This window comes from Coturnix japonica, chromosome 2, assembly GCF_054131305.1.
Source record: "Coturnix japonica strain WE chromosome 2, WE-NBRP24, whole genome shotgun sequence".
Taxonomy (NCBI): Eukaryota; Metazoa; Chordata; class Aves; order Galliformes; family Phasianidae; genus Coturnix; species Coturnix japonica.
The window spans coordinates 118,498,962-118,643,140 of record NC_140664.1 but is presented as its reverse complement, the minus strand read 5'-3'; the positions used below and the strand labels follow the sequence as shown (position 1 = coordinate 118,643,140).

Sequence of the window (144,179 nt, the reverse complement as noted above, 5' to 3'; positions counted from 1 at the left end):
GCTGTGACATCTTGAAAAAATAAGGTTGCAATAGCCAAGATCAGATTGGGACCAACTGTCGTATATTCTGACTGTTGTCTTGTTTCTTTTAGAACAAAGCTGAACTTTAACACATTTTAATTACAGATTACAAGGACTGAACGAGGCACTGCAATTTAGTTTGATCTCTGACAGCACAAGCCACATCTTTTTATTCTCACTACATGGCAGCCCATCAAGTGCTGTTCGACTTGTGCTGAATGTTATACCTTGTGTTTGATTACAGTAATTTTCACCAAAACATTTATTCTTTATTTAGATACACCAAGAGATTGACAATCAACTATTTTGTTTGCACTTGTGTTCCAGTAGTTAACAATTTCAATGTGAAAACAGATATGCCTTCTTTTAAATACATGTTATGTCATGGGTAGAGCCTATTTTTTCCTTTTAAAGCATCAGAAAGCCACTAAATGACTGAATATATATATATATATATATACTGAATATATATATATATAAATATATATATATATATATATACTGAATATATATATATATATACTGAAGTCCACTGTTAGGTATTTCATTTGGCATGAATGTAGTGTTGCACTCCTCAGGACTCTTGAATGCTTTCCAAACTTGCTGCAGACAGGTATTGCTACACACACCAGGCAAAGCAAGCCACCTGTAATTAATGATTACCTTGATACTAGCAACAGTACATAAAAGCTTCAGCATGGAACTAGAAAAGAGCAGCCTATTTAATTGATGTGACATGGAAATTTCAGTAAAATGCAATTATGTGAGTTTACAAGATTAATCCATGCTCTTATGAGCAATGTCTTGGAATCCTTAAACCAACAGGCTTTCCTAAAGATTTCTGTTTGCATTTTGTTCGTTTACACTACTTGTGAATTTGTAGGGGTTTTTTTTCCCATTTCATCTCAAGAATGCCTGACCGAGGTTTACCAGCTAAGTAGACCTTAATGCTGCTGGTGATGATCAATCTTCAAAAATTCAGAAGACTGAAAATTACAAGAAAGAATAAAAGCATATGACAATCCTGAAATTATCTCTGGTGAGTCGGACTATTGAGTGCATTGTACAAGTCTGGAATACATCATGGCAAGAAAAACTATGAAGACCCTGAGTTAATTAAAACAACACATTCATTAAAAAAAATTGAAAGATTTCTAAATGGTTTCTGATCCTTGCCAAAAGAAAGAAAGAAAAAAGTAATCACCTGATTTCCACATTCAGGCACCTACTATTGGCTTTAGCAAAGTCATTTTCTGGCATCCAGCAGTAATTGAGTTCTTTTGAATTTCCTTGCTAATGCCAACTGAACTAGATAAAGTATGAATTGAACCCATTAAAAGAAATTGTTGAAACAGTGGGTCTAGTATCAGCTACCTTACCAGCTTCATTCCTCAGCACCTTTCTTTCTTTCTTTTCTTCTTTCATTTTCTTTACCTTTTCTCTTACTTCTTTCTTTCATTCCCTCTTCTCTTCTTTCCCCCTGCCTTTCTTTCTCAGTTATCAGTTATTTACTAAACAAGAAGCCTGACAATGGTAAAAAACAAACAAAACCTAATAATAAACACAACTTCTCTGTAAAAACACCTAGAAAAAAACTAAAACAAAAAGAAGAAAAAAAACAATAAAAAATAGAACAGCATCTACAAAAAAAGGCAGGATCTAAAGAAGATTTTGCGTAGACTCTGAGGAAATTTCTTGTTATTCTTTTTTTTTTTTTTTCCCTAGATTAAAATTTTCTTCTTACTCGGAAATTATTAACTGAATAAATCAGCTAATGGCACGAGTCTGCCTTCTATATTTTGTCTGGAAAAGTTGATCCAACACATGGTGCAGCTGCAGTGAAGCAGACCTCATATCTGAACTCATATCTGAACTCAACAGTTATTCTTTCAGCTTTCTGGTGGGGAAGTCAGCTAACAAGTACGCCAGATATTTAATTTATTTTGAAGCATTCAAAGCATTTGAGAAACTTCCCTCTATTCACCCCAAACTCCTTCTTCTAGGATACTCATTTTCAAAGTTTCCCATTATATACACAGAAAAGCAACACATGTTTCTAAGAGCAACCTTATTCACGTGTTTTATAGATTCCTATGAAAGCTTGCATTGCGACCTGGAGCATGAGAAATGTCAAGCTTTATACCCTTTAAACAAACGTAATGGAAAACCGCCTGCAGAGGCATCTATATTCCAAAAATATGTATTTAAACATGAATATGATTATTTGTGACCCATTACAGAGGCTTTGTGAGAGTGAATGAAATTGTTAAAACATTTTTTTTTAAGGTTATTCAACATGTACATGAGTAGAGATTTCAAACATGGTGTATGATACTTCATTTTACCTTAGAGAGGGATGCCACACACTAATTTGAAATAATACGTGGACTTGGTAAAGATGTGACTTTCTGCTTTAACAACTGAAGCCCAGATGTCCACAAAGCATTGCTCTGACCAAACTATCAGAAGAAAGAGAACCGTCATTGAATTTCTCAGTTGAAAATTTTGGCTGAAGCAAAAAAAAACCTCTCTATTGTGCCAACAGCTTGGGAGATTAGCTCAGTTATTAGCAATCAACAATCCCATCTTTTGGCTTTCTTCAAATGAATGACTAAACTATAAAGATACTCATCACTTGCATTATAATCGTGATGTTCTTGTAAGAAATAAATAACAATAAATGACCTAACTGGGGATTAAACCGAGGTCTTTTGGCTACTATTCTTCTGCTGTTTTGTCGACTAAACCACTAAAGCATCTGTCTGACCTAATGTTTGTTTTGTTGATATAATCCACTAAGCCTAGAATTTCAGATGAAGTCTACAAAGACAGTTGGATAATTCAGATTAGCCTGCCTGTGTAAATGAAAAAAAACAACAACAAAAACCATAAGCCATTTTTAAGGAGTTTAGACCTCTCCTCCTACTGCAGTTAAGAGTAAATATACAGTAATATATCTTGATATAAACAAAGATTTTCAAAGGTGTCAACACTTAAACAAAAATTTTGATGAGTAGGATGTGCATTAAGGGCAACATTATTTTTTCTCACACTCTTACTATTTCAATGGGAATAATTTTGGCTAGAACACCTCTTAGCATGCTTAGAATTGAATACATGACTGAACATGATAAAATTAAGGAAATATAATAAATAATACTTAACTTCATATGATAGATAAGGACTATTAATGTTGGATGTGTAAGCTTTGCTAATCAGCAATGTCCTGCTAAACCATGGCATCTTAGTCACATAAATGCTTATAGCCTGCAAGAATCAGCAGAAAGAGACATTCAGGCACAGCAAGAACTCTGTGTAGGCAAATCCTGAGCAAATCAGAGGATCTTCCTTCAGCAACCACTTTTGAATGGGCCCCGTCTGAAGAACTGGGCTAGAAGAAAGGAGGAACCAAAACTGCCAGTCAGCTGTTGGCTTCCATCTCTCTGAACAATGGCCACCATGCCATGTGCAGTTCATGATGCCTGTAAAAACGGGACTTCCCTGGCACGCTGTAAAACCAGTGGGGTTTCTCAAATGTGACTTGTTCTGAGCAGTCTTGATGAGGGCTATTTCATGAGACACTAGAGGTGTTATTACCTGCTGATCAGTCAAAGGTAATGGAAGAGAAAGCTCAGACTTACTTGTGCTCTCTGGGAAAGCTGTGCTTGGTACAACCAATCACAACCCAAGCAATGTGAAAGGCAAACATAATCGCCTCATTTGCTCTGAACTCAGTTATAACCTCATCTACTAGTGTCAGGATTTCAAATACTAATAAGAATCAGTCTTCCTTTTTTTCATGCATCCTGCATCACAATTTCCTCCAGTCTCCATCTAAATCTTATTTACCCTGCTCTTTTTCTACTACTTTTTGCTTTCTGTCTTGTAGGAGCTTGGACTAGCCAGCCAGGACAAATCTAATCTTTCAACAGTTTGCTATGATTAGTTTAGCAAACTATGAGCCATTCCCAAGCAGCACAATCTTGGTTAATAAAACTCTCTCTGTTTTCCACAGACTAGCCAAAGGAAAGCAGGAGCCAACCACTCTGTAGAGCCAGCAGAGGAATTCCAGCATCCAAGAATGGATGAAGGCTTTCTGTGCCATGTGTTGTACCTTCCAGCAACAGAAGCAATTGTGACACTTCCAAAATGAATTTTCTTCATCTATTACTTGATTGGCACACACACCTCCACCTCAAGAAGAGAGATTTCCTGCTTCTCATCCATGGTTTCTGACAGCATTTTAATACTTCTTATTTGTTTTACCCCAAGAAGTATATTTGCACTAGCAGGACATGCTCATCCATCATCAGATAATTTATATAAAAGCTGTGAGGAGGAGGACGATAACATGTGGAATAAATCACTGTCAAGTAGAAAACCTTTTTTTTTAAACATATCTCTATGTGTAAGAATATTTATAGGGCTATATAAAGCAGACCTTTCCCTCTGCTTTCCCCTTCAGAGAAAAGCCATTTCCTCAAGAATCATCAGGAAGATGCTTCCTTCCCTTTACAGCTGAACACTTCTATGAGGGGAGCCTCGTTCTGGGAGAGTCATCTCTATGCAGACACACCAGGCCAGCATCTTGCATCCCTCCTGACCTACCTGCACTGACCTCATAAAAGCAGTCCTTTAAGAAAATAACATCCCACTGCAGCAGGGCCAGGCTTCTGTATAGCAGCTGACAAAAGAAACAGTTGTGAGATACATCATCTTTTATTGCATTCAACAATTTCCTGCTAAATGTGAACATGCAGCTTTACAGAAACAGCTATCTGAAGAAAGCTTAACACACACAGTGCTGGACAACTGCAGCAACAAGAGCCATCGGCCACAGACACACTTTTCTTCCCAGTCAGAAATCCACACAATCCTCTGAATTTCAGAGACCCCAACCATCAGGAACGACTTCCTCCCCTTCAAAACTGAACTAAGTTCACGAGAAGAATTTCCTTCCCTTTCAGTGTGACTCCCTATCCTCTAAGGCAAAGCCTTTTTATAGCAGCAGCTGCAATTGCATACAGCTGGTCGGCTTCCTGCCCCTCTTGGGCTGTGTTAACTCCTTCCCTGCCTTTCAGGCTGGACCTGCTGAGGAGGGGGGGCTATGTTCAGTCTTAAGATACCTCTGAGCCTTCACAGAGTCTCCCTGGTCCACTGCTTGGAGGTCTCTTAGCGAAAAGACCACGTGCATATCCCCTTGTAATTTAACTTGATTAAATGAGTGTTTTTCCGCACTGAATTTACTCATATTTTAAAGGGTGAACTGAGGAAAAAAAGGCATCACTGAGGCACTCTCAGGCCATGTAATGATGCTTTCCAGAAAGGCGCTGGCACCTGGCTGCAATGTGCTGATACCTCCCAGGGCGTTGCTGTGAGGCCGGGTCAGCTCGGTTCAGTCAGATCCCTGACATGTGCATGCACGCTCATGTATACATCTGGAACATTATTCTGCAATGCATCATTCAAGGAACAGAGTATCTTCAACTGTGTTCTTAAGGGTCATTAAAAACAAGCTGCAGAAAGACCGACATCTTCTAGGGAAACTTTATAAATTGTCTAGGTTATATATCTGAAAAATGCCTTCTTTTGTTAAAAATGCATCCCCCATTTTTTCCTAGCTCTGATTCTGCTTACATTTCCCAAACCACCAGTTTGCTTTTGGGCATTTTGACCTGGTGATCAATTTATTTTTGAAAGCACAACTAACCAGAACAAGAGGGGGAGATGGGGAAGGCTTTTTTAACCCAAAGCTATCAGTCAGAGCAGCAGGCACTGCCACAGCCTGCATGTGATGCAGTGATGGCAGCACTGCTCTGCATGCACAGCTGACACCTGTGGAAGTGACAGGAGCTCACAGCTCACTGTGCCCTGATTGCATGTGCAATTCTTAGAAGCCTGAGCTCATTTGTCTGCCCAGCATCTCCAGAAATCCAGCCCTGAGTGTCTGCAAAATTGGAAACTGCATTGTATCTATGCAAAGTTATTGTCTGAAGGCAACATCCTTTAGATAGACCTTTCGTATTTTTAGAGTAACAATAGTAAGCCAAATTTGAATTAGATATTGGACATTGTAATCTATACTTTATTGAACCTAAGAGGAAAAAGGAGACTAAAAATGACACTTAATTATCTGTTGGTTATTTCCAGACACAAAACTGCTGAGGTTTTGTCCTTGTTAAGAAGATTATCTTCGCTTTTTCCTCTGGAATGCATGTAAAACAGCTCTTGCCTTGCTGCAATCTTTAGGAAAGACATTCACTGCTAAATTACCTGTTGTCTGGGGACTCCCATTTTGTAATAAGCTGCTGAAATTGCATTTTAACATGGAGCCTTGACCTGTGCTGTGCATTTCTCTTCAAGGCTCTACAGGCCATTTTTCTTATGGAGGTCCTGACCTGAGGAGCTCAACCTGGATAACCACAGCCAGAGGGGGATAAAATGCAACACCTAGGAGATTTCGGTAAACAGTAAAACCATTCCAACCTAATCTGTGCTAAAATGCTTGGAATGTGAGAGCCACCGATGATGCCCCTTGTCTGTGTGTCTGACTGAATCCTTTCTTTTCTGGGAGGAAAGCGGAGCCTGGGAACTAGGCCAAATGCCTGCCACTTACCTTAAATTGATCAGCCGCTTTGAAATTAAAAACACTGAAAACTGCAACGCCATGAAAACAAGGCTTCCTTCACACTGCATGCAAAACGCAACATTGGGTTTGTTGTGATTTTTTTTTTTTTTTCTTTCCATTTTAGTCAGTTATGCTTTTTTTCCATTTCTGCTCAAAGGTAGAAGCCAATAGTTACAGAATCTTGGCCAAGAATTCATTAAGGTTTATAAAAAATAGATTTATGGTTATTTAGGAGTTGGCACAACAACATGTTGCTGCTGGAGAAGAAATATAGTTTTGAAATAGTCTGAAACAATGGATGTGCTATTTCAAGTAAATGCTATACTGCGTCTTCGCCTGTTGTATTTAAAGAAATATTGTCCTATGTATGTGGGATCATCAGCAGGCAAACTTCTCAATGGTTTTATATTCTTAAATACACAGTCAGTTCCAGAATTTACTTTGCTCCATTAGAATTATTTCATTGTTGCAATGAGGTTGTGCGCAATCAAAATGATGGAACAAATTCATCATTCACTGAAGCAGATGCACCTATATGGAATGTGCTTCAGTGCTTTTTCTTTCTTTTCCCTTTTTTCTTTTTCCTCTATGTTCTCTGGAATAAGTGATTAAACGTACCATATCAAAGGCTTATTTGAAAGTTCAGAAAAAAATCAGGCTGGATCCACATTCCAATAAGGCTATATACACACCATAGTGCTGGCAAAGTCTTCCAGTAAATGTGGTACTTTGGCTTACAGATTTAATACTACTTCCTCAGCTTGAGTAAGCCAGTCAAAGATGATACATGCAAGGCAACATGACTGTGTCTATATTTGGATTTTCTTTGGTATGGAGGTAGCTAGAAATACTCTCTCTCTAAAACATGTTGGCAGAAGCGCCAGTATGAGAACTGGTGTCGTGCACAGCTGCTCTCAGTGCTGCACGATTTCAGTTATTTGAAACATTTATCTCCAGATCTTTTTGATATAAATGGTCATAAAATGACTGTTTCATCACATGACACCCCAAATCACCATGACGTTGCCGTGTACCTACAGCAGGTTCTTTGGAAATGGCAACAATCTCATTTTGGCGAGACCGTGGTTTCCCTCAGAGTTCCCAGGGCCTCCATGAGCTTGCATGTGGGTGGAATGAAGACAAGAGAGAGTGTGCTCCTACTCAGCTGTCTGCCTGCCAGCAGCTGAATTTTCTCCCTTCTCTCTTAGGAGAGTTATTTGCTTGTTTTTAATCCTTTTTTTCTCCCTCATTTTGAGGTCAGATCAAGCAGAAAAGACACATGATTTCCTGGCTGTGTTGTCTTAGGAGGCCGTGAGATGCTGGCCTTCCAATAGGTTGGCTTAATTAGAGGAGGTCAGCCAGCTAAAGAAGGCCAAAAGTAAAACAGAATAATGTACTCCCTCAGGGGGAGACTAGATTTGTTAAAAGAAGAAAAACCTATGTTAGATTTATGAAAGATAATGCTCAATGGTGTCCTATTTTAGCTTCTTCTCTACAAATTCCCATGTCAGTGGCAACATCTGGAGTCACTGTGCTGTATGGCCATGGCACAGGAAGACAGACAGCTTCAGTCCAGCATCTGAGCACATAACCACACAGTTTCCTGGGAGGAGGACCAGAGACACATCTCCTCTGAGCCTTGAAAATTTTTGTGGTGCTTTCTAGTTTTCCATGATTAGATCCCCTACCAGAAAGAATCATACAGTAACAGAAAGAGTTTACTGCTCCAAAGGAAATATAAGCAAGATTATAACGAAAGAATCAATAGCCTTTTGAAAACATAACCATTAACTCTGGAGATATTTGTTTTACCTTCCACTCAAGATAATATATTGCCTATTTATAGTTTGTGTAGAATGAGACAAGTGAGAACTCAAAAGATAGAAAACAATAAAGAATACACACCTCAGCTCTTGCCTGTGGAGAACCCTAAGAAAACAGGAAAGACTTTGGGTCTCTCTAATCTTATAGCACAAGGTAAACGACTCTGGGAAATGTTAGAAAGTGCCTGTGTGTGGGAAGATAGCCATGGGAGTACTGATTTTGGACACACGTGTTTAGAAGAATTGCTGAACCACACAAAGTCTTTCTGTACCTCTGATCATTGCTAATGTATCTCTGTGCCTCTTCTGGCTCTGACATACACTTTCAGGAAAGGCTTCTCAACACTGTAAACGATACTCAATTTTGGCACAAAATAATAATGTAGTAGCATAATATTGTTTTCCAATCTATTTTTTCTGTTAGGCATAGAACCACTACCTCCAGGGAACTATCCAAAATGAGCCTAAGATTTTTCTTTTAAATAGCACTTTGTGCATAGCCACTTTGTTAACAGATATCACGAAAATTGTCTTTTTTCCTCTTTGTAGCACAGCCTTTCTACAGACTCCACAAGTAGTGAAGACCAGCTACTTACCCACACCTTTGTCTCCTGGTTGTTAACTGCTTGTCATGATTCTTTTTTAATCCACAGAATGACCTCCTCCCAGTGTCATTTGTAGTAATTTCTGTTGAGGAACAGTGCCAAAGACTTCTTGGAAATGAGCTGAATCTGTACAAACCATCAGTACTTTCCTAAAACGGAGTCCTGCAATAATCTTCAGCCTAGACAGGCATGATTTTTCCTGTAAAATATATGTCAACCTCTTCTAATCTTTTCTAATATATTTTAATTCAGTGTTTTCAGACAATCATAGATTGGAAAAGACCTCTAAGATCACCCAGTCCAACCGTACACCTACCACCAATATTTCCCCACTAAACTACATCCCTCAGTACAACATCTAAACTTTCCTTGAACACCTCAGGTGATGGTGACTCAAACACATTCCCAGACAGCCCATTCCATTGCTTGACCATTCTTTCAGAGAAGAAATTTTTCTTAATATCCAACCTGAACCTCCCCTGTTGCAACTTGAGCTAATTTCCTCTAGTCCTATTTCTAATTACTTGGGATAAGAGGCTGATCCCCACCTTGGGGTCTTTGCTGAAGCATATGTAGATTATGTCAACAGCCTTTCCTTCATCTATCAGGCAGGTCACTCAATCAGAGAAGGAGATCATGTTAATCAAACAGGACCTGCCTTTTGTGAACCCATGCTATCTGGGCCTGATCCCTTGGTTGTCCTGAGCATGCTGTGTGATTTCACTCAAGATGATGTGATGATTTTATAGCTTTGTCCCATTTTGCTGTAGTAGAAGTAACAGTTCAATAGTAGTAAAGTAGTTTATATTTACTAAAATCCCTTAAGAAATTTAAGTTTTGGTCAACTTTAGTTCCTTTGTTATGTGTTGACTCTCAGTGGCACAACTTAATGCCATAGCTCATAGCTCAGCAGCTTCAAAACTGCGTTGCTTTGGAACATATGGTTCTGCTCATTTATTCTTGTTTATTGGTCAGGCTTTGTTTGAAACCTCTTCTGCTGACACGTCATCTTGATACGGTGCCTCAAATGCTTTACTTCTAATAAAAGGCTGTGTGGACTCTCCCTGCAGCTCTTTGTGATGAATATCAATAAAATAAGCAACATTTCTATGACTTTCTCAAGTGCTTCTTTCAAACTGTGATAGACTGTTTGACAAAATCTGTCAGGCTTTCTGCTGCTAATACGTTTGAGAAAAGTTTGATTTAGCAGTTTTTATATGCTTAGCTATTCAAAGTATTATCTGTCCTGCCTTATTCCGAATTTTCAGTTAACTAGTTGGAGGTTACATACCTGAAGATTTTCCTTTCCAGAGCACAACCTCTAGTTTTCGAAGGACAAACTGCTCTACTTAAATTCCTAATGTTCTGTTTAAATAATATCATTTTGGGGACTGAGGAGCTGGGTTAATTTTGCATAACTGTTTAAAAGTCTTTTGAGATTGATATCACTCACTTAAATTAAGCTCAAAACGTAATGCCGGTAAAAAATCCCTATGACTATGCAAACACATTGCCCTTTTACATTACATTTTTAATTTCATTTCAACAAGTGCTCTCAATTTATTTCAAACACTGCTGAAGAGAGCTGAATACTTTAACTCTTGCTGTAACAAGAATCCTGAATTAGAAAATCCTGTTATCCCTCCTATTCCATGGGCCCTTCACACTGCTGAGGACTACATCCAGAGTTGCCTTTTCTGTTATGAATTGCTAACTACTTGGATGAAGAGGGCAACAAAAAAATTAATGATGGCTGCACTGTAGCTTTTCAAGCTATTCACTCAGTCTACATGGACGGAGTTGTATTCTCCAGTTACTGCTGTGCTTTTGCTCAGTAGGCTCCGTGGTCTCCCTTGGTGTGTCACAGACATTGTTATCTCCAGGACTCATTGACTTGTAGGGTAGCCCTTATGCTACATCCTCAATATTTTGCTGTCATTTTCACCTGCTATTTCAATATCCTCATTTACTGCTTAGCATTCCAGTTCATTTGGTTATTTTTAGCCTTCTGTTGATTATACACTTCTTGTTGTCCCAGTTGTCTATTTTTACATCCACTACTTACACAAGACTTTACTTGTTGAACCTGTTCTTCACTGTTTCCTTCTTCAGCAGTGTTAACTTGTGTTCTACATTTTATTCAAGGACATAAAGTTTTATTACTTTAAATACAGAGGATGCAGCATCCCAAAATCTTCCTCACCTGCCAACTTTCCTTCAATCTTAACTTAAAACGTATTCGGTTTATCTTATTTTTTTCTTTTCAGGCTCAGCAGCCTGATTCCATCTTGGTTTACATGAAGACCATCCTTCCTGCTCCATTTTTTCAAGAATATTCCCTCATAAATCAGCCTCTTCTTTCCTTTATCCACTGCCTTATAGTGAAACTTAGCTTCCTGCTTTTCCTGGTTGTGTTGCTGGTGAGATTAACTGACTGCCACCAAGCCTTACACAAATCTAAGCCATACAGTCCTATATACATGAAAATCTGACCAAACATGGAATCTACAAGTTCTCCCTAAAAAAATAGGTTAAAACACAAATGCTGAAAACCAAATGAGATGCATAATTCAAATTTACTTTTGTTGGTTTTAAAGACTATTAAACTCCAAAACAAAGTTCAGTCTTAATAAGTTTCTTAATTAGGGTTTAGTGTTTTGAAAGCATAATCACTGATTCTGAGTAGATAAACTACATCACAGAGAGTGCCTTAAGAAGTTTAAACTTATAATACTTGTATCCATGTACAGGGAGCACTGTGTAGGTGAATGTGCAAACACAATATCCCAGTAGACTTTCGTGTTTTCCTTTTGCGCTATTAAAATGGGATTGATTGAATATTTCCGAAGACACAATATATTAGTTAGGTACCAGTCAACCACTGAAAGGTAATGATAGTTAGATTCCATATGTGTCTTGAGCTTTGTCTTGACATTTTAAATAGCCACTTTTGATCATAAAATATTTTCAGATCATTCTTCTCGCATTCAAATTAGATGTTTGTATGTTTCATAACATACTTTTTCCATATCCAAGACTGTTCTGTTTTGAGTGTGATTCAGTCAGTGAAGATATGCAACAAAAGATCTACACAGTTTCCCCTTTTTTTCTTTTGAAGAGAAGAAATGCATGGTATTATAATACCACAGATTCATGCTGTTATTTGACTAAGACCAACTTTGCTATTGTGCCTTTTATATCACTTCAAATAACCTTGCCCCATGTATACATCTTTTAATGTAGTCACAAAGTTCTCCCTCGTAGTCTCTGTTTTCCTAAGCGCTTCCTGTTAGTGCTAACTTACCAACATTTTTCTTTTTTCATTAAAAAGTCAAAAATACAGATGGGGTGGAGGACAGAATAAAGATTCTTCTTTAGATGACTCAATATTTTTCTTATCAGTAACGCCTGCACTTTAGTCATAATTTCTCTCAGGAAGCTAATACTCAGCCCTTGTGTTTGACTGTGATAGATATCTACCATAGACAGAGGTCATGAGACAGCTCATGATAAAACAAAAGTTTTAAAATAGAAATGTGTTTCCTTGCAGTGTAAAAAATAATCAGGCAAAAGTATTCTTCTCCCACATCACTACCTTTTGAATCCTGAAACATGGTAGAAAATTCTTGTTTTCTACTTTGGAAGTGAAAGAAATGCTCACCAATATTATGAATATCTCATTGCAAATTTCCAATACAAAGGGATATAAGCTGTCACCTTTGACACCTTCCCTGTGTATCCTGTGAGCAGGAAGGAAAGACAAATGTGGAAGCAGTCAATCAGGTTGCTGAGACTTCTTTGGTGTTATTGCTGTTCAGTTAGCCATAAGAAAAGGTGTGCCCTGTGCCTGTCTCAAGCAAAAGGCAAGAACAGCTAAAAGAAAATATTCTGTATGGAGGCAACTTACTTCTCATTAAACTCATTACTCTGGTGAGAGCAATGAATCTAATTTTCTTGCTACACTGGAGAAAGTGGACTGGGAAACTAATGAGGGTAGGAAAGCTTCCCTAGCTCCCTGCCCCAAAAATTTAATCCCAAAATATGGCAAAGCTTGGTGTTTCATAAATGTCATTATGCTAACATATGTCTAGCCTCATGTGATTATGCTATGTTTCACTGAATTAATCAGAAAGAATGACATGAATCATAACAAGAATTGACAAGAATTGTTGTCTTTGTATAGGCTTCAAAATTCAGCTGTGAGCATCACTTGGAAGCAGTGGCTTGAAATCACAGGCAGACTTTGGACTGTCTTATGACTTATGCCCAATTGAGCACACAGAATGAACTTTCAGAACGAATCTAAGGAGTGAACAAGTTCTTGCCATTGTTTCAATGCTGAACAGAATTCTAGGTACTCATAATGTGTATGTCCTTCTCAAGACAGGCCAAAATCAAAGCAATACCACAGAAAATTCAGAAAAATATACTGCCGACTTTCTAGCAGATGCCTCTTCTAAAGCCTTATGAAGGCAGATCAAAGCAGACTCAAAAGTAGCTATAAGCAAACATTTGGGCACAGTAGAAATTTGTGCTTGAGAGCGGGCAGTCTCTGAGATGCATTTGGAAAGCTCAAAAATTATTTCTTTATACTTGTTCTTAACTGTTTCAGAATATTACAGACTTTTTTCATTAAATACAAAATCCCCTTGCAAAAGCCCACGAGGACCTACCTGCATCCTAATACAGTTGACCTTGAGAGGCCACACTGAAAATGGCTGCGAACAAGAAATACATAAAAACAAGGAAGATGCCTCTTTCTTGCATATTAACTATATTTAACATAGAAGCTGAGCTATGATTTAAAATTTGTTGTTCTTTGCATGTAAGATTTGCTTGTGTGGCTTATTGCTAATTTGAGATAGAAAAGAACCATCAGTAAGGCAGGAAGAACTGCATAGCAACAAAATATTTTGTTAATAATATATCACTGGCAATACAATTACATGCATTGTTTTAGTACCTGATGAAATAAGTGAACAGTTATAACCATTCTGATCTGGCAAATTTTCTTGGTAACCAGAATCCCTTCAAAGGAACTCTGGCTGATAAAGCGACAATAAAGTGCTGCTGTTCAGGCATATCAGATTGCACTGGCTTTTTTTTTTTTTTTTTAAACAATATTTGCAGTTGAGGTTTAACATGCTGTAAAATGAAGTTACAAAGGAGACCGGTTTTCTGTTTGCTTGCAGCAGCTGCAGATGTTAAATCAGCTGCTCATAGAGGAGCACAGCTCACGGAGCACTTCAGAGGGGCTCTTTTTTCTGATCCAGTTGTTCCAGTATGGAGTACTTGAAGCAGATCGCTTAAAAGCTTTGAGGTTTTTCCATGGATAGAGAGAACAAGGAATAAGGTGACATGGAAAGCTGCTCCAAGGACCACCAAGGTTCAGAAAAATGAACTGTTTGAAGTAAGGGCTCAATTAATAAAAATATCATGGGTTTTTGGGCCTCAGTCATCATCCTTCACTCTTTTGGCAAACAATAGTTTTTCCACTAATCTAAACTAAACTGCAGTGTAATTTGTAAGTGACAAAACACATCTATTCTGGTTAATCTGAAAATACAGATAAAAGTTGTCAGAGCTTCATTTCATGTGGTTTTCATTTTCCATCCATTTGTAACAAAAATACAATGGCTGGATTCAGTTTAATGTCAAAGCGATAGCAATACAATTAAGTTAAAATGCACACTTTTGCAAATAAGCACATGCAGATTTTCAGTTTCTTAAAATCCACTTGGTGCCCAGAACAACATTTCTCTATCATAAGTTACCATCGATGGGAAGAAGTTATCACTCTGGGGATCAGCACAGTAAAGGCCTCCTGGTCCAGCTCACAGACTGCTATGTAGAACAGTGCAACACTCACTGAAAGTTATTGCTGTCTAAGGAACATGCAACAGCCAAATGAAAGATGGGTGTCAGTTCAAGGTCTACTGGGCAGTTGTCCACATCAAAAAAACCACAGCTACCACACATTCACTGGCCATCTTGTCTGTGTTATAACCTGAAAAACAGGCATGGAAATTTAGCTACCTTTTTACTTCCCAAAGATAGCCCAACTTTTCAGGCTTGAGGGACATTAACAACATAATATGGAAAAGTCTACTGACTGGTGTAGTCAGTTTATGTACACACAGACTTTAGCAGAGCCTAGTGAATACTGCAAGGAGTATTTGTGCACAGCCCTTTACGTTCTGAATACCTCTTTATTCATACTGCTACTCAGGCACTTTTGAGGGTTTTATCTATTTGTTTTTCTTCTGGATAGGAGGAATGATGTCAACATGGCTAATCTTCACAAGATAAAACTGCAAAACATGATGTGAACCTCCTCTCACCAAGCAGCAGTAATGAAATTGAACTTTCATACATAGGCTGATTAAACCTAATTTAACTTCACCTATTTCAGAGCAATGTCCAGTCTCAGCCAGGTATCTACACTCAGCACAAGAACATGGCTAACTCCAGAAGGCAGCTCATCGAACCTACCTTGCATCTGTCCTAGAGAGCTTTTTTTGTTTCCCTCTACTCACTGTATCAAAAATGTTCAGGGTGAACTTAGACAAGATACTTAGCTCTGAGGCCGAAATGAAGATGTAGCGAATCCTATCAACCCAGACATACATCCCAAAAAACCTTCCACTTACTAACCCTCTGATTAAAAAAATTGATGCAACCCAAAACTAAACCAGTACACTGTGGTCAAGATGACCATTATTGCACTGAGACATGAATTTTCATAGAGTTAACATGGAAAATTCAGAAACAGCTTTATTAATATCCCTTGTTCTCCCAGGAGTGACAGCAAGTGTGCCTTTTGGCAATTCATGACTACATGTACACACAATGAAGGAGGAATCCAAGCTGAAAGCATTACTTGAAGAATGCAGAAATATACTTATAACCATTTCATTCATGGCCCTGTGGGGGTCATTAAAAAAGAGGCCTGCACATTGTGAAGGGTGTGGGTCTAGATCAGTGGAAAGAAGGGTGGTTTTTGTATTTCTTAGGAGGTACAACCAATCCAAGAGGCAGGTACAGAACTGGGATTCTTCAGCACAAATTCAATATAAATAAGTACGACACAGAGTTTAATCCAGTTTCTTTTACAGAGCCGGGAGATGTTGGTCAAGCCAGCAACAGTCTCATGGGAAATGAGAAACTGAAAATTGAACTCACTTCCTTACTACCAGGCAAGGAAATGAGAAAACATGCTAGATAAAGTAAGCTTGGCTCTTTCTGTGGCCCTGGCAGATGTATTAATGATGCACTGGACAAGCATGAAGTGTGCTCTCACTGAGCAAGACAGAGATTACCCTGTGAAAGACTGTCTCCAAACTGCATAATTTAAGTAACAATAAATCAGCATATGTTGGATTTTACTTGATTACATTTCATACTTGCCTCTAATACTAATCATATAAGGCATAACCCTCTTGTCAGTACTGGAATGGTACACATTATGTGAATTACTACCAACTGTAGACATCCTAGATCACCTTTATGTTGCACTAGTTTAGTACCTTCCCGGTTCCACTTCAGTAAATCTGAGAGCCCATAAAGCATGAATAAAATGTAACAGAATACTAGAGAATCACTTAGAGTTCGACATTCAGAAGTTTCCTTGTAAGCAGAAGGCAAGTACAATTTGGATCATAAAAATGTCACACTACCAATAAATGTTGTCTTTCTATCTTCAAAACTCTTTCCTTAGAATAAATGCAGATTCTCCATTTATGTGATAGCAGCGTAATCATCGTAAACAAGAAAAAAGCAGAGATAATTAAGTTATGTGGGCAGTTACATGTGGGTCGAAAAAGAGGAGAGAGAGAAAGGATTGGAAATATTAGGATTTTGGGAAGAAAATCTGAATGCTTTGAAGTCTGCATTCAGGATGAGGACAGACACGTGTAATTACAGACAGAAAACTGATAGACGTGTGATTATAGACAGATGGTTTGCTCGGCAGGAGTTTCTGACAGCTGGGCTCCAGCACTTCTTCTTATAAGTCTTTATGACCTGATCTTTCTTCAGCACATAAATATTCATGTACTTACATTTTTATGTATGATTTAGGTGTAAAACAAGAAATGGTTCTGCAAGGTGCTGAACAGACTTGCTTTTAAAATTAACCATGAAAATTTATGCCAGATGCTAAAATTTAATCAGTCCTGCTGGCTTTATTGAGTTTCCTGAATCTTTCCAAGGGATTCCTTAGTCTGTGTCTTGAGCATCCTGGGTAGTTTAATTCAACCTGATTTTGGCTATCTGAAGTGATGTTCCTGTACAGAGAGAGCCATCCAAGCACCCTTTCACTTCCTGAATCAATAGCAACAGCAACCACCTCTGGGAAGAAATTTCTTCTATCTCAGTAAGATGTCTCAAGCACGTGGGAACAGTCAAGCCTGATAACTAGTTTGGATGTATTATTCGTTGGGTTAATATAAAATAAAAATGAACAGTTGACTAAACTGTATGTCCTAGGACATTCAGGAAAAATGTCTTGCTACAAACTTCTCCAAATCAAAAATAGCACTATGGCTAAGTTCAGCAAAAGATCTTAAAGTCCTTCTGCATTCTTTGAGTTGGGTGTGTGATGTAATTGTGCACAAAATCTGCAATAGGACAAGGCACAGTGAGGCACCAGCCCTTCCTTTCTAGGCAAGGGACACCAACAGGAGGGTAGGAGGGAAGTGACAGTTTGCTCTGCTCAGGTTCCTAAACCACAAAATCTGTGGTGACAGATTCAGGGGTGAGCTAAAAAAAATAATAATCCTGTGCAATTGAAATCTTTACCTCAGGCCTTGTTTCTTTTACGCTCCCTTTTCACTTTTTCAGTCTTCATAACAATTTCCTCAGTGCAGGCAGGGATATAAAATTCTTTGTTTCATTCTGTAAGATCTGCAAGAGCTGAGCTAGACAGAGATACCCTAGACTGATCAGAAATAACTCATTGTCATTTCAGCCTATTGCAAGGAGAGCACTGTCACATTTGTCATCTCATTAGCCTGAGTGCCTCCATGGCTGTGAATGAGTCAGTTTGTAGACGGGGATATGGTGGCTTTGGGTCCTTTTACTAGATCAATTATGTCTGATTTTGACCATAAAAAATCTGCTTTTGAACTTCTCTTCTGCCTTACTAGATCTAGATTACTGCTCCTGAAAATGCTTGTTCTAAGGTCATTTTGTATTTATTTAAGAAACAAAGAAAAGCCATCAAATATTTCAAGTCAAATGCCCGCATCTGGCTTTGTAGTTTTGCATCCTTTATGTGTTTAGCAATTAACCCAATGTACTCAGCTCCCAGTCAAGTATGGTGGTGTTGCATCATGCTCTGGCTTCTATATGGAGCTCAATCACAAATGTACTAGAAGTGTAAGTTTTGAAGCATTAGCCATTTTTGCAGAATTGTGAAAACCTCATGCAGCCAACAAATATTTCCATACCTTCATTTAAAATGCATCTCAGACTTCTCTGCACACATTACATGCTCAATGCCTTTTTTAGCACTTGTCTTGCAAGCCCTGCTGAATGCAGTTATTATGCTTTTAGGATGAGACACATTTTCCACACACAACTAAGCCAGGGATGTTTCATACCACTAGATCTCTGCAGTCTGTGCATGGCCTTTCTTTTGAAACGAAGAGACACCCAGCCAGACACAACAGCCATTACTTGCTCTCATGTAGTTATGAAAAGATATTTTTGTTGCCATGGCTTTCGACAATTTGACATTAAAAGGAATTAATCTTAATGATGAGGCTCAGAAAGATTAGTGTGACTACAATCTTCCTAACTACTAGTGGTATACAAATTTCTCTATTCTAGGGTATAGAATGAAAACAGTGTAATAAAACAAAAGCATTGGTGTAACTTAGATATTCCAGCCATCAGAGCCATATTCTGACTGGTGAGATAGAAACCACACACACACTCACTCACATTCCAGGCCTGGAAGGAAACAGTGTGCAAATGAACTGTGGTATCTCAAACTACCGAAGACTGCAGTTTAAAAAATATCCATAGTAATATGCAGAGGGCTTAGGTGGGCAGGCGGGTTGGATTAAAAGTTCCCCGGGGAACAGTTCTTGTCTTTACACACAGGTCATTTTTGGGATGGGAAACGGTAGCGCAGGGGTACAACTGACATCTGGCTCATTTATGAAAAGCAAAAAAAACCCAATCCAAAACAACAACAACAACAAAAGAATAATGCAATTTTAGGAGGAAAAAAACATATAAGTAGGAAAAAAAAAGCATTAATCCAAAGATAACTTGGCATTGTTTCTAGGTTGCAGGAAGTCTTATGGAAGATAATACTACTTTCCATGAAATCAGTTCCTACTAACCTTCATGTGAATGTGAAGTAGCACATACAGCAGGCACTGATTGTACAGAATCATTTCCTAACCATTAATGAGCACAAAATGACTGCGAAATTAGTATATGATCATTTTATAGTTACTCTGCATTATTCAATGCCTCTATTAATTTTTATTCCATGTAACTCACCTCAGGTAACCACACAGAGATTGCAAAGACATCTGAAAGGAGATTTGGTTTTCAGCTTGGAATAATGTAAATCAGCCTAACAGAGCTAGTGCAAAATGGAACCCATCCCATAAAGTGTTCACTCCTCTAAGAAGCAGCTGATACTTCTTGATACCTATTAATTCATCACTTCCTGTTATTTTTACTGTATTACCATAAAGATCATTTAGTTCAGTAAATGCTAATAACTTTTGATCAAATAATTTATTATCCAGGGCCTCCAAGAAAATACTTGAAATGCAGCTGAAGTCTGTATCTTTAAGTTCTGGAGACTGCTAAAATACCCAATACAGACCAACTGATTTGTGGCCAGACAGTGAAGCAGGAAACATTTGTTCTGCTTTGTTAAACATTGTTAGCCAGTGCTCATCCTTTATATTATTATTTGATTTATCTATCTATCTATCTATCTATCTATCTATCTATCTATCCATCCATCCATCCATTTATATGTAAGTGTACTGATTCTTGCAGTCAGTATTTACTCATGTACAAAACATGGCTGTATAAAATGAGATAATGAGGAAGTGATATTCTTGGCATGTTCCTCCATATGAAGTAAAGAATTCAATATTACCCCCTGTGAAGATACACAAAATATGCTTGTCATATAGAAGTCCAATCCTATGAAAGAAACTCTTGTAAGGAAGTAGTTACCACAAGATGCTGTGTCCACTGTAAAATGCAGAAGGCAAACTTCGGGCTGACTCATTCAGATGCCCCTTCAGAATCTAAAGAGACATCAGTTAGAGGTTATGCCTCATTTTTGCCTTGAACAATTATACTTATGTCTGTTTTAAGGTGTTACAGAGCAGCCTACTAATTTTCAGCTCTTCTTAGTTGAGGTGAATAAAACTAGAGAGGATCATTTCAAAACTGTCAGACTGTTTGCCACTGGGTTGAATTCTGTATTTATTAATGGCACTGGGTATTTTCTTAGGTAAATATCTAATTTATCTCTCCAGTATTTGGAATTACTTTAAGAAGAGCTCTTCCTATTTTAACATGTAATGAGGCATCAGACTTCAGGTTGTTTGTTTGTCTAAGAACAGCCATTACACCAGTTTGTACAGCTAGTCGTTCTCAGGAATCCCATGTAATCTCAAGATTTCCTGATTTTCTTGGATTTAATTTCATGCCTCATTATTTATTTATTGTTGCTCTCATTCAGGATCTTTATTTATTTATTTTATTTTAGGCATGGAAATTCTATGAAATTAGAAAATGCAATAAAAAACATGAAAATAAACGCACTGTAATCTTCTGTACCATAGCAATATCCTTCTGTATATCTTCACATATAAGTATTTATTTGTTTTCTTATCTATATCCAACTCAGTTCTGTTAGGTGTACACCTCAATTCCAGCAAGTCACACAGTTTTTCTTTTTGACAAAATCTGAAAAGAATACACGCCTGCAAATATAATTCCTGTATTTGGTCTTTAGTTTTAAGAGTTATGCAGATTTATTTAAAAGCATTTTTATTTAAGATTTATATTTTTCAGTTTAGTGCTTTGTTTTTTTTTCCCTACTAATTGACTTCACTGGCAGAAAAAATATTTAAACAAGACTTTTGAGTATTTGAATCAATACAACAATGGCTTTACCTTGAATAAGTTAAATAATGTATTAGAATGCCCCCTTGAGGAATATTGCCAATGACCGTCATATTTTCAATATGATCTGACTACTCTCCAATTTTAGTTAATTCCAGAGCTGCCTGCATTATTAGTCAGTTAGAAAAGGATGCAGTATGTTCAGAACAGGGAAAACAAAGGAGGTAGGATTCAGATGCTCAAGTCCTTATTTTACAAAGAAAAAATGCTTTGTATTTTACATGTTTTATGTGTTTGGAGCAAATATTAAAAATATCCTGTATTTATCTACAAGATGAGATCAAATACATTCATTGGTTGATCAAATTCACAGCTTTACATCTCAAACTTCAAGTATTTTAATAGCTTCCCCTCTCACAGATGTTGCTAAGATCAGGATTTCACTGTTAGTACACAGTTCAGATCAGAAATTCCTCTGAAGCATATTTTTGGTTGGCTACATGGCTGATGCTGGGCATATGTCACTGTAACAAGAGTTGAGGCAAGAACAGAGTGGTGTTGCAGCTGGGCATTGGGGTGGTTTGGGCAGATGGAGAGGTGTTGACCTGAGGTTTTCCTGTTATTTTTATTAATGGTATAGTTCTTGAAAAACATACAGGCAACTTGGGGTTAATGGAAAATAAAATAAAATAAAATAAAATAAAATAAAATAAAATAAAATAAAATAAAATAAAATAAAATAAAATAAAATAAAATAAAATAAAATAAAATAAAATGAAAACAAACCAGACAATTTATTATTATTATCATTTTTTAAATATATGTTTTAAAAAAATAAACACGACTGCAGAAGACAACAATACAAAAACAGACTCATCTCAGCTCAGTATCTCTTGGCTGATGAGAGCGGTTTTTTCCTTGGATGCAAAAGAATTTAATCCCATGCATTATGCATCAGCTAGGACATCATTTTCTTTGGAGGAGCATTTATGGGTCATAGAACACTAAACCTGGAAGTTATTTGTCCTTTACCATACCTGCAGGTATTACAATCTCTTGTTCCCTGTGAAACAGGAGTATAGCAACTCAAACTGCAGCCTACATCCACAGCAGTCACCATCTGCTGGCAAAGATAACAGAATCCCTGACTGCATTCTTCTCCTGGTAGCTGGCATAACTGATAATGATAAGCAGGGTGACTGTACTACAGATGAGAGACACTGAATAGATTCTGATCCTCGCTGATTTATACCAGTAGAGGACTTGTACCAGTGCTCCTTACCTAGGAGATACCAGGAGATACTTATCTCCCTGCTAAAAACAAAGTATTTCAGTTCCTTGAATATTCTGCTAAGATATGATTCAGGATGAAGTAGGTGGATGAGATAACCACATTCCTAAAACGGATCCACCTTGATTAGCTGTCTTGTTTAAGGATGATTTAAAGCTAACAGAAAGTGAGTATGGTTGGGTTTTTTGTTTCTTTTAAATGTAAAACTAAAATAACAGTAACTTCTGGAGACTTGAATTGGCTTTATGAGGCCACATAGCATTATTCAGGCACCCGGTTGCATTTGCAGACCTGAAACCATCCAGCAAGTATTGAGCTCATCTCTGCAGTAACTTCTGCTCTCATTCTCTGGCATTACAGCAGCCTGACAACAGCTGAGGGGGCTGAGACAAACTAGTGTCACCCATTTAAAGAGCTTGTGAGTAAAACTGGATGAGATAGACCTCCATTTCTATCTTAAAAGATTTGACTAATTAAAAATGCTTAAATAATACTACAGCTAAACACATGAAATACTACCCATGCTCTCATGGATGTTATCAGTTGTGTGAGCACTGTAGCATTTCCTTTAATCTGTTTTTAGAAGAGAAATAGTGGAAGATTGAATTCTTACAAGAATTCTCAACATGTGCTACATTTACTATTTAAATTCTGAAGAAAGTGAGAAAGAGATGGTCAGTATAACCTCAAAACATTTGGGGAAAAAAAAAGCACTTAAAAACAAAGCACCTGTGTTTTCTGGCTGGACAACAGTCTATCAGCCAAAGTAGCTCTTTTAACAATACAGGCTGTAGTGAGCTAGCTCCCCATAATTCATTTCATAATTGGGAAAAAATGTAGCATTTTCTGACATCATCTCAGTGCAGTTTTGGACACACTGTACTACAAAGAATCCAACAACAACCATTTAATTTTCTGCTTCGCAGTTAAAGAAGAATCCAGCGACCAAGACTGTGTACAGTGGCAAAACATTCTCATTTGGGCTTTCTGGTTCAAAAGCCACACACAAATAATTGATAAATTTTGGAATAGAAATTACATTTTAACTATGCCTGTATAAGCTTTCTTCTTCCCTGCTAATAAAAACAAATCAAGGGATGACATCCAGCAGTTTCAGAGGCCACAGTCTGAAAACTAGGTGTCAGACTCTGTGGGAGGGTAGAAAGGTGCCGTCTACCCACTTTGTGGTTGGATATTATTTTTACATGTTATTACAATGTGTTTTTTCCCTCTCTCGAGTCCCTCCCTTAATAGTAATTAACTCACATCCAACTACTTGTTTAATAATAATAATAAGCACTTACAGGGCTCAGAGTTACTTGGTGTCATGTATGAGTAAGATCTATGAACTTCAGCTGGCAGATCTTCCTCTGCAGCTGAGCTCATTGCAGAAGGAACTGTTTTTGAGAAGAAAATAATCCTCCCAGCAGAAGGTGGTTAAGATTCTACATCAGTAATTTCTACAAAGATGGCAGCAAAATCCTGCTTTGATTTTCTATCAGGCCAACCTGATAGAAATCCTAAGGACCTTAAGGAAAAATCCTGCATTACACCAAATGCATAGATGTAAGAATGAAATTTGTTTCTTTTTTCTTTTTCTTATTTTATTTTATTTTATTTTATTTTATTTTATTTTATTTTATTTTATTTTATTTTATTTTATTTTTCCCTACAGAAGCAAAGAACATTCTGAGAATGTTCTGGTGTTTTTCATCATGTGAAAGCTTCCTGATGACAGTCTAGTGGTGGCAGTCAGGCTACAGTTCCTGACCTGCTTTTTTTTACCTGATCTGACTGAAGAAAGATTAGTGAAAGTGATGTGGGCAGAAACAGACCGAGGAGAGGAACAGCAGAGAGGGCAGGGATGGTGTTGGTTCAGTTCCATTCATCTGCCTGTCGCCAGGGTGAATGTCACTGACAGGGAACACAGCCAAATCCCCTTTTTAATTTAAGTAAAACAAAGCAGCTGCCCTATAGTTTATTTAGGAAAAAACCACAATTAAATAACAACCTCTATCTGTGATAGGAACACTAAGAGTCTGCAAGATCATTTATAGAGAACAGCCCAAGAATTATAAATCTAAACAAAAACTCAGCTGCCTATTGACAAAAGTCTTTCTTCACTTTTTACGGTCCCTCCATCTAGCATCATTTAGAATTGGGTGGGATGGAAATATGGGAATGGGAATGAAAAGGATGGGAAGTGAAATGAATAAAGAAAAGGAGAAAATAAAAGTAGTGGGCAGCAGAAAGAGGTGGAGAAAATAACCGCAAAATTCTGCTAAAAAGATCTTAAAAATTGCATGTCACATCCAATTCTTCAAACATAACCCATGACAGAGCAGCAGTGTAAACTTTCTCATGATCCAGTCTTCAGTTTGTTCACATATTGCATAAAAGAGAACATTCATAAAGGGATTATAAAGACTAACAAATGATTAATGACTATTATAAATATGCTACAGAACCAAGTGGTATGTGCTACACCTGGCTTTAGGTATAGAAGTATTACATCTAGTTAGAAGCCATACCACAAACCTAAAATCCTTTAGTAGGAGTTTACTTGATTTTGTAATTCAGCTTTAATATAGTGAAGGTGAGATAAAAGTTGTCAAATACGAAAAGTAATCATCTCTATAGACAACAAATTGCAGTTGAAAAGTCACATTTCTGGGAAAGTATTTTAATTTTTACTGACACTACATGAGGAACGTGATCTAGTTGGTACTGAATACAAAGAGTACTATAGTGAGATCTCTCTGTCCTTTGTTTAAATCTTGAAATTATCTTTCTGATTTAATCATGCTTACAGCTATGCCTATGATAATGGTCATAAGAATCTTCTGCCTTGGTGCTGATTAGACTTCAGTTGAAGATATTCCCTCAAGCCAAGTTTTTGCTGCTAGCAAGCAGCCTCCTAATGTGCTGCCCACACAGTAGAAGTAAAATGAGCATGGAGAAGAAACGAGGCACGTGGGCTGTGGGAGCAGCCTCTGAAGGAAATGATAAGACTGAGACTGTGAGACAGGAATGGTGGTAGCATGAGTCAAAACTAGGACAAACTAAGTAAATACAGGGCTGACAGTTGGGCCTTGTATCAGAAATAAAGGGGAAAGAAGGGATGGCTACCCGGATGAGGAGAGAGAGGCTTGTTAATGAAATAAGCAACCAGGCTTGTTTGGCAGGAGAGTTTGGGTTAACTGGGTTGCTGGTACGTGTCTATTCTTAACTCTAGCAAAGGGAGCTGAGCTCAGTATCTTTCTCCCACCTATGAATATCAGTAGATTTCAGTAGATAAAGGTATGTAACATCCCATCTTGTGTCTGCTTCACACTGTGGTGGCAACTCACTACCTTTAACAATCATTCCGCTACTTTCAGGTCACTTTTATCTAAGGTGGTGACTTACAGAGGATGTTTTCTGTGACGTAATTGTACAAGAGAAGGGGCACAAAGCTACGCAAAGTTGAGCAATGTTTGTTTCTCAGACAGTTTGGGTTTACACTCAACTGCATGGCACCAATAAGCCAATGCCACAAAGTACTTCTTCAAGAGCATGACTTAGTGACTACTGCCAGTGGTGACTGTGAGTACACATGATCCCAAAGACAGCCCAAAGAAGTAGAACAGACATCTCAGAATTAGATCTGTAAATAGCGGTAGTTGGACTTGGATCACACACTTCTTTATTCTCTGTAATTGTGCTGACATGGGAAGTCAAAAACACAGCAACAGGTTACATAATATAGCATGGCTTCTATGGTCCAGTTCTCACTTTGACTATGTGTATCAAGTTTAAATTAATATTTAAACAAGCAAACAAACAAGCAGAAAACACAAACACACACACACAACAAAACTCCATCAAGACCCCAAGCCAAACCTGCCTCAAAATGGTTCAGAGGAGATGCACTGTCACAGAAAGTAAATGTAGTCTGAGAAAACTGTCAGAAATAAAATTCCAAGTGTTGATAAACTGAATAATCTAAAAGCACACTGTATGCATGTCATATTTCTGCTATTAAATGCCACTCTTGTGTTAATCAAAGTTGGCTGAATACTTGTACAAGAACAAGTGTAAATGCTCTACTTTTAGGAAGCTTAAATTCCACTGCTAAGTCTTATGTTGTAGGATTTTAGGGACAGTTTTCTCTGTTACTGTGTGCTGTTAAATCAAGCAACAATTCACACTATAGGAGAGGGCTGGCTACCATTGTATTTCTTAACTTTGGATATGGACTTTTTTTTTTCCTCCCCCAGAAGTACAATTAATTGGTATTTTAAAAATCAGGCATGAAAAACTAACATTATTTCCTGTGATCAAAATATTGATTCTATGGCAGGGGTTACAAAGACAGAGAATCTACACATTTTCAAATACCATCATGTGAAAAATAATCCAATTCACTGCTGCAAATTTCAGCAATTGGCAACAAATAGCATAGGAAGCAAGTAAGCTGGCCATAGATATGTCTCAAAAAGTCTTAATGTCATCTTAATCTAATCGAGTGATTAGTATAGCCTTACGGTAATAGCCAGGGTAATGATTTTTAAAGGCATCGTTTATAGAAGTCAAGAGAATTATCCAGCATAAAATCCACAAAATCCTTATGCTGCACACTATATTTGGAAAGAAGACATGCTAATGGTTATTGCAATTATCTGTTATTTCAGAGGAATAGCTGCCTTTCGATGTTTCTGAACGTCTAAGACAAATCCAAGAGTGTTAACAACACAAATTGTTATGGTTTCTAACTTTGGTTCCCAGCAGGCTAACACTGCAGATACAGAGCCAAAATCTCTCCTGGCCGAACTACAGTCACAAAATTTGGCCAAAGACAAATTTGACACATTGATTTCAAGAAAAGTTCAGTTCCTGTGTGGTGCTCAGGGCTCTTCCAGAACAAATTGTAATAGAGGATGTCTGTAAAACCACATTTGGTACTGAAAGCTTTGAATTACTATTCTTTCTATGACTTCCATGTAAATGACTGATACTGCATTTTCCTAGGGTTATTACAGTTGAGTATTTATTTATTAGAGCTATTTATTAAGACAAATAATTGTTTGTTTTCCTAGATACTATAGAAGCAGCAAAGTGCCCTGTTTTAAAGACTGCCTCTGTAGATTAAAGGAGAGAATACAGAAACTGTGTGCATCCTGATGATGTCTGTTCTGAGAATGCTAGTCTAAAACTGAGAGCAGAGAGATTTCTGAACTGTTTCCCATGCTTGCTATGTTCAGTCAGTTAGCTTACTGCATATATTATGTTTTTCTAGAGTCCTTACAGAATCAAAGTTCAGAAAGACCCATCTGAGGAACAAAGATTATGATTGCGCTTTGGAAACACTGGAGAAGAAAGCATGGAAAACAGATTCGAGAGAAGCAAATAAATGGAAAACAAAGGCTGGCAACTTTGATATGCCATATGGAGTGATGGGGTGACAGAAGAAGAAGTAAAATAGTCCAAACACTGAAGACTTGGTAGGCACGGCCAACAAATTTGTTTGCAGCGGTTATTTCAGGGTCTCAGATTGGAAGGATGATAAATATTTATGAAGAAGTTTTTAAATTGCCATGGTGAAAGAACATGGTCAGTCTATTAAAGGAATCGCTGTTTGGTGTCAGCACTGAACATAAGATACTCTGATCAGTGGATATTCCACACCAGATGGCATAAATTTTTCTTTGATTGGAGAGGGAAACAGTGATCTCTATACAATCGTGAGTGCTCTGTTCCTTTCCACATGTTCTGAGTATCTGGTATTTCCCATACATAACTGAGATCTCAGCAACATTCCAATGTTTGCAAAAGCCCTTTATTTCTTGTTTCTTAAATTCTTGTGCAATACCTCAATCAAAATCTCTCAACCCCAGCCCATGGAAACTACAAGCTGTGGTGACCCATCTCTGCAGTATATGCTGTTGCATTTTATGTTTACTGCTCTGACAATGTCTCATGTGATGATCTGGATGCTTACTTGATTTCTGTGAGAATAAACTGGAAGTCACAGCTGAGTTGGAGGGGTTTTTTTGCTTGGTGCTGACCGCAAGGAATGCAAGCATAGCTCTGGGCAAATTCCCTGTCTCTGAGTGATTTCTGAACCATCTGAGATACTTGTGTGTGAATTAGCCAAGTTGCATGAGAACAACAAAAGTATTCATTTCTCTTTATAGGTACAGTAAGACAAAAAAGTGTGAGAAGCCAAGCAGGATGCTTAAGGATGCAGAATAGGGAAGGTAAGGGAAATGCAAGCTTGTGCAAGGGTACAGCTGCAGCTGGGATATGTACTTTATGATTAAGCACTTCTCACAGATGTGTGGAAGTTCCACAAACCAATACAGAGACATCTAGCTGAAAAAAGTCAGAAGGACAAGAAAACAGTAAAGAATAAATGTCTTATGAGGCCAGCAGAGTAGAAATATTTTCTTAAGTTGGGGGTAATGTCTGAGTGAAGTTTGTGTTGCCTTTCCTGGCTGACCATTCAGAGCAGACGTGACAAAAATGCATGTGAAAATATCAATTTCTCACATCCAAGAAAGACCAGAAAATATTTCTTTTCATCAGCAAATAAATACTAGATATTCTTTTACTGTATGCTAGTTATTCAAGTCCTGTCAGACTGAGAACACATTTTAATTTATCAGCTGGATTGCAGAACTACAGCCATTGATATGAGCACATGGATACACATATGTTTAGTTATTTTACTTTGCAAGGAACTCAGCCAACCTGATCTTTGGATCTGGTGAAAATGTGAGCTATTAGTTTATCCTGAAGCTTTATCTTATGCTTTGAAACCAAAGTTTTGTCCCTGAAATAACCTAAATAAATTTTACCAGAAGGTATTTTCAACCAGTGTTTTTCCTCCTCTTCATAATCTTCTTAGCCCGACTACTGATTAAAAAGTTATGTGGACTGATTTCCAGAGCAATCCATTTATATCTCAGCTATATGGCTTTGTGTCCCTGCCATTGTGTAAGACTAAAATCCTACTTCTAATTGCTTTGGGTATCATTTCTTTAGGCCTGTTTCTTATTTCTCTCCTGTCTGTTTGGTTCTTATTTTAGCATGTAGTTTACCTTAGCTTTGTATCAGTATTGGTTTGGGCTCTGTTAAATTCTTTCTCACCCATGTGTTCCTGTGTACCCACTCAGTGCATGAAGATGTATCTTCAGAGTCCAGTTAAGTTCATTGTTAAGCTTCCGCCTAACACAATAAGATATAATTTCCATCTGCTGTAATACCATACATTTCAAGATTGTTTCTGATGTTTTCTCATATGCTTGTTGTTAAGTTTATTGATCTATAGCTGCCAGTTTATCATTTCAAGTTTTGGAAATATGAATAGTGATAAAAAATACTTCAGTTGTGAGGATTTTTTTTCCTTATTCCAGCAAATTTGTATACATTTCATTTCATGATTTCACTTATTTCCATGCCAGTGAGCTTTCAGTAATTTTCCTGCCATAGTCAAAAGTTAATTTCTTCCTTAATCAATTTAAAATATTAAGATATACATTATTTGCCTTAATTCTTTTTTTATCTTTAGTGCTATGATCTTCTGTTTTGCACATTTTCTCCCCTAGTATCCGTAAAAGTGCCTCAGCAGGTATTGACCAACTTCCAAAAACTGTTTAATTGAGACATCATATTTATACCATTATGCTTTATTCCCATTTATCTGGTATTATTTTTCTACAGACTTTATATAACATATTTTTGATCTGCCATTTCTCATCTCATCAGGTGAAATATGTTCTGTTTCATCTCCTGAGTGCATTCTTCTTTTCCCTTTTTACCTTGTCCTTACATCTTTTTCTGCAACAAAGTAATTACTTTTAAATACCTTTTCTTCCCACTTCTCCTTCTTTGCTGTGATGTGACATGGTGGTTCCTATTGTGTGTCAATGAACTAAAAGTTTGTGTAATCCCCAGCTGTGCTGCATCAATCCCCAGATTTGGATTTTCAACAATTTCTTTTACCTTCTCATACTATGCCTTAATCTGTGTAAAAGGGTCATTATTTTGTACTAAATACATATATTACACTATAGAATTCCAAACAAGTTTTTCAAGCCTAAGAGCTTTTCTCTTAGGCGTGATTCTTCTTTACATTTATAGGCTTTGCATTTGTCAGTTCACTGATGTGAGTGGATTTACTTGCGACTCCTGTAGTGTAAAGCAACATTTTCCTCTGTTCCACAGAATATTACAAATAATGCAACAAACTACTCACAGTTTGCTATGTTTGTCTCATTTCCAGCTATTAGATATAATTTTTTTTCAGCCCCAGTTGGCTCTTGCACAGCACTTTTATACTTGTCTTCAGTTTTCTGGACTTCCCTCAAATAACAAACACACTGTATTGAAAACAAAACAAAACAAAACAAACAAACAAAAAAACCCAACGCCCCTAATATCACAGGTGAAAAGAACAGTTACAGACATTTATTTGGCCCAACTCAGATAAGTAACAAGGATACAGACTTCCTCTAGACAGATCTGTTAGCTTAATTTAAGCCTTGCAAATTGTACTTCAGAAATAAGCGCATAATCTACATATGCTGAACATATCAGAGAGGCTATTTGAACAAAAAAAGGAGCACGTTTGTTTAAGCCACACATACCTGAATCAGAATCACTAATTAAATTTGTCCTCAACAAGCTTCTCAGTTTGCAACTATTTTTCTTTGTCTTCAGAACTTTGCAAGCCTTTCCCCTACTCAAGGTGTTCTTAAGTGTCCATATTTAGAAATGAAATATATGAGAATCATTGAGCACAGGTGTTCATGCTTCATTGGTTTACTTTCATTGGCAGCTGAGGTTCTAATCTTGCTTTTACACAAAAGCCTACTTAATAACAAACAACAACAGCAACAACAATAAGAGAGTTCATTCTGCTGGGACTGGTGCTCATACAAAGAATGACAGATAACAGAAAAGACAGACTTATTCATACTTTAAACGAGAAGCAAAAATACTGGAGGTCACCAGCAGTCAGCATATTTTGCACTTTTGCTGGTTTTCTACTGAGGATCTTGAGACTGTTCAACAAGAGAAGCTGAAGTACGCCACCAGAATACAGCTTGGTATATGGATTTACTGCTGTGCTTCAAATGTGGTGGAAACAAGTAATGATGGCTCTGATAGCCTACCTTTTCTATATCAGGACTAGTCTTCAACAACTTTATACTAGAGAAAATGTCACTTCTGCTGATAGAAGCATAATAGCAAATCCTTTCTACAAAAGTGCAGTATTTTGAGTGACCTGGTTACAGCACTTTCCCAGGTGAAATCAGTAACACTGCTGAATGCAATTTTGCTTGTATTTATATTAAAGATAAAAATGTTATATCATCCTTCCCAAACATCTTTTTTATAGATAGAAGGGCCTAACATAGGCAAAGCCAAGGTGAACTGTGAGCTCAGATCCACTGTTGAGTTCACTGTGAGGCCAAAGTCTCAGTGCACTTTTTGCTCTTCCTTTTTCTCTTTGAAGACAGGCAAAGCAGTAAAGGCAGTCACTCAAGCACTCGTTCACACACCCTCTTGTACAATAAACCAGAGAAAAAAGAGTTGTGAATAGATCACACGCAGTCTTAATGGTCATTGAGGATTTCCACAAACTCAAACAATTTTTTGGACTGAGACTGGGATCTCTCAGCATCTTGAAAACATATTTATCCATCATCACAGTATTGGCTCAGGTAGGACTCCTCTGTCTTCTGCATCCAGGCCTGGGGCTCCCAGCACAAGAAATAAGTGGACCTATTGGGAACAGGTCCTGAGGAGCCTATGAGGATGTTCAGAGGGCTGGAACATCTTTCCTAGGAAGAAAGGCTGAGGGAGATGGGTTTGTTCAGCTTGGGAAAAAGAAGGCAAGGAGATCTCCTTTTAGCCTTCCAAAGGGAGCTTATGAGCAGGAGACATACTGACTTTTTACATGATGAAGATTTTAAAGCGGCAGAGATGTGGAAGTGCGCAATATTTATGACAAATCTCAAACCTTAGGAGAAGTGCTGTGTGCTGCGCTCTTCCCAGAATTTTATAAGAGAGAAATGTTCCTAGGAACTGTTAGAGTTCCAGTAAGAAATGGGCTGAAAATAGAAATAAACTGCAGCTCAAATGGCCACATCTTAGGGGAACAGAAAGAGAGCTAACTATTTCATTGCCCACATAAACAATATCTCCCAGACTTTGAAATGGCAGATGAGATATGCACAGAAGAATGTATTTTTCCCTGGTAATCTCACTTCAGTGCAGCATTAACTTGCTCAGTGCTGTTTCAAGATGCCCACTCATCCTAAGTAATAATGCAGCAAGTGAAAATTTATACAACTGAACAGAATGAAAGTCATCATTTTACATACAGTTTAAAAATCTGAGAACTTTGTGTTACGTGTCCATGCACATGCCATGCAACACATGGCTCAAGAACTGCCACAATGAGAGCAGTAATGCGATTCATGAAGAAGTCTTCAGGCAGAGACATGAGCAAAAAAGGAAATGCGTTGCTAGAGTCATATGCGTGCAGAAAATAAGTATATGGTTTTCACTTCACTTTGAGCAAGCCTTACTCTGAACTGCTGCAGAGAAGAGATTCCAAGAACTCAAGCATCTACAAACAGAAGTATGGGAAGCTGGATCTGGCTTGATACTTTGCCTGTCTAGCATGCACTAGTGGAAGTAACTCTGACAGCAGTGTGTCAGTGTAGAGCAGTACCACAAACAGTGCCATGCATTTACACCAATCTTTTCCAGATGTTTTTTACTTACAAATCCCAGTTATACTCCTTTAAAACTCTTACCATAGAAGTTGGAAGGAACCTTAAAGCCCACTCAGTTCTATTCCCTTCCTGTATGCAGGCCTGCAACTCACTAGGTCAAACTGTTCAGGGCCCCATCCAACCCACCACTGAACACCATTTGGGATGGGGTGGATGCCTCCAGCAATGAGGATACATATCTAGAGATAAACACCCTAACTTTGCCTCTGTATAACCTCTGAAAAAGGAAGAAAATTGTGCCAGAAATATGGAGTGAGTGCAAACTAGAGATGGTAAGGTGGCTACATAACCTATAACTGCTGAAAATCAGGGCTACTTATGGCAGTGTTGCTGCTCTGACCTGGGCAAAGGTAAAGAAAAGGAGTAATGAAAGAAAACAAGGAAAGAATAAAAGGCAATGAAAACAAAACAATGAAAGGAGAAACAGAAAATATTGCTTCACAATAACTGAGTCTGAAAGTAGAGGGGGAATACTGAGAAGGGGAAATAAAGGAGGAAAGAACCAAACCAAATGTAGTATAGTATTTAATTTAAACTTACATTTATTTTTATCTCTGAAAATCTATTTAAATTTTATCTGTGCTGTGACTGTGTATATGCAAGCCCACAACCTTTGGATCCCAAATGTAAATCTGACAACAGAAACTTATGTTAACCCATTCCACACTTACTGGAGCAAAAAGGGTTTAATGAAAGCAGTTTGACTAAAGAGAGAAGAGTTGAACATAGGTTTCAATTTCACTGAAAATACTCTCTTCACTAGAAGCAAAAATGCAGCATCTGTAATATGAGCAAAGCATGTGTCACTTTAAAAGCGTGTCTAAAAGTCAATGGACACTACAAATAAGTTAGCTGCTCATCACTATTCCTTGAGCATAAATCCACTGTACCATAAATTCTTTTGTAAAATTAACACACATGCAAAAATCATAAAGAAAACTTACCAATTAAAAGTCAGTTTGAGAAGTACAATGGAGAAAAATGTATTTTAAAAAAAATATCTGAATGGTGAATTTTTTTCTGAACAACCAGAAAAAGAATTTGTGAACTGAAAGAAGAAAGCAGAGGTAAGTAATATGCACTGCAAAGACCCTTTTCTTCCCCATATTAGAACTGTCAAAGAAGTGTCTAAGACTTCATAAGATCTAGCTTTATATTATTTATTTACTTATTAAATGATAACTGGGGAAATAAAGATGTTTGATGCAAACAATCCAGAAGTTAGTCATACTGGGAAAATGATGCTTTCAATTAAACTAAAACCAAAGTACTAGAATGACTGGAGAGTTCCGAGTGCTTTAAATATCAATATTTAGTCTTGGTATTATCTCAGATATTTCTCATCTGGTTTTGACCTTCACTTGTTCACACACAACAAAAACTAGCTGCAGTGTTTCTTGTACATCTGAAAGGCACCAGGAAATGTAGCTGCGGTGGGGACATTTTACAGAGGGCACAAAGAATGCCAGACTCAGCTGGAGAAATTCCTATGCATCACACTGATTACAGCTGTGGTCAGGCTGCCTCCTGGAGTTTCCTGTGCCCAAGGTCAGGTATTGCAAGGTGCTTAAGTCAGCTTTTCCTGAAGTCAGCACCCATCACAGATGCACATCTGAGAAAGTTGCATCTTGTCTGGTCATACTGTTAATATAAGCAGATATTACTGAACATATCTGCAGTGTTCTTAGAAAAGTGGATGGTGATGGTACTTTGGAAATATGACTGATGTGGATTTACTTACATACATCAAGCAATATCTAGGAGTGTGAGGGTAGAAAAGGAATCCCTATGCTGTTTTGCCATTACAGGGCAAAATGATGGATATTGGTTGAGGAAGCTTAAAATTTGGATGACATGTTTGCAAGATGTGTGTAAACTTAATTTTTAACTGGTAGTTTCATGGTGCAGTGAATTCATTAGCTATTCAGGTAAGCGCAGATAACCAGGCAGTTGTTCTAGGTCAACCAGACATGAAGCAGCTCTGATCCTGAAACAATTACTACGGTGCTGAGATCCCATTAAATGAGTTCCAATTCATAGCTAGAGAAAAGTGATTAAAAGGCTTCTTGATCACAGCTGGCTTGCCCTTGGGCACAGGGGAAGTGGCCGTGCAGTTATCTATATTTGTCTGCACAGACGTCGTGCAGACATTTCTTTCAAGTCACAGAAGTTCTTTATTTTCTTTGGAAAGAAGGTTAGGGGAACATTAAAATCCCCAGCGCCAGGAAAAATACTGGATGTGTAGGCATGAAAAAAATTTAAGTAACTTCATGTTGATTAAAAATTGATTAAATCAAAGTAAAAAATCTGAAAGGAAAACAAAAACTTGAGTATGATTTCATGCTGTCCAGAACCTGCTATTTGAAAATGGGTGCGAGGTGGTGTGTAACTGGCACTGGTCTGTACAGGCGTAGCTAACTTCATACATTGTGGGGCAGTATCCTTACTGTGATTGTGCACTGTAACGGCTTGATCCTTTTCCTTGCATGACTGCGGGTAAGATTTCCAATAACTTTTGTAGTTTAGGATCCTGTTGCTGGAATCACATGTGGATAAAAACATACTAGCTAGATGAACCTAGGTTCCCAAAGTGATTCTTCACCACTTCCTGAGGTATCTCATTCCCTTAACACTATGCTATAGAACACATTATCCCCAAACAGCTTGGATATATGCTTCACGTCATCCAAAAAACATTAGTTAAAAACCTTTCTGCAAAAACATACGTTCCTTCCATGTATATTATTTTCTGTGCAAACTGCTACATAAAGAAAAGGAACCACTCAAAACATGGTTTTGACACGGAGTTGATCAGCACTCCAGGATTTATTATTCTTCACCTAAAAATGAACTTAAAGGCAAACATCTTGAGAACTCTGCATGTAGAATTCTCTTTGACAAACAGCTCATTCTGTATGTGGAAAAATGTCTAAGAAATCAGAACACTAAAGCTACTGGATAAAATATGCATATGACTGATAATGAATGTCTGTGTAATTGGTGGTGTGGGGTACGTGGTGAATGTTACACAGCAACATAAAAAAAGCACAGATAAAACACTTCCTGTCTGGTTTCAGTCTGTCACCTCACGTACCACCTGTGGTATGCAGGACTTCCATCCATCTCCTTTGCACATTAATTGATGAAACATGCCAAAGGGTGTGATGTTCAACTAGAAATGAGTTACAAGAATACCTAAAATTTAAATTTATTTGCAATTTGTCTCCATGTGAAAAGAATGGCCTTCATTTCTACACATACCTATTGTAAAACTGTATCAAATGATCCATAGAATCATAGAATTCTTAGAGTTGGAAGGGACATTCACTTACATCCATTGCTTGGTCTCCACAAACATTCAACAAACATCCATGAACATCAACAGGTGCCATTTTGTTTTTTCACAGAGAGGAACTCAATTCCACATCTTTGCCTCATCTACACCTCCACATTAGATGCCATTCTGTCAGACTGTCCCTCTGCTGCCATCTGTCACACGGCAACGAGATGTAATGGAATGTTGGTGGGAAGGTTTAACCGCTACTGCCATCACACCAACATCTGCCTCTGACGTCATGGGCCAACATAATAAAACAGAAGGCATTACCTTGGGAAAAGCCTTCATATAAAAGAGATTCTAAAATAGCTCGGAGATGGCTGTACCACACCTAATTGTGCTTCATCTTAAGTGAAATTAATCCTGTCTGTGGCATGAGATACTTCAAAAAAAGTTGAGCAATAGGAGAGCATGGAAACAACGTTATTCCAGGCTGTCTGAGATACACAAAGAAGAATCCACATTTGTTTATGTTACCAGAAGATTGAAAAACAACTTGCTTAGAACAATGAAGAAAGAAAACAACAAAGGAAAATTTGGTGGTAGATAAATAGGGATCAAACTACCATGGGAAAATGGAGAAATCTCTCATCTGAAGAACAACAGGATACCTCCTTAGCTGAATAGAAGACAGAGGACAGCAGTGAATGAGAGAAAAGTGATGGTCTGCAATGTACTGTTTAAACTGGATGACCCAATGATCCCTTGTGATCTTATCCTTGATGAGATAATGAGATGATCAGTTTAACTACGGGGGAGATAACATCTCTAGGTAGAAATGCTCCCAGAGCTAGAATGGAGGCATGCTTACTGGCAAATAAAGTTAGTTAAAACAAGTTGCAAAAAGGTGACTTTTAACATGTAGTTTAGTGTTCATAACACCTTATTTAATATCAGCTGTAGGGTTTGGTTTTGTTTTTGTTTTCTATAAATCTAATAGTTTTTTGCATGTCTGCTTTCTGGCACAAAGTGGGCTTTAGTGCAAACCTTATAAAAGAAAAAAAAAATAAAAAAAATTGTGAGCATTTTGTAGTATGCCGGTGTAAGACAAGTAACTATAAAAGGCAGATAATTCCAGCATTGGTTGTCTTGACAAAGAAGTGATGACTAGTAACACCTTGATTACATTCAGGAAATGTTCAGTTAAAAAGAAACAGTTTTGCGTGTTTTTAATGCATGCAGTAATGTAGCAGCAAGGCACAGCTTGGCCAAATGTGCCTAGAGAGCTGAGCTGATCCTGCACCTCCCAGGATTGTTTTGTTATAGAGGAGGTTATGTGTTATGCCCACACAGGCTTCCACACTAGGTTGAATCCTACTACTGCTTGTTTTCTACCCTTGAAATAGGGCAGTTCAATTGAATTGGTTGCTTTACTGTTAGATGGATCTGCAAAAATCAGCTCTCATTAAGAAAGTGCAGGAAGCCATAGTAACAACCACTCTTCTCAACAGAACAGTAAGAACACGTAGGTAGGGAAAAAAAAGACACAAAGCCACCACCAAAAAAAACAAAAACAGAAAAGATTTGCAGAAGTATGTTTGTTTGTATGTATGCAGGGTCTTGTGAAATATGAAATAGATCAGGAACTGCATGCCTAAAATATCATCAGCACAGAGTGAGCCACTTACCGTCATCACTGCCTCGAAACTTGAGATAAGTTCTGTTAACAGGGAACTAACATTTCATCAGTGAGAACAACAACTAGAAGAAAATACACCTGAATGTGACATTCATATCAATTTACTCTTAATGGATTGCAGCTCCTAACACATATCTATTTTAGAACTCACAGACCAGTTTAGGAAATTTTAAAAACACTGATGAGGTGGAATCACAATGGTAACAGTAACCATTTCACATCCTATTTAGAACAGCAAAGTGTACTACAAGGACTGGCACACTGGCTTTTTAAATGGGTTTGCAAATGGTGGAAAATAAATAATACTGAAAAACACTTCAGGGTCTCAAGTGTATTTGTTGTAACTGTTTCCAATGCTGAAGCTGATTAGGCACATCTATCCTGTTGAGTACTGTAGAAGCTGGGTTTCTTTTCTGCCAATTGCAAATCCACAGATTTTGGTTAAGAGCAACCCAGGCAGTCTCTGGGGTGGCAGATGAGGAAGTGAGCTCCTCAGCATTCCTACCACTTCTACTGGCTTCCTTGTCGCTCTGCTCTGGGGATAACAGAGCACAACAGACACATATTATCAGTACTACAGAGAGGAGTGTAATGCCAACTGATTTTACTTCTTAAAACATGAGTTCTTCTGTCAGGGAAAGCCTCTCCTGAAAGTTATCATGACCTGTTGTGATGCTGTAAATAGATGGCAAAAAGCTAGGTTCCAGGCTGGTTGGTTAATCTCCTAGGCACAAATACACCCCATTTCTCTAGAGAGATATATCGAGACTCCCTGTTATGACAGAGCCAGCATCTGTTAGCTCTAGCAATGGGAGTTTTAAAAAACCTGTGCAAACCATCACTAACTTTCCAGAGTTTCCTGAATTTTCAGGATTTTTTTCTGCGATGTCTATTTTTTCCAGCCTTGCATTCATTTGGATACATCTCAGGAGTAGCTAAAGTGGCTTGAAATTCATGGGGGATGGAAACTGCATCTTAACAATACGGTGCTAACAGTATTAAAATGAGTAAGCTGCCAATTGTTAATGCAACATTTACAAAAGTCTTTGCTGGTTTTATCCAAGTTGTACCCTCATCCAGCTAGTGAAAATGCTGTAACCTCATATTCAAACCTTCCCCTCTAACCCTTACTAATTCGTACATTTTTCTCATTCCTCTGCTGCAATGTTAGTGTGCTTGCTAACGTGTGGGTACCTAACTTGAGGTCCAGCTGCTACTGTTTGTGAGCCAATCCATAGGACTGTGCATATTTTTGAAACACTGAGGCTGCTGTTATTGCAGAAAGTAAATGTGTTACCCCGATAATGAACGGCCAGCTGGCTGACCGGCTTTTGCATATGTACAGTCAACATCTATTGTTCTTCCTTTTGCACTGTCCTGAGAGGTTCATCACAGATTAGTGTCCCAACAGAAGACTTACCATATCTCAGTGCAGAACTCACAGGAAGCCTTAGATTCTTCTTTCTCATTGGATCTGAAAAGAAAACAATAGTAAACGAAAGGATGCATTACTATCTGACCTAAAGGAATTTATTAAAGATACTCTGTATAGGATTTAAATAGATAGTTATAAAGCAAGATGAATTTTAAAAACAGTAGCATTTTATGTTAATATATATAACTACAAATAAGCACATAAGTGAAAACAAATGTGGTGAGCTATAGATGAAATACTTTAGCTTTTGTTTAAGCTGTGTTTTAATGACTTAAAAAGACATTTATATTGTGGTATGTTTCCTGGACTGAACATCTATGTTATATAAAGGCCGCTGAAGTGCTCCCTTCCCCCTTCTGCTTACAGAGTCTTTAAGTTTACATTAGTCATCATCCACCTAAACACAAAAAGCCACTTCTTATGTTTCTCACTCAGTGTTTTCTCCATCTGTAGAAGTCAACATAAGAAATAAAAAAGTATAAAAGAAGTTAATGAAATTTTATCAAGCATGAAATGGTTTCTTAACAAAACAGGGGGATTTGCTGAAGTAATGTTTCAGTAAGGAAGGAAATACCATTGACTTTATTACAGCTGCCTAATGTTTTCCACGAACTGCAGAAAATAATTCATTGTATCTTAGTGACCTACAATAACAGCTGACTGCTTGCACTTGATGGAAATGTGATTTGTGTCTACTAAAACTTAACTATTTAACTTCTCCGTGCTGTTCTCTTTGGAGACACATCGATTTCCGTTGCATTCTGTTTTGAACTATTTCCTGAGATGCAAACTCCAGTAAACACAAATGTCAATGGCTGTGCAGTGTTCTATCATGAAGGAAGAAAAACATGGGTAAACAGTATGTCGGCTCAAGTGACTGCACTTAGATGAGGCCCCTTCTTTCTAAGTCATTTTACCTTGAAGTTTCAGTAACATGATAAAGGAACACTTCAGACTGCTGTACGTGGGCACACACACACATGTTCAGCAAAAAGTTCCATGGTGAGAGATAGAGGAGATGCTGAACCAGTGAAGATTTGGGGCCAGATGGTTGGATAACATGACATTGTCAAGGGAAATGTAATAACCTGCCTATGTAGTCTGGAGAAAAATGAGGGAAAAATGGGAACAAAATTTTGTCTTTTAAGACTTGTCAGAAGATTTACTCCAACTGTAGTCACTGCCTCTGAGATACAGAAGATGGATGCAAGCTGTTCTGCTGCAAGTCTGACATATCTCACATTCTCTATGCAATACCATCCCTTCATTACACATTTTATAGAATATGTTTTGTTCTTGCTTACTAAGAGCACCTAGATTTTGTACACACATCTGGGAAGGTACGTGTGTATATATTGTATTAACCCCCATCTTGAAAAGCTATGTATGTAGGTACATCATATATTCAATATCTGTGAACATACACATCTACATTGCACATATATATAACCAATAACAGATAGCAATTCTGTTTAGTAGGGAAGAAGAATCTGACCAGGGATCTCATACAAATTTTACTTCAATTCAAAGACCTGGGATTCTTCATTGTTCATTCAGAGTAAAAAATAATGAATATTTCACCTTCAAATTTGACTGGCAGTGAACGCCAGTATGGAAAATAGGTATGCATCTACTCGGAGCTTAGCTGCATTCAGAACATGAAGAGGACTCTTTTCTCACACTTGAAAAACAGCTGTACACACTTGAAGCACTCTGTCTGGTTTCTTTTCTAGTCTTACCTATTCAAATTAACATAACTCATGAATTCACAATCACTTCCACTGAAGTAATGAAACCACACAGAGATAAAACCAGTGCAAGAAGACTCTGGAGTCTCAATTCTGCAATTACATTTGCCATATTGTTTTTGTCCTCATGTGACTCTAACAGCGAGATTAAGGAGATATAATCGGTCCTATGGGGCATCACTGCTCTTTTTCTTCTTTCTTTTCTTTTCTTTTCTTTTCTTTTCTTTTCTTTTCTTTTCTTTTCTTTTCTTTTCTTTTCTTTTCTTTTCTTTTCTCTTTTCTTTTCTTTTCTTTTCTTTTCTTTTCTTTTCTTTTCTTTTCTTTTCTTTTCTTTTCTTTTCTTTTCTTTTCTTTTCTTTTCTTTTCTTTTCTTTTTTTTCTTTTTTCCCCCTCCCTTCCCTTCCCTTCCCTTCCCTTCCCTTCCCTTCCCTTCCCTTCCCTTCCCTTCCCTTCCCTTCCCTTCCCTTCCCTTCCCTTCCCTTCCCTTCCCTTCCCTTCCCTTCCCTTCCCTTCCCTTCCCTTCCCTTCCCTTCCCTTCCATGATGGCATGGATGCCTAGATACTACTTGTTCAAACATGAAAATTGGTTGCACATCAAGATGAAATTAGACTCAACAAATGGTTGAACTATCAAATCAAAAAGGAACCTGGAGCTGACAAACAACCACGAGTTGATACAACAAAATGTTTGACTCTTGTGATGCTGGGAGAGCATTCAACAAAGTTCCTTGAGACTGTAATGTGCTTTGTTAGGCTGTTTGTTCATGTAATCCTTGCTTTCTGTCAGAATAGAATGATTGGCATGGGCTGGAAGCGGACTTAATACCGTCAAGGGTCAATTAAACTGAATTCACTTCTACTCTATGAAAATAAGCTTATATTTATCTAGACCTTCATTTTACCTTTCCAGGCATTTAAAATAATGAGAAGAAAATAAGTAAATATTGATAAACGTGTGGAGAACAATGGTGGTATGTTTATAGTGAAAATCAAATTCTATATAAGGAGAAGACTCATCGTTGGGATATGTGACACAACTGGCCATTCAGATGAATGCATCCCATGGCCAGCTTATGTGGTTCTTAAAAAGCAAGGATGGGAATCTCTGACTGATAGTCTCTTGCTCAAGTTCATTGAAAGCTTTTATATGATGCAAACAAACATCTAAATCGGTTCATAAAAAGCACTCCAAAGATTTGTGTCTCAGAGGGCATTCCAATAGCATGCTTCAGACATTCACTGCACAGCTGACATCACTCTCACCGACAATCATTCCCTACTATTAATTTCACTGGATATACTCTATGGGATATAAGAAGTAAAATATAACTGCTTTTCCTACACCATCATCTTCTCTATGTCACCTTTGTTTCCCCTTCTCACTAACTAAACCACCACACCGGGAAATTTTTAGTCCCCCTTTGCATTGAATTTTTTCTCTGCCCTCGTAAGGATGAGTCAGGAAGCAATAGTAAAATTACATTTGCCATATTGTTTTTGTCCTCATGTGACTCTAACAGTGAGATTAAGAAGATATAATCAGTCCTATGGGGCATCAAAATGTTTACAGTATTGTTCTTAACGCTTTTCTTAGACTGACTTAATGTACTGTAGAGTTTTGTATTTTAATATGATTCAAAAAACAACTTGCTGAAAAAGTGTACTGAAAAACCTGCACAAAGATTAGGAAAGGCCAAACATTACAACATCAGGAGATAATTAATTCAAATTTCAGTACACTGGAACACATGGACAGAGAAAATGAATTTTATTTCTGTCTCTTTTTGTGTGTGTGTGTATATGTGTGTGTGCGTGCATTTCTTATTTTGAGCCTGCCCTGATTCAGAATGAGAGCCAACAATGCCAAATGAAAGTGAATGAAGCTATGAACCAAACAAGCCTCTCAATGGGCAACCTCACATCCATTTACATCTCAGGACATATAAGGGCCCAGCTACACATTGGAGAGGTAAGGATCCACAGATCTACACAGTGCTTCAGCTAAACCTTTGAGCCTCCATGTGTAGTTGAAGTTGGAAGAATGAGTCTAACAAGTGACATTTCTTCAACACATAGAGAAATTGATACACCCTGCCCACTCATACAAAGATACAGAGGTGCTACTGGAGGAGTTTAGAGGCAGGGAGGCACTACGGTTCTCACTCTTTTATATAGTGTTTGCATCCAATTGTGATCATAACATGACATAATTCTGTTCCCAAGGGCATCAATACAGAACTGAAGTAAATAGTGTCACGGGACACAGCCTTATCAGTGCTAAGGACCAAAGAAATAAGGAATCCCTTCCACAATCTTTTGTTGTTGTATGTTTGCAAAGAATTATTTAATTTATATAACATAATTTTCTTTTTCTTTCTTCTTTCTTTCTTCCTTTTCTTTTCACCAAAAGGAAACAAGAGCACCTTCCAATCATGCAAGAAGGAATACCTTGGATATTTTTTCACTTGATTGTGTATGCACTGTCCATAAATGTATGTAATAGATGCATTCTCTTTTACTTATCAACCTAATAGTTCCTAAATATGATTCAGAAAATGAGATGGTTAACTTAGTGTGTATTTTTTCAGATTACAGCCATTCTTGAATACAACCTTGTAAACTGAGAGATTACCCTTTAATTAATTTACCTCTGGGTGCACCAAAGTAAGAGCAAGCAAGGAATGTAAAATCAGTCCCTGTAGCGTTCTGGACACTTAAAAGGAATTTAATCTATTGTTACAATACAATCTCATTTTACTGTGCTTTTCAATATCTGATGCATCAATATTTTCTTATTATGGCTTCCTAAAAGTTTCTAGATATGCTTCTCCAGCAGAGTCAGATGCACGTAATTCAGCTATTACTGTATTGCGGGTGTGTAGCAAAATGCATCTCTAGCATTTTGTGTGGTCTGTCTTTAGTGAGGTGCCAGCTTTCCTGTCAAATGCAGAAATCTAGAGGGAACTGGTGAAGAGAAACCACATGGAACACTCTAATGAAAGAGTTAAGATTGAAAGCCCTCCAATATATAAAAGCATTAGTAATTATATTACAAAAAGCAACTCAGTAAATAGCATATGGTAATACGCTGAACTAACTGATCATCAATTAAAATGTGCACTTGTACTTGTTAAACATACCCTTACAATAAGACAGCTTGCTTGCCAGGTGCTTTTTTTTTCTTCTTTTCAAAAAATCCTTGTGGAACAGCAGAGAGAAATCCAAGCCTTGATCACACAAGCCATCGCAGCTGCAATATCTGATGCTGAGTTCGGATTGTATTCTTCAAGCCTTAGCTAAGATGAATTTGCAATAGACAACTGGTAGAGAAGCTGGAGTCTCTCACAGGTTTACCTCTCTCAGGGGTCCAGTGGACTGCAGCATCCATGTCTGACCTCAAGAAATACCTTTCTGTGGTGTCTGTCAGGTTACCAAGGATGTTCTGCCATTTCAACCCCTGTCAACCCACAGAATGGATACAAGCAAGAAGGACATCTCTTTCACAGGCTAAAAGGGCTTAGTGCATAGATCTTGCTAGGAGCTGATGCAAGCAGTTCCTGGAATGGTGAGACAGCTCATCTGTAATTTGCTTTTTCTTTAGTCCCACAGCTGCAACAGCAGTAAGCACTGGAGCCAGATGAGTCTAAAGAGACTTTGCTAAAGGCTGGCCAGGAAGCTAAGCCACAGGCAGAGACACTGGTACATAAAATACATTCCAGTGGTTGGCATCTGGGCCCCGCAGCTGCCAAGCACACCCAGTGTGTGGCCATGGGTGTTGGCTTCAATACTAGAACATTTTGAGGAGGAGGCCAACAACCAGTAACCAGAGAAGGCAGCGCCAAGTTACCACAGAAATTACATTCAAGTGCCAATTTGCTTGCTATTTCAAAAGACAAAATTTTATCTCCTTAGTATTGTTTTAAACATCCCCCTGTGACAGTTAACAGAAATATGCTGATATTTGCTAGAGAGAGGAGGGTAAAAGACTTATATAAGTGAAATTATGTTCCTTAGGGCACTGGTTAACAAAACAAAACCATACCCATTATACTTCTCCTTAATTAATGCACGTGTTTCCTTAGAGACCACAGCTCTGTTGGGGGACACAAGTCTGATGTATTTCTTTCCAAGAGACAGCATAGGGAGAGTTTTGTAAAACAAAGATAGAGGTAAAATGAAAGATATGCAACAAGGCCGAGTAAATTTCAGCTCCAAAGGCAGGCTATATATGCTATTAATACATGATCAGGTCAGAGCATCATGTAAAAAGAGAAAGGTTATACTAAACTTTCAGAACAGAATAGGGATCATGTGGCTTAAAGTATGTTATATCTAAAGAAATGCATGCTACAGCGTCACAAACTGTCTCCAACTGTGTATCCATCTGTCTTTGCTGGAGATCATGGCACAAGGGGTGACTGCACTTCTGTTAGGAGTAGGTAGGGTCAATGTATATGCAGAATCTCTGCCTTCTTTCTGGGATAGTTACCTTTGAAAAACAAAAGGCCTGAGGTAGGGAAAACACTTGAGTCATAGTATGAGAAAAACACTGGCTAATTTACCCATTTGAACACATGTAAATCAGCCAAAGGGATTATTGTTTTAAATACCGCATTCATTTCCTTTGAACAGTTCTTGAGTGCACTGCTCCTGTACAGTTCTGCAGTCCCTGTTTCCCCAAGCCCCAAAGCAGAACTAGAGTGCAGTGCTTCTCTGAAGCAGAGCTCCCTAAAAATTTTATAGCAAGATCTTATCTCAGTGTCTCTCACAGACCTCCCATCAAATCTTCTCACTTCCTACCATCTGCAAATTCAGTCAAGAATCTGAACATCAATCAATGGTTTTCTCTGGCTCAGTAATCATTCACAATAATGATATTGTTATTGAAACTTCAGCACCAGCTCTGCTTAAGATTTACAGGCCAGAATGGAATCCAACATTCTTACCATTAATTATCTTAGCTTTAGTGCTAAAAAAAAAAACAACAGGGAAACTAGCAAAGCCACTGAATTAAGCAGATATATCTTTACAATGTCTTGGATCTTAAAAACTGAGAAAAACAACATAGACATAGCCATTTGAAGTACATATATATGTATGTATATATATATATTACATCCTGCTTACATCACACATGAACTTGACTAAACAAAAACAAAAAAAGAGACCTCATATTGGACCAGAAATTTGCCAACACCTGTCAGCAATCTACTCATAATTTTCTTCTGAGATCTTGATTTTTTAATGCCAGTCTCATTCAAGACTATAAAAGTGGTGAACTCCTCAGCAGTTGAAATTGTGAGATTAAATAGTCATCTTAGATAACAGGAATGTTTTCTTAACCCAGTAGCAAAGTGAAAAGCAACTACATTAAATCTTAGCTTAACTCAGTACATATTTTTGGGTCTGAACACAATCATTGCATACTAAGTGTTTCATTTTGTTTGATATAAACAAGAATTTACTCACCAAACTGCCATGTTCTCGACAATATTAAAAAAAACCAACACTGTTTATCACAGGAAAGCCTGTGAAGTACAATGGTAATGAGATGTTTTTCCTTTCCCTTCCCCAGTCTCTTCCCTCAACTTGTCTTATTAGCTCACCATAGATCCTAAGTTCTTGACATTTCATCTCACTCTCAAGAAGGGTGATTTCTCTTTGCTATTGTGCTCATTTTGGTTCTCATGATACTTGCCTTATTATGAATGCAGGCTGAAGAAATTTAACCATAACACCAGCTGTATTTTCTTGTTCTGACGTAGCAACCATACTTGCAAGGCTTGTTACAAATAGCTTACATAGGCTTGACTTTAAAATTTAATTTTGTTTCTTCTTTTAACAACATTCTCATTCCTGCCCTTTCTTTGTCTCTATTGGCCTTTTGGGAGAGCAGATCCATGTATCAACAGGTAGCTCCTGAATGATCCCTGTGGCCACTCTGATCATCATCATCCTAAAGATTCCTACAGGCTGATCCCTATGGAAGTTTTACCAAGGTTCTCAGCTGTAGAGGTCTCACATTCCACTGATCAGTCTCTCAGGAGGTGGTAACTCATTCAACATTTCTTTCACAGTACTATGTCCAAGGTATTCTTCGTAACTGTATGTTTTGTCTCCTTGCAGCACACACTTCCCATCACACACAAAGTGAATCTATCTTGACTGAATTTATAAGTCAGCATGTGCTCTTTCCCTGAGTTAAAAAACTTAAGACACAGGAGTTACCACCAGAGAGGGCTGGAAATTAGCAAGAGGATCAATCTTCTCTTTCTGCTTCTTTCACACTTTCTCACTCCTCCTCATTATTACCATTATTAATTCATAACTCCTACTGCATTTCTTGCTGCTGTAGCTTGCCAGTCTTCTCTTCCACCCCTGCTGCAAAGCCAAGCCTCTCCTGAGGCAGCCATAGCTGCATGAAAGATAGTGCTACAGCCTGGCTCAGTTCAGACACAGTATCCAAAGTGCAGGCTCTGCAAGAACTGGTAGAGCCCGATGTGAAAGAGCAAGTTTTTAATCTGCTGCTTCTAAGCAAAAGCAAAGAACATGCAAATGCGTATGAAGAGGAAGTCAGAAATTGTCTTGTGACATGTTACACAAACTGAAGGCTTGTGGCTCCAGTAAGCAAAAGGAAACTAAAAAAGCTTTCTGCAGCACGGAGCCCACAAATTCAAGCAGTAAGGCCTTGTCGTGGCCAACACTCCCCTCACTGTACGACGGCTGTGCTTGCAGATCAACCCGAAGTGACAAACTCCCGTTGCTGCAGGCACCCCCTCAGCAGGGGCAAGGTCTCTAGCTGTGCCCAGCCCTGCTCCTGCCATGACTGGCACCCAAGGAGAGGAAGCACAACTTTTTTCACTCTGGATGCATCAACTCTTCCCTCGTTGCCTTCTGGACCAGACTCTACAGAAAGCACCCCGGCGTGGCTCTGTGCTGGATACAGCGGTGTTTGCACCTGAAGGGTGTGTGCTCTCCAGTCCCGGCTGGTCTCTGTGGAGGAGAAATCCCTGTGGAACCAGCAGCAGCAACAGCCCCCCTGCCCTCGCCCTGCAGGCTCAGCCTCGCTTCCCGTTGCTCTCAGGCTGTCCTACGGGCTACGCAGAGCCACAGCACCGCCTGCTGCCCGCCAGCAGCCCTGAGCCTGACATTTCGTGGCCTGTTTCTTTTAATATTCTGTGGCGGATAGGCTGTAAGAACTACGGTTTTTTTTGTTTTGTTTTGTTTTGTTTTTGCAAACGAGTCATCACACACGCCCACAGCCCCCAGGCCCTTCTCTCCTCAAGCACCTGCTCGGGTGTCTAACTCAGGCCTTCCTGCCCAACCATGCTGTAGCTAAGTTCAGTTTTCATTGTTTAGGGATGGGACTAGGGCATCAGCAGGAGTTGGCTGAACTGAGAGGACAGAATCATCTGTGCTTCCTCTGCTGCGGTCCCAACCAAGGCAGGAATGAGACTAGGCTCCTCCAGAAATAGCCTACCAAGGCAGCTTGGGTGCACTGGGGCCTTGGATCTTCCAACAGCTGGACCACACAACGGAGGCAGCTGCTGAGGTATCATTGCCATGGCTTGTGAAAGTCAAACAGCAACTTGGGTCTCCCTCCCTCTCCTTACACACGTGGCCTTGGCTTCTGTACAACCACACAGCATTGGGCTCTTCTCTCTAGGTCTCAGCACTGTTAGCTTAGATTTGGCCTGTGATAGTCTGGACCTGCAGCTTCTGGGACTGCTATCTGCATAGTCATACATACAAACATCCAAGTTTGCATAAGCCCATATATAAATGACAGTCTTTTCAAGCTTTGCAACCATATTCATGTAGTTGCACTTCCCTTCACCTCCACCTTTTCTCTCCTTCCGGAATAAAAAATGTCGTAAACTCCTCTAAAGAATTCCTGAGCATGCTGAAAAAAGCTGGAAGAGTTATTCAGCATGGGCACTACAGCATCTTTTTTTTATTGACCTCACTCTTGGAAGCTATTGTGCTCTTAGATTTTAATTAATAAAAAATAAATCTGAGGCAGATATTTGGCATGGGAGAGTTTAGTTTTCAAACGCATTGATTAACAAAGTTACAAGCCATTGTACAAAGTAATGGAAAATAGGAAATACTTGTAAAGAGCAATTCTGTTGACCTTTGCATATGATATGTATCATCAAGTACAGTTCCACACTGCACAGTTAAGGATGTTATCAAATTCCTGTATTTATTAATAAGCTACTACTGATAAAATTACAATTCTATAACAAACAGACTGTTATATAAAAATAATTAAATCTACTTCCATACACTCACATAGGCATGTAGTGTGCCTAGCATGTAATCCACTATGCCAGAACACAAGGGTTATTAGTAAATGGGCACATTACAGGCAGAACAGTCTCAAACTGGGCAATTTAACTTAATTTATTGCCAAATTAAATATAACTTTTAATTTCAGATTGGAATGTTGACAAGCCAAAAGACAGCTAAGCAAACACTTAGAATCTTAGAACTGCTTGTGTTGGAAGGGACCTTAAAGATCATCATTGGGAAATGCATTTTTTCCTCCTTCTTCAGGCTGAACTTCAGTCCAGCACCTCTTTATGCATCCAACTTTGTCTTCACAAGGTGTTCTACTCAGTCCTTCCTAGTGCTTCTGGTAGTGTGAATGGCAGCAAAGGAAGTTGGTATATGTGCGTAGTGTTTTCTTTTTGCTACTTGTCCTTCTTATTATTTTCATCATCTTTTCCATTGCCCCTTCTTCCTGATTTGTTTCCTATATGTCAATCAGAGTTATGATTCAGTCCCTCAGAGGTGTCCCAGCCTCAGCCTGCATTGCTCCTTTACATCAGTGCATCTCCAGCCATGTCCCCAATGATTTTCCCTTTCAAGTGCCACCTCTTCTATATCTCCTCCTTTTAACCTGCCCCACAGCTAAGGCTCTTTTCAAACATTACTTAAACTTGCAGTTCTTATGAAACATGACTGAGATGCAGACTGAAGTCTCCAGTTGCTCTGAAGAAGACAAGGCAAATTCTTTGCTGTAAATCTTTATTTGGAAGGGTAAATAGACGATGTTAAATTGTACAGTGACCTCCTAAGAACTAATTGGAACAAATTATGAATTACTTTTCAACTTGGTCCTAGAGCATCCTACCCGAAATAAAAGTATACCATTAGAAACAAAGTGCATACATGAGAAAACAGTGTGCAGTCAGTGGGAAATGGTTACTGCAATAGGGAGCTGCCAAAAGAAATATATTTTGACTAAGGAGCAGTCTGCATTATATAGTAAAGCTACCTTTCCACATTTGCAACTGAAAGAGTTGCACTACAGTGGAATGGCATGCTGCTTTACTCTTTTTCTTTTTGTCAGTGATTTTTATTTGCCTTCTTCTGAGAAGTCATTTATTTTTGCTTGCCTTCTTGCCTGACACAAGGAGAAAAGAGGACTTGCGGGCTGATAAAAGATCTACCCTGAAGACCTTTCTCAGGAAGTTAATTGTGCCAAACTCCTCCAGTTTTCATGAACTGCATATAGTGAAAAATGCCACATTTTGCACAGTGCCTCATCTCTGCTGGGTGGCAGTAACTTCATGTTTCTGGTGTTTCACATCAGTATATTTTACTGGTTTTGGAACATTGATTGTGTCCAAACAAAGAAGGCAGGTTTATACACATGAGGAAGCCAATGCAGTCACTGATAATTTAAAGTCTTTAAATTGCTTTTTTTTTTTTTTTTTTTTTTTTTTTTCTTTTTTTTTTCAGTAAGTGAACTCGAAAGAACCCATGAGTTTTATAATGAAAAGAAAGGCCAAAATGTATCTTTTCAATTTTTAAAAAGCAGTTGCATGCAGACTGCAAAAGAAAAAATATATTTAAATTGGCTTCAATCAGGTTTGTTTTTACTATGAAGCAGGAATTAGCTGCATCTTTAACAATCATTTCATAATGCCCTGAGGAAGTTAAAGTGCTTCTGTTGTCTCACAAGATGCATATCTTGGTTATTAGTAAAGGTCTGTAAGCAAATTCAAACATATACAATGAGAAAAGCAATACAAAAACAAAAGCAAACAAACAAAACACCCCACAGTGCTTTGAAACTAAAATAGCTATTTATATATATATATCTTGTGCTGAAATTTCACCAGGTACAAAGGAGCGTCAGGGAATGTTGCTTGATGTGTGTTTTATAATATATAATCCTTCTTACAATAAGCAAAAGACTGAGGATAGTGTTGAAGCATCTTTCCCTGGCAGTAATGCCAAAAAAGCTAACAAAGCAGGGTTGTTAAGAATCATAGCATTTAATTCCATCACATTTTCTAAATATTATGTTTTTGTTTTCTAAATATTATGTTTTATAATTTGTTTGTTCATATATATAATTTATACTAAAATGCAGCTCTTATTGTTTTAATTATAAACTTTGTATGTTGTATGCCAGGAGACCAGCAATAGAAAAACCAAGGTAAAAAGACACTCTTTGTATATTTGGGCCATTTTTCGATAGGCATGAAAGAGCAGGCTGCACTGGTATCCTTAAGTGTTCATTGCTGCCATAGTTTACATAGATAACTGTACCCTCAGCTCTCCCATCTAAAGGAAGCAAAAGATCACGAACAGCCTTTTCCTCCCAGATATTTCCTTTCTGCCAGAGGGAATTCAGTTTTTGTTCTGGAAGCGAGCTACAAAGCTGGTCTATCTTTCTTTTGTGAACAAATTTGTTCAGACCACTGCCTTTTGCAAGATAGAAATGAGCCAGAGGTTGCTTGGAATGATGCACAGCTCCATAGAGCTTTCTGAATGACTCACTTAGGCGCATAAGATAGTAGTCCATCTTCCTGGAATCTTCATTTAGTTGTTTTCTATTTTCAGGCCAGAACAACAAGGAGGCAAGAAAGAAAGGCTCTACACAGTATGAATTTGGTTCCACTCTGTCCAGAATACTTCGAAGTTGAATTCTCAGCCTTTCAAAATGATGTAACTCAGTGGATTTAGGATTAATGCAATTCAGAACAACATTTGCCAAAATAAAATTCTGTTTTTCTTCTAGTGTTGCTTGTGGATTCTCATCACACAAAAGTGCATATGCATATACTATGCTTTCTATTTCACTATCATCTTTTCTGTGATTTTTGTGAAGGTATGCCAAAAGTCCAGAAAACGAGTCTGCTTTGGAGGCCTCCATTATCTTTCTTAATGCTTCTATTTTCTGAGTCAAGGGACACCTTAAGAGCTGTTGGCTTCTCAGCTGATCAATATTCCAATCACAAAATATTTTTGTGAATTTAGTAAAGCATTCTTGAACCTTTCTGTATATATTTGCTTCTGCAATTTCTTTTTCATTCATCCGTGTTTTGAAAAACACAAAGTAGTCTTCAAAAAAATCAAACGCCCTTTTCAAATTTGATTGCAAATTATCTATAAAGCTGGAATAACGTTTAAGTGCTGCAAACATTTCACTCTCTGTAATGAAACCACTAATTTCTGATAGATGATTTATCATGTTTTCTCTACACTGCAAGACTTCTTTGCTGATGAAAGGAACAAGTGTAAGGACATCAATAACATAAAGACCAGTTTCTATTTCTCCCAGATAACCAGAAGTATTGTAACTTTGAAACTTATTTTTAAGCTTTTGACGCTGCAGATGTTCATTGCCTTCATTTTCAGCTTGATGCTGAGATATTCTGAAAGCTTGTGAAGCATTGTAAGCAAGATCTAGCAAATGTTCCAGTTTCTCAGCTGTTAAATTTGCACTCTTTGCTTTGTGGTCTACCCAGTATCTTAGCTGACTTTTAAAGACTCGACCTAGTGTATCTGATATGTATGAACTGTGTGGTGCTCGCTGTTTGGCTTCTTTGGCCCAGAGTAATGCTAAGTCAAATTTTTTCTCTTTGATGTAAAAGTATCTTGCTAAGACTTGGCAAATGAGAGCATTTTTCTTAAACCTAATGGAAGCTTGTCTTAATACACATTCCACAATAGCAGACTCCTCTTCTCTTTGAATAGCTTCAATTAAAGGGGAAAACAACGTGTCTAAATCATCACCATGTTCTTTACGCTGTCTAGTAATCAGCAAGGTTTGTATGTCACGAATAAGTTTCTTTAACGGAGTTTCATAAAATAAATCCTCTTTCAATAACTGCAATATTATTTCACTTTTGGACAAGCCATATGTTTGCTTAAATTCTGTTAGGCAGGTCCATGCTATCAATGGGTGAACAATACGTAGACCTCGGTATCTTGTGTATTCCTGTCTCCGAACATACATTAGAATATTGGAACAGATTCCCATTTTTTCTATCAGTCTGTCTTTGTTGCCAGAATCTCGAGAATTAATTCCCAAGAATTCTTCACATAGTGATATTGAAAGTGTAGATGTTCCTACATAAGAGTTTAACAGTGTTAGATAGCAAACAAGTTGTGCTTGTTTAGAGGTCATATTCAAGTTATGCAAGGTTTTTTTAACCACTTTTTCTATGTACTTTGGATCAAAGTTTTTCTTCATAATCATAAATGAATAGAAATTGTCAGGATTTTGATGCATCTGTTCAATATCTTTTAGTTTCTGATCAAAGGCTCTCTGCTCTTTTTCAGAAAGAATCTGTTTCAAAGAAACGCTATTCAAGGAATTGATTGTGGAACTTTCATCAGGATTCTGAGATCTCATACAATTCAGAATTATCACCAAAGGATTTACATACCGAATGCATTTTTCTGTTATAGCTTCCTCAATTTCTTTCTGCAAAAGATAGACGATTTCTTGATCTTCAAAATCATCCACAAGAAGTAACACTGGTAAATAGCCACTGTTATTGTTTGCTCCATAGGTGACTAAAGTTGTCAGCTGCGTTCCAAAGTCACCTGTTTTGTTTTTCAGAACGGCACATCTGAAATGCTTTCGGAGGTTCCAGAGGATATGCATAGCTAATGTTGTCCCACCACAGCCAGGATGGTGGTAAAGGTTGACAATTTCTACAGGTGACTGATTAGCACTGTTTGACAAAGACACAATTAGATTTTCAAGGTTTTCATAACGATCCCTTTTGATAAAATCTGATGTATAATTTTCAGAAGAAAAATAAAAATTCCACCATGACACTTTACCACCTCGATAAAAATCTTTTTCCCTCTCTTCCATGAATTTTTTAAATTGTTCTTTATTCTTCTCTATCTCTGTGTCCTTGCATTCATTTTCACACAGTATTTCCAGTGCTTCTGTGAAATCATCTTCCTTCTTTAGGAGAGTGGTAGAACCACCAACAGAAGGCAGAAGTCTTCTGGAAGACTTTGTCATTGATTTTGCTCTTGTGATGGTACCATTTACCATCTCCAGGGTTAAATTAGAAACACATTTGTTTGAAAGTTCTTCCTCTTTAATACCTCTAGCACAAAGAAGATCTTTCCATCGCTGATACGTACCTGTACCAATGCAAATGCAGACCATGTCTTCTAGTCCCTTTAATTCTTGGTAGAATGTAACAAACGTCTCAGTAAAGGGATCCAATGGATCTTCCACTCGGGAAAGCAAAAGAAACACTATTAAAAACTTTCCACTCTGCTTTACATCCTTGTGTGAAAGAAATGAAATCAATTTTCGGACTTCAGCAGCCCTCTCTCGTTGCCATGAAGTGGGATCTAATGGTGGTTCTTTATTTCCTTTTAAGTCTGATCCACCATTGCAGAAAATCCAGTTGGTCTCCTGATGCAGATTCAGCTTTTCAGCTTGTTCAGCAACTGAACCCATCTTGTTCTCATAATGAGATGGGAAGTGAATTTTGGCACTTAGATTTTTTCGGTAAGTCTTAAGTACACCATTCATTTCTGATTCAAAATCAAAGTCAAGGACAGCAAACCATTTTATTTCCTGTATAAAGTCTAAGTGTGATGTTTGACTCGAAAGGCTTTTGTTTGCTACCAAAATGTAGTAGTCATAATAAGAGTCATCTAGCACATCTCTGTTGCCAGTGAGCAGACTAACTAGCTTTCGTCCTTCAAGTGTTGTCTTCTTTTGCTTTAAATTATATTCTTCTTCTGCTCTTTTACGGGAGTCTGCTAATAATGGCAAATTACATGTAAATGTTTTAAATTCTTTTGTACCTTGAATATTTTTAGAACTAGCTCCATCCCGGATGAAGACAGCTTTTTTCCAACCCTTGCTCTTGAAATCATATATGTTAGTAGAGAAGTATTTTGTATGACATATGGAGTATTGGGGAACCACATCTACTTCAATGACAAACATATCTGATGGAGTTCCGTTTGGTAATAATACTTCCACAAATCTAGGATCTCTAATGCAAGCTTTTGCAGTTCCAATGTATTCCCCAACAAAGTACTTTTGAATATATTTATTAAAATGCTCAATGTAAGCTTCTTTCTTGGTAACTTTTATTCCTTCAATTTCCCCATGTGGATTGTCATGTACTCCAAAATGAATAGTGCCATTTGTGCGAGAGTTCATGCAGGCTGAAGCAAACCTAAAGACTTCATTGCTGAATTTCATCTTAATATCCTCTTCTAGTGCATTCTCTGTGTTGGTAAGTAATTTGAATTCATGTGCTGGATCAATGAGATTGAGTGGCCCCGTTTCAGGAACGTTAAGAATATTATGCTGTATATATCGAGTACCATCACTGAAATTATTAAAAGGATGTGGCATACACATGTTTCTGGTTGGGTGCTGGCTGCTTGACAGTGACTGGTCTGGTACACTCTCATCAGCTGTCTTTACCTCTCTTTTATTCTCTATAGGCTCCCTTTCAGAGTCCTGCAATATACTGGAGTTCGATGACCTGTATTCCTTGCACTCCTTCTTTGCAATTTCTCCATCCACTTTTCCATCAAGACACTGTTCACTGCCTTCTTGTCCCATAGCCGGGTCTGAACTTTCAGCGACAATGCCATGCTTTTTCAGGAAATGAATGATTTGAACAGCAGGCCCATGAGGTATGCTCATATCCACAAGATCTGCTTTAGTCAATAGTTTCAAACTAGAACCAGTTACATCTTGGCTATACAGGATTTCTGCATATTTCTGGTCAATATTAACATCTTCAATTAAGAATTGTTTGACTTCTTCTTTTGTCCACTTTTCAGTATGTTGATATAAATGTAACTTCTCTTTTTTCTCAGTGTTTGCTTCCTCCATTCTTTAAGGAAAAAAAGCACAGTGTTACTAATACTGATTTATAATAGCCTATTTACTGAACAACTCACATTTCCTTGCATCTGTACGCCATTAATTTCTTCATTTGTGTAATATGCCACATGGAATATAACGATTCAATCAGAGGACATCAGGGGAATGTGAAGTCAGATCACATACAAGGCATTAACTGATTCTAAGAGACATACTACTTTTTCTTATGGAACAATTTTATTTGAATCCTCTTTTCAAACTATTCCATAGTGGACACTACAAAAAAATTTTGACTGGTGTCTATTTGTCATCACTGGACACCAATTTGCAATCATTTAGTCCATCTCATATGAAACACACTCACAACTGGCTGTCATTAAGCTTGCAATTTGTTAGAGAAGCACACAGAAACTCAACTGTTTTCAATCCTTAGATGTGCTTAGGTACTTGATTTGTCTGAATAACACTGCAAAGAATAATGTAGAAATAAACTGCTGTGATTACTCAACTCTTGCTATTGCAAATGCAAGGAAGGTCTCCATATTACCTTTTCAGTATGTTTTGCATTCAATAAGTATTCTCAAACAAAATCAAGCTGGTCAGCAGCATCTGAAGAGATAAATGAGAAGCAAAAATGCATCTTACAGTTCTCTTGGTCTTGGTAAAAGTGGTCTTTCTGCATAAACCTTGAGGAAAGAAGGGAAGGGAAGGGAAGGGAAGGGAAGGGAAGGGAAGGGAAGGGAAGGGAAGGGAAGGGAAGGGAAGGGAAGGGAAGGGAAGGGAAGGGAAGGGAAGGGAAGGGAAGGGAAGGGAAGGGAAGGGAAGGGAAGGGAAGGGAAGGGAAGGGAAGGGAAGGGAAGGGAAAGGAAGGGAAGGGAAGGGAAGAGAAGGGAAGGTTTTTCCTGAAAAGTGTCCTATTTTACTTTATACTTTCAAATGTAGAATTACATCAGGGTTAGGGAAAGAGTTAGTATTTACTTTTTTATGGAATTACACTCAGTTACAGTCATTGCACAGGTGGTAATATTCCACTTTCTGTACTTTCCTTGTTGGTAGTGGATTGTTCTTGAGACAAAGTAACTTCTTAGATATTTTTTTACTGAAGAAATTACATTTTCTACTATCATAGCATGTGTTCTTCAATCTATTACATGATTTCCTAAATAGTTTTCCTTAATAGGAAGCAATAGTAAGGGTTTATTATAGCTTGTGCTGGAATATTGTTGTTTTCATAGTCTCTGGATTTAACTAATGAACTGTCATGGCAGAAGGAAAAGTGGGGCACAGGCTGGGGAAAGCTGCAGTTGTCTTTGCTCCTAAGGGACTCTCCCCTTTGCTCTCAGGAAAAGAAGGAAAGCTAGTTTCGAGTTGTTCAAAACTCCACCCAGAGTAGTAACTCCACCCAGAGTGTCTGAAAGCTGAGAAAGGAAACTGAAACCAAAGTATTTCTCCAACTCAAGTGACTGTATTCAGCCCAGCAGTGTTGTATTGGTCCTTTACAATTGTAAAAGTACAATTCTGAATTCCACCACTTAAATTTAGTAATGGAAGCACAGTGTACTCCTAACACAGAAGCAAATAGGTTTATGTCCTTTGAAACAGTTACTCTATGTTTTAGAGTTTGGAATAACTCCTAATGAAAGAAAGCTCTAGAATGAGATACCTTCATTTCCCAGTTTTGATGCAGTGTTTCTAGATTTCATGTTACTGGCTAGTAATGTGACTCACCCTTTTCCAACGCAGTGTCACTGTACCATATTATTGCTGCAGAATACTTTCTTTGAGGACATTTTCTCTGGGCTTAATTCAGCATAATCTCCTAACAGCTAGTTTTCACATGCAAAAATTTAACAGAAGATCTGGAAGAGTTTATTTTAGTAGATTATACATCATTTAATGTATAAAACAAATGCCCCAGAAACACGAAATGACATCAGACTAAGCCACCATTTCTACATAAGATATTCCAGTATGTGTGTACTTACTGTAACTGTTCTCTTCTGCAGTTTTCTTTCTACAGTTGTCCAGTAAGCATATTTTGCTCAAGCAGCAAACCACAGCATCCAAGATTTGTCTGAACTACTCTTCTCAACTAAAGAACAAAAATAAAACAAAACAAAAACATTAAAATCAATTTTTAAACTTCTAACAGAAGTCTGAGGTTACAAATAGTAGGAAGGAAAGAAAGAGCATAGATCAGTTGTTTCAGTAACAAAAACACATCTCTGGAGAAGAGACAAAAGTGCTTCCTTCAGAATATTTATTATTCCTTACCTTTCCTTACACACTTCTAGTTTAACCTTCCATAGCCATGTCTAAGATGCTGCAGACTAAACAAGTTAGAGGCTGGGTGTTGCAGAGAAGAAGGAAATAGTTGCAGGGTGTCTGGGAGGTACCGCTTATCTCCTCCCCTTTTGCTTTCCCTTTTACAAAGCAGGATTGCTTCTCTGTTTCTTCTGTTTTGGGAAATGACTGTGGTTCCCTTTGGAAATAAAGAATTCTGATCTAGGATGCCTTTATTAAAGCAATTATACAGTACTATCTTGAGCTATTTTGCCTGCCCAGGGAGGTGATGGAGTTGCCATCCCTGGAAGTGTTCAAGAGGTGTCTGGATGAGGAGCTACGAGATATGGTTTAGTAGCTTGTGATAGCAATGGTAACTAGATGAGATGATCTTGTAAGTCCTTTCCAACCTTGTGATTCTACGATTCTATGAGTCTATTTTCCAGAAACATGTGAAATAGCAAAACACAGAAGAATTTATTGATAATAAAAAGCTAATGAATACATTGACATTCTTAAACAAGTAGAAAACTGGGGTGAGGAGAAAAGAAGGGAAATAATATACAAAGTGATTTTCTACATCATTATAGGCACTTCTGAAGAATCAGTCTTACTGAATTGTTCCTTATCTTGGTTCCTTGATTTCCTACAATGAAATATGCATGTTTATTCCTGGTCTCCTTCTTTGGATCAAGAGTCCAGTTCAATATGGAACTATATAGTGGAACTATATAGAAGAACTATTGAGTCTGGGTATAGTTTTGTGGATACTTGACTCTTAGGTAGTGTGCTCACATTGCACTGTGCTGTTCCCCAACACTCACTGAACTTCTTGGTGCAGTAACACCCAATGTCTGGGTGCTGCTCCTATTGCACAGCTCTGACGCCAGCCTTGTAGTACCATACTGCTCTGACCATTGCCACATCCCTGATTTTTCATCCTTTGCCTTAACATGCAACTGAGAAAGCCAACAACAAGAATTTAAAGAATACAGTTAGAAATGCAGGAGCAAGAGTGCTCTCACTAGCAGAGTTATGTTTTGTGTTCAAGCTTACGGACAAAGAAGCTAAATGTCCTTGTAGCAGGTGTAGGTGGCAAGATGTTGATAGCAGGAGGGCAGCCCTGTGAGGATTGACCAAGGGCTACCTAGTGCTGGATACAGCTGGTTCCAGGCAGCTCCAACAACCCCACTGCAGGGACCCTTACCCATGCTGGTGGTCTGTCCGGGAAAATGTACTTAAGAAAGAGAAAAGCACTGCATGATGGTGTGGGGAGTGAGGACAGATGAAGGGCAAAGATTAAGGTCACTGGAAGAGAAGGAGGAAGGGCTACTATGGATTGACCACAGCCCAACTTCTCCCTGTGCTATTTTGGGCTGTATTTATGTATTTATTTATATTTTAATGTATTTATGTCAATTGAAAATGGAGATGCAAATATAACAACAACAACAACAACAACAACAAAAATGATTGTTTTTTGTGATCTTGGAACTTATTCTCAAATCCCTTTTTCAAGACAAAAGGCCAAGCTGCATATTTTTTGCTTTCATGGGATGGTGTTCAGCCAATAATCAAAATGCATGAGATTGTTTGCCAAAACTTGAGCTTGCCATAATTTGTTTCATTTTGAGTGCTGATGTGGTTTGAAAGATAATACAGATAAGTTGATTTTCACCTTGCAGACACATGTTTTTGGTCTTCCCTACTGATCAAATTTTCTAAACCAAATGATTTAGAATTCTCATTTATATTATTTCTCAAAGGTTTACCTCATTTGGCTGTATATTTCAGGCATAACTGAAAAGAATGTCAAATGGAATCTAGTTTTCTAATTGTCTTGGCTTGATGTTTAGATTAGTGACCTACAGTAAGTGAATATACTTATTGGATACATAAGTGAATATACATATTGGATATTTCTTTATAAAACATGGATGGGACCAAGAATAACAAGCTTAAGGGGCTTGGAAAGTGCTTCAAAGACAGATTTAGAATTGAAGATGGCCTGAAAAATATCAAGTTGGCGAGGTGAAGTTGGAGGGGAAAGTGGAGTTTTAAGGAAAATACACAAATGACTCCCAACACAGTTCAGTTGTTTTCTCAGGTGAGCGTTTGTGCTGCCTTAGCAAAGCAACCTCACTCATTTCTTATGAAGAAGTAAAAAACAATAGAGAAGATCATTTTTAGAACCGCAGGAAATATAACAAGTATATCATGATGAAAATCTGTGTTGACGTTACGAAATACATTTCTAAACATGCTTTAATTGTTAGTCAGGATGTGCTGTTGCATAAGGTGTGCTAGTTTATCTGGTATCTCTGCATTAAGGTCCATCTGAGTTTTCAGACCCGCTGGGACCAACAGATTTGTCCTTTGCCCTGGAACACAGAGCATGGCCTGGAGAGATGTATGTGTGTTATCTTTTTAGGTGGAGCAGGATTTCCATCAACACGCTGGTGTTTGCATTGCATGTGTAACTGAACCCTGATGTAAACTCTGTCTTGAACGGAATCCTTAGATGTTTAATCTTTTATTTGTCTTCTAGGCTCCTTCTCTATTGTTTAGATACCACAGATTCAAATGAAAGAATGATTTTTTAAAAATTTTTTTTATTTTTTATTTTAATTATTATTATTGTTTTGGTTTTCTTTTTAATTCTTTTACAACAAGCACAGGAAAAATTCCCCTTTCCATCCCAGGGGTGCATCAGTTGTGTTCCTTATGATGTGATCCTCTTGTGGCAGCCAGCAAAGTGTTCAGAAACGTTTGCTGCAGTTCCTTTATCTCTGGAAAAGCTTTGCAGCCCCACAGAAAGGAAGTGAGGGAGGGAGGAGGGCTTCTACTCTGTAGGAACAAAACCCATCTGGACACTTATTGAGAACAAGTTGTTGAAGAAACATCTCTGCATTGCCTGTCATGGTCTGAATTTTTTTAGCCTACAGTAAGAGTTGTAAACCTGCACTTTGATGTTTTTAGTGGCTGTGTATGAACAGCATTCTGCCTTTTAAAATATGTATATATATATATATATATTTCCATTTTTAAATAGAGGCTTCAAGGACATTTTAATACAGTGGCATTATAAAAAAAAAATCTTGGTTTGCTGCAAGAATATTCTCATCACAGTCATGTTGTTGCATTGTAAGCAGCTGATATAAGTTAGGAAATCACTAGTAGGAGGTAGGAGAGAGGTATGAGTCCCCAGTTACACACCGTATTACCTCAAATAGTAGTACCTCCCAGAAACCACCTGGGACATGTCCAATTTCCATGTCTGTCAGAACAAGTTTACTGGTATTATCTCCCTTCTCTTTCTCCTGCTCTCTGTCCTAGGCAGTTACCCAGAACCTCCTGCCATCTCCTGTGGGGAACCATTGCCATCTATCTCTCAGAAAGCTGTATGGTACAGATGCGTCTACAGCAGTGTGGTGACAGGTTTCCAAAAGAATTATGCTGAAGAAAGGCAAGAGGAAATATAATTGCCTTTGAAAGAAGGCAATTAAGAAAAAAGAAGACAGTAAGAAGTAAGAAAAAAGAAGACAGAAAAACTACAGAAAATAAATATTTAATAGTGCCTTTTTACCCACTGTTAGAAAGCAATAGCCTCTTCCTATTCAGAGTTCAGGTGATGATTACTTATCTTGCCTTGGTTAAAGAATTAGAAGCACATACACAGTACTGTGCTTGTATTTTGTCTACATATTAACATAGCTGAACAAATGAGACCTCTGTTTTTGTCAAGGGAGTGGTTAATGAAAGTATGAAGACTATTAACATTAACATGAAGTCATTTTGTTATAACTGCTTGTGTCATTTTTGCTGAGAACTATTTTTGCTCCCCACTATCTCCCTGCTCACAGGGACAGGACAAAGCTCAGTAGAGGCTAGAGGGCACCCCTGCTCAGAGCCTGACAGAGCTTCAGAGCCAGTTGAGCTTCGGATATCTCCAAGAATGGAGCAGCATCAATGAAATTTAAAACATCTCCATAGCCTCCCTGGGCAGCTGGTTTATGCGTGTCTGCCTTGTCCTGTCACTGGGCACCATGGATAAGTGCTTGGCTCTGTTGTCTCTGCATGCTCCCATTGGACACTTACAAGCGCTGATAATATCCCCTCTAGCTTTCTCTTCTCCAGGCTGAACAGTCCCAGCTCTCTCCTCATTAGATGCTTCTTCTTAATCTTTGTGGCGTTTGCTGAATTGGCTCCAAGATGTCCATGTTAGACTTGTACTGAGGAGCCCAGAACTGGGCCCAGAACTCCAGGTGTGAATCAACAGTGATGGCTAGAAGGGAGGTGTCATCTCCTTTGATCTGCTAGCAACACACTACCTAAGCAGCCCAGGATACCTTTAGCCTTCTAGATAGGCTTGTGGAATATTAGCCTGTTGCCCTGTAAGTGAAGATTAATGCTTCAAAGCCAAATCAAAGTGTCAGATCTGAGCATTCTTGTATTAGTAATTGTGAAAACCCAAAGTAACATTCTATAATATTCTTTTGAATCATCTTGAAGCTATGTAAAACCTGAGCAAGAAAAGCCAAAGTGCTGCACACCACTTTGTGGTTAGGTACAAAAGCCCGGAGCTGCTCTGACTGTTGTTGCTGCTCCTGTACTCTCCTTCCTCCCCTGAGCTCAAACCCATCACTCTACTTTTGTAAAGAAAGCCCTTCTTCATGCTCATCAGTGGACAAATGAATGTCTGGTAAGTGTGGATTAGGGAAGTGCTTGTAAAAATGCAGATTATTTTCCATAATGCTGGATGCTTTAGGTAAGCCCTTACAGCTTCTCTTAAACAGTGAGCATACTGTATGCTTCTCATTACTCATCCTAATGATTTGCCTCCAAATTAGCTGTTACTAAAGCACTTTTCTTTTTTTTTTAAAATAATTATTATTTTTATGTGTGTGGACTAATCCAAATACTATCACAATCCCCCTTTTGCCCAGCTGACGCTAACTGAAGCCTCCTAATAGCTGACCCTATGTAGATAATATGGGATTCTTCAGTAGAACTCAAACATCTGCTAAGAAGATCTTTGGGAGGAGGACTGCTGGATTTGGAAAGGGGCTTGTGGCACATTGTCTGTATAAACAGAGTAAGATGTATTTTGCTTGCCCTGGAGAAGTATAATTGTAACGTATAAAGAGCCTATACTAGCCTATACATTCTGTAGCTTTCAGAAATTATCTGAATATTGCTTGCTCTTCTAGTCAATGGGAAACAGGCTTTTTGGCAGCAAATAGAGAACCACTCCAAATGCAAAGGAAATAAAATTTAATACGAAAACATTACTTTGAATAATATACATATGTACATTTTTATACTATAACTGCCTTACAGATCAGTTTCTAAGTTGGTAAATTAAAAGATACTGTTGCATTGAAAGAGTTAAAAGGATGGATTTATTTTAAACTTCAAATGCCTTCTGCAATCTGACATGTGGCATCTATTACTTCTCATAAAGACCTTCTGTAAAAATAAAAATGGATGGGATGCACTGTGGGCTTGATTCCTCCATGTCCTTCCCTCTCATCATTATAGTGAAATGCACAGGCTTGCATATCACAATTTTAAGCTGTCCATTTGCTTTCTTGTAGCCATGAACAAGGAAAAAAAAGTAAAAGTGAAAAAAAGACACATTCTTCAAGAAAATACCAATTAAAAGCACCCGAAGACTGAAGATAAGCTGCTATCCCAAGCAAAGTTGGTGTAAGCCTTTGCCATTTTTAGCGCTGTTTGCTTTTCCTTTCAGTAATGAAGGTCAGTTTTGTATTTTCATATACTTTGGTTTCCTGTTCCTGTTCCTCCATATATATCTAGGAAAGAACAGACAGGATAATGGTTGTCCACAATGCCTCCTTTATTGATTTTTATTAAAAACACTGTTGCAAACATACACCCAAACCAGCAGTTCTAAGCACAAAAGGAGAACAGTTCTTTAGCACGAATGAGGGTGTATCTGTGACACACTGATATTTGACTGAATTTGTACTACGCATACCATCCCTAGTATTGAAAGATAAGACCAGTGGCAATACATGTCTGAGCTACAAACAAATTATGCCATCAGTGCTAATATAGCACACCACATTGCTGCTTTCTCGGTACCAATTTCAAGTTGTTTATATATTTTCAGCAATAATGCACTCAGCACCTGCTAAGGAGTCACAGCAATGTGAACTGTCAATGCTTACATATGAGAACTGGTTAAACTTGCTCAATAGCTTTTGCAGCCATTTTATGAGTTCTTTCATGTGTGTCGCAGGTTGACAATATGTGGAACATTTGTTGTCCAGTTTGTCACAGTACTTATATCTAGTTTAGAATATGCAGGCAGCAACTAATATCACCGTAAAACCCCAAAGAGCCAATCCAGCTGTTGGCTTCGGTCACTTTTCTTTTTTTAACTGCAATTAGAAATCGAGACCCTCAGTCTAAACCCAGGGGAGTTTAAGGATTTAATTACTTTCCAGCAGTACTCTTGTATTTTAAGACCTGGGGCACAACTATACATCTTACAGTTAATTAGTGCTTAGAGGCATAGGTAGGTGTGTGTGTGTGTGTGAATGAAAAGGATGACAAATGTGTAAGGAAAAGTGTTAGGAGAAAGCAATTCCCAGAGCATTCTGCATTGGCTACTATGAGAATCTGCCAACGCTGCCACTGGGATTTCTATAGCAAGAGAAAGAACATCAGCTGACACTGAAGACATCAGGTTCATAGAGAGGATTTGAACCATTTTGGGGCTGAAAATCTAGGCATTAAATCATGAAAACATATTTTTTACTTATTTTTTCCATGATTTTAATTCTAATAAAATTATGAAATGATAGCACTCCCAGACAGGACCACTGAGAATATGAGCAAAGTCATCACTTGAACAGAAAACCTGTTCAGCTGCCTTAATATCCATTATTTTGTTTTACACAAAGAGAAACTCCTATTATCAACAGAATGTAGGAAAATCCTGTATTGCTCTCCATAAATATAGCTGGCTACTGTACAGATGCCTACGTATCAAGTCCAAGGAGTCCATCCATAGGCAATCACTATTTGGAATTACTTCCCCAGCTCCATTCCATGTTTAGTGATGCTTTGCTTTTTCCTCATATTCAACGCTGAAGCATCCTGCTGCAAAACCAAGTGTCGACTTTATTATTCTGATTGATTCATTAGTCAGAGTGCTCCTTTGCTGCAGATCAGGAACTGGAAAATTCCCAAGAGCGGTTTTCCTAAGCTGAGTCATTTACCCTTTATCACGTTCAGCAGGACCCGGCCTGGTTCTGATAGTGGAAATTTTGCTCCAATACTCCTTTTTTAAAATCTGGTTAGAGATCATGGCTACAAATACATCATTTAAATGCACAGTTGCAATTGTAACCTGCACATTTCTAGTAATGGAAATATTGAATGTTAATTCTGTTACATACACAGCCAACTTGTGTAGAAGGTTTAACCTGCTGACTGGGAACTGCTCAGAACTCAGTGCTGTGGAACCGCTTAAAGCACTTGGGAATTTTCCCTTGAAATGGTGTTTGAAGATCTTAACTCTCACTCTTCACACTTAGACAAAGGAGGCGTGATAAAACTTCAGGCTGGAGTCTTGAAGGTGGGGGACTGTACACGAACCAGTGGAGGGGCTGATGTAGCTTGCATCTTTTTGCTGCTTTAACCCTCTCACTGGAGTCAAACACCAGCCACCGATGTATGAATTATTCAGTCTCAGTCGCACACAGAAGTCCTTGTCTTTGAGCTACCACGTGTGTGCTTACAGGCTGTAACTTACTGTTAATGGTCCTGCTGCTGCTGATTGGGAATATGCTGAATAACTTCATAAATGGTATTAAGCATGTCCTGGCCTGGAGCACATTCAGAGCTGCAAACAGGCTGACTTGAAACCTGAAAGTAGCAAAGAATGTTTTTGCTGTAAGTACAAATTGATAAAAGTTCAACAGAAATAAAACTGATAATGTAACTTATCAATTTTTCTCCATCAACACTTTGGGCAGGGATGCAAAAGTTCATCCCCATTTGTTCACATTTTGTCCTGTAAGTTTTCATCACATTATAGTAATACAAATATTACATTTCAAATCAATTTGAATCTAAGATTTAGGATGTAGCTTTTGCATTTAATACAGAAACTGATTTACATTGCTGTACCCCATGTCAAGGACGGAACATTCAATAATCAAAGAGAGAAGTATGAGAATAAAGATCAAAAAAGGAGGAAATATTAATGGACAGAGACAGTAGAAAACTCCCACTGGAGTGAGAGAACTGTGAGAAATTTCCATAAAAGCAGGAATAAGGACACTTTTTAATATGTTATGTATATGAATCAGTTCTTATATCAGTAGTACATCCAGACTACAAATCCATCGGAACTTTCCACTGTTTTTCTGCCTATGGCCACGCTCCAGTTCTTCATCATTTCTACTTCCTTACTTTCCCATTTTCTGTGAAATAAAATGAATGTAGAATCAAATGCTGACTCTATCTGGCATGCCACAGTTCTGAGTAGCTGCTTCTTGAAATGGTGCTGGAGATTAGAATGAATTTAATTGCACATCCACTCTTCTCTGGTCACCCTGCTCCCTGACCACAGCCCCTAATTCCACAGGATACCTAAGCAATGTTGTGAATTTGTGGTATGGTCAGCCCTAGGGATGACTGGATGCTTGTGACTGTGATGATTTAGGGTTTGATCTTCTGTGGGCCAATTTCTTGTTTATCTTTGTCATTTGACATCACACAGTGTAGCTGAGATTTATTTTTACAAACAATACTTTAAATACCCTCTGTAGCTTTTCTGAATTGTCGAAGTCGTATGTTGTGTGAGCAGCAATACAGAAGAAAATGTCACTGCAACAATTAATTTGCTTGTAGGGCACTGAGTGACCCAACACTACTTTCTTTTAATACAGGGTAACTGGATTGAGATTGTTTCCTTTAGAGTTTGATTAGTTCCTGATTGCACTGAGCCAGTACTGAACTAGTAACATAGTCAAGAAAGAACAAATACTACATAACAAGAGTGATGAATAGGGTGTGACGAAAACATCTGTGAAAACAACAGGAGCAAGTGGACAAATGGACTACAGTACAGGTAATTAGTTCTCCTTAAGAAACAGAAAGGAAACTATCACCATGGTGTAAAATCACGTACCCTGGAACTGCTGCCATGATCAGGAATAGCCACAAATTCGTATATCCCGAAATCATCCAAAGCACTTTCATGTCCTAAAGTTAAAGCAAACAAAGATGAAAAACATATCAAGACGTAATACGAAATTGAAAAAGCACATCTATGTCATAGAATGAGACAGTTCCACCTGAACCTTGTATAATCTTGCTGAGATTAAAAAAAGAGGACATGAAAGGGAACATGATTATTAAGCCAATTGTCAAGTTGTACGTAGGACTTCAGCTGCAATTTTAAGTAGTTAGGGTGGGTATCTAGCTATCTGCCCTCATTAACTTGCCCCTGTCTAGTAGATCTGTGATTCTTCTCATCTCTCAGGCCATAACTTATAACCTGCATTACATACTGGAAAGTGGAAGCATAAGTAGTTCTAACCTAGTTTAACAGCTTGAGTTCATGACAGCAGGATATTTAGTATACTGTGAAATCTAAACAGGAGCCAAACCCACACCAACCTGTCCTCCTTTTGGTTTTATCTTAAGAGAGATGGCAAAGAAGTCGACAACTCCAGCTAAAACCACACTTGCTATCCTCCTTTTACTTTGTATTAGAAATGTTAATTTTTTGCAAGAATGAAATCTGACCTCATGTGCACATTTCTCCCCTTATCATTACCTGAAAATGTCTGTGCCTTTCTGTAATCAGCCTCTGGCCTAGAAAACATAAACACATTTTTCAGTTTGGTGTCAAAAGACAAGGGAAGAAAGTTAATATGATAAAACTCAATTCTCATTGTGGAAATGACTTCAAAATGTAAGAATGATTTATTTTCATACCTTCTCTGCAGCTTCTGTTGAATCACTGAAAAGAGCAGAAAAAGGAAAAATCATTCTTTATTTTCTCATGTTCCAAAAGAATAGCCGGAGTGTGCTTAACTTTTACATACCTTTAAGTGGCTTATATCTTTTCCATATGAATAGAAAGCTCATAACTAGGATCAAAAATAATGAGATTCCGGTTATTACTGCAAGAGATGACAAGGATTTTCCTTTCTGGGCCAATTTTTCCAGTCCTGTGTCAAAGAAGACGAGTAGTGTATTTAGTCTCCTGTTGCTAGTTATCTCCTAGTGCTGTTATGACACTAAAATATGCATTTTTATAAATCACCTAAACAAACTCTTTAAAACTGTACCCAGACAGCAACTGAAACAAATGCTTTTATTGTCTAGATGGTAACTGGTGAGTTAAATTGAGGTTAAATTCATCACTTGCATGTTTACAGCCAAAGGTCAGTTGACAATCGTGGTTTCCCCGTTATTTCGCTTACTTCACTTATCAATGTGTTGTTGCTGGAGGAACTACATTAATTGATTCTCGAGGCAGATGAAATAGGTTTTATTTAGAAACTGTTTTTCTTTTTCCATGGCACAAAATATTTCTCAAGAAGTTATGGAGACTCACTGCTCTAATGGAAGAGGTGCCCTTCTTGTTCATGGCACTGGGCCCATAGCAACTCGTGAGCCCAGTGTGGTTTTCAGTAGAGCTTTGCTCTGCCTGCCAGTGTGAGATGGCCCTCAGCCTGGTTGGCTCTGCAATTTTTTTTTCTCAACAGAAAGTTTAGGAGTTCCCATGTTTGCAGCTTGATTCTAGATGGAAAGGAGTTGCTGAGAAAAGGTGCCTGTTTTCAGCATGGCTGCGGAGAACTCACATACACACTACTACATGGCACCCTGCTGTGTTATGTGTTAATTCTTCCTATGGTAACCTGTAGTTAGCTAGATGGCAGGGTAGATTTTCTCTTCTGGCACAGCTGCAGGCAGAAAGCAACAAGCTCCCTTATCTCTAGAGCTAAGGTGGATCAGCACAGTTCCTGTTCATAGCATACTACCTACAGAACAACTTCTTCTTCCTCTACATACTGGTTGTCAGATCTTCCCAAATGGCTGGAGCCAGCCCTTTCTATCCAACTAGCAGTCCTAGTATCGTATTTCCTATTCCATGCATGAAAGGGCAATTTTCTGGTCACCAGCACAATTGCTATTTGTCTCTTGGGTTGTGCCCTTATGTAAATAAATAAAATATCTCACAAAGTGCAAATATCACAAAGGTAGTGGTATACAGGCAATAACATTGTGAAAACCATGTTGGACAGTCTCTTGTATTATAACCAGATGCCCAAGATTTTCAAGTGTCCTTTTTTTTTTTTTTCTCTTTTCTGGATTTGCTACTAAAAAATTACAAGAGAGCAAGCAAATCCTAGACTGAAAATCAGCTCATGAAAACAAAGAATACCTTTCTGGGGAAAAGAAGAAACCAGTGCAGATTATAATTATCTAGCGTCTAGATAGGGAGCTAGGAGATATGGTTTAGGGGTTTTCTGTAGGTATGGTAAAGGGAGGAAGGTTGGACTAGATGACCTTATAGGTCCTTTCCAACCTTGTGATTCTATGATTCTATGATATATTGTTGAAGTAGCCCAGACTGAATGCTTTATGACAACTGATAACTTTCCACTCTTCAGGTTGTTCAGTGTGCAACAGACATTGCTGGTGCTTTGAAAGGCACAAGTTGGGCTTTTTTATCCAGGATCGTCAGGAGAGGTAGAAGGAATGTGAAAGAATATTCATAGTCTTCATTTATTATGTTTAATTCTATAAAAATGGTGTTAATTTCTAAGCAGAATTTAGCCTGGGCAGTATCACTGAGGTTTTGTCTGGTGGGTGAATTCACACCACTTAGGTTCAACCAGTGCTGCCTTGCAATGTGTTGGCTCAACATCTGGATTTATGCTATCTGAATATCAAGAAGAAATGGCTGTAGGGAAGGGAAATTGACTTTTTGGAAGTTTTATGTGTGTTTCTAGTGAAACTTTGGATTTTTCCCCTCTTTTTGGACTTTGAAAGGAGAACTTGGCTGAATTTCTTAATTCTTATTGATGAATATACACATCCATAGTGTAGCTGACATGAACTTCCTGGAGAACTGTCAGTCATATTTCTAATGACACATAGCTCTGTTTGCATTTTCTCTCCCCGCTAACTGCAAACTTTAAAGTGCAGCATTTTCACTGCAAAATTGCAACCTGTCTTCCTTTCAGCACACTAAGCTCCATAGATTTGTGATGATTATATATCAGTGAGAACAATGGACATCTGCCTCCCTTGTTTACCTTACTAGCAAATGGCCGAGCTCTTTGTTCTGCACAAGCTAAGTTGCTTTGTAACATTTCTAACAGGCAATTGATTGCATCTCTTTGAACATTAACTTCATACAGTCCTTATCTGAAAAAACGTATTTATCCTTATTAATAAGGGATATCAGAGTTCCTCAGTATACTGTTCTTAGCTGTGTGCCTCTAGACATTTCCTGGAACGTTGCTTTATTGCTGTTTAATGCAATCTGATGCAGGAACAGAGGCTATAAAGTATAGGAAATACAAGAGATGTTTAGTAGAACCTAGTAGCTAATTCATAGACTCTTAAATGAGAATGCAAAATAATATTTGTAATAAAATTATTCATTCATCATCACAGCTTGCATTATCATCATACAGTACACTAGGGCTCTTATAATACCTAATCACATAGAGAGTCTGTGGCTGGTTACTCCAGTCAGGGCAGTATACTTGAGACTCTCCCATGCAGTGATCCCCGTGGGACCTCAGGGCTTTCAGCTTCTGGATGGCAGAGAATGAGACAGTGAGCCTTGGACAAAATCTGCCCTTGGGAAGAAGGGCTTGTCCTGGCATCCAACAGGTTTCCACATCTCCTACAAAACATCAATATCTCGGTGGGTCTTGTTTAAAGCTGTGACTCACTGCATGTAACACCTCAATCCCAGAGTGGCCAAAATCCCACTTATTACATTATTAGCAAGACTTCATACATATGTTTTCTCTCTAAGAATCACTTTTCCTGGGGCTGACAATCAGCTCAGAAGCTAGAGTTGTTCTTACCTGCAGAGGTAATAATCACAGTGAAGTGAGTCTCATCTCGTTTTCCAGTCACGTTGTTGAAAGCACGGCACACGTAGTCTCTTGTCTTCTGAGCCAGAGTATCAGACACAACTTCCAGGTGGGGTCCATACTGGATTACATGAGTGGCATTGTCAGCCCTTTGAATCCAGGAGTAAGTGTTTGGTGGGTTTGAATCTGCCAAGCAGTCAAACAGTACAGCTTCCCCTACACTGACGGTAAACACCGCCCCTACATTCAGACCTTTGTCTGATTTAACTCGGAGTCCATATGGTCCATCTGCATTGAAAAATATAAAACCAAAATATAATTGAAAGATAAAAATCAGCGTATATATTTAAATTTTAGATGAAAACACTTAGATTCCATAAACTGGACTAGCCTTTAGACTGGCTGCCATTAGATTCAATTATTTCAATTAAAAGGCTTTCAGTTCAATCATTTGATCTTTGATCTCAGACTACACCTGCTTAATACTGATCTAACTGCTGCTTAGTGAAACAACACGGGTCTATGTACTGTTCAGTACTGCAAAAACAATGGGGACCAAACACACTTGGAAAAGTTGTGAATTAAAGAAGCAGGTCTTCTGGGGTATATTTGACCTTTTCTACTAAAAAAACCAAACTTATTGGTGTAAGTCATTTATCTTCATATTCAGAAGTAAACAAATTAGCTCTGAAATACATACACAGTGTAATACTTAGCAGTACAATAATAATTGGCACAACTATCCTAGAGGTACAATTTAGAATGGGGTGTGCCTTAGATAACTTCAGAAAATGTTTTCAATAAATGACTGCTAAAATAAACTTCAACCTTCCCCTGTTTTAGTGCATTTCAACTACTTCAGCATTCAGATTTCTATCAAGAGAAAGCCCTCGTGCCATGTTTCAGAATATAATTAGAAGTGAAATATATTCTCCAGTAGTTGTGTTCATTACTGAGAAAACTGAGGTGCAATTTTTAGGGCAATCTTCAAAGGAAAATGGAAGGGAAATAATATATTTAAATATGATGAGTATTTCCTATCTTATGTTTAGTTGATCATTTTGGATTCTGCGTGGTGTTTTTTTTCCAGTCTTTCCATGTTAAAATCTATTATTTTTATATGGATCTGAGTGTAAAAAAATAATGTAAAGGATAAAATAATTGAGATGTGCCTTATTAAGTTACAGTCAAAAATGCACAGATCTGTTACTGACAGATGCTGAAAGAAACCAAAAGAAACTATGGATGAACGGGTGATTTCTCTTTGGTGAGATCCCTGAAGCTCAGTAAAGCTGCTGTCAAGTGACTATAAAATGGCACTGCAAGAAGACAGATAAGTCAATATTACAGCAATTTTAATATGATCAAGTAATATTTCCATCTTGTTATGGTTGTCTGTAAGCATTAAAAACCACATAGCTGGTTTTGAAGGTGCAGTGTGCTGCTGTATGAAGAAAAGCACTGGGTTGTTTCTGACTCTATTTCTTATCAGGAAATTCAGGCTGACATTAGATTTACTTGTAATATGTACGCTTCTATTGATTGTCCACCTTGTTTTATGATGCTTCAAGAGAACATAAGCTGCATGCAGGCTGTTTCCTGTGCGCTTCCGTGTTTTTCTTTCTGTGTTTGTGAAAGTTCAGGAAAGAAAATGGAAACTGCCACACCTCAATTGAGCCCATTTTTAACCAAATGTGCATATTTCACAACTTAACTGTCAAGCTTCCCATTTTCTATGGTTCTGCTTTAGTGATAGGCTTTTTACAGTCTCATTTTAAGACTCAGCATCACGTCTAACGTTTTGTTGGGCAATGTGGATTCATGTCACAGGTGTCACGGGGAAGAATCAAGATGTTTCTAAAATCTGCCATCTTAGATGCAGAGCTCCTTGCTCATGGGTTCCTTAACATCTGAGTCAACAATATTAGAAATGCTTCTGGAAACTGTAAAGCTGTCACTGCTGCATCAGCTTAACTACCCGCACCCCACATGAAGAATATTCTGTACGTGCAGAGCCTGTACAACACCAGGTGCTTTAAAAGGCAGTTCCTCTTACCCAACTCTTCTTTCTGCTATTAGCTTTTATTTTCACTGATAATATAACCTTTGGCAGATGTAAACAGATATTAATGCCAAGACTAGCTGACAGGTCTCTCTGTTCCCTCACTATAACAGGAGATTGGCAAAAAAAGAATCAGAATTGAGTTTTGTTTTTTATCAGTGCCATCACAGTGTGCATAGCCAGCACTGACAATGCAACCACACTTCAGTACGAAAAAAAAATCAAAAGAAACAATGATAAAATCACCACACATTGGCTGCTGGAAAACAAAAAACAAAAATTACATAAAACAAACAAAAGTCTTCTTATAAAATAGCCAAATCTTGTCTATGTCTGAAAAGCAACATCCCTGATGAAGGTCCCATCAGATAACCCTTCTGCAGGGTCTGGCTCAGCCTGTTGCCTCCCCTGGACTGTGCGTACATCACTGTGATCTCTACACATCAGGTGTTAAAGGACTACCCACAGCTTCAAGTGGGATTCAGAAAAGCAGATAATAAGCAGTTTCCTCTCTCAGATCAAATATCTCCTGGCTTCTGTAAATGTGAAGGAAGGAGATCCCACTTAATCTCTTACATTCAGCTCCATCACCTCAGTGCAGCTGTTTCTGTTGCAGCCTCCATGACGGCAGCTTCTCCCACTCCTGAAATAATTTATTTCTGCTTCAAGCTTCTGCAATGGCAATGTTTTATGGTGCATTATCATCACAGCTAATGGACAGTGGGGACAATATTAATGAGAAATGATGAAGAACAAAAAGCACTTTTGATTCTCAGTAAAAGAAGCTGAGCGCCTGCCTTCATGGTTCACCCAGTTCTTCTCCCTTCCCATACTGTTCTCAACAGTAATAAGCCTCTTGTCCCAGTGAGGCCTGTTAACTAAATGACTTGTAAAATAATAAATCACCTGTTCTCGGTAACAATTTACAGCTCTGTGGGAATATTTCCAATTGCTCCTATCTCCACGAGACTGCTGTAGTTTCTAAGCAGATGGCAGGTATTTACTGTGAGTGACCTTTCTTTTATCACTTACAGGAGCTCCCCCCGCAGCAATGACATATGGCAGATGGGGATCCTGGGGCCACTGGTATTGACAAGTGCTTGTTGGAAGACACGACACCTCAGCAAGCAGAGGCTGGACTGAGTTATGGGATTGGTATAGTTCAGGAGGTAAGAACCCCAACTCCCACCACAAATTTGAATATAGAATATGGATAGTAATGTGGGCACTGTAGTCTTTCAGTACTTGTTTTCTATAAACACTTTTTCCCATATTTTATGTTACACACAACGTAAACTATCAATTCTGATGAAATAAAAAAGTGTACAAGTGTTCCAGGCACCCATCAGTGCAGTAAATGCTCTAGAGCCAATTGTGCATGTAAAAAGTCAGAAATCCCAATACCAAACATAACAGCCAGAATGGTAGCAACAATAAAAGGTATTTTTCTAGCCTAGACTTTATTGCATTGTTAGAGAGCTGTCAGGTTGTGCAGGCTACAGCTTCCCCATGTTTTGGGTAGGAATTCTTACAGCTCATGAAAGTGAAAAAGCAGACATTAAAACAGATATTAAGAATTATGTTACCTTGAGACAAGAATGAGATTATTGTAATTATAATGATGATAATAAAACTCCATCAGTGCAGGTTATCTCCTTGTAGAATTTTTTCTGATCATTTTTCTGTCCACAGTGAGTAGAAACAGAGTTCATATCTATACTGTTAAGGACTCTTTGGGGCAGCTCCTTCACCTTTGTGTCTGCTCTGTCTCCACTCCTTGCACCGTGCCATCCACACTGTGCCAGTGAGGAACAGGTTATACCTGAACCGGGCTGATGGCCAGGTGGGTCCTGACCTGTCTAGCTTCAGATCTTGGAGAAAGGCACTTCAGCTCTGGAGGCTGCAAGGACTGGAGCCTGGCTTGGTCACACAGCTGTTGGAGGCACCGGTAGCTGACAGTGCAGGAGGGGTAAGATAAAAATGAGAGTGCATTTTCTAAGATTTGCTGAACATTGATTAAGCCAAACCTTTTGTGCCCTCTAACTCAGTCTACACTCATGAACTGAGTTCACATTTTCATTAAGTTCCTCAGGTGCTTTTGCTCATCCTCACACCTCTAGTCTAAATTAGTTTGTTGAAAATCTACTTTTCACAGAGATCAGGTGTATTGAGCAAGAAGGTGTATTTGCAGAGAGACTTAATTTCTTCTACTAAGCCAATATAGCTGAAAAAAGGGTTTGAGGCACACAAATCCCTTATTATCTGAAACAGAAAGTTTCAGACTAGATAGAGGATGGGCACAAACCAAAACCTAATTGTCTCTGAACTTTGTAAGGTCTAGCATATGATCTTTTAAAATGCCATGAATTAATCCTTGGGAGCACAGGACTGGAAGGGACATTTGGTACCTCTAAATTCAGCCTTTTGCTACAATAACCAATCACAGCACAGAATCCCATTCATACAGTTGTCAACCTTTGGCAACAGTAATGTGCACAGCACTTGCAAAACCTCGTTTCTTCAACAGCTGTTAAACATCTCATTTCCAGTCAAAATATATGGTTGTCTTATAGTTTACTCTTCGGTCAACATAAATCTTTACATAAATCTTGCTCCCTCATGCTTCCTGCTTTATGTGAAAAGCAAACATTCCTTCCAGAATCTATTTTCTGCAACCAAACTGAGTTCTCCTGGACTGTTCTCATGAATAGGATCCCCATTCCATTTTGTTTTGTTTCTGTACAGTTCAAGATCATTCCTCTGGGTTGGCCAGGTGCTGTATACAATATTCTACTTGTGATCTCATCTCTTTTATGTCTGAATGACACTGCCTGTTAGATGTCTCGCAATGAGCTCAATCAGGCAGATACACTGCCTCAGTCATTGCCATCCAAATCTGCGTCAGCAGAAGTTAATGATTTTTATTCTCCAAGTCCGTGCCCTTTTAGTTTTTAATGGATTTCATACTGATTCTATGACTCTGTTGTTTAGTCTTCTCAGTTTATTGTCACAGATGAACTTCACTGACATGCTCCCAGTCTTTACATTGATATCAGTAATGAAAGTAGTGGACAGGATTGGACTCAAACTGACCTTGAGGAATACCATGAGTAGCATCCTGCCAGCCTGGTGCTTCCCGCACTCAGCTTCTGGATACCTTTCTCTGTCTCCATTTTAATCAGCATTTTTCTGTGTATAATTCCGATTGCTTTCCTCTGACATACACCTCCTCCAGATTCGAAGATGCCCACAGTGGAACACCTGAAGTTCATATGTGGACTCTGCAGTTCAGACTGATCTTCACAACTACTTAACACTGAAAGGCTTTTTATTACACTATCAGAAGTTATAGCTGCAACAAACTTATTTTGAATGCAAGCTCACAAATAACGTTAACTCAACTGTGTTTTGTCTCTTTTCCTTAGTTAGAGGCATTCTTTTCAGCGAGATCATTTCACAAAGACAATTATGAATATTTCATATACTCACAATATATTGTTGGTGCAATTCTCTCACTTTCCATTGCACTGATGGGGTTGGATACCAAACAGCTGTAGTTCCCAATGTCTTCCTTTGCAACAGGAACAATCAGAAGTGTAGCATTGTTTGATGAAAAGGTATAATTAGGGCCAGCATGGAGAGGCTTCCCATTTTTCATCCACTGGTAAACTACTCTTGTGCCTTTTCCCACGGTACATTTTAATGTAATATTCCCCACATACTCCACTACTCCCGAAGATGGCTCAGTGTGCACAACAGGCTGTGTGACAGGAACTATAAAACAAAGAGATATGAAGAGTTATAAAAGTGACTACCAGTACATTCCAGTCTTCATTGCCAAAATGGTACAAATAGCAGCTATCCTCCTCTCTGGAAAGTATTCAGATTTCAAAGTGTGTCTATTAAATATGGTTAAAGAATAAAAATAAAAGAAGGCTGTATTCTCATCTGGTAAGAATTTTCCCAGTACTTAACTAAAGCTAGAGAGTTTATCTTACTGGTTATATGACACAGGCTGAAATTGGGTATATCACTGCTTCCAACTCTGGTTCCAACTCTATCCTGTCTGATAACATAGCAAAGCCTTACAAAACATTATTTCCTATATTTATCATATTAATTAATGGTTTTGAAACTCCTTAAGTGTTTTCTTTAAGATCAAGAAATATTAGTTAATGTCTTAAATTTGTTTAAAGATGCCATACTGTAGCATTCCCTCTAGCAGCAGAAAATATCGTAACTCAATTGTTGGCACTTATTTGTGCATGGCTGGATTAAATAGTGTACTACTGCAATTGGATCCCAACAAACATTACTTCAGAGCTATGGAAATTTTATTTTCAAACTGAAGATGCTGCATTTTAGTAACTTACCATCAACAGCTACATGAATTTTTTCACTGGCAGCTTTAGTTCCATTCCCACGGACATTGACTTTTACAATATAATTGCCCTCATCACTGAGACGTAATGGATTGATCATCAAAGATGCACTAGGTGGTATGAGGGTGAACTTGTGCTGATATTCCAAGTCTGGTACTACTGTCTGGTTTACAGAGCCAAGCAGGTATTTTGGATTACTCCGAGGCTTCTCAAACAGCCAAATTATCTGGATTTCACAAGCTGTAGTATTGAAATTGTAGTCAACATTGAGCTGGAGTGGTTGCCCCTCGATACCATGGATAGTATGAGATGGTACTGTCAGCTTCAAGGCAGAACAAATACCTGCATAAAATTGAAGGAACAAACAAACACACCCAAAACACAAATGGGAACATTGGAAAACTCAAATGAGGAACTCTCACAGAGAAAAAACTCTCAGAGTTACAACTTAAACTTTTTTATGTTGATATGTACAAAACCAAGATCCCACGATGAATTCTGTCCTCCAGGAATCCTGCACCTTCAGGGTGCAAAATGGCCCCCTTCAGCTAGTCTGGCCTTCCCATCCTTTAGAACTGTTTTTCCTTCTGTCATCCTTAGGCAGAAATATAGAACATTACACAAGTTTGCTAAGGAATCTCTGGTCATTTTCTGTTTGTTCAGTGAAGTTTATAGTCAATGAAAATGACAAACTCCAAAAATAGGAGTAATTCTGCCTTGCTCTTCATACAGCTGAACAACACTAGTCAACTGGGATGGCTTGCAACATTGCTGAGGGTGAGGAACTAAAAAGGGAAGCAGCTTGGTGCAGTCCCATGGTTGAATGCTATAGAGGCGATGTGTGCAAAGACATTTAACCTCCTGTCAGAAATACCCAACTTCTTGGGGACTGAAGAAGAAGCAGGCAGAGGACTTCAGGTTGCATGGACACTGGTGTGGGGAGAACAGCAGGGAGTCATCTGAGATGGGAGAAGAACAGGAAAAAAAAGGAGGAAAAGGGTAGAAAAAATACAGAGATACTTAACTGGAGGATGCAAAGGAGCATGGTAGGCGCATGATTAACTTTTTCAGATAAAAAACCTGAAGCATTTGAAGCGCATCAAATGGAAACCTCCTCCCCTATTTCCAAGCTGACTCTTGCTACTGGGAGATGAGTTTTGTTGGTCATTGTAACATTTAACAAAGGTGAGTTCCCTCCCTGCAGACCTTACAACACTTATCAAACTTAAACTGCTACTTTCCACTTGAGAGAATAATTCCTCAATAAAGCCCTTCTCAAAACGTTTAATAGTGAAAGCAAATTTCATATAAGCTACCTAAAACATTCAAATTTTAAAACTTCCTTGAATGAAGTAAAAGAAATCTCTACAAATACTGGGAAATCTGTAAATGATCAATTAAAAGATCTGGCCATATCATTCCTCATTTCTTACACATGACAGTGCTCAGTTTTGGGGTTTCTCCAGCTGTTGGTAAGTGATCATGTTGTAGGACAAGAAACCAGTAACAGCTGCAGTGCTAGTTGCAAAATACGTGTAACAATTGGTATTTCTTACAGATCTGTGCAGAAAAGGAGCAAAATCCAAGCAGGTTTAGTGAGCAGAAGGATAACAGCGGCTATCAGAACAAATGCTGTCACCATCACAGAAGAAGAAAAAGAAACTGGTGGCTGAATATCTTAATTTCTTCTCACTGAGGCACTGTGACAAAGGGCTCAGGGCAGCAGTGCTGGGTGACTGCTGCTTTAATGGGAATCAAATCTTCCGTGGTCTGGAATATTAGACTTATCTTACGGTTATAAGAAATCAATGTGCCAAAATGGACTTCTTTCTCATCGGGCACAAATTCCATATAAGTCAAACTTATCCCTATAGCTTTCTAAATAGAACAGATATTTTTCAAAGAGAACAGAATTCCAAAAACTGTTTTTTATAGTGCCCATAAGCCAAGAGGCTGCACAGAAATGACCTCCACTTAGAGCTCAGTGATCTGTGTTTTCTTTCACCACACTTTGCTGCCACCAGTATGAGCAAGCACAACAGGCTCACTGTTGACATAAAACAAGGGCTGCAGCTTTAGCTTAAATAAAAACTATGACATAACTTCTGAGTTTACTGCGTAAACTGAAACCTTCTTACTGAGGTTTTATCATTCCCTTAATTTAACATGCACATCTCCTTGTCCAAGTGAAATCAGACCCTCAGTTACATTTTATTTGAGTGATCATTTAGCTCTTTAGCACTCCAAAACTCGTGAACTTGTGTACGATGTCACTGGAAGAAGGTGTTCTTTGTGTCATGCTCCAAACACCTGATTTTTGTCATGATAAAAGGTGCAAGATATGCATTTCTCACACTAGGAAAGGTTTCTATCTGAGCAAGACTGTAAGCCCCAATTGTCTGGTGAACAAGGATGGCCTCCAAAGCATTCTGTGTGCATGTGCATACTGCATACAGTATCTCTTGTAGAATCTTAATCAGAAATGTTCAGCAGTGTTGTAATGGACACAAAGAACTGAATATTCATCATGTTCTTATCAGACAGGTATTTCATTTTTAAAGTCTGATAATCTTCATTAAAAACTGCTACGGCTCAGAAGCCAAAGCTGTTGACAAAGTACACTGCTGTATAGGACATTTGTGAAAAAGATAAAAGAAAAACTGTCAGAAAAGTATGTAGCATATTTGCAATATCACATGTTCCCTCTGCTAATATCTTTGAAAACAATTCAGTACATAAAAAACAAATTATAAGACTTAGTAGAAATACAGCTTTAGCTAACCTTTGATCACAGAATATTCCTGTAAAAAAGCACAGAACATCTGCTTTTTATCAAGTGTACAGATAACAATCGTATGCTTATGAAATCTACAACCAAATGCTGAACAAATCTACTGTTAATGTAAGATATTCTTCAGTTGAATGAAGGATTAATTCAGTTTTAATACAAAGCACATCGAAATATATCTAAATTTCAGGTGTTAAATACAATGCATCATAGTGAACTGAAAAACGACCTCTCAACACTGCCTTAACACAATGCATTTTTAAAGAGATGTGTAACATCTACACAAACTTTGGCTCAGAATCTGTCAAGTCTTACTTCTTATTTCTTTACTATTGCTTAAAAAAAGAGGAAAATCAAGGTAAGTAATAATGCCAGTGCTTTATTTGCAGATTATGTGCAGCATGGATTTCTGTCAGTTTCTAAAACTTTCAGTTCCATCCATGAAAAGGGACACCACTATTTGATTAAAACTTACAGGTTTCTTTCTTAAAATAAAATATCTGACAATGTAAGAGAAATATCTTGAAGCTTAGGAGTACAAAAGCAAGTCAAATTTCCACAATGACAATCAAATATAACACATGCAGTTTCTTACCTAGAAGCAGAAAATATATTTGGCACTTTAAGTCACAAAATAAGCTGGCTAGAGGGCTCCATGAAAGCATCCTGTCCCATACAAACACCACCTTCTTCTCAGTGCTAAGTCGGAGCCAGGACCAGCACCTGCTGGTTTATTTGCTAGGAAAATCAGCAATGAGTTAACAGGCCTTATCCTGTCCCCAGCCCTGTCTGATTTGAATATGTGTATACACAGAACAAAGGGAGTGGAGCACCTGTTAGATGAGCACCCATCTTCATTGCCTCTAACTTCAACATAACCCTTCCCCAGCAGGAGCAGTAAATATGACAGAGAACGTAATAAATGAGGTGCAGAATAATGGAAAGTACCTTGAATTATAAAAAATAAGTGAACACACCCAACACGCAGGTTATATAGACATTAACATCCTTCAGTTACACTGGTTTATAAAAAATACTGTACTTCCAGATGGTTCTGCTCACTCCAAATTAACCTGTAACATTTGGTAAATTAGTATGTCAGTGACAGTCTCTTCTTTCCTCCTATTTTTTTAATGCAAAATATCAGAAAAAATACAAAGCTGTGACTAAATTATTATCACTTTCTTCCTTAATATTACGTGCATCAGGGAGACAATTTCATTCCCCTCCTCTGAGCAACTTGTGAAGTGCCCATCAGAAATCGTCTAACAAAGAGTCCTGCAGCAGCGTGCACAGCCCCCCAGAGCTGTTGAGTTAGCTGCTGATTACTGTTTATTCGGAGTGAACTTATATGGGTTTAATATTAATATTAATGTATGATTTGGATTTTGTCCAAGGCTGCCACTCACTGTACAAACCTAATCAGCAGCACACCAGGCAGCCCTCCTGCAAGTTGCATGTGCACTAACAGTTTGCAACGGCAAATATTTGCATCAACAGAGATGGTTTATCCATAGAAAGACACGCGTTAAGTTTTTGTTACACTGCACTTGTGCTGTTATGGATGAACAAACTCCTGCCTTGTGTAGGACAGATGGCAGCAGGGAACTGATCCCCCTCACTTTATGCCTGTGCTGGTGCTTGGGGTCCTGCAGAGTGCTATGCCACTGCCATTAGGAATGAATGAATGATTTCTGCTTCAGTTAAAGGGAGGTAAAAACGCCCAGATCCTTCCAGAATTTTTGGCAGCCCTGTCTGATCAAATGTAAGGAATACGAGTGTTATTTCAGCAGTTGCAGAAGAAATAGCATCACTGTATGACACAAGACTGTAGATGAAGAGGTGCTCTGGGTGCCCCCTGCCCTGCCTTCCCCAGGGCTGTTCTTTGTAACCCGTTTAATCCACGTCACCGCAGTCTACACGTATTGAATGGTAAGCTCTTATGAAATGCGTTAGAAATGACTGCCTACTCAGTTTTATCATGTTATATTTGTCAATTAATTTCTAACAAATGAATGGGAACCTTCTCACTGGGATGGTCAGTGCTGGTGTCCTATCATCTGATGTGGGTGAAAAAAAATAATAAATAATAAAAAAACCCAAACACTAGAAAAACAGTTGATTAGCACAGACACATATTACAAGTCAGTCTATCCCTTTATTCCCAGGATATGTTCTTGGTGTCATTAATACACTGACATTTCCCCCCATCAGCTCAGGCTGCCCAGGGTCTTGGAGCGCCTCCAGGGCTGGGGCACCACATCTCTGTGTCTCAGCCAAGTACTGATGCAAGACCATTCTGTCCATGCAGAACTGCACTCTCATTTTGCCTTCTACCAACTGATATAGAAGCATAAATACTCCATGTTCCAACCCCAGGCAGGACACGGTGTGACGAGGAGCTGACAGGAGACGCTCTCTGTAACTTGCTTTACCGACACCCTTAAGCACCACCCTCATGTCCCGGCCCATCCGCTGTCTGTGGGATGAACCTCCTCCTCCCGCCCCGCTCGCTGTGTCCCTCCTTCCTCCTCCATCAGCCTGACGGGGTTTGTAGTTTGAGGGCTCCGTGCCACCCCAGGACTACGGCTCCCAGGCATCCTCGGGCGGGCGGGCGCGGTCAGGTGGCGTCCAACATGGCTTCCCCGTGCCGGCCCCGGTCGTAGAGCTGTCGTGGGGGCTGCGGGGCGCCTCGGGGCCGCCATGCAGAAGATCAAGTCGCTGATGACCCGGCAGGTGAGCGATGCGGGCCGGGCGCGGCGGAGCGCTGCGCTGGTACGAGCCGTGCTGTCCCCTTCTCGAAGCGTGATTTTGGGGGCGCCGGGCCTTTGTGTGTCAGTCGTAGGGAGGGAGGAGAGGGCTGGGGGGCTCTCGATGTGGGGCCTTGTCCCTGCGGGGGGAACTCACCGTGACGCTGCTCATCTCAGCCTAACCTGGCAGAGCTCTGCCCTGAGGGTTTGGTTTGGTTTGGTTGTTTTTATTCAGGAGCCATTTAGAGCCCTTTTCTACGTCCAGGTCCTGTCTTGTCTGCGTTCAGTACAGGGGGCAGTGCTTGGTCCATAGGAGGAGTTATGGGAAGCCTGCCCAGCACGGGGATGCTGTGGTCTGAAAATGGTACAGCTTCGGCAATTCTCAGCCTTTGGGAAAGGGTTAAATCCTGTGCAGCGTTCAGTAAGGGCAGGTTTTAACTGGTGGTGGAGATGAGCAGCCTTTCCTGCCAATTTTGGGGTGTTTTGGGTGAAGTATGAGAAGCAACAGGTGCTTTGTGCTGTCTGCTACCTGCCTTGAGCTTCAGCTCGTTGGTGATCAGCTGCCCTTGCTGGTGGTAACTGGAAAGGGTGGATGTTGTCAAATGAAGCCCAAGAAAATCTGAAACTCAAAACCAGAATGAGAAAGTTTTGCACACTAGGAGGATGAAACTGTGAAGTGTGGTAGCTACCATTAAGGTGATGAACTTGTAAAGCACACTGTCAGTTTCGGTGAGTAAAGAAAATCTTTTCTCACTGTAGGCTTATGTAGTAATGTTATAGCTCCTTTGCTTTCAAAGTAAGCAATAGTACTCTGGGTGTGAAGGGGGCTTATGAACAATGTGCTTAGTGTCACATGGGGAGGATATAGGGAAGCCTGCATGAATCTCAGGGCTCGCGTGAACTGCCTGGGGATTTGAAAGGGTAGTATTTATTTAACAGAGCTAATGTGGATTGTGCATCTTTTTCAGTTTAGTTGTATGCATGTAAAATGTGTCCTAATAGTTTTACATGGTAAATTGAGAAGTATTCAATCATACAAAAACAATATAATTATGCCACACAGTAAGTAGCACTTACTTTGAATTTGATTATTTGATTCCATTAAATCATTAAGTTGGGGGAACAAATTACATTTATATACCACTGGTCCTGTTTAAGGTTTTATAGAATAAGCCTTTTGCAGTTTATTAAAGGACTTCCAGATTTATGATCATCATCAGCAGGCAAGAGATGTGCAATTTGATCACCAGATACGTAATCAACATTAATTGATGATGAAATTTCTTTTAAAGGGTCTGAGAAGTCCTCAGGAGAGTGTTCATGACCTCAGTCCTATTGAAAACCTCCGGTTTCCTACTAAGGTATGATACGTGATCCCACCCACCTCGGTTTTCATTTTTCATTTTATATTTAAATGATATTGGTTTGGTTTGGCGTTGGTTTGGTTTTTATATTTATTTATCTTTTTATTTGGTCCCAGCATCTGCTTTGCTACTGTTCTTTTAGACAGCTTTTTTTTTTGATCCTGAATATATTTTGAAATATTGTATGAAAGAATTGAAATTGCAAAGTTGAACAGTGCACCAAAGCAAAATGAAGGTGCTTTAACATTTCTTTCTTGGAACTCTGGAGTTGTCACTCTCAGTTCTAATCTTGATTTTCAGTCTCTTTGTGGGTTTGCTGCCTTTAAGTTTGTTTCAGAATGTTGTCATTTTCATCTTCAGTAGACATCATTAACTTTAGATGCTACTGTATTTGTTAGAACTTTGTGGTAATAATGACTTTGTTTTTATTTGTCTCGCTGCTTAAAAGATATTCGCTCTCTGTTATCCTGCATCATACTGAACAATCTGTGCATGGGGGCAATTGCTGTAATGTTTGGCCACTCCTTATACCCTGTTGATCTGAGCAGACACAGAATCACACAGAATCACAGAGTGACCCGGGTTGGAAGGGACCTCAAGGATCATGTAGTTCCAACCCCCTGCCTGGCAGGGCCACCAAACATACACATTTACTAGATCAGGTTGCCCAGGGCCCCGTCCAACCTGGTCTTGAACACCTCCAAGGACGGGGCATCCACAACCTCCCTGGGCAGCCTGTTCCAGGGCCTAACCACTCTCCTAGTGAAGAACTTCCCCCTAACATCCAACGTAAATCTTCCCTCTTTTAACTTAAAACCATTTCCCCGTGTCTTGCTATTATCAGCCCTTTCGAAGAGTTTACTCCCCTCCTGGGTGTAAGTTCCCTTCAGATATTGAAAGGCTGCAATGAGGTCGCCCCACAACCTTTTCTTCTCCAGGCTGAACAAACCCAACTCCCTCAGCCTGTCCTCATAGGGGAGGTGCTCCAGCCCCCTGATCATCTTCGTGGCCCTCCTCTGGACCCTTTCCAAAATCTCTATGTCTTTCTTGTACTGAGGGCTCCACACCTGGACACAGTACTCCAGATGGGGCCTCACAAGAGCAGAGTAGAGAGGGACGATCACCTCCCTATCCCTGCTGACCACCCCTCTCCTGATGGAGCCCAGGATCGTATTTGCTTTCCGGGCTGCCAGAGCGCACTGCTGGCTCATGTTGAGTCTTTTGTCCATCAGGACCCCCAGGTCCTTCTCTGCCAAAGGACCACTCCTCCCAGCCTGTACAGGTGCCTGGGGTTCTTCCAGCCCAAGTGCAAAATCTTGCAGACGGTTCACAAGACTTGCTATGGATGATGCTTATTGTTTTCCTCTAATTTGGACTTTACTCAGCTGATGTCTTATTTTAGCATTAAAATCCCATGTTTCTCTGTTTCTCTGTAGGTACTTTGTAACGTGATGCTTGTGCTGAGGCAGACCAGAAAATCAATATCATATATGTTTAAAAATCTAATAACTATCTCTAAATTGGTACATAATGTTCTGTTAAACAGTGGTCAATGTATTGATTTCAGAGACTTGAGGTATTCAATTGCAGTGATGTTGAAAGAACTGCCTCATCGCTGTGGCTCAGATAGCAAAACTCCAGATTCCTGCCAACCACTGAGCATCACGTTTCAGACTGTTTTTTTTAGCCAAGTTGATTTTGCAGGTAAAAATAGATGTAGGGTATCTTGGCTGGGTTTCTTTTCTGTGATGGTTTGATGTTGTGTGTCTGGTAAGCCTGAACTTTGTATTCATAACAATGGGAAAACACTTAATTTCTGTCAGATTTCTGTCAGTTACATGCTGTCAGCCCTTTGTGACGTGAGAATACTATCTTCAACTGTTTTGCAAACAGAATCTTGTGAAAATTGGGGATTTTATGCCTGAAAAGACAAGGTTGCATCAACATTAGAACTTGGAGCACTTTAAAAGCTGTTAAAATTAGAGTATTGTCCCATAGTGTAAAGCTTCTATATTTTTTAGGCTTGTTACTTTTTTTTCTCCTTCCAAAATGGTTTAGGTGAAAAGTAACTACCATACTCAGAATATTTTTTTCTGAATATAAAGATTCTGAGTATTCAGAGAGATTTAAGTTAACTTTCTCAGAAAGCTGTATTCAGTGAAACACCTTCCCAGGACCTTGTTTTTCTGATAAAAGGCAAACATGAGTTCAGCTGAATGTTGAGTGAAAGTACTGAGTTTTGATCAGTTTAACTTCTGGTTTTGGTCCTAAGACATTTGTCAGCTTCTGTTCCGGGCTTTGCCTTTTGAGAGGAAGGATTTACGTTGCTGTGTCTCCTTCACTTTGCTACAACCTTCGTTGTATGATTTTACTTTTCAAATAACAAGACATCAGATAAGACACTGTAAGATGTTGTCTACACTGTGGGCATAGATTCTGATAACCATTTCTTGAAAGCAGGTGGTGGTGTTTCTGTTTGTTGTGTGAGTAACCATCAAGGAGATTAGGCTTCAGAAGTTGAAAGTCATTGAGCCCTTGGATATAGGTATGTCTTCTGAACTGAAATTGTGTTGATGCCATAGCAACATACTGATGTCACAAATCAGAATTGCATAATAACTACCGGATAAAGCAGCTTTGCTGGATGTAAGCTAATCCTTCTCCGTAACTGTTTTATAGCAGTCGAGAAGTTTGGTAAAGGGAATTGAAGACAAAAATAAATTCAGAGTAAAAGGAAGCACAGATGCAGCTCATATGAAGGTTAAACGGAAAATACAGAGGCAAAGGGGTACACTGATGTAGCATTCCCTCAGGGGAAACCCAGCAAAATTCTTTCTGGCCTTAACATACCAAAGTTGCTTCCTTTTCAGCATGTGCAAGTGCTGAGTGTACTCTTCTGTTTTGTGGGTTGTGTATGGTGGGTTTTTGTTTGTTTGTTTGTTTTTTCTTCTTTTCCTATCCAATGAAATGATTTGCTACCTGGATCTTTTCTTGAAGACCCCTGAGTGCATGAGATCACGTTCACCGTTACTCCCAATGGGTTCTGCAGCTATGCAGAAAGAATTTCAGTCTGCTTGCACCGTATGAAGATGAATCATCAGCTAACTTGTTCAAGTTTCTCTTGGCAAACAGAATCACACTGCCAACTTGTCACACAGAGCAATACATCTAAAATAGTTTAAGTCAGTGAAACAATCTGTAGATCAGGCAAATATGAACTGAAAGGCAAATTTTCTAGAAGAGAAAGGAGGTACATCACATTTTGTTTGGTTGAGGTGCCTTACTTCATCCATGCCCTGATTGCTCAGAGGAACTGTGCTTATTCTTTTGTTTGCTGAAAATGGTGTGTGTTAAGGATGATACAGAACTGCACTACTGAATTTTGAACCCTTCTGCTGTTCTCATTTTGTTCTTCTCCAAGCTACTAACTGATTTATTTTGTAGATTCTGTTATAGGGTGTTGAGAGGTATTTAGTACACTTTGAATTTAAGTGTACTAATAATGAGGTGACTTTGAATTCCTATAATAATTTCTATATTGACAATAATCAGCTGATATGCAGTATATATAAAAAGTAGCTGACTTTGTCTTATGGTTGTAAACAACACTGGAAGTTTATTTTTAGTGCTTTTCCTGTAATGATATGGTTATAGACCATCTATTGTGGGTTTCCGTTTATATGTATAAAAATAACTTTTACATATTGTCTGTTTGATGGTGGTGTGATGCTGCAGTGTGCTCACTGTTGGGCTTGTCCTGGAGTTTGGGAAGAGCTTTTCTCTTAATGCATTGCTGACAATAGCAGGACACGGGGAAATGATTTTAAGTTGAAAGAGGGAAGATTTAGGTTGGATGTTAGGGGGAAGTTCTTCACTAGGAGAGTGGTTAGGCCCTGGAACAGGCTGCCCAGGGAGACTGTGGATGCCCTGTCCTTGGAGGTGTTCAAGGCCAGGTTGGACGGGGCCCTGGGCAACCTGATCTAGTAAATGTGTATGTTTGGTGGCCCTGCCAGGCAGGGGGGTTGGAACTACATGATCCTTGAGGTCCCTTCCAACCCGGGTCATTCTGTGATTCTGTGTTGTCTCAGTTCAGAATGGAGGGATATAAATTGACAACGTGTTCAGCACTGTTCTTTTGCTTGTGAGGAAAGTAGGGAGGCTGTGTCCAAATGAGTACTAAACAGATTTGGCCCCTGGCTCTCTTGGTAGGGGTGCGTCAGCTATCGCTCACCTTCAGCTTCTAACTAGGTTAGAAGCTTTTTAGATTTTTTCCTTTGTCTAAATGCTATCTATTAACACTCCTGATCACAAACATTTCTCTGTGTCTGCTTCCCAGGTCTTTTGATTGATTGTGACAAGAATGCAGAAGGTGTTTGCTTCATCTGTACCAGCAAGGCTTTGTTAGCAATGTTTTTCATGTTGCAGGCAGTGTAGAAAGAGTGGGAGTGTGACCCAGGGAAATAGCTACGTAAGTGATCTAAAACTTCCTGAACTGCCATTCAGATGAGCTGGCAACAAAATGACTCTTCTAAAATACAGGTCAAATAATTGTTGTGTCTTCCCAGACCCATAAACATTGGTTTCCATAGACCAGGAAGGCAAAACACTGTGAGAAGTTTGTGGATATAAACACCATTTTCTTGGAAGAAGCAGTGGCTTTTTCAGAGTTGCAAGGTGCCAGACAGACAGTCCTTTGTTTCCATACCCTTTCCCGGTTGTATGTTGGTGGCATTGTGTGAGTCAGAAGGTGGTATTAATGCCCTCCACAGAAATGTTTGACAGGTCAAGCTGTTATTCTGTGAAAGCATGGTCCAAAGTACTGGCCAAAAAAAAAAAAAAAAAAGGAAATAATAAATCCTATTTTCAAGTCACCAAAAATGATGGGTGTTTTAAGTGGGTAAAGTGTATCCCTGAGCAAAGAAAAATGAGTAGCTATTGTGATAGTATCTTAGCTGGCTGTTTGGAGAGCTCCCACTGCTGGATGTGAGCGTTAATCTGGGCAGCTGGACTGCAGTACTCGGGATCACCGTGCTGATGTGCTGCTCTTTCTGGTCTCCAGTGTATGTGATTCAGTTTAGCAGTGAAGTTCTCTGTGTGATTATCATGGCAGGGTTCCAGCCATTCCAATTCTTTTTTTTTCTCTCTAAGTACACATATATGTATACATATGTATGTATGTATATATTTTTTCTATTCAGATAACTCCTTGGAACTTCTGAATGCACACCAGACTTATTATTAAAGAATTCTGTAGCTTATTATTAAAGAATTATTAAAGAATTCTGTACTGTTGATTTTTTTAAAATTATTTTTGAAGACAGATATTTCAATAGCAATAATTAAAAAACAAAAATGTTTTGAGGTAGAAAACTGCCTTGAGGGATTTAACTGAGCTTCTCTCTGTGCCTCTGCACAGTGTGCAAACACTTGTTCCACAGTGCAAAATCTGTCTTGCCCTGAGGCCCCTGAAACTGTGGACTTCGTATGTAGATTGGAAACTTTTTTCTGTGTCTGGTTGAAGGGATGAGGAGAAATTAATATCAGCAAACAAACTAGCCGAGGATGTTTGCTTCCTTCAGTGGCAAGAGAAAGGTCTGGCCTCGAGCCTTCAGTTGTTTGAAACTAGTGGAGCATGATGGACTGGATTCAGCAATTTATCACAGCCTAATGTCTGCTGGCAAACACTGTAATGGATATGGGAGTTTAAGCTTATCCTGGGGAGTCATTTCTGTACTGCTCTTCCAGAAAGAGTGAACAAGATAAAGAAAAAATCTGTTTAAGAAATGTTTTCCTAGTTAGTGTTTTGGGAAGAAACTAAGGAAAAAAAGACCTTTCTGAGAAAGGGTAAAAAGGAATCTTGGTGATTTTTCTAGTCACATAAACCTCAGCTTTATTTTTGTCATGACAGATGCGGTGTTCTGCAAAGATAAAAGGGTCACTGGCTAAGTTTCATTGAAATGTTTGTATTAATAACAGCCTGCCCAACTGATTATAAAGTGGCTCTAAATCCAGAAGAACATGCATCCCCAATAGCTTTCTTCATTTATGGGAGGAACTGCCAGTCACCATTGATCTATCTACAGTATTGACATACCATATCACTAGTGTGACATAGTGCCCGTGCTCTGGAAATCTAAATTGTTCTGAATTTGTTCTTGGATTTTGTTTTTACTTCTTTTTCCTTTTAACAAACCACCATTCTGGAACTTGCAGCCACATCCCCGGGTGATAAATTAGGTGATTCCATTTGCAGGGCATCAGTGAACAAATTAAGCCAACCCTGCTGGCTGTCTTGGATAAGTTTTAATTTCAGTTGTTATAGATAAAACTCTATGTACTGTAAAATGTTAAGGCGGTTTGTAAGGGGGCTCTTGGTACAGCAAAAGCTGACATCTGTTAGGAAGCCCAGAAGGGAAAAATATATTTTTATTTTTATTGTTTTTTATTTCCCTGTGAGAATGACTTCAGAGAAGCAGTGGCTAGTTGTGATGCATTAGGAAGCTCTTTGCTACTCACCCTGTGCCTGACTCTACTTGTGCAGAGAAGCAGCACCTTCCTCTAAGATTCAAACTGCACTTTTTCTTGTAATGTGTATACATTGATGTTAGTGAGTGATGTGCAAAATAAGTATGGATGGTTGTGACTGTTCAGTAAATCAATCTCAAGTCTGCTGCCTCTAGACAGTAAAATCAGCCCTTGAGTTCTTGGTGTTGGAAGTACAGTCATCTCGTCCCACTCTAACAGCTTGTCTGTTTGGATCTTAATAGGACACTTCAGTCTGCTGGATCACTTAATTGGGATTAAATTCCCTTGTCAAGCAATGTGATCAGTGTTTTGTCCTGAATTTTGTATTTTTTCCCCTTTTGAGTCTCTCATAAATGTTTTTTCAATCCTTCAGTAGGAACAGCCACTGGGAGAGGACAAGTATTAGTTAAAGCATCCAGTGTCACAAAAGTGTTTGAGTTGGAAGGGACCTTTAATGGCCATTTAGTCCAACAACCTTGCAGTGAGCAGGAACACCTACAGATCAATCAGGTTGCTCAGAGCCCTGTCGAGCCTCACCTTGACTGTCTCCAGGGATGGGGCATCCACCACCTCTCTGGGCAACCTGTGTCAGTGCCTCACCACCCTTACTGTAAAAACTTCTTCCTTATATCCAATTGGAATCTCCCGTCTTTTAGTCTAAAGCCATTTCCCCTCATCCTGTCACCACAGACCCTGCTAAAGAGCCTGTCCCTTTCTTTCTTACAGCCTCCCCTAGAATGGGAGGGTGAGAGGTTTAGACTTAGTCCTCAGTTTGTCATGACTGATGGATGCAGCTGGATTCTTGGGAAAACCTTCCACATGAGATTGTGACAGGAGGGAAAAGAACACATATCTTGAATGTTAGCTGTCAAAAATCCCATAGTGCATGTCTGTTTAAACTACCCCACTAGCTGGCAAAAAGTCTGAAATGTGTTAAGCAGAAACCATTAATACAAGCTATTCTTGTACTGAGGGTGTTAGTAACTTTCAAAAAAAGTCTTGTTCTGGTAAGCATTGTTCCTTTTAGGATGTGATGTTACATCATGGAAGTAATCTTTTTTTGTTTAATGAAGGAGGAGCTCAGAGAATCATGGGAAGAACCAACTGATCCTCAAGCTCAGCAAGAAATAATTAATAGCATTGAAGAAGTTTATTTTTCCAATGATACCTTTGATATTGTGAAGTATGAATTAGAGGTGAGTTGTCTTCGTAAAAGAAAATGCAATAATATAACTAAAAGGGTTAAAAGTCAACTTCTGTCAGTGATTTGCTTTCATGCAAAACTGCTTGGTTTTGGTTTTGTTTTCCCTCCTTGCCCCCAAATCTTCTTGTAGTTGTACAGAGCTTGTAGCATACACTATTGGTATGGAGTTTCTTCTTTCAAAGTGATAGTCCTGTTGTGCTAACCTTTACTGTAATTTAAGCTACTTTGAAAAAGGCCATATAGTTAGAGGAAAAACACATCCATTTCTTTTTTTCAAACAGCCTGAATTAACAGACACGAATCATTTCAATGACTTGGGGCTCGTGTATGTATGACTTAAGAGGGTAATTACGATATTATATTCTTTAAAACTGATTTAATTATTCTTGATTTGAATACAAGTTAGATTGCAGAAACAGTAAAAAAGTTTCTTAAACAAAATTGGTTGGTTAATGCTGCATGTGTATTTTGTGTACTTTAATTTGTCAGTGAATTTTATTTGTTGTTTGTGTGCAGAGGCTTCCTCCTGTACTGAGTCTTCAAGAACTGGAAGAACATAGAGACAAATTAAAACAACAGCAAGCTGCTGTAAGTATTGTTTATACTGTAGCCAGAAATGTAACTGAATGTGTTTTGATTTCTTAAATCTGCTAGATAATGAGCTTTTTTGTTTGTTTGATTGTTGTTGTGTTCTTTTATAAGGGAAAATCATACCAATAAATCATGTAGTCACGGTAAATAATGTAAGTAAATCATGGTGATAAGTACTGTAACAAGGACCAAACAGTATAATGATTACTTTAGAAAGCTTATCTTCAGGGTGTTCAGTTTTGCAGTATATTGGAAGAAGTAGCATAGCATTTGTACAGTTGACAGGTAAACAGAACTTAAACCAGGTGTTTTGTACAAAAGATTATCACGATAGAAGGATAAAAAGAATATACTCACCAATGTTGAAGGTTTGCAGTAAACTCCACAAAGGAGTGATGTCCAGAGAAAAAAATCCTGCCTTAGTCGTGGTCAGCCCTTAAATGAGATCTGGAAGAAGTGTAGCCAAGCTCCACCCCTTTCTGTAGCACAGCTGAATTACCTTCACTTGTTCTCTCACAGCTGTCTCATTGCTTGCCTCAGGCGGTTAATCAGAGGTTCAGACTGTGATCAGCAGTTTCCCATACAGCATTTAATAGTGTTGCACTGCCTCTTTCTGAGGGATTTTTGGCAATGTAAAATATTGAAAAACATCATAGATTTTCTGTAACACAAAACATTCAAGTGACTGTGAATTATTTGTGGTAGAACTCTGATCTTCCACTTCTTGCACGCTATTACACTTTTGCACTGCTTATCTTGGTCCTGTCTTTGTTTTAGGGGTTACTATAGACTACAGACTTTCTGCTGTTTCTCCTTTTCATTACAATTTTTCCATTCCACTGAGAAGATACCAAGCCACTTCATTCCTCTTTAATATGTGTGTTGTGACAACTTGTATTTGAACAGGCATCTGGGTACAGATAATTTGAATTAGAAGGCTTTTTTTTGCTGTGTGTCTGACTTCCTGTAGTCCTACCTCACAAAGAGTTCTTTTGTTGTTCTGCAAAACTAAGCCATATATATATATATATTTATATATTGAGCAACCGAGTTGAACCATTTGGTGATTCTAACCATATTTTAATGTGGAAGGGGGAAAGTGTCCTCTTGTCCAGATTGCCAGCTGATAGTATCAATGTCCTTTGGAAGCCATTTGTATGCAGGTGTTCTTCCAAAGGATGGGAACTGACATGGTGGAGCTACTCTAAGTTTGTTACAGAAATAGCTTTTTGTGAAGATCCCAATCTCACACTGTGTTGGTATAACCAATTTATAATCTCTGCTGCATATGTATATATTAAAAACAGAAGAACCTCCTAATCTCTTTTTCCCACAACTCTTTTGGGGCTGACTGATAGTCAGATTTTATTTCATTTTTGTTTCTAGAAGTATTGGTCCCTGGGAAGAATATGGAGCAATAGAGATTATTAATATTTTGTGCTTGAAGCTGTTGAATAGTATATCCGTATAGTATATAGTACAGTATATCTGCCTGAAACAAAAGTGTATTTATGGCTTTCTTAGATTTCCATGGTAGAATTTTAATTCAGTTTTTTTCCTATCAGTAGCATAAACAGAATTTAAACAGCTGTAGTGTTTTGTATAATTTCTGTTTTTTATTCTAGCATGTTAAGAAGTAGAGACCAATTGTTCCTATTACTTTACTGTGGCTACTTTATTGAGACTATCGTTTATCAATGGCAGTACTCTTGTTTTTAAGGTATCTAAGAAAGTTGCAGACTTGATTCTTGAAAAGCAACCTGCATATGTTCAGGTAAGGCAACAGCCACTTTTTAACAGCGAACCACTCAATTTGGTACTGTTAGAATACTGTTCTTGTTTCAGTACAGCTTATATATTGTACGGGGTTAGAAGAGACTGGATTAGCTAGTGAAAGGATCTTACCTCTTCTGCAATAGCTGGAGGAAAAATAAAAAAAATTGTAAGGGTAATATTATTTAGGTAAAAGGGTGTGATGGGATTTTACTGCAGAAGGAACCTAGGTAGGGCTTTAATGATTGAGTGTTCAAACTTTTATGGTATATTTGTTTTGTTGCACACTTTTGGGATTGATAATGTTGTTGAACCATTGCTATTACTCCTTAGCATCTTCGTTTTGACATCTCCTAAGCATAACAGCATTGTGGAGAATGTGCTTCTTACATTTTACTGTGTAATGTTTAAATTGTTATATCAGCAAAATGTGGGATGCGCAAAGGGATGATTACAAATCCATTGTACCAATAAACGTCTTTAAAAACATTTCTCAAATATTTATGTGATCAAGTCAATATTTACCTGATTAAGTTAATAATCCTGTGTTATCTGTGGTCCCAAGTTTCCACAGTTATTCTTGTCAGTAGACTTACCAGAGATTTCTGGTGGGCATTATGAGACTCCCTCACCTTCCCACTGATTCATAATGTGATGCCGTGGGTACCTGGTAATGGCAACACCATTTCCCTGTCAAGTGATAGTAATGAGTTGTTAGATAAAGCAAAGGTGTAATTGTCTGTCCCATAGACACCCTGGTTCAACTGTGCAAAAAAAAAAGGGTGGAGAAGTCATGATTTGCACCCTTCTTCTCATGGATGTGCAGGTCTCGCAGTCACATCTGTTGAGTGTGAGAAGCATGGCACAGACACAAAATATAATAGTTTTGTTGCTGTCTCAAAAGGAGAGGCTTACTTTAGGAAACACCAGTGTCTCTGAGATAAGGGAAAAAGGTGTTCAGCCCTAATTACTCAACTGAAGGCTCCTTTTCCATGGACCTTTTGGCTGCATTGTTTCCTCGTGCCTCTCCAACTATGTTCAGGTGAAAAATTTTACAGAATCTTAAGGTAGGAAGACTGGACTTCTGGCATCTTAATGCAAATTAATTCATGTACATATTTCCCTGATTGCTTTGGAGTGGTGCATTCTATTCATTTTATATGAAAGTTTCCTATGCCGAATGTAAAGTATATAAATGTGGAAGTTCTCACTGCAATGATAGTATATTTCAAGTCTATTTCTTCAAAGAATCACAATTTAAAATAATTTGTTTTAATGTTTGTTTAATGTTACATTCAAGCTCTAAGCATATATAACATGATGAAATAATTACTATATAAATTAAATTGTTATTATAGCATCTCAAGATAGAATCATGGAATAACTAAGATTAGGAAAAGACCTCCAAGATCATCCAGTCCAACTGTACACCTACAACCAATATTTCCCACTAATCCGTGCTCCTCAGTACAACATCTAAATGTTTCTTGAACATCTCTAGGGATGGTGACTCCACCACCTCCCTGGGCAGCCCATTCCAGTGCCTCACCATTCTTTGGAGAAGAATTTTTTCCAAATATCTAACTTGAACTTCTCCTGGTGCAGCTTGAGGCCATTCCCTCTAGTCCTGTCAAATAGATAAAGGTATTAGTTGCTAGTCTTTGCTGTTTTGTAGCACAACTTGCATGTTTGTTTCACCTTGTCTCTTTGTAGGAACTGGAACGTGTTACATCATTGCAGAACGGCCTTCAGTTAGCAGCTGTTATTTGTACAGATGGAAGAAGGTATCTTGCTTGATAGCGGAAACTGAAAGGGGAAAAAGGGATTTAAGAAGATGTTTGTAAATCCAGGAGGCTGCTTATTATTGATATTTCCAGTGTATGTGCTGAATGGAATTAGCAATAGTAGTTCAAAGTACTAAAAAAAATGCCAGTTGCTTTATGTCTTGCAGCTTTTGTGGGGGTTGTGTTTAAACAGATACTTTTAGAGATGCACCGCTGATCCACCAAGAGATTCTGCTGAAGGGATAACACTTTTTCTTAGTAGTTTGTTGGTATTATTGCATTTTCAGCATTTCCCTAACAGTGCTGTTATTTTGTACATATTTTGTAGCACTTACGGTGATGTACGTGGTAGCATTTACTTAAAACAAGCCTTACTTTATATATCATTAAATTTATCATGTTCATTGTTAATTTACACAGACACCTGAATATTGCAAAGGAAGGCTTCACACAAACCAGTTTGGGACTTCTTGCAAATCAAAGAAAAAGACAGTTGCTTATTGGACTACTGAAGTCTCTGAGGACAATAAAAACACTGGTATATACAGATTTTTTTTCCAGTTAATAGCAGAATATTTTTGTTCATTTCCTTGTAGTTATTAGTGTTTTATTTTTCTTTTCAGCAAAGAACAGATGTGCGTTTAAGTGAGATGCTGGAGGTAAGTCTCTGCCAGACTACTGTATCTTGAAGCTATTCTAAATCATCTTCTGTTAGTCCTCTTAACTATCCCTTCTTCCTTCATCTTATGAACAGGATATGATGGGCCTTTGTGGTGGAATAGTGTGATTCTTTTTATTTAGTGGCTTAATTTTTTAATAGCAAGTTATGTAAAAAGTTGTAGTACACAGGCTATGGCACTAAAGATACTTCTGATAAGGTGTTTGTGTTAGTATACACTACTTAAAATGTAGGAGACAATGTGCAGGGTGAAAATAAGATCTTGTCTTTAGGTTTTAAAACTGTATGAAAGCTTGACAAGCTTATTGATGGCTATATTTTAATAATATCATGTACGAATTTTGACTTGTAGATTGCTGAATATTTATAGCTGATGTCAGATCAAATGGAACATCATTGTGATAATCCTTGTGACTCGATTTAGAACCTTACTCATTTTTAGTCCTAAGATTCTTAAATCCCATCTTGGGTAATGCACGTTGTTGCTCTTTACCAAACAAGATACATTGATTCACCTGAGGCTGCATCAACATTATCTTTAGCTCACCAAGCCCTGCACACTTATTAGCTTCTTATTTTTGTGCTGTACTGTATTGCACAAAAGATCAGGTGTCGTTCTCTGCTCCTAGGAGCTATCATGATGTAGAAAAGTGGCTGTTGCATCTGCACAAATACCCTAATGACAGGTTACCATAATTTTGCCTATGATTTTCAAGTATTAACTGCTGAAGGCACACTTTCTGGCTAAGTGGAGTTCTAGATCAGTGTTCACTCTCTGATCACAAGTACTGTATTCCACATATTAGCCATTTTATTATTATTCTTTTTTTCCAAGAGAAAGATAAAGCTTGGAGGATATGCAAAGGCTACTAGTAGCCATTCAGGGAGGACCATCTAGGTAGGATTTCCAACTAAAAAAGACTGGACAGAGGAAGGTGAGAAACATCTGGGATATATTAGAAATATATACAGTGCAAGCAGGCTTTTTGACTTGAAAGCATGGAACTTGCAACTTTACAGCTCTGGTAGACTTAATGGAGAAAGTCCTGGGTTTACAATGGAGAATAATGCAAAGAGCTGTAATTGCAGCAATCATGTTAAGCTGATTTGCTGTTTAGAGATCATGTAATGGATAAAGTAGGTTTTTCTCAGCATTCCTTTTTTTTTTTTTTCCCCTCCTTCCCCCCCCCCCCTCCCCCCCCCTTTTTTTTTTTTTTTAAATAGCAAATCTGTATTATATTTTTATAGTAAATCTGATTTGTATTATAATGCTGCTGCTAAAGCGGTTTCATTTCCGAAATTCCTCTATGGTAGTAGCTGAATATAAATTGCTCTTGTGCTTTTGATGTTCAATCACTGAATCTGAAAATTCAGTAACAGCTTTTCATTTGAGCTCTCTGAAGCATGTATTATAATGGATATAACTGGGGAAAAAAAGAAGCACAGGAAAGCTCTTAGTAATGGGGATTTTCCTTCCTCCAAGATTCTGGCCAAGACCCTTAATAAAATACAAAAGTAGTAATTATAGCCAAGACACTGTTGGCAGAACCTTGGGGTTGTACAGTCTTGAGCATATAGTTTTGTTTTGTATCATCATATGGTTCCTGGTTTGAATAAATGTTCTTTTTATAAATTAGAGCAACTTTTTTTTCTTCCCCCAAAGTTTTGGTTTTTTTTCGTCTTGGGGTCTTCTGTTGCGAACTAGTTGTCTACAATTCATTTTCATTAGTTATTGAATGTATCAATCTAAATAGAAAATATTTGTTTTGCATAATACTGATGTGTCTCTCATGTGTCTCTGTTGGTTTTGCAGCCTGCTTGAATTTACCTCTTCCCCTGCTCATAAATGGATTGTGTTGTATTAACAAATGTTTGAAAATTAAATGAGAAAGCTGTTTTTTAATAAGAGCTTTCTGATACATTTTCTTTGAATCTGTAGGTAAACAAGCATTTGCATAAGAACACAATATGTGCAGTCTTTTTAAATGTTGCTCACACCCAATGTTGCCTGCTTAAAATTCTGAATGGTTTGCACATTAATTTTTACAGCAGACCCTCAATAGTTTGCTGTAACTTCATACTATACAAGTGTAAGTGGTGAAATATTTTGGTCATTACGTTTATTCATTAGCTTCTAAGGAAGAATGAGTGTTGTGGTGTTTTCTTCCAAAGCCAAATTAGCTTTCTGTTTTATTTTATCCCAAGGAAGAGGACTATCCAGGAGCTATTCAACTATGTTTGGAATGCCAGAAAGCTGCCAGCACTTTCAAACACTACAGTTGTATAAGGTGGGGTGACGTGCTGATCTCACTTTCTGGATATTTGTCAGTGATACAAAGCAGTGATGATTATTTCTCAGTCTCTAAAGCAGTTTTGATTTAAACTTAATTTGCTTCTTAGAAAGGTAATGTTAAGGGATTTATGAAAGTATAAAGACCCTCAGTGGTGCTGTTCCCCCATACCACTGCTAACAAATCACTACTAACATGATATAACCTCTGCCTGGTCTGTGTCATTGTTTTCTAACTCTTGTAGTATGTTGTCAGTTAAAGTTTTGGCTAAGGCTGAGTTTTGACTGCTACAGATGGATACATTTTAATAAGGAAGTTTTTAACCTGGAATTAATTAACCTTCAGTAAGATGATTTTGGACGGGCAACTTACCTGAATTTTTGGTGATGAAAATAGCTAATATACAGCTTTATGCCACTGAGGTTAAAGTGCTTTCAGAATTGAAAATAAGCAGTATGTCTACAGTTTCTAGTTTAGAAATACTTCTTTTTTTGTTTTTGATGAAACAGAAGAAATAATTGGCTGTTTTATAAATGTGTGGTTTGTTGCAGCTTCAGAGTAATTACCCATAATGATTGATTTAGTTGAGGTCTTTGGCGTTAAGAATACACCGCTGTTAGTATGATCAGTAGTTTGATTTCAGACATTTTTTTTCCTTTCATTGATAGCGAGTTGAATTCAAAACTGCAAGATACTTTGGAACAAATAGAGGTAAGAATGAATATGTTGATTTAGTAAACATCAGTAGTTAACCTATACATATTAGTGTATTTAGCATTAAATATTTCTAATGCATTCTCTTTAGCAATTACTGAATGTGCATATTTTTTCAAATATGGTCCTTGGAATGTTATACTCTTTGCTATTCCTGCAGCCTTTTGTGCTGAAATGAACATAAATGCTTTATAATATGGTATCAAATTTATGAGCCCAGCTTGCTGACTGTGTCAACATTAAGTGGTAAAGCAATCCAATAAAAGACATGCAGTAATTTAAGTACTAGAGCAAAGATATGCTCCATGTGTGATAAAGATGCACAGTGGTTTACTGCTATGAATGTGGTCCTAAAAAGATGTGAAAATTAATGAGAAGCAGCATGCCAATAATAGGTTTGGATAAACCACATGAGAAATGAGTTCCACTGGAAGTTTTTGAGATCAGCAAACTGGAAGCTGCTGGGTAAGGCCAATACTAAGCCAGTAAGCAAATAAGACTTGAATAGCTGGGACAGGTATGACCAAGAAGATCAGATGAATGAGTAAAAGTATGTAGGAAGTAAAGAATCCTGTGGTTGCTTTTTGCAAAAGCAAACTATGTTGCAGTACCCTTAATTGATAAGAACTTTGAAGCCATAAATAAATGCACTTATTTTCCTCATTTGTTTTTGTTTAAGTTGATATACTAAGCTTGGTGTTTAAAACATTGTTTTGCCCTCTTTTATATAGGAACAATTGGATGTAGCACTCTCTAAGATATGTAAGAACTTTGATATCAATCATTATACAAAGGTTCAGCAGGCTTACAGGCTGCTTGGGAAAACACAGGTTAGTATTTGTGTTCTGAGTAAGTTGTAAAGACTGGTGATGTAACAGTTTGAAGATTTGAGTACTATGATGGAAATTTCCTTATGCTGATCAGTCTTGCCGTATATATTTACAAAGGCCGTTATATTAATGGAAATTGCTAAAGCAAGCAGCACAGTCACATGTAACATTTGGGACATGGTATAACTGTAATAATTCCATATTTCACCTGTATGTGGTGCTTTATGCATTATTAATTATACCTGGACATGTGAGTGCTATTTTTATTATTTTTTTTAATATCTTGAGCTGTGTACAACCTGCACCTTGTTATGTACACATTCCTATTTTCTATTGTACTTGAATGTGATGGAAATGAAGATGTGAGGAAGGAGGGTTTTTTTTAATTATTACTTTTATTTTTTTATTTCTTATTTTTATTTTTGGCAACAAGAAATGAAATAAGGTACGAAAGGAGGAAGCCCTGCAGGCAGTTCTCATCAGTGATCAGTTTTCATAACACAATGACATTAAACATGGTGCTGTCAGTGTAGCAGAGACATAATGGCTTAGAGGAGAGACTCCCCCAGGAAGCGTTAGCTGCTGACAATCACAGCAGAGTGTTTGTCTCTTGCTAAAGGCAGACAAGAACTCCATCCTGTTATGAGGTTGGTGTTTTTGTTTTCTTTTGTTTTGCTTTTTACCTTTTATTAAGCTTATTCCCAATATTTAGGACAAGGACTGGCATTAGGATGCCTTTTATGTTTTGTCTTCAAAAATTTTTATTCATTTATTTTCCCTTCTAATTAGAACCCTTATAGGAAAGTTGGGTTTTTACTGTTGGGTGACAACAGTATAGTTTTGCAAAAGAAATTAATTTATTTTCCCCTTTTTGACAATGTGCAGAATTATTGGAATGCCTAAAGACTGCAACTTGAAGTCAAGGAGAGAAGATTAGTTAGACTTATCCTTTTTAGTGCTTTGTATTCAATTTCTTTCTTTACAGAATGAGAAACTTCGAAAGCAGAGATAACACATTCACTTTTCCAGCCTAGTGCATGATATGCTGAGAAAGGCAGATTTCTTTTGGAGAGAAATGAAGTTTCTGAGTAAAATGTAGGAGCAAAAGAGTGGTTAGTGATCAGATAGAAACAGAATCGCTTAGTAATTGCCTGCATCAATACAGAACTTCTGGATACTGGTCAGTAGCAAAGAATGTCAGATAGCAAGTACCAGAACTGATCATTTTCAGATCCATGGGATATGATAACTTCCATTCTGGCACATAAAATAGTTTTTCATCTCTTCTCTCATATAATATATAATGAATATTAGCATATATTGAAGCAGCAAGAAAATTAATTGTCTGAAATGGACTAATGTGTACAACTTCTTTACAAACGGCAAGTGGGATAATTATGAAACAGCTTGAACTAAAACTCGAGCATGGTTATGGAAAAACATGTTGTACAGTTACTTGGTTTTAGTGCATGTGCTGATACTTTTTGGAAGAAGTAAGCTTTTTTAAAAACAAACTTCATTCTTTGCTTATATTGCAAAAAAGGGTTTGGTAAGGAGAAATGTTTTGACATGACTTATAGGCTTTCTGCTGTTGCTTGTTCTCTGCATTGTATTCTAAATGGAAGAATTCAGTGTACCGAGCAGATACATTCAGCACTTTGGTTGTGATTTTAGTTTTATTAATTGCAAAGGCATTATTATTGTTTTAGTTGGAAGTGTTTCAAATGGGGAAAATAAAAGCAATAATTTCTGCCCATTGTTTTTAGTCAAATTGGTCAATGATTATTTAAGGTTTTCTTTATTTTTCTTCGTGTTTTCTTTCAGACAGCAATGGACCAATTGCACATGCACTTCACTCAGGCTATTCACAACACTGTGTTTCAAGTTGTGCTTGGATATGTGGAGCTTTGTGCAGGAAACACAGACACCAAGTTTCAGAAGTTACAATACAAAGACCTCTGTACAGTATGTAATTCTTGCATACATATGTACTTTTAAATCTAAAATTTTCCTCTGTTGTAAGTACGCCATGTGCAAGCAAGTAGTCAGTTATAATAGGTGTGGGATTGTTTTAATAATTTCTTAATACAAATCATAGCCTAATTGAGAAGTTGTGTATTTTGAACTTAATGTTGATTTTGGCGGAGTTAAATCTTAGTATTAATGTACACATCGTCTGAATAGATGCAGATAAGTAAACAAACAGAGATTAACACTTCAAAACTCATGTATTCTTCACAGCAGTGAGACAAATGTGACTGTGCATTTCCCACTTAGATGAACAATTTTACTCTCTTTTCTTTATGTAGAGCCATTCTTAAATAAATCCCTATACCTGAAAATCTCATCTTAGAAATTTCTACTACATACATAACACTTTCACAAATTTGATGCTCTTCGTCTAATGAATATCTTAAATCACAATTGGTTCTTTGGAGCAGAGTGGCTCAGCTGTCAACTGTCATCTGTTTTTAACTGTTTGAGTTATACAGCATTGGATCCAATGGGCCATCAGCCAGGATGGCTACTAGGTAATGCTGAAGTCTAAATACATTGTTGAGCTGAAGCAGTGAAATGAAGCAGTGGATGGCTGCAACTATTTTTCATGATGAGGCATCCTCATCATTAGACTGCATAGCTTGACTTCTGTCTTTACTTTGCTGTTCTATGAATGTGCGCAGGATGATTATATCAATTTAAAAAAAAAAAAAAGGCAATAAGAAATGTACTTTGCACTTGTAGACAGTTTGATCAACTGACTAATACCAGGCATTTGTCAACTCTCCAATACTTAGATACCCATCAAGGACTGTACCTGTTTGAATATGGAGGTGTCTGTATGGTTTGTGTTGCCTCTGCAAATGATGAATGTGGCTGGCAACAGTTTTACAATATTATTATTATTTTTCATAGCATATTACATCAGACAGCTACATTCCATGCCTTGCTGATCTCTGCAAAGCCCTTTGGGAAGTCATGCTCAGCTATTACCGAACAATGCAGTGGCATGAGAATCATGATCAAGATGAGGCAGCAACTGTGTCTTCTGGTAAGAAATAATTCTGGAAACAAAACATCTGATACTTGGAAATAACTTTTCTTGTGCTTGTTTAATTAATTGTTATTTAGGTACCTTTGTGATCTTGGCTTATTGCCCCTCAGCATTATAATTCACAGTGTGCAAAAAGGACTTAAATACTCACTGAACTTTCGTAGTCCTCAGCTTAACCTCTTTTAAAATAAATGTGTGTGTGCGCCATTACCACAGTTATAACAGTTTTATTTCAAATAGTGTTTGTTGTTTGCTCAGAAGTCAGCTGTGGTAGATGAATAGAAAATCTGAGGATTTTTCCTTTAAATGTTGCTTGTCATCTCTACTACTGAAAATGATTGCAAGGTGTAGGCACAACTGACACCCTTGACACCCTCATAGGAAAAGGCCATCATTTTATCATACAATATGATTCTGGTTTTGTTTTATTGTTGTTCCAGTTTGTGTTTTTGGGACAGAAACACAAAACCTTAATCTGTCTTTTCATTTCAGTCTTTCTGGATATGTTTTGCTGGACATATAAAATATTAATTTAAAATATCTAGGAACAGACTTTTTCTATTTCTCTACTAACCCAAAAATGCTTCTTTTTGCCAGAGCATGACACAGTATTCAGATTTATTCAAAACTCCTACTTATCTGAATCAGGTGGGATTGGTCTCGTCTTTCTGATCTGCACATAGAAAAAAAACACTTATGTCAAAGGGCAAGAAGTGTAGACTGCTTCTGCAATTGCCTGATTTACATAAAACTTGTGTCCTTTACATTGGACTGCAAGTGAAAAGAAACATATAAATTAGAACTGGAGGTGAAGAACAAGCATTGGAAGGCTGTGCTTCATAGAGTGCGTTTGTAATTCAGTGTTTCTCTCAAAAATTGGATTTATTACAGTTTTTAAGCCTTAAAAGGAATAAAATTTGTCTAATATTGCCTTCTTATTTTAAACGTAGAAAAAACAATGCAAATATAATGTGAATTGCAAGATGTGTTATATATTGTAAATACAAGAAAATTCTTGTGTTGTATGGAAAATGATGTGTATTTTTAAAAGTTTTTCAAATGAAACTTTTTTACTCGTTTCAGAATTAAAGTTCAGAGTTGAAATGTTTCATTTTGAGATGCGCCTTGTGAAGGAAGATTCTCAAATTTGAATGAATTGCACCTTCTCAATAATCTTTACTTTAAAATAAGTTCAGAAAGGCTCATCTTTTGTTTTGATTTTGTCGCCTTTTAATTACTAAATAAAGCAGATATTATGAGGAGTTTATTACAAAGAAATACTTTGTCAACTCCATGGGCAATTTTGAAAATGGTTCCTCTTACTGTGTTTGCTTTTGGTACTCCAAAAGAAAGAAAACTATTTGTACTACAAAACATTTTGAAAGAACTGTTAAGCATAATAAAGTTCAGTATTCAATCTTGACTCAATCTAAATGCATTGCTTGTAGAAGACACTGTGGTGGATTTTGGTATGCTTAATACTAATTCACTTACTCTTCTGTCACTCAGTTTTTAAGTTGCTGGAGACCCTGTGGCTTAGCTGTAATGTGCTGTACAGGTGGAATGTATTTGAGCTACCGAATCACTTTTTCAAAAACCTCGGCATACAAAAGGAAATTTGATAAGTGTTACTTAATTTCAGAGGGATTATAAATATCTACCAAATGTCTGGTTTTTTATTTCCTAAAGCTTTTGCTCATGGTGTAGTGATTATGCACTGATTTAATAACTGTAATATGTACTCAAGCCAAAGAGATAAATTTCTATGGGATGTCAGAAGGAGCCAAGGAGGCAGTTCACTAAAATCTTGCTGGATACGTTTCCTCAATTAAACCATATAGATTGGATCAGTAGAAGAATCAGTCTAAATGCATATGTGTTTGGCAATTTATTGTTTTTTTAATCAGCTCTTAACTCAAAACTGTCCCAGTGTTTTTCTTGTGTTGTGATAATGTCAGCAGTCTTGCAAAACATTTTAAATGGATCAAGGTGCTTTTTATAGACTTGAGGCACAAACCGAGCTGTAGAACTTAGAAACTGGACTTAAGAAGCATTAATTTCAGAGGTCTTTCTATTTTAATAGTGGAGCTTATTCAAAAGAAGTCCCTCATGGATTAAGGAAAGGAGGCTGCACTTCATATCACTTATTTGTGATAAGTAATGCCTGTTATAGATGCTAAAATGTGCTTTGTTTTCATAACTTGTAAATGTTTGCCTTCCTGTTTTTCTGAGGAAAGAAGTGCATTTGCTTTGTATTAGTAAATATTCTGCTTATTTCTGTTCTGAAGACTGATGTGAGACTGAAGAGCAAAGGAATTAAAATAGAAAATACTTTAACTACATTTTTTTTTTTCCTATTTGTTTGTTTGGAGCACTTATAGAAGACTCTTGGAAATTGAGGATTTTGTTTTTTATGAAGGCATATGGAATGGTATGGATTGGAACAGACCTAAATGGTCATCTAGTTCAAATTCCCCTGCTGTGGGCAGAGTTGCCACCCACTACATTGATTGCTACAAGCCCCATCCCAGCCTGGCTTTGAACGCTTCCTGGGATGGAGCACTCGCAGCTCTGGGCAACCTGTTCCAGTTCCACCCTTGTAGTAACAGATTTCTTCCTTATGTCCAATTTTTTCCAGAGCTATGTCAGGAATTTGCAATTGTTCTTTATAATCTTACCTGGTCTTTAGGAGTTTATTTTTGAAGAATAATTAAAAAACAAAACAAAACTTTCGTGGAATAAACAAGATGAAAACAGACTTTTAACTCTACATATAAATGCAATCCTAAAACAAAATTCTTAAATGATGAGACACATTTTGGTACATCTTTCTTTGTAGCAGTGGTCATAGAATCATAGAATGACCAAGGTTAGAAAAGACCTCTAAGATCATCCAGTCCAACCATCCACCTATCACCAATATTTCCCACTCAGTCATGTCCCTCAGTACAGCTTCTAAGCATTTCTTGAACACTTCCAGGGGTGATGACTCCCACCACCTTTCTGGGCAGCCTGTTCCAGCACTTGACCACTCTCTTAAAGAAGTATTTCCTAAAGTCCAACTTGAATTGCCCCGGCAAAGGTTGAGGCCATTCCCTTTAGTCCTATTGCTAGTTACATGGAAGAAGAGGCTGACCCCCATCTCACCACTATTACCTCCTTTCAGGCAGTTGTTGAGAGTGATAAGGTCACCTCTAAGCCTCCTCTTCTCCAGACTGAGCAATTCCATTTCCTTCAGCCACTCCTCGTAAGACTTGTGCTCCAGACCCCTCAGCAGCTTCGTTGCTCTTCTTTGAACAAGCTCCGGGTCCTCACTTCCTCGCTGTATTTCTTGTAGTGAGGTGCCCTAAAGTGATCACAGTACTCAGGGTGTTGCATCACCAGGGCTGAGTATGGAGGGATGATCACCTCACTGCTCCTGCTGGCCACCTGATGTGCTTATTTAGTTATGAAGTCCAGCATGTTAAAAAAAAAATCCATCCTTCAAGAATGTAATATTGTAATACAATGGCATTAGACATTTCCTATTTTGTTAGACATATCTGGCTGCCATGCAGAAAAAATCCCAGTTAGGGATAGGAACAATCTTTCCTACGATATCATAAATATTTATTTTATTTGTTTTCAGGCATGTGTAAGCTGTAGATTTTTTAATAGAGAGGAGAATATTCTACAGATTGACAAGAATGAAAAAAATTCTGTGAATTAAATTTATGTTCATGGGGAGATTGTGTCCATGTGCTCTATTTTTCTTGTTATATGCACTGCCAGGCAGAACAAAGCCAGGAACCCAGAGAGGTAAATTGAGAAAAAGCAAACATGCCAAGGCAAGAGGAAGGAAATGGCTTGATAGGAATAGACTGGAACTGGGTGGATGTTTTGGAGAGTAGGTGCTGAGATCAGGAGTGAGGGAAAGAAATGCTTTTCAGCTGGGAGCCCATGTGTGGATGTATTAGAGATCAGATCTGTTGATCCGGAAACAAGGAAGTGAATAGTTTTCCCAGGTACTGAAAACTTGCTGGAGATTGTAGGAGAGATGGAAAGACAGGTCTGATCTGCTTGGCAATGCTGCAGTATCGTAGGCAATCTTAATATTTCTGCTTTCAGTCTCCTGAATGCTGGAGTAGAAAGAACACTGTGTGCTTACTAATGTGATGTATTTTATGTGGACTACATTTTATTTTTCATATCAAATTGCTGAATGGTTTGCATCATTTTTCCACTTGTCAGGAAAATAAACATGTATTAATGTGAGACTGGGAAAAAAAAGGGCATGCTATCTTGTTTACATGGTTCATGGAAAAGGTTTTGGTGATTTCCCCCAGAATTACAGCCAGAATTTACTGAGATAGAAAGTTAGAGATCACATTCTTGATATGTTTAATTTTATGGTTCTCATCTGCAAGGCCAGAATAGCTTTGAGAATCTAGTGGATAAGCAGCTGTGACTTTGTCAACCTTGTATTTGAAATATCAGTAACTCTCTTATATTATTTTGATTTTATTGGATGCATATCTTGCTTACATAAAAATAATCAGAAGCTCTTCTTGTCTGTATTAGCATACAGTATTTTGATATACTCATTTCTTTTCAGCAATGGAGCTCTCCTGGAGTTTGTGTACTTGGGGTGATATAATAATGGCTAAGGCAGAAGTTTTGTTATGGCTGGAAAACTAGGGTATATTTCAAGGCTTTGGAAAATGTCTTTAATATTTTCTATCGTCAGTTTCAGATGGCAGCAGTGTGGTTGGAACTGAGGAGAACAGTTTTGACCGCAGCTATGTAAAAAAGAAATTGGAACATGGGCTTTCTCGAATATGGCAGGTATATTTTTTAATTGTTTTAATGTTTATTTCCCCCTGTAAAATTAGTTATATTTATACTGATCTTTTAAAAAGAGATTTAAAAAAAATCTACTTTGAGCTAAATATTATAAAAAACATGCAAATAAAATTTCCATGATTCTCTTACTTCTTGGTCACACTACTTAAAAACTCAGTAATGCTACTGAAGCACAGTAACATGACTCTCAGACTGTACCACCTGTTTGCTGCTTCACAGCACAATCTATTTTCTTCTCATTTCCCTTTTTTGTTCTGTTAAAGCAGTCAGACTACTGTACAAAAAGGGATAAACATGAAATTGAACGTGGAAAAACTGAAATTCAGAGCTGAACGATGGTTTTTGATGTCCTTTCTGGTGCAAGCAGAACTATGGAGAGCATGAAATCTTGTAAACTTGCCTGATTTCAAAATATTCATTTTAATATGTCACAAGACCCTGAACGTGTGATTAAAAAGAAATAATCCTTTTATGTTGCAGAACAGAAATGCAAAGCTTGGCTTTTTCAAGTGCTGTAAAGTGTCTAGGATTATTATTGTAATGTTGAAATGATTATATTATTATTTAAGAAAGTCTACAAGAAGCAACATTTCAAAAAATGGAGTTGTACATTATACCTCAAAAAGAAGCTATAAGTGGAAATATATCAAAAAGTGCTAATTAATGTGGCATCCATGCATTCATCTTACTGTGTTTAGTGTATTTAGTATATAGAACCTCATATTTTGCTTATAAATATACTGAGGATTCATTAAATGGTTCTGAAATATTTGTGTTTTTGTAGGATGTTCAACTGAAAGTGAAAACATACCTTCTGGGAACAGATCTGTCTAACTTCAAATACGATGACTTTATATTTGTACTTGATGTTATCAGCAGGTATGCTGACATGGTCATAAGACCACTTATTACATGCAGACAATCTTCAACTCTGATACAAAGACAGTACATGGTTAAGGCTGATATTTATATTCTGATGCTAACTTTGATCCTATTTACTAATGGAGAGTTTGAAGAGTGCTTCTCTTTATGTAAGAATCTGAGCACCAGTTTTGCTGCCTAGACCAAGGTTGTATTTTAGAGAGGTAGCATGAATTGCTTTGCTGCTCAAGTAGTTCTGAAGTGTGATAATATTTGAATGTTGGCCAGTTTTAAAATTTCAGGAGCACAGATCTGACAGTTCTGATTTTTCTAAAATCTTTAAAAAGGCCTCTTGATCTAGAGTAGTTAAATATTGCAGTACCCTTACTTAGTCCAAGCATTACTGTGTCTTTCTGTTTTGGTAATAAAATGATCGATTCAGGTTGTGAGCTGTACAGTGGACACTGATAATGGCTTGTTTCTGAGTATGGGATATCGAGGTAGGATTTGGAGGGAAATGATACATGGAGATTTGTGAAGTGAGTGAGGCGTTTAAAGTGTAATCTCTCTTGTGATAATGAGTGAGGCTAGAAATTTGGATAGGAACAGCAGTACTAATAAATCAATAAATATTTCTGAACTTTATTTTATTACTACAGGCTGATGCAAGTTGGAGAAGAGTTTTGTGGCAGTAAGTCTGAAGTTTTGCAGGAATCTATCAGAAAACAAAGTGTTAACTATTTCAAAACATACCACAGGTAAGACTATTCTGTGCACAGTAATGATTTTTATTATCATTGGTTTTAGTTTTAAATGAATTCCAGAGGAATTTCATCGGATAATGTTCATGCATGTAGGTTGATAGGTTTCATTGATGGTGGAATATGTTTTGTGATGAGAATAGGGCTCTGAATGAAGCAGAATGGAAGAAGATGGAAAAGCCAGAAGTTTCTGCTATTTGAATATAGTTGAAAAACTGGGTAAAGTTTCAGTAGTTTTGAAGGGTGTCTCCTAATCTTTCTTGGAGGATTCTGAGGATGAATTCATCTAATGTCCATACATCCTGACAAAGTTGTTATTTCTTTTTCTGTTATTAAATTAAAAGATCTTTCATGTGTGCTTATGAAATATTTTTTTTAAAAATAAGCAATTTTGTCTTATCAAGATACTTAGAACTATATCCATTCTTTAGTCATTTTCAGTGTTTCTGTCATTGGCATTATCTAGTTTTGCTGCAGACAGAGCAGCTTTGGCCTCAGTCTTTGTTCTTTTATATTCAAGGCTTGTTTAAATTGTCTTGATTTCCCAAATGTTTTGATTTGGGAGGATGACAGATATTTCATTTTAATTAACTAACATTTATCTTATGAGAAGAAATACAACACTGTTCCTTGCTCTAAGAAGTTCCTAGTTCCTGGTTCCTCAGTCTTTATGTGTTCTCCATGACCCATTGTAGGGAACCTACTTTAACAGGGGAGTTAGACTCAATGAGCTCTTGAGGTCTCTTCCAACCCCTGCAATTCTGTGATTGTCTAGGAACTGTATTATTAGTATATAGCTATGACGTCAATTTGGTCTGATACTTTTCAGATCAAGCTTTTCAGATGTGGCTTGCAGTCCCTTTATGTACTTAATTGAGGAGAAAAAAAGACAGTGCTTTTAAGAATTCTTTAATACATAAAAGCTACATAGAACTGAAATGGTCTGAATCCAGGAGTAATCAGTTCTTGCCATGTATCATGCCATGTAGCTTTTAAATGTTTGCTTTTCTATGAATCTTTCATCTTCATCTTCCTCTCAAAAAATTTTAATCTTAAACTGATTTTGAGAATGTCCTTCCATTGCTTCTGTTGGCTGTGGGAAGGTCTGCAATCTATGAGCACTCAGTGCCTCTGAAATCAGAGTTAAAGTCTGTTGGCATTTAACTGATAAATTTAAATAGACACAGGAAAATGCAATCATAATTCAACTGATTTCTCATCTTGTCAAGCAAGGAACTTTTAATTGTAGCAGTGATTACAGTTTGTTATTCAAACAATGATATTCCTAGAGTATTTCACTGCCTAATTAGAAACCTAGTGTATGATTTCCCAACTGCTGTTCATTAAGCAAAACAGTATACTTTGTATTAGGAAGAAGAGACAGTGCAGTATGAGCTCAATAAGCGCTCACTGGTATCTTCCTGCTTCTATGGCAGAAAGGTTTTCTTTGTTACAATAATTTCTGCTTATTGCTGAGTAGAGGCTCTTCTGATGTTCAGAAGCGTAATAGAAACAATGCAGAGACATAATGGCCTCATTATATTTCCTTAATACTTTTTCTATGTTAGTACTGAGATTAAGATGCAAAGCAAACTATAGCTTAGGTAGTTAACAGCCATTTAATTTTTTCTTTGATGTCTGTAGGTAATCTAGCTCTTTCCACTTCTGTTTATTATGTGTTGGCTTCTGTTTGCTTATTGAAAGAAATTACCTATTTTGTGATGACTCACAAGCTGTTGTAATGGTGGAGAGTTTGTATGCACTGTGCTGCTTTCTATACTCTATGTAGAGAAGAAAGGTACTGGGTGACTGTACAGTCAGTTCCTCTATACTTTATAATGGTCATACTTTGTAATGACAAAGAAAAATTGCTTCCAAACTTTGGAGCTTGGCATTCTTTGATTATTTCTTTAGAAGTGCCATTGTGTTAGTTGTCACAGTTTTTATGTGATTCGTCACTTGAAAGAATGAGCAAGTACTGTCAAGTATGTATTTTAATGTGTGACTTCTTATATGGTTTTTGAAGGCATCTTTCACTGCATAAATTGTCTGTTTTATGATTTGCTCTTGCTGCCAATTAAACATACTCATTTGTTGTATTTCAGAACCCGTCTTGAAGAATTAAGAATGTTTTTGGAGAATGAGACCTGGGAACTTTGCCCTGTTAAATCAAGCTTTCACATTTTACAGCTTCATGTACGTTCTTTGAATCACACATACGAAAGTGTTGATACTGCAGAATCAATGCAAGAGTGAGAAGTAACATATCTGTGAACTGCCGTGAAAATGCTGAGTGACTGTTGAAAAAACATACATTTCATTTCAGGATTTTGGAAAATATAGAATCCAAGGCTTTTAAGACAGTGACATTTCTGTTTTAGGCAGGTAGAGGATTACACAACATGCTCCAATTCTAAGATTAATATTAGCCTTCGTTATTTGTGTTTTAATATGTTGTTCATTTGTCAATTTTCCATTTCAAAATCATTATTCTGAGAAGATGATGCTGAAAAAGAATGCATAAAAATAGTTACACTCCTTAGTGCTCACTAGTTTGGACCTGGTTAGGGAAAAGTAGGTCATACTGTCTGATTTGAAGAAAAATAAATTTTCTATGGGGAAGTACCACCAAAAGCATGTAATGCCCGTCCTCACCTGCTGTACTTAAAGGGGTTTTGTGTAGTTTAGCTTATGTTGGATGAATTTCGCCTATTTTGTCAAACAAATGTATATCTCTGTGATCGAAGCTACTACTAAAATGCAAAATAGATGCAGCTGAGGAAAAGGTAATCATTAGAAACTTGTGAAATGGCTTTGAAGATTATAAAAAAATTGAAAAGAACTTATTTTTAAAAATAAAATATTTAAAAACTACAATAGTAGATAGCTAGGTAATGTGTGTAAAACAAAGCAAACAATACCAAAACTGCATTTTTGGATAAAATTGTAGGTCGTTTTTATTATAAAAGAAAAAGAACACTTACTCATTTTCCAAAATCAGGTGAAAATACTTTCAGAGTGCAGGAGATGTATCACATGTCATTACCAGCAACTGTTAAAATTAGAAATGTGAGTGCTATAAGATTGCCACTATCAGTGTTAACTTGAGCCAGTATAAAAAGTATGTTGTTATGCTCTCTTTTTTCATTAACCTGTAGTCATAATAATATTGAAACCGTCCTGCTGCAAATTAAAATTGTACTTTCTTTCTCTTAATAGGAATTTAAATTCATGGTGCAGTCACGTTCCCCATCTGTGTCACCTAGTAAGCAGCCTGCTTCAGCAATTTCAACGGCAGTAACTTTATTTGAGCAGTACTGTAATGGAGGAAACCCATTTGAAATTCAGGCTGACAGCAAAGATGATGAAACAGAAGATGTGTTAGCTTCCAATGGGGTACGGAGCATTGCATGAAAATAATGAAATCCAGCTTTCATTAAATGGGTGTTTATTTCATTTTTCAGTGGTGAAAAACTGTGTCCAGACAGTTTCTGTAGTTAGCGCATTGTCTTGTCAGTAGGATACTGCAGTTCTAGAAGGCTGGGATCATCTTCGTTTCATAACTTGTAGATATATTAATGCAGGGACAAGCCTTGGGTTATTAAGTGATGGGGGGACGCACCCTGCCCTGCCAGAACTGGCTGCCTCAGTGGCTCAGCGCAGCAGGCTGTGCTTGTGGTGAGTCAAGCTAGAGGGAGTCATCAGCCCAGGAATCAGCAGTAGGCTAATGTGTCACAAGCACAGCAGAGGGTCTGTTCTGTGGTTTCCCTGCCTTGAACTTCATCCATGTCTCATTTGGTAGGTTTGAGCACTACTGGGGACTTTCAAAGCTGGCTGCAGCAGCCTCATTTTCGAAGCTGTGTGCCAATTTAGTATTCTTTGCTTGTGAAACATTAATATATTTTAAATTGATAAAATCTGAATTTGTGTCTGGTGAAGAACTGTAATGAATTTTGGCTCTCCTTAAACACCAGAGGGACAGAACGTTCTGCGTTGAAAAAGTAGAATACCGATTACATGATTTATTATTTATTTTTCTTGTGAAATCTAGCTCATATTTACAGTCATTCATACAATAGCTTTGCTAACCTTAGTGTGATGTTACTGGGAGAACTCTGGAGTAGCTTATAGGGCTAACATTTTTTTTTTTTGAGTAAAATTTAAAATGATATTCGTTTTGCCTAATGTAATTGGTTAGGGACAATGATGCTTCTGATTTTTCTTCATTTCTTGTAGAAGTCTTTTGTGGTGAATGTATCCTTTATTTGAGATGTTTTTAGCAACTCAGCATATAAATGGTCTTGCTCCTTAAGATAACTTGAGTTTCATGCATTGGGAAAGGATAACTAACTGCTTTTAATACAGAGGAATGTTAAGTACGGCTGAAGAACTATGCCAAGAGTGCACATAACAGTGTTTAACGGTAGTAAGAAGACACTTACATGATTTCAATCATTGTATTTTACCTCACAGTCACTGAAGGATGAAATCCTTACTAAAGTCTTCATAAAGGAAGGGTTTTTCACATTTAGGTAGAGAGCTGAGGTGCAGGGTAGGTTAGCTGGTACTAAAACCAAGGCTTCTGGTCACCCTGCTAGCGTTCTCTTCTGGTGACTATCTTCTGTTTCTCTTTCATAAGCAGTTAAACTAGAAATTATTTCAGGTGGAGATTGCAGAATATTGTTTCCAGAAAATGCAGATATGTTTTTAGATATCCAGAGAAATGGCATGACAAGGCTATAAACAATTGACCTACTTATCAGTGACCTGCAGGATGTTAAGAATTGTCAGTGTCTCATTTGAGAAATTTAAATCTTATCAATTTATTTCAGTTCTGGACAACTGAATGGGACTTTGGGTCCAGTCACCTCTGCTTTTTGCTGGTTTTTTTTCCCATCTTAAGCTTCAGTGAGATGTTTATGTCCATTTTTTCAGCTCCCTAAAATATTTTTCTTGTGATACAGATAACTTAGTTTTATAACACTCTTCAGTTTCAGTTACTCTTATCACGGTCCTATGTGTTAGTTTGAACTGACTACCTAAATACTTGATAATTGCAATGATTATTGCTAGCAGCCACAATAAATTATTTAGCACTTTGAGATGTTGCTGCAGACTGTATTTATTAAAAATATGCTCTAGAAGGTCTTTAGCTTGTGATTGTGAGTTAATTATCTGCATTTTAAATCATGCAGTGTTTTTACCTTGTAAATAATTTTTCCACCTTATTAATGGGTTTAGATGAGGAGATGAGGAGACTTAGCAAAGCATTTCCCACACTTAAAGAATCAGTTTTTCAAAATATTCTTATTCAATTAAGACAGTTAACAATTTATAGTCAGCATCTAATTTCACTATCACTGGATTTTAATTGAGTTGGAGCACATTATTTATTAATGCATTGTAAGTGATTGTAATTCTCCAGGTTAATGTTTCAGCCAATTTATTTAAAATATGACTTCGTCAAGCCTGAAGTCAGTGCCTTTAATTATAGCTTCCATTTATCTACAGTGTTCATGGGGCAGTTATTTAGTGTATGAATACTACGGATCAGTCTGTTTCTCATACTACATGTTTTTTTCTGTCTCAACTATTTTGCTTTGAGTTTGTTTGTCCTGTGGGCTTTCCACTTTTTTAATATACTATGTTCATTGTTCTATGCTTTAAAAATGTTTGTACCTTGGGGCTGCGGCAAAATTGTCAACCATGACTGAAAAATATTTTTTCTAGTGTATTTTAGATGATTGAACAGCTGACGTTCCCTTACTGTACCTTCATCAGTTTTCCCTTCTGGAAAGTACCATTTCTTAAAGATCCCAGAACCAGATTGTCTTTGTCATGTGGGTCATTTTTTCTTTTTACTCCCTGGGCAAAATGGCTTCAGAGCAATGCCCACATTAAGAAAAAGTTGAAAGAAAAAGTGTTGTCTGTCTTCAACTGAAAATGCATTTGTGGAGCCTGGTGTGTAGGTTTAATGACAAGTAGGAGTTCAGGAAAATGGGTTACATTTGTAGAGTATTAAGTGTTTGTTTTCCTTCAGTGTTTTGTGGGTTAAGAAATTAACCTTGTGAAAAACTTTACCTCGTTATTTATGAAGTGTTTAAAGCACTTGTACTGCAGAGCAACCAAGAATCCTTGAAAAATAAGATGGAAATTTACATATTACACTGAATGGAATAAAAGATTGCAAATGTCAGGTGTTTTTACCAAAAATAATCCCAACTGTATAATACATTTTAACATGTATGTGTGGTTCCATAACTATAAAAAACATTTATTGTGTGTTTTGATTTCTGAATAGTGTTTGTAACTTGTAATCAAACAGTAGAAGTATATGTCTACTGTGTAAACACTATACTGTGTTATGTATTCTGTAGCTTAAGTTGCTCAGTCTTTTGCTTATCAGTGGTTATGTTCAAACCTTCTATACTTACATCAAACAAAAGTTTCTTATAAGCTTTGAAATGCAGTGGAACAATTGAACAGAAGAAAACAATTTCAAAAAATTAAATATGTCTGAGTTTTTGGAGGCAGCAGTTATGTCGGTAAATACTTAAGCTTATTTTTCAGATGCTGCAATTTAGTGTTGGTCTTCTGTGAGAGGGGTCAAACATTAGAACAGGCTTCCTGGTGAGGCGGTTGGTGCTCCAGGCTTGTCAGTATTCAAGAGGCATTTGGATAATGCCCTCAATACATGTAATTTTGGTTAGCCCCAATGTTGTCAGGCAGTTGGACACAATGATCTTTGAAGGTCCCTTCCAACGGAACTAGTCTTGTCCTGTTCACTTCTATCTTCTTTCTCCCTCTATCTTTCTCTCTCCTTCCCTTTCTATTAACTCTCAGGCAGGTAAACATGGATAATTTAGTTCCATATTCACATCGTTTGGATGTTGTGTTGAGGGATATGATTTAGCTGGGAAGTATTGGTAATGGTTGGACTGGATGATCTTCTAGGTCTTTTCCAACCTTGATTATTCTATGATTTTGTGATTCTGTGATTTCTCTTAAGGTTATTCTGGTCTGTGCTGTAGGGTCTGTGTAAAATGATGTGCATGGTGCGTGAGGCTTAAAACAACCACTAATCAAGTTCTCTAAGAAAGGGAGGACAAACTCTTCTACTCTGTCCTCCACTGTTTTGTTCCACTAATACAGCCGAGTTACATCACTACAATGTTACTTAGAGTATTGTACTGTATTGCGGGGTGGTTTTGTTTGTTTAATTAGGTTGTTTATTTTGTGTACAAGATAAGACCTATCAAGTGGGGCTACAGAAGCCTGTTCCTTGTTTACACTAGAATTTTTGCTTGCTTCAAGTACTCTGTGAACATTATATGTAGAAAAAGATACTCCTGCATACAAAGTTACTGTTCTTTCTGTTGGTGTAGATAGAAGAGCATACAGGTGAAGGGAATATGTACAGAAAAAAAACAGCGAGAAAAATAACATCATTACTATAGAGTAGCCGTGAGAAATGCTTGCATTTATATTTGTTTGTTTGTTTGCAGTATGAGTCTGATGAACAAGAAAAAAGTGCCTATCAAGAGTATGATAGTGACAGCGATGTTCCTGAAGAGTTGAAAAGAGACTATGTAGATGAGCAGACAGGAGATGCCCCCATGAAGAGGTCAGTATGCTCAGTCTTATTTACGTGTTTAATTTCAGTACTGTAGTTTATTCTTGATTCAATCTCTACAACAATGGAATGATAATTAAATAATCTTTATGATACCTGCACGGTGAGAAAGGCTCAGCAGTTAGTTTTGCAGGATGAGGAGGAACTTTAAACTGTTCATTGTTATTGCAAACAGAAACTCTGGGGAGCAAGATTTTGAAGGAAGATAAAGGCTCTCCAAAGTGAGTCATAGAAAACTCATTAGCAAGCACTAGACATCCTTCTACAACTGTTGTTACGTATGTGTGTAATTTTTGTTGTATCAATGGGAATTTTTTGCAAACAAATGACTTGAGACTTGTGCTTCTGCTTTTACAAAACAATAATCTTTTAGAAATTTCAGACAAACAAGCCAAAAATCAAAACAAAAGCACTGTAACGAGTAGATGTCTATTCAGCCTTTACAAAGCAAGCTCACATTATTTGTATGGAATGGGTTTCAGGAGTACCAGAAGGGCACCACTTGGGTCAAAAGAGAGGATTTCTTTTATTATTATTACAATATTATTATGGTTTCATCAGACATCACAAACTACTTCATTTTAAAGAAACTCTAGAGATATTGATGAAGATTAATTTGTGGGAAAAAATGCAGTCAGTGGTCATAGCTGTGTACTGTGAAATTGTAACACTAAGAACTTTTGGAAGATATTATTTTGAGTGTTTTTTTTCTTTATTTCCTTTTTAGTGTTTCTCGAGAAACTCTGAAGAGCAAAAAGAAATCAGATTATAGCCTCAATAAAGGGAATGCACCTATCCTGACAAACACTACACTCAATGTAGTAAGGCTTGTTGGTATGTGGAACAATTGTTGGAATGTGTGTTTTTTATTTTAATACAAACCTGTGGATTCTAGCAAATATATTTGGTGAATTTTAAAACACTTTAAAATCACCAACTAATTCAACTTTTAAAATGTGTGTTAGTTTGGATGAGGTCTCAGTGGATTGTGTCACAGTGTATTCCAGTTTCCTACTCTTGAGTGGCGTTGCCTCCCTTTGGATTTCTTGTAGCTTCCTTGTACTGGCAGATCAGTAATGTGCTTATACAGCCAGCAGGTCCTTCACTTTACCAGCTTTTTCCAAAGGATGAGCCTTTAGTTTATTGCAGAAAGATGTTTTTAATTAATTGATCCTCAAATGCGTGGTTTTACATTTTGTACTACTGAATTTCGTCGGATTCTTATTACAGCAGTCATCAAGGTCCTCTGGTTCCTCCTGTATATTATGCCAATCCCTTTCTGTTTTGATGGTACCTCCTTGTTTTTTTCCATTATCATACTCTTATTTTTGTGCCAGAGTCATTCATGAGGATTTGAAAGAAGAGTTGTTGGAAACTCCACTAGTAGCTTTTCCAGATCTCTTTTCATCACACTCTGTTCTGCCTTCTCTTTTACTGAACAGTTGATTAAATCCCAGATGGGTGAAATGTACTGTGTTCTTTGTATAGAAAATCAAATAACACTTGTATCAAGAATATTTATCTTAATCTGATATAGTTCACATCTGGTAGATCCATGAGTTGTTTTATGAATTTTGCCACCATATAAAACATAAAGTTAAGCATGATGTTGCTCTCCTGATTTAGCTGAGCATTTTATGTTTGCTAGTATGAGATCTAGCTTTGATCCAGTCCCCTGGATTCTCCTGTGGCAGAAAGGGATGCCATGGAGGGCGTCCATCTTTTAGCAGTGGTCAGTGCTAATGCCATTGAAGGTTTCTGTTCATCTTGTGCTGTCTTTGGATTTTGGCTAGGAATATGCCATGGTATGTGACACTGTTCAGTTTCAAATGGTGTAACCAGTAGGTATTTAGGATTCTTTTCATCATTCAATATTGTTTCATTATCAATTGAATACAGTAGATAGCTCCAAAAGGTGTTACCTGTCCTGGATATCTTTCCTTGCATGTTGTAGTATTGATATCTTAGCACTTGTCTTCTGGAGCTGCTTCCGTTCTGCACAGGAGAGCTGAGCAACCAACATGGGCTGAGGGGCTTTTTTTAGATAAGTTTGACAAAGTGAATTCCGTGTGCAATACCAGTGACAGAATGCCTTAAAAAGTAAGCAGAGACCTAGTGAAGTACAGTATAGGTATGTCCTATGCATCGGAAAGCCTGTACTTTATTCAAGTTTTGGCCCTTAAAAACAAGTTAAAAATAAATCATAAGGGAAAGCAAGTTAATACAGGAAATTTGGAGTGAGGTTAAGGTGGGATTTTAAATTGCTCACTCAAGTAGAAGAAATTGTTGTCTGACTTTTTTGTTATGCAACTAGAAGTACTTGCTGAAAGAGTATGATGCTGCTCATAATAATTTTAAGCTATTTCTAGGGGCTATGTGCATTGTAAGGAGGCAGGATGAATAAAAGTATGAGTTACTGGATATTTAATAAAAATAATGTAAATGAATCGTAGAATCATAGAATGAGTTACTATGTATATCTGAAGTGGGAGGTCATATAATTGTTGAATTTGAAATTCAAGTTTACAGTTATTTTATTTGTTTTTCCATTAAGTTAATAAATGAGGTAGTTATTTCTCAGTTTGTTTCTAGAATAAAGCAACAATTAGATTAATTCATAGGGTTATTTTTCCTATCAAACTCTTGCCTGTTGACTTAGAACTTGAAGGAAGAATGAATTCATGCTAAATTGTTTTGGAATATTGAGACTTATGGTCTGTACATCAACAAGAACATTTGCCATTGTGAATACTAGTGTTTTTGTTTTTTTTTTTTTTGTTTTTTTTTTTTATTAATGTCATCCATATTTAAGAAGTGGGTTGGGTTTGTCTGATGCCTTCTTTTTGCCTCATTTTTACTTCTTCTGTGGATAGCTTTTCATGAAGTAACTCTTAGATATGGCTTGCTTTAAAGCTCATTATCTTTGGAGAAAATAATAGAAGTGGTGACAGATCTCACAGCTGAAAACTTTTTGCTGAAGAACTGAACAGTCATGTAGCATAGGGCTTCATGAGGCTTCAAAATAAGAAAAAACAATGAAAAAAACCCAACCCCTGATCAAAATCGCCCCCAGTAATGCAGACTTTCAGAAGGATATAAATACAACATGCTTTTTGTGGTTTCCTTCAAAGTGGCATTTTAGCCTCTAATGTATGTCATAGCAAGCTACATATTTGAAATACAGAGACTCACTAGAAATTATTCTATAATGACCACAGCTATACCTAAACTCTCATAAATATATGGAGGCACTGTATTTTATTTACATTTTTGGTTTTAATGATCAGATTTATGTAGATCAGTCTGATAGAAAAAACTGATTTCTCAAAGGACAAAAGAATTGCTGGAAATACTGAACACTTCCAGAAAAACCCCAAACAAAGAACAAACTAACATACAACATCAACAACAACAAAAACCCAAACCCTGGCAAATGTTCAGGAGTTTTGGCCATTACAAATTGTTTATAGAAATCATATCTACTTTGACTGACATAAACTCAAAGTGGTATTTCTGGAAATTGCTGGTGTGGTGTGTGCTTGGGCTATTAGTCCTGTTTAGGAATGTTATTTTCACCCAAACTATGAACTTTACTGCAACTAGGTAACAATGTATAGAAGTTAAAATTTGGCATCCTCTTAGAGAAACTAGGAGGAAATGTTCTTGGAACAATTCTGTGTAAAGATGCTGAGTGATGTAGTAATAGAGAAATGTACTTGGCTACAGAAGATTTTTATAGGGACAGTGCTTGGGCAGTGCATAGCCCTTTAGAAAAGTGTAGGACACTGCCCAAGAGACTACCTTGAATGTTTATGCCAGCAACGCAGATATTTGGAAATCTAACTGTCCAGAATGTGACACATCACCCATTATTGTGCATAGGTTGCAGGCAAGTTTGAAAACTGTATTTTGCTCAGAGTAAGTGGAAAAAATCAGCCCATAGCAATAAAGGATATTCAGACACACATGAAGATGGCAGCTGCTTTGATAGGGTATCATCCTTTCCAAACATCCATAAATTTCTATGTAGACTGTGCTGAAATTAACTGCGTTTGTTGTTCCCTTTTGGAAAACAAATGGAACAGCTCAGGTCTGCTTTTCAGTTTGTTCATTATGCCGCAGGTCAAAACACTGATATCTAAGCATGGAATTAACACCTGGGTTAACCTGCCAAATTATTAGGTACTTTAACTCTTGTTAAATGTCCAAACATAATGAAATAATTTCGTGAGTGTGTTGGCAAACAGGGACCCATTCTGTAATATTCAGGCAGGTTGTTTTAAGCTAGATTGAGATGTGGAAAGCAGCAGCATCTGGTTTTGCTTGATTCTTGCCATAGTGCTGTATCATCCCACCATAGTTGTGTTTTATATTTGCCAAATTAATGTGGTCTTTTATGATCACAAGTAATTGTTTAAAAAATCAAGTCACTATCCCTGATACTAATAGCTAAATTTGATACTTGATTTCTCTATCTAAAACATTTTCTCTCCTGATTAGTAAGTTACTTTGCTGTGCATAGTATTAACTTCAAAAACATTGCTGACTACAGGAGAAGTCAATTATTTTGGCACCCTCAGGCAGTATTTTAGCAACCTGCCACATCAAAACATGTCTGAAATGTGGTATTTTGTTAACCGATCTGGTATATCCGGCATGCTGGATGAACTGCATTTACTTCTTAAGTTATTAAGTTGCTGTCTGTAATAACCCAAAGCTTATTAGATATATAGTATCCATATTAAAATACATATACACTGTTGAGATGTGAATGGGACAAGTAGTATGTCATTTCTGAACTATCCAGCTGTAAGTCTGAGGTTTTTCAAAAATCAGTTTTTTGTTGAGTACACTTATTTTTTACAGCCCTGGGGAAAAGCACCTTTGCCCTATGCTAGAAGACAAAATAACTATGGAATTAAACCTACAGGGAAAAATTACTTTTTGAGTGTAAATAATACGATCAGTTTAACTCAACTAATGTATAAATGAAGGTCCTGATCTTCTTAATATTTTTCTTTTCCTAAGTCACAACAGCAGAGAGCAGGATGGAAGGGAAGCAATTATTCTTTTCCTTGGGTGTCTCTATTTTAGGACATTTAGTAATACATGCTGAAGTAGAAAATTAATCCAGTGAAAAGAAGTAAACAAATAGTGGTTTAGTTTTTCTTCAAGTCCTGCTTGGATTTGTCTTACAAAATTTCCATTCCTTTTTGATTTGCTTTTGCCAGCAATTGTATTCTGTCAACGTACCCCTTTAGAAACATTTCCAATGTACAGCTGAAAATAATTTGGTTTTCTTGCCTTGTCTTTTACTGACCTGATCTGATTCCTCCTCACTACAGAAGTTCTCAGTGATCTTTTGTACAGCACAGTCCAAAGTTGTAGAGGTAGATTTTTTTGCTTGTTTATTTGCCTTTATTTCTTTTTTTGAGTGTGTGTCTTTTTGGTGGTTTTTTGAATGGGAGGGATCCTGTTGGTAGCAGCGCAGTCTTGAGCTTATATGCTCTTCATCTTCAGTGCTGGTAGAGCAGTCATTTAGCAGATTCTTGAATCGCCTGCGGTGGAAATCTCTCTCCTTGATTGGAGAAAAAATGTTTAGGTAGTCCTTTATGGTGCATTGTTTCCTTCTCTTTGTACAAAAGATAAAAAGGAAGGTGAGCAGGAAATGATAACATGCAGATTTGAAACACATTATTCCTAAACTCCTGACCTTGCGTATATCATACTGTACTTTCCTACTGCTTGTAAGATTTCTGTGTGTGCGTATGTAAACACTCACTAGTGCATATCATCTTGAGTGGCTCTGTGATTCATTTGCTGCAGAGTACTAACAGGGATTATTAATTTTTGGATAAATTGATCTGAATGTTGTGGAGGAATCAGAAGGTCTTATGTTTTGAACTTGATACCAAAAGGCCAAAAAAATTGTTCGAGATGTTTTGATACAGACTAACATCCACTTTTGGAGAAGCCCCGTGTCATTTTAAGTGTCCTAGTCATCATATTTATGCTTAAACCTCCTTATCTCTAAAACATTTCTAAGTCACACTTCATCAATATTCATGGCTAATTAATAAGGTTTATTAAAGCATTTTTGAGTCTGTGAAGCTCACCACTGACCTTGTTGAACTTATGCTGAAGAATCTGATCTTCTGTCTTCATTTTCAAGGGAAGTATATGCAGATGATGAACATTCTCAAGCCAATTGCATTTGATGTCATCCACTTCATGTCCCAGCTCTTCGACTACTACCTGTATGCAGTCTATACATTTTTTGGCCGAAATGACACGGTAGGTAGAAAAGTTATTTTGGTGTATCAGAGTATACACAGAATGAGAATACTGAGGAGCAATCTTTAATTAAAACAGTACCAAATATATGATTCCCCAGAAAATTAGTTTTATCAGAATGGATCTGAATGCAGGAGTAAGTGAAGGCTGATTATCTAATTATCTAAATGTCTATCTGATTATCTAATGCAGTGAGGAGGAGTAAGTGTAGGGTCAGTATTCAAATATTTTGAATGGAGAGGAAAGACAAGTACCTGGAAGTAGTGGCAGAAAGTGGGGAATAAAGGAGCAGTCTACAGTGGCTTGGAACCCAGAGAGGATTAGATGACTTGGTTTTTCTGTATTTATTTCTCAGACATAGACAAGAATAGCTGAAGAGGAGAAAGGTGCCCTGAAGGTTGAGTAGTAACTCAGATTTAAGAGGTTTGAAATAGTTCTTCCGATCTATTATTGCTCTGTCAAGCTAATTGGATTAATAAAAATATTTTTGGACTTTGAGTGTTATTGTAGTTGAAATAAAAATGCTTGTTGGCAATATCTGTACATAACGTGGATCAACTTTCAACAGAATTGTCTTAAAGCATTTAAAAGCTGCATGTAAAAACAATTTTATCCTCTTTTGGCCCCTGGATTATTTCACAGCGTTAATGTAATGGGTTTCCAAACTCATGATCATCTTTTGGCAAATCATAGTGGATTTTCAGACTGTCAACATATGGTTCTAAATGGTTCTGAGCTGTTTGGCAGGACAAATGCACTTGTGATTTGTTTGTGTTTAGAAGATGGGTGAGGCTTTTTGTTGGTGATGGGGAGTTTTGTTTTGTTTTCTGTTAATCTAATTGATTTCCATTGGCTTAATCAGCAACTTTACTATTCACTTTGTGTTACATTTGGGATTTTTGCACCTCCTGTTTTGTGTTTTTAAAGCCTATGCAGAGTTCCTCGCTTTCTACTTCTAACAGAGAACAGCCCAGTGCTAGGCAGGTAAATGTTATAGCAGATGAGTGGTAAAATTGTATTGCTTCCCTAGTGTGACTAGTTTTTGTTTGACAGATGGTTTTCCATGGGAAACATAGCCCTTACCAAGGGTCTATGAATGAGATAAGCCCTCTTGTCATGTTCCTTGAATGTTCTCACTTCTCCCTGTGTTTTAAACCTTTAAAAAATCAGAGATGGTTGATGGTATGTGATTTAGACTGAGACCACTGTCAGTGTTCCTGTTGTAATTTGTTACATATCTATATTTAGAATGGGATTCTTACAGATATGCTGGTACTATAACATCCTTTAGCGATTAGAACACTGTGCCTTACGTTATTCATGTGAGTTAGCACAGGAGTGATCAGTGGTACATTGTTAGTTGCCCAGTCAGTGAAAATCAAGAACTGTGTTGACTGCTCTGTCTGGTCATGGTGCTATGTCATTGTTCTTCCCTGAACTCTGAAGAACAATTATCCTATGTAGGTAGTATTTGGTATTCTTCACTATCAAAATTTGCACACTGTTGTAATCAGCATTGCTCTTTCAAACTTTCTTTAATTCTTGGGATACACATTAATGCTTTCTTAATTATCCCAAATTTTGGAAAAACCTAATACAAAAATACCTCTGTTTTATACCTGTTCACTAAAGTCATGATATTCATGAACATATCACAGAATAGTCTTCCTCAGCAGAAAAAATTTAAGGGCGAGTTTTAATTTCTTTGACAATACATCTTAATAGATAAATCTAATGACCATTTCTACAGAAAACACTTGATTTTTGTAAGATAAGAAATCCCATGGAACGGGTGATGAGTATAAATTCTCTAATGCTGAACTTACTAAGTCATCACTTTGTGACATTTAAATATCTACCGGTTTGCATATACAAATAGCAAAAGTTTGAAGTAAAGAACTTTAACTGTGTAGCAAAAAAATTATACCAATGAGTGGTGCATTCTGTTTGAAGCTGTAAGGTTTTGGCCTTGGGGAAAAAAAGTGCAGTACAACAATTGTTTGGTTTTGTTATACTTTGTTTTGTTCTCCTTATAGATATGAGTGCACTGCTTTGTGCTGTGCCTCATGAATCCGGAGCTTGAGTTGTTATGTTTTATGGAAATTTAAATGTGTTCTTTCATTCCTTATTATTCTGAAATGTTTTGAGTGTGAAACGTCCACTTTAAAAAAAAGAAATAAATGTATTATTAAGAAATATTTTATTAAAATAATATTAAAAATAAAACTCAAAAAAATTGATTGCTGTCAAAAGTTGGTAACTGAAAGGCAAGAAGAGGAAAAGTTAGTGGCAGATTGTGCTGTGTATTTTGATGGTGCAGAAGAGAATTGCTTAAAATGAAATATAATGGCTGAAACTTGCAAATATATTTTTAATAGATTTTTTTTTTCCTTTCGGGAGTAAGGAAGAAAGGCAGATTTTCTTTTTCAGCCATATACCTGCAAAACTGAAGGCAGCTCAGAGCTGCTGTTTCTACAATAAAAATGTGGAGAAAAATGCACGCCAAAAATACCCCACATTTTTATCTGGAACATTTTATCGGGTGAGGACATTAGAATACTGATTTATGCCTTCTAGATCACATTCTAGATTTCAGCACAGGGTGCTTCCAGCGGGAATTCTGCTGTGAGGTAATTTTCATTGAGTGTATGGGAAGATTAGGATGGGTCGACATCTTAAATGAGAATGTTTAGATGTAATAAATAGGGACCTTGATGATTCCCTTTTGTATGTAAAATGAGGGATGGGACTCTGCTTCTTTCTCTGATTCAGTGCATTGAAAGGGAGTCTAATGAATTAGACATCATTGCTCTAAATGTTGTTCAGTAAATTGCTTTTTTGGTGTGAATCACATACCAGAACTGTACTCAGATACTTCCAGTTTCTTAAACATGTGTTTCTTACTTTTCCCGTTTCCACTGCCTTTGGTTTGTCCGTTTGTTTTTGGTTTTTTTTGTAACTGGAAGTAGAAGATAAATAGCTGTATTAATTAAGCGTCAGATCAGCTCCTCAGCTGGTATAATTCATTGCATCTATCATGAAATGAATGTTAATTTATCCCAGCTGACCAGCTTCCTTGTAATGTTACCGAGCCATGAACATGAAGATGGCATGCTTATTAGGTAAATCTTTGTAGACACTAAGTAATAACAACTGTTTTATAAAGATCAATGGCTATAATTATACAATTACAAGTTAGATATTCAGTAAGGTTCAACAAGATATTCAGTAAGTTCAACAAACTTTATATTCAAGACTAATTGGTCTGGGTATGGTATTTATGCAAGTCTCACTGGGTGCACTGTGGTGTGTCTTTTGGGGCTGGTTTCCCAGATGAGGTCATCTTGGGTCATGTGCCCATATACAGTGTTACAGCATAAAAGGATGCTGAATGCTGATTGACAGAAATGGTAAGCTGTCATCTTCATGAAATGTGCTCTGGCCATCCTTCACATACATTCAGTGCTGAATGCAGTGACTTGTGTTGATCTTCATTGTGTAGAGTTACAAATATGTATTAAAACATTAGGGTGAGTAAATTATATCCAGTGCTGGTATATAGTTTTGTTGTATTACCACAAATCTTAAACTGAGGATTTTTTACTTTCCATATTTAAATAGAATATATTTCTTCCAGTTTGAATTGACAGGATTGGGCCTCAGCAGTAGCAGATTGCGCACCACACTGAACAGAATCCAGGAGAGCCTCATTGATCTAGTAAGTATCTGGATTTGGTCATGGAAATGGGGAGGGCTGTGTCAGCAATTCAGGAATTATATTTCATCATAGCTTACTAGTTTTTGTTTGTTTGTTTGTTTGTTTCCTTTCTCCTCATATGTGGTGTCTGTAAAGACAAAGACTATTTCTTGGTATATAATAGTGTAGGTATCATTACTTTGTGAAATGTACACTAGAATCTAGCTTTTACTAGGTGTAACAACACAATTAGGCATTAAAATTTTAAAATGCTTTATGGTTTATGTAATAAAAGCACAGTGATATTCCAGTATTATCCATATTAAATTAAACCTTCTATTAAAAATACACCCAACATAATAGACAACTCATTTTTTGTCAATGAAAGAACAGCAGAACAACAAGCCATTGATAGACACGTTCAGTGTATAAAATCATTAGTATGTTCATCCCTTTGTTATGTCACTTCTGAATGTTGTGGAATTTTACTTGTCATATTTTATAAATTATATCACAACAGTCACTTCATGAGTTATTTTCATCAGTTATTTTCATGTCACACAGTTCACATCACATTACAAAGAATGTACGGGAGTCTTCAGGTAGATTTCGTAGGTTCAACTGAGGAGCAGGATTTATAAAGAAATGTTGTTGAGAATGCTGCAAAAATGGAACTGTGCACTCTTTTTTTAACCTAAATATAAAACACTTGAAACATTGTGAAGAAATATGTTCAATATTGTAAATGGCATATATTGTAATTAATACCACTGATGCTAGAAGGGCTCATTTTTGAAGGCAGAAGTGGGATGCAAATGCTCTGCTTTGACTTTCACTGGGATTTGGCACTCCACAGAATTGTACTAAGGAGCCTTTTTGAATTCCTTTAAACGTTTAGAACAGTCAAATTCAAAACTGTTCTTTCAGAGAACCATTTTAAAGGAGTTAGAGTAATTTCTTACAAGGTCAGTAGAGGGAGCATAACATAACTAATAACCCTGGACCTCCATAATGCAGAAAAAGGCTAAAGTCATTTTGATATTCATCTCAAAAGCAATGTGTTCAGAAAAGGAAAGAAAAAAATAGGAAGATCTTGCAGACAAGTCAGTTAATGATCTGTCATTATTGGGGGAAAATGTCAAGTTTTGGAATTAATTTTTTAAGCCTACTCTATTCTTGAGAGCGCTTTACATTGTTTTGATTTTTATCATTCAGTATAACTTTTAAAAATCATTTCTAGGACTAAATTGAGAAAAATAACTGGATTTCTTCTTTGTCATTTAACAGTGCTGTTACAGATAATGATACTGTCCATTGAGATTAATAGCTGTGTCTGTTAACTTTAAGCAGTTCAATGAAACTTATTAATCTTATGAATTTATGAATCTTATGAGCTTATACTGGTCTTATGCTGTCAATAGGAACTTATTTTCTGGGTATTTCTGTTATAATCACTAAGAATTTATGAAAGTCAAGATTAATCTTGACTGTGTCATCAAAATGGGTATTTCTCATAGCTTAAAATTGCTTTTTTTAGATATTCTTTGTGTTTATATTGTAAAGTTCAGTCCCATGGCTTGTCAGGAATTTGCTTTATATTGTTTCTTATTTATTTTTGCGTTGTCTTTTATTCATGGTAACTTTATTCAGGGCTCTTATTTCTGCTAAATTTTGTATCCTGATAGCAGCATATTTTGATGTTTTATTTGAATAAGGATAATTTAAAGAAGTTTTTATTCTCATTCGATGTCTGAGGCTTTGTCAGAACTTAATAGAGATCAAACTAGTTCTCAGTAATCTCTTGGTACCGGTGAAGGTAGAACTATATCTCAAGACTATTCAGAAGTTTATACTGGGTCGTTCCTTGTCCATTTTCTAAGAGGCAGGAGGATGATACGGCTTTCAACACTTTTTTTCATATGTTCTGAATTTTATATGTACATTTGAACTCCTTAGTCAGCCCTTTCTGCAAGTGTAAGGCAGCTTCAGTACAGATTTCTTCTATGCAACAACTTCAGAAATAATAATTCTGATTCTCCAAAAGTAGCATTATACAGGTAGTTTCATTCATACCAGCAGGATGTATTAAAAGAAAGAGAGAAGAGTGATTCACAGTGTTAAAGTGCAGCTTTCATTTGGCCAAACACATTGAAACAAGCATGTTTCCAAACAGCTTATGTCTCCTCACTGCCAGTTTCCCAATAGGGAGGCATGAGGAGATCTACACACATTTCATCCTTGTGTTTGTCATTCCTACCAGGACTGCATTTTTGCAATAGTAATGACGTTTATTAATCATATCGATTGACAGCAACCAGCAAGCACCCAAGTAGGTGTTTAGCATCGATCATATAGGGATCTTCAGTAATCGATAATTTGGAAGGGAAACTTCTACTTCCAATGCCTTCCTTTATCTGTCTCTAAGCAACTTCTTTATTGCTTAGTCACGCTACTGCCATTGCCTAGACACAGTTTATGAATGTCCTCTTCGTGCAAATAGCTGCCTTAGACAATACTGCTGCTTTCGAAAGTGAGGTATTTGTAGCAGATAAACAGAATATTCATAAATATTTCATTACAAGCTGGTTCGCTCATTTAAAACTGAGATTTAGAATAAAGTTTGTTAGTTATTGTGCCCTATGGGAGCAGAAAAATAAATCACTGTGGTAAAGTATATAAACATTGCAATGCAATGTATAGAACAGCAGATGGAAAAAATGGCTTGTATAGAGAAGTATTATTTCATGTATTTTAGATTCTGTCTTTGCTTTTGGGGTCCTTTCCCATAAAGTATGTATCTTCTAGCAATGACAGTAGGTTAGAGGCTGATGGAGCAGAGATGAAAAATTTAGGTTTTCAGCTGTACAAATATGCTAAGGAATTGAAGGGAACATTTTTTTTTCTGTACACCTGACTTTCCAACCCATCTTGCAAAGATATTTTACAGATTTTCTTTAAATAGATTTCTACAACATATGTAATGACAGTGTTTAAGGTGTTGTGTGAAGTGCTTGTCAAGAGAAGAAAATTCTATCTATAAAAAAGAAAGTTTTGACATGACAGGCACTTTGAAAATATGATAGGACATTGCAGCTGCTCTGCTTTTTCACATTATTCACTCAGAGCTCTAAACATATTTCTCTTTCTTTGTTTGTTTGACGTAATTACCAAACTTGACTGGAATATTCTACTGAAAATGAAAATTTTCTGTCTTACTTGTTTGAATAAATTTTCCAGTTCTTGGTGGTTGCTGCACCCCTCTCTTTGGGCAGTCACTGAGCCATGTCACATCAGCCACTTCAGCCTTTTTGCTGGACACCAAAATCTTTGGCTGATTTCTAGTCCCAGAGGAATGCAGGTCACAGCTGAACACTTGGGAACCAGCGGCAGCTCTTGAAACTGCCTTTGGATTAAAAAAAAATGTTGCAGTAAAAAAGTGTGTGATCAAATCAGCTTGACTTACTGTTTTGGTTAGAGAGGAGCTTGAGATTCCCAAGGATGTGGCAGTGGAAGTGCTTTCTTGTGGAATCTCACCTGCTGTGTATTTTTTTAAGCATTTCATCATTCATTTTCTCAGCACACAGTGATTCCTGACACAAAACTTTTTGTATTAAGCTAGACAACGCAGTAAGTAAACTTGACGATTTCTGGTAGTTTTTCATGCAAAAAGTCTGCTTTTTATTTTGGAGCACTAAGAAATAAATGAAATGCAAAGATCCTGCAAGTTTCTACTCTTTTTGAAGTCTGATACTGAAATCAGTGACATTGACTCAGCTGAGTGTGGGAAATCTTTGTTTTGTGATAAGGATGGTGAAGGAGCTATACTGCAGACTAGTTTAGTGCTGCTAGTGGAACTGGAAACTTAATGCACACCATGAGGCAATGCTGGTGAACTCAACTCTGGGGCCAAGGCAAAGTGCTTGCATTGTAAGGTTGCTCGCATGGCAATTCACAATGCTGTAAAGATATTGCTTGCCTGCAGAGGATTATGAATAAGCAGAAAATTAACAGAATAGATTCCTGAGAGAGTGTATTTCATTTTTAATGGTCTTTCCTTTCCAGGTGTGTTGAATGGTGTTTACCACGGCAAGCTACGCCTTTTTCATGTGATTTATTTTCCCAATGGCTGGGTCAAGATTATCGATTTTGTAAACTTTGTGTATTATTAGGTAGAGAATTTGTGCTTGGGAGTAAACAATCAAATGCTGAAGCAAAGTGTCCAGCTGTGAATCAAACAGCAGCACACTTACCCATATCTGATACCTGCTATTTACTAATACGTGCCCATTTGTCCTAAAAAGCAATTTCAGATGAAATTTAATTCAAAGATAGATATTTCGTAATGGTACCTGCTAAAGTACACGGTGTAGCTCATATTACTGTTAGCAAATGTTAAACAAGGTAAAGTACTCATAACTCATATCCCTACTCATAACACATCTGCATTCTGATATTTTCAGGCCTTTCTAGCAAAGCAGCTTATATAAACAATTGTTAGTTGCATGTGCCAATCATGTAGCATTAGAAAACTCAATTATTTTCCTTCTAAAATATGACAGTTAGGCTAGAAATAGCAGAATAGATAAGATCCACCGTAAGGTGACTACAAGGAATAGAGGTTAACTGTTGTACCTGGCACAGTTAATCTGATTATTGTTCAGATAAGTTTGGTGTTTTGGATAAAATCTATTTTTTAAGCTATAAACTGTGTGATTACTGAGGTCTTTTCCTGTTTGGCAAGGAAGCAGAAAAATATATTGTTGTTTGCATCAGGTCCATGTGTACCTTGTAATGATTTTATTAAATCCCTGTTTTGCACAGTTTGCTTACAGGAATGTTAAGTGGGCTGCAGTGTGTCTGAGATGCATTACAGTTCTGCTCTATCAGCAAGACTGCTGCTCTGTTGCAGAGAAAAGCTAAGCAAGTTTATTCTGACTTGATGCTGCTCTCTGCATGCTTGATGCTAGGTACTACAGTATATTCTCAGTGTAGCTTGACCTTTCTTGAGAAATGTAACTAGCTGGCTTCTGTTTAATTTCCTGCCTTCTATTCTCATCATCATCACCTTTCTCTATTGATTGGTGCAGCTTTTCCCCCTTCCAGTTCTACTGGAGCTTCCTGTTCTCTTTGAGAACTCAAAAGTAATCTCTGAGAACAGTGCGTGCCTTCCTGGTTTTCTTAAACTACTGGAAGGGTTAACTGTAACAGGTCCAGTCTATTGCAAAAAGACTGATTTCTTTAAACAGTTTGTAGGATTTTTTTTCCTGTTCCAGCCTGAATATATGCCTCTATTGCTGCTTTCAGTCATGTCATCATTGGTTTTTACTATGCGTCTGTTTTAGAACAAGGAGAAATAAATACTGATAGTGTGTCTGGCCAGTATATCTGAAGCAGAGTTTGACTCCATGGTTGAACACAGACGTGACTGTCTTATGTGCATTTTGTGTCTTCAGATGCTTTCTCTGTTAAATAAATAACGTAAGATATTTATAGGATCGGGCAGATAGAGGAAAAAATTGCTTAGTATGTTTTTTAGTACTGAAGTGATGGGTGACTTTGAATTGAGATAAATATAAAATGGAGTCTCTGTTATATTTAATTTTAATATATTTTGTACTTAGTCTTTGGAAAAAAAACAACACAAAAACACAACAAAAATAACAAAGATGCAATTGACTGACCTGTATTGTTAAAATGATTTTGTTTTTCTTGTCTGAACAGCAAAGTAATAGTTCTATTATTCATAATAGACAGTCTTGCAGTCTTCCAGAGTTTCTTCAGGTCTTTACTACTGCTGCTCTTCTCTAACCCTGTCATTCAGGGTCTCTCCTAAGATTAGAGAATTGATTGGTGGGCTGTGTTTTTTGTTATTGTTGCTTTTTATCATATGTAAGTACTTCAGAGCTTTTCTTTGTTATGTTTTTAAGGATGATATGAAAGAAAAAGTTAAAAGACACATAAAGAGTAGATTTTGATAGTTAATTAACTGAACAAAAGCCACAATTGATAGGAAAAATTAACCTAGATCATTAAATAGTATTGCCAGTTTTCACTGTGGATGTGCTAGGTATCTTCAGAGCTGCCTCAAAGAGATCACATGAACTTTAGCAAATATCCAGACCTTGTGACTTGTTTGTTCATTCTGGTAGACTCAGCAGAATGCCAGCTTCACTGTGTTCTGAAATGTCTGGCCAGGATAATTGCAAAGTTATCTGGCTGAATGTGAACACAGAACAGAGTAATAAAAATTCACTTTTCAAAGAGCTCAGTGATGTAGCTAGGGATAGCTAGACTTTTTAATCGTTCCCGTGTTAGTGCATCTGTATCTGGTAACATCTGACCTTTTTGAAGTTTTGCCTTCTGCTCATCCTTCTTCAGCTAGATCTTCTAGTGCTGCAAATGATGTGTTGATGGTATTGCTCAGTCAGTAGTCTTGTTCAGGATTTCCATGGGGATTATTTGTGGCTACCTGCTTTGACCACTTGCCACTTCTGTAGTTTATTGCAGATTTTCTTGTTGTTTCCCCCTGTCCACCTGTTTCTCTGTTGCATGTGGTATCTTCTCTCTTTTCTTTTCAAGGTCTACAGTGCATATTCTTCCTTGTCTCAATCCTGATACTTAAAGTGTGTTTGATCATGACTTAGTTCAGTCAGTATTTTTGATGCTCGCTGCTGCCCCTTCCTTTTGGGGGAAAAAAGAATGCAACCCCTCACAACTGTTCTCTTCTGTGAGCCTAAAAGAATCTCCTCTTGGTTGCTATGCTCAGCTTAAATCAGTTTTTCCTCCTACTGCTCTTGTTCCTTTAGTTTTTTCAATGCAGCTTTTTCACTATTTATTTCTATCTCCAGCCAAAAAGGCCCCGCACAGCTGCTTTATGTATTATCATGTTTTTGGCATCATCTTTGTGCAGTTTTACAGCAGTGTAAGAATTATGCTATTATGTTTTTGGAGTCCAGCCATAAATGTAATTGTTTAAGCAGTTTTGTTGTCATATTGGTTGTGTTTATACCTTTCTTTGCAACAGATATATTACACACCTAATCTTGCTTCTGAATAAACTATTTTTACTGCTACTTTGGCACTGTGTTATTACCCAAATTTATTTTTGTTCTATATGGCCAGGCTGTTGTAGCACCTATTTGGCAACAAAATTACTATGCTGGAGTCACAAGATAAGAAACGATTTAAGAAATCAGTATTGTATCTTTCACCTTCTTTATCTGGTTTGAATTCTGGCTACTTGTATTTTGTAGTGTTTCTTATATTGTATAGTATGCGTGTACGCAGTAAGCATGATATGTGTAATTAATGTAAAGCCAGAACTACTTTTATGTTTTCATCTTCTGGTCTAGTTTTGGCAAATATTTAAACATCAGAGAGTGACCATCTGCATGTCCATTTCTGCAGTGGCTTAGATGGCTATGGTAGCTCTGCAAAAGTTCTTCCTCCTGTGTTACCTCTTCTATCTGTATCTCCTATGTGAATGCCTTAAATCTAGAGGTGTGGGGGTTTTTTTTATCCTGTACTGTGAATATTTCCAAGCTCTCTACAACTGAGTTGTCTGCAGGATAGAAGTTGTCCTGGAATGATAACTTAGTGTTTAAAAAACAAGGTTTGTATTTTACCTAAGCAATTCAGAAGCAGAAAAGCTCACACATGAATAACATTATTTTGTTTTATCTCCTTATATGGTTGTTGTCAGGTTGAAGAAACTATATCCAAGAGTGAGAAGTTGGTCTTTCAGTAAGCAATTGGTCTTTCAGTAGGCAGTTGGTCTAAAGGCTCTATGGGTGTTAAGGTGTAGTAAGAAATTTGTTCTGTTTCTTTTTTTTTTTTTTTCTGGGGTAAATAATGGTGGACACAATGTGAATTTACATGTTTGTCAATTGTGTTTTAGGAGGTCTCTGCTGATCCCACAGGAACTCTAACAGCTGCTGAAGAGAGAAAGGAGAAGGTGCCAAGCCCACATCTCAGTCATCTAGTTGTTTTGACATCTGGCAATTCACTCTATGGTTTGGCAGAGAGAGTGGTAGCCACGGAATCCTTGTAGGTTATTTACTGTACACCACTTTTTGTGGTCAGTGGAATTTTTAAGGAGTTGTGATTACAATCCAAAACCTCCTTAAGAGGTCAAAATTTCTTAGCCCTGAATGTGATTTTAAAAATGAGAAACTGAGGTAATTTTTCAATTAACAGTAGTAGGACATGACCATTTGACCTAACCACCTGCAAGCATAAGCAATAAAACTTTGCTGCAGCTTCTTCAGTAATTTTTGACAGCACAAAGCCAAATTTAACAGAAAAAGGAGTTTATTTTATATATATATATATAAAATTTAAAGAGCTCAATGGGAGTTTTCTATCTGTGTGTGTGTGCATGTAATTTTTTTACATATTTATATATTTATATTAAAATATATATTTTATATATTTAAATCAGTACTCAGATGCTGATAGCTGCGACCCAGAACTGCTTAGTACATATTGGCTTAGCTCCATTCATGATGTTTTTGGCAACAGGTGGAAATTTACCTGTGAAGAAGAGATTATAAGAGTTTTCCATTACTCTGTCATTATAAAGTATTTTTTTCAGTTAGTCATCAGAATGGTAGTAGAGTGATATGGGGTTTCATTTTGTTTTCCACACAAGAGGACTTTGTTAAAGATTAATAATTCTAAAATGTGTTTACAAAGGAGAATTAAATGATTATTAAGTGATTATTAATTTTTTTTGTTTTAAAAATCATGCCTGTAATGAAGAATTTGATCTCATGTTGTGCTTTCAAAAGTCTACTAGCAAACATGTGATCAGTAATACTGTTTTGGAATTCTCACGTGATTTCTTTTAATGTGGACTGGCTTGCCATGAGGAAATTGTGGGACAGTTGTCCACTGGCTTTACTAGATTTTGGATCAGAATTTATCAGTATATCCTGATTAAATCAGAAATTTGAGTTCTTGCTATTCAAACCTTCACATTTTTATTCATTTTGTTCACAATCACATTTTCAGATTTTCATAATTGAGAATATATGTTGATATGCTGGCCAAAAAATGATAAGGTTCTCATCAGTATTAAATTTACAAAGGTTACATATCACTGTTGCCAAATAAATGTTGATGAAGAAATGTATAGAGGCATTCCAAATGTTTAATTCAGTTCATGGTGAATTCTTTTTATTTTCAAAGGGTATTTCTAGCTGAGCAGTTTGAGTGTCTTCAGCCTCATCTTGATGCAGTGATGCCAGCTGCCAAGAAGCCTTTTCTTCAGCAGTTCTATTCTCAGGTCAGCATTATGTAATTCAGAGCTAATTTTTTAATGCAAGATTTGAAACTTGTACTATATGATGGAAATATTTTTAAACCATACTTAACGTACGTTTTGCTCTTACTTGCCTGAAATCTACTGAATTGAATTTTCTTTTTATTCTCTTTCAGACTGTGTCTACTGCCAATGAGCTACGCAAACCAGTTTATTGGATTGTTGCTGCTAAAGCCATTGATTATGAACAGATGCTGCTTCTCATGGCTAATGTAAAATGGGATGTGAAAGAAATCATGTCACAACACAATGTATACGTAGACTCTCTTTTAAAGGTGAATACTTTAGGAGAAGCAGTGTGCTAGAGCACATACAAGCATTAAACTCCTTCATACATCGCTAAAACTGTTAAGGCAACATGATTAGAGCAATATAGCATCCTGAAAAATATTAAGTTGTCATTAAGAGATTCGTCCAGAATTTTCATTGTTCTTGCTACTAGCAGAAATACTTGCAGAATTTCATCTTTACAGTGATGACCATATGCTGGTGACCATATGCTGGTTAAAGCACAGCATTGTGGTACTCTGCTTCCTCTTGCCCAATTCCTCTTTCAGAAAATTTGTGTTAAATACCCATTATTTGGTCAGAAACTAGCTTAAAATGGTCACTGAAATCACCAGCTTAGAGGTTATTCTCTTGTTCGTTTGCTAGGAAAAACAAACAATAACAACAAAACTATGAGATTCTAGTGTTGGAATGAAAGCACTTGGTTGGACAAGTGTGACCTTCATAGTCTGCAGTACAAACTCTGATGGTTACAGAATTCATTGTCAAGGTCTCCTTTACATTTGAGCTATTTGTTATCTTTTTAAAATGATAGAAACATTAGTTCCTGGCAGCCAACTTCTATTTCTCTTTATGTAAGTCACAAAAATCATTGTAGTAGTAATTACATTCAGTTATGGCTAGTTTATCACTTACAGTAATAGCTCAAAATCCATCCAGTCAACTGATGTTTCAGGTGGAAACGGGTACCTTTCTTCAACCTAAACTGTAGTCTAGTCTTGCAGTATACTGCTTAACTGTTGGATTTGGTTTGCTTTTAAGTGGGTGCTTTCAGCTCTTACTGAAGCACCTGGGAATTTCTTAGTGCAAAAGGCTGAAGAATGAAAGATGACTGCAATATTTTTCGAGGTTCTCCCTGAAGGCTGATGGGGCAGGTATTTAGATGGATAAAGAGCTTATCACTGGATTTTCTTCAGCGTCTGTATATTGGCTTTCAGAAAGGTAAAGATGAGTTTAGAGAGTGAGGCAATGAGAAGATTTTTTTCTTATTTTAGTGTGTGTATGTGGTTCATTTTTTTTCCCTATTTATTTATTACTAGGCATTTATAGTGTATGATGTTTTAAGTGCTGGTGGAATTATGGTCTTACATGTTTTATCAGGAATTTGAAGAATTTAACAGAAGATTGAATGAGGTATCTAAGAGAGTCCGTGTTCCACTAGTAGTCTCAAATATACTTTGGGAGCACTGCATACGCTTGGCCAATAGAACTCTTGTGGAAGGGTAAGTAGTTCACAGAATTCTTGCTCTTGAGTAAATATGTCTGTAATGATAAAGCTTATGTCATGATACTGTAGTTTCTAATTTTTGGAGTGCATTGGTAAGCTGTTGAGATTTTGAGGATAAAGTATAATTGTCAGCATCTCAATGAGGTGCTGTTTATCTTTTCCAGGAAGTAAGGCAATTGCTAGGAAGAAAAGTTATTAACTTTAGTAGATACCTTAGGGTAGCCTTTGGGCAGAAGTTTTCTAATTCTGTTGGGAACAAAGAGGTATCCTAGTCTCTTCATTCACTGCTTGTGCTGTCATCTTCTGCACCATATAATATATTCTGTATTGCACTCTTATGGGTGGGGTCCTTAATTACAGGAGAGTATGGAAGAATGAGATTGTAAGAAATGCAACGGGTAGACACAGAGTAAACAATTATATTCCTCCTTGGAGTTTGAAGTACTAAGTTAAACAACTTTGAGAAAATTAATTTATGTTTATTTATTTATATTTATTGTTTGTTTCTACTGTGTTCCTTTTTTTCAGTTATGCTAATGTGAAGAAATGCAGCAATGAAGGACGTGCCTTGATGCAACTGGACTTTCAACAGTTCTTAATGAAACTAGAAAAGTTAACAGACATTAGACCTATTCCAGATAAAGAATTTGTGGAGACCTACATTAAAGCATATTATTTAACAGAAAATGACATGGAGCGCTGGATAAAAGAACACAGGGTAAGAGTTACATTTTCATTCTTCTACTGTTTTTCATGAGGATTTCCAGGAATGGTGGAATCATGCTAACAACTCCAAATGATTAATTCTTTGTGCTAAAAATTGATATACTTATATGTATATATTCATTTGTTGCAATAAAATTATACGGTATGCAATATGAACATATATGTGTGTGTAGATATATGTTTATTATCATATGAATGTACCTATATTTGGAACGAATAAGAACAGAGATTTCTACAAAAGGAAAAATCTGTATTCACCTTTTCTACCAATTACCATCCCATATCTCTTAAGATTATAGAATTCATCTCAGGAAGATGTGCTGTGAATTGTAGCCTCTGGCTTTAGCAAAAGTAGGCCATCTGGTACTCCTTACACAAGAAATTCCATGTAGGAATTACTGCTAATCTACCCGGTATTCTGAGATGGGTTGAAGCCAAAGGAAGTTTTTCTGTTCTCCTTAGGCAGCACCTCTGGTCCAATACAGGCAAAAGAAGCGGATGGAACCCAGATATCTGCAGCCTATACACTCTGTAAATTCTGTTTCATAGTCTAACCAATGACCCAGACTTTCATCTAAATCAATTCTGAGATTAAAACAGCAGTGAGGGAAAAGAAATGCCTGTGTGGGTATATGCAGCTGATAATAAAGACTATCAAATCACTATTCTTGTCAGGGAAATTGTGTGCTGGAAATGAACATGGTCTGACAGATCATAGCCAGTCAATGCTGTGGAGAGCATCTGACCAATCTACTAATAGTACTGCATTACAGACCAACATTGTTCTGGAGGGTGGAGAGACTGTAGCCCAATAAATGCTCTGTATTTTTACTATTTTCTTTTTCTTTTTCTTTTCTTTTCTTTTCTTTTCTTTTCTTTTCTTTTCTTTTCTTTTCTTTTCTTTTCTTTTCTTTTCTTTTCTTTTCTTTTCTTTTCTTTTCTTTTCTCTTCTCTTCTCTTCTCTTCTCTTCTCTTCTCTTCTCTTCTCTTCTCTTCTCTTCTCTTCTCTTCTCTTCTCTTCTCTTCTCTTCTCTTCTCTTCTCTTCTCTTCTCTTCTTTTTCTTACCATGAGAATGTAAGATTTCTTCAGTATGTACCTATCTGTTATTTTCAGACATTGGTTTTGATTCTGAAGATACTTTTGTTGTAGGTAGTTGATCTTTTACAATTTTCAGACTTAATTGGAGTAATTTATCAACTTGTTCTTCAGGTACTATCCCTGTAAAAGTTGCTCTTTTATGCAAGTGAATTAACAAGGCAAAATCATCAGGGAGTCAGCATAATCCCTTTTTGGTTTGAGCTCTGTGGAAGTGTACTGTATTATGGCTGGAAATTATCAGTGCGTCATGGATGAAGATAATACAATATGATTCAAGTAGGAAGTTTTCATAAGATGAACACGAATCTTGCCATAACTCCACCCTGCTGTATAAGGAAGTTCTCAATCTGGGCCATTCTGGTTGATTACTGTAGTTCTGATACCAGGAAGTTTTTAAATGTATATGAGTGGGACAAGCGTAAGTACACCAAACACTTCTAGGAATGGGTCTAAAAAAATGATCTGAAGTATTTGGGCCAGATTTCCTCTGGCTAACTTCCATCCTTAAATGAAGTTGAGAATACTTGCATTCTGTTCAGAATATACCAAAGTGAACAGATTCATCATCAAGAGGTACAATTTGAAAGTAGGCCTTTAGGAGTGGGTAACTTCAACACGGTCCTAAGGCAAAATGCATAAAAGTCATTGCTTTTACTTTCTTGGACCCATAAAACTGAATCAGGATCAACTTTGCTATCTGAGATTAGACTTCATTTGTGTTTTCAAAGCATTTAGCATGCTTTTAGGGCAGTGTAACCTAACAATTATAATAAGATTGTAAGCAATAGTCATGCTGTTAGAGCTGGTCCACATCAAAATAAGTATTTTTAAAAGGAGCATTGGGAAATCTGTATTTTGGAATTATTTTAAATCCAGCTAGAAAGGGATGAAAAACATTCTTCTGAAATACAGTCTTTCCCTGTTATACCTGGAGTAGTGAGAGAGGCTTTGAGCTGTGCTTGGTGATCCATGTGGAAAAAACACCTTTAAATGTGTTAGTAAAAGCTACATTTTGGAAAGTGCTAAGAGTGAAGGTAGTACTGGCAAACATGGGGTTTTGACAGGTGTTAAGAATTCTTGTCATACTTTGTGTCATTTTTTTCTCCTTTGTCATGTACTGAAATTAATGGTGCTCTCAGATCCTGTGGACAGAAATATTTAGAAGCTTATCAGAAATAGGATATCAAAATCAAAACAAAAAAATCAACTTTGTCATAGTTGTTTGGAAAACGTTGTGGTGTTTAAAACTTATTTCATTTGCATGTGTATCTCTGACTGCACCTCCAAAAAGAATGGAAAATGCATTATAAATTGGTTTAGATACATAACTGTTACTTTCTGTGAACTCAATCCAATGCTACTAAAATTGTAGGCATTTTCCATTATATTCTGCCAGGCAGCAAAATGCAGTTTTGTACTTCTCTCTATGTAAAACTATGAAAACTCTCCAGGCCTGACTTAACTAACACTTTAAGTCTCTCTTGTTTCCTGATGGCTGCTATCATTTGAAAAGCCCACGGTGTTCATATGTGGTTGTTAGTTTTCTGTCATTATCCCCTGTTCTTCTTCTGCTTGTCATAACCTAATCTGCTGGGTTTTTTATTTTTGCCAGGAATATTCCACCAAGCACTTGACGAATCTGGTGAATGTTTGTCTGGGGTCTCATATCAACAAGAAGGCAAGACAGAAGCTGCTAGCCGCTATTGATGACATAGACAGGCCTAAAAGATAACTGGAGAGAGTTACTTTCCGTGTCACTTGTACCTTTTTCTGTTCACATGAAGCATGCAGACAAATGGACTAATGTCAACATTATCTTAACAAGCATTGTGCATGACCTTTCTTATCAGCATTGGAGGCACTCTGAATTGGCATAACGTTCTAAAATATTACTTTTTTAACCTGTAAGAATCCTTTCCTGATGTATTTTTCTGTTTTTTGTTACTTGCCCTTAGTGAAGGGCGGCTCTTTGTGTATCATTGGTGAGCTGTATATTTTGAAAAACTGTATACTGTAAGTAAAAACAAAATCAGAGAGAAACACATTGGCTTAATATATAGTTGATGCTCTTATTTAATAAAAGGGCTGTTTGAAAATATAACGTTTTCCTCACTGCTTTTCCCCTCAGAATTTGTGCTTTATTATGGACCAGTGTAAAATGAAAGAAAATGTAAAACATCTTTGAGCAACATATCTTGCATGTGGATTAAGAATATAGATCATTAAGAACTCTCATGTTCATGTCTTTCATCTTTGTATGTATTTAAAATGTTTATTTCAGAATTAATAGTCATATCAAAATAATTGACTTCAGATCAGTCAAGGTAATAAATACTGTACACTAAAATGAGTTATTTGTGAGACTTTATTTACCTCATTTAACATTGCAAAATGATGCTTGTTATAAAAACAAGTATTGTTCCTCTCGTGTCACCTTTTGTAGCCCTACTACTCTTTCCTGTTCCCAAAGCAATAATGCCAGAGAATAATGGATATATATATATTTTTTTTTTGGCAGAATTTTTGGATGGATAATTTTAATATGTTCTGCTCTGCTGTAGACTCCTAGAATGATCCTGAGTGTGTCAAAATTGCCTGGCTGGATATTTGTACTAGAAATTGATTTGTCAGAAAACCACTGACCATTGAAGCTTTCAGATTTGCCTTCAGCAGAAGAATCTGCATTCTG

General features: G+C 37.5%; 3 protein-coding genes across 3 annotated transcripts; 1 reads left to right on the top strand and 2 right to left on the bottom strand.

Moving 5' to 3' along the window:
• Positions 1 to 50,444: 50,444 nt before the first annotated feature.
• LOC107309078 (sterile alpha motif domain-containing protein 9-like) lies at positions 50,445 to 58,972 on the bottom strand. The gene is made up of 4 exons (XM_015853535.3): positions 58,833 to 58,972; positions 58,544 to 58,650; positions 57,106 to 57,167; positions 50,445 to 56,568 (listed from the first exon to the last, which is right to left on the bottom strand). The coding sequence occupies exons 3-4, from the start codon at positions 57,123 to 57,125 to the stop codon at positions 51,831 to 51,833; spliced, it is 4,758 nt and encodes a 1,585-aa protein (XP_015709021.2). The 5' UTR covers positions 57,126 to 57,167; positions 58,544 to 58,650; positions 58,833 to 58,972; the 3' UTR covers positions 50,445 to 51,830.
• A 5,711-nt stretch (positions 58,973 to 64,683) lies between these two features.
• On the bottom strand, positions 64,684 to 81,857 carry HEPACAM2 (HEPACAM family member 2). Its single transcript, XM_015853540.3, is given in 10 exon segments — positions 64,684 to 66,740; positions 68,011 to 68,084; positions 68,662 to 68,699; positions 68,823 to 68,847; positions 68,933 to 69,058; positions 71,942 to 72,238; positions 77,502 to 77,786; positions 78,386 to 78,736; positions 81,778 to 81,832; positions 81,834 to 81,857. Coding segments are annotated over 10 exon segments (1,386 nt in total). The 3' UTR covers positions 64,684 to 66,629.
• Positions 81,858 to 83,790: 1,933 nt separating this feature from the next.
• Positions 83,791 to 143,840, top strand: VPS50 (VPS50 subunit of EARP/GARPII complex). The gene is made up of 28 exons (XM_015853539.3): positions 83,791 to 83,918; positions 85,225 to 85,293; positions 92,895 to 93,017; positions 93,542 to 93,613; positions 95,337 to 95,390; positions 97,103 to 97,173; positions 97,594 to 97,711; positions 97,797 to 97,832; positions 100,058 to 100,140; positions 100,812 to 100,854; positions 101,589 to 101,687; positions 103,512 to 103,652; positions 104,601 to 104,736; positions 109,466 to 109,563; positions 110,366 to 110,460; positions 111,102 to 111,200; positions 113,309 to 113,399; positions 114,423 to 114,599; positions 118,709 to 118,827; positions 119,564 to 119,670; positions 125,009 to 125,130; positions 128,768 to 128,848; positions 136,725 to 136,873; positions 138,017 to 138,113; positions 138,266 to 138,424; positions 139,539 to 139,660; positions 140,194 to 140,383; positions 143,103 to 143,840. The coding sequence occupies exons 1-28, from the start codon at positions 83,886 to 83,888 to the stop codon at positions 143,220 to 143,222; spliced, it is 2,904 nt and encodes a 967-aa protein (XP_015709025.2). The 5' UTR covers positions 83,791 to 83,885; the 3' UTR covers positions 143,223 to 143,840.
• Positions 143,841 to 144,179: the final 339 nt, after the last annotated feature.

Excerpts from the sequence above, each read along its gene's own strand:
- VPS50 (XM_015853539.3), top strand. The coding sequence starts at position 83,886 with ATGCAGAAGATCAAGTCGCTGATGACCCGGCAG. Across the intron at positions 85,294-92,894 it reads ACCTCCGGTTTCCTACTAAG|GAGGAGCTCAGAGAATCATG; the intron begins GTATGATACGTG and ends TGTTTAATGAAG. Across the intron at positions 128,849-136,724 it reads AGGAGAGCCTCATTGATCTA|GAGGTCTCTGCTGATCCCAC; the intron begins GTAAGTATCTGG and ends ATTGTGTTTTAG.
- LOC107309078 (XM_015853535.3), bottom strand. The coding sequence starts at position 57,125 with ATGCAAAACATACTGAAAAG. Across the intron at positions 56,569-57,105 it reads ATGCAAAACATACTGAAAAG|AATGGAGGAAGCAAACACTG; the intron begins GTAATATGGAGA and ends TTTTCCTTAAAG.